Source organism: Schistocerca serialis, chromosome 7, assembly GCF_023864345.2.
Source record: "Schistocerca serialis cubense isolate TAMUIC-IGC-003099 chromosome 7, iqSchSeri2.2, whole genome shotgun sequence".
NCBI classification, from domain to species: domain Eukaryota; kingdom Metazoa; phylum Arthropoda; class Insecta; order Orthoptera; family Acrididae; genus Schistocerca; species Schistocerca serialis.
In genome coordinates, this window is record NC_064644.1 from 485,627,829 (window position 1) to 485,772,007 (window position 144,179).

General features: G+C 40.4%; 3 protein-coding genes across 3 annotated transcripts in view; all 3 read right to left on the minus strand.

The window, feature by feature from the left end:
* Positions 1-10,630, minus strand: part of LOC126413163 (zinc finger protein 628-like) — a 14,892-nt gene extending 4,262 nt beyond the window's left edge. The window contains exon 1 of the mRNA XM_050083057.1: positions 10,424-10,630. Within this exon, the coding sequence (XP_049939014.1) occupies positions 10,424-10,630 (207 nt within the window). The remainder of the gene's footprint in view (positions 1-10,423) is intronic.
* Positions 10,631-46,497: 35,867 nt separating this feature from the next.
* Positions 46,498-67,382, minus strand: LOC126412707 (uncharacterized). The gene is made up of 2 exons (XM_050082424.1): positions 66,492-67,382; positions 46,498-47,034 (listed from the first exon to the last, which is right to left on the minus strand). Exons 1-2 carry the CDS (start codon positions 67,362-67,364, stop codon positions 46,498-46,500), a joined length of 1,410 nt encoding a protein of 469 aa, XP_049938381.1. The 5' UTR covers positions 67,365-67,382.
* A 2,153-nt stretch (positions 67,383-69,535) lies between these two features.
* Positions 69,536-91,613, minus strand: LOC126413164 (protein tramtrack, beta isoform-like). Its single transcript, XM_050083059.1, has 3 exons — positions 91,392-91,613; positions 74,330-74,707; positions 69,536-69,550 (listed from the first exon to the last, which is right to left on the minus strand). Exons 1-3 carry the CDS (start codon positions 91,611-91,613, stop codon positions 69,536-69,538), a joined length of 615 nt encoding a protein of 204 aa, XP_049939016.1.
* Positions 91,614-144,179: the final 52,566 nt, after the last annotated feature.

The window sequence follows — 144,179 nt, forward strand, 5'->3', positions numbered from 1 at the left end:
TTAAGCGTGCACACGCGAATTGGCTTGACGTCGCGTGATTTGAATACTGGTGCGCAATCGGCCTTTGCCGGTTACAGTCGTCCACTGTTGCTGTCACATCATAGTGGAACATTAGTATCCATCTTCTTCAGCACCAGGATCGAGTTTCATTCAGTTTCACGCTCTCCACCCTTCTATTGGAATTGCTGGCCTCTTTGACAACCGCTTTGGCCCCTACGTATTGGCTTTCATTATATTCGCTTCTGGCTGCCAGTACTTGAGTCCTATCAAAACGAATGTGATGGTCCTTGCTGCACAGCATCTTCCGCAACACCTGAACTGTCAATCTTCCCCCTTCTAAAATTGTTCTTGCACTCTTCTACTAGCTTTCTATTGTTCTGTTTGTAGTACCCACGTGCTCCTCCCCACAACTACAAGGAATCCTATAAATTCCTGCTTTTTTCTTAGGTTTGCTAGCATCCTTGCCCAGTTATTATTGATTCTGCAGTACTTTACAGGATTCTGTGTAGTGACGTGGAGGTGTTCTTGGGTACTACGAAAATAACTTTCAAAAAGAGACTGGAAGAGCGTAACGACAATTGTAGAAAGGGGGAGATCGACAGATCAGCTGTTGCGGAACATGCTTTCCAGCCAGGAGACCGCCACTTTTCGTTTTAATGCGACTCAAGTCCTCCCATGAACCACAGACCTTGCCGTTGGTGGGGAGGCTTGCATGCCTCAGCGATACAGATATCCGTACTGTAGGTGTAACCGTCTTCGGTCCCGGGTTCGATTCCCGCCACTGCCTAAATTTTGATATATAATCAGCATTGGCGGCCGAAGACTTCCGGCACAAGAAGTCAGCCTCATTCTGCCAACGGCCTTGTCAAAGAGGGCGGAGGAGCGGATAGAGGTTCAGGGCACTCTCTTGTCCTAGGGGTGGGAAATTGCCCCTTAAGGCGGAAGAATCAGCAATGATCAATGACATGAGGATGCAGAAGGCAATGGAAACCACTGCATTAAAGACACGTAACGTGTATCCACAGGACATGTGGCCTGTAATTGAAGAAGTGTCATGCCGATCTCTCCATTGGCAAAAGATTCCGGAATAGTCCCCCATTCGGATCTCCGGGAGGGGACTGCCAAGGGGGAGGTTACCATGAGAAAAAGATTGAATAATCAACGAAAGGATAACGTTCTGCGAGTCGGGGCGTGGAATGTCAGAAGCTTGAACGTGGTAGGGAAACTAGAAAATCTGAAAAGGGAAATGCAAAAGCTCAGTCTAGATATAGTAGGGGCCAGTGAAGTGAAGTGGAAGGAAGACAAGGATTTCTGGTCATAAGAGTATCGGGTAATATCAACAGCAGCAGAAAATGGTATAACAGGTGTAGGATTCGTTATGAATAGGAAGGTAGGGCAGAGGGTGTGTTACTGTGAACAGTTCAGTGACCGGGTTGTTCTAATCAGAATCGACAGCAGACCAACACCGACAACGATAGTTCAGGTATACATGCCGACGTCGCAAGCTGAAGATGAACAGACAGAGAAAATGTATGAGGATATTGAAAGGGTAATGCAGTATCTAAAGGGGGACGAAAATCTAATAGTCATGGGCGACTGGAATGCAGTTGTAGGGGAAGGAGTAGAAGAAAAGATTACAGGAGAATATGGGCTTGGGACAAGGAATGAAAGAGGAGAAAGACTAATTGAGTTCTATAACAAGTTTCAGCTAGTAATAGCGAATACCCTGTTCAAGAATCACATGAGGAGGAGGTATACTTGGAAAAGGCCGGGAGATACGGGAAGATTTCAATTAGATTACATCATGGTCAGACAGAGATTCCGAAATCAGATACTGGATTGCAAGGCGTACCCAGGAGCAGATATAGACCCAGGTTACAATATAGTAGTGATGAAGAGTAGGCTGAAGTTCAAGACATTAGTCAGGAAGAATCAATACGCAAAGAAGTGGGATACGGAAGTACTAAGGAATGACGAGATACGTTTGAAGTTCTCTAACGCTATAGGTACAGCAATAACGAATAGCGCTGTAGGCAGTACAGTTGAAGAGGAATGGACATCTCTAAAAAGCCCCATCACAGAAGTTGGGAAGGAAAACATAGGTACAAAGAAGGTAGCTGCGAAGTAACCATGGGTAACAGAAGAAATACTTCAGTTATTTGATGAAAGGAGGAAGTACAAACATGTTCCGGGAAAATCAGGAATACAGAAATACAAGTCGATGAGGAATGAAATAAGTAGGAAGTGCAGGGAAGCTAAGACGAAATGGCTGCAGGAAAAATGTGAAGACATCGAAAAAGATACGATTGTCGGAAGGACAGACTCAGCATACAGGAAAGTCAAAACAACCTTTGGTGACATTAAAAGCAACGGTGGTAACATTAAAAGTGCAACGGGAATTCCACTGTTAAATGCAGAGGAGAGGGCAGATAGGTGGAAAGAATACATTGAAAGCCTCTATGAGAGTGAAGATTTGTCTGATGTGATAGAAGAAGAAACAGGAGTCGATTTAGAAGAGATAGGGGATCCAGTATTAGAATCGGAATTTAAAAGAGCTTTGGAGGACTTACGGTCAAATAAGGCAGAAGGGATAGATAACATTCCATCTGAATTTCTAAAATCATTGGGGGAAGTGGCAACAAAACGACTATTCACGTTGGTGTGTAGAATATATGAGTCTGGCGACATACCATCTGACTTTCGGAAAAGCATCATCCACACAATTCCGAAGACGGCAAGAGCTGACAAGTGCGAGAATTATCGCACAATCAGCTTAACATCTCATGCATCGAAGCTGCTTACAAGAGTAATATACAGAAGAATGGAAAAGAAAATAGAGAATGCGCTAGGTGACGATCACTTTGGCTTTAGGAAAAGTAAAGGGACGAGAGCGGCAATTCTGACGTTACGGCTAATAATGGAAGCAAGGCTAAAGAAAAATCAAGACACGTTCATAGAATTTGTCGACCTGGAAAAAGCGTTCGACAATATAAAATAGTGCAAGCTTTTCGAGATTCTGAAAAAAGTAGGGGTAAGCTATAGGGAGAGACGGGTCATATACAATATGTACAACAACCAAGAGGGAATAATAAGAGTGGACGATCAAGAACGAAGTGCTTGTATTAAGAGGGGTGTAAGGCAAGGCTGTAGCCTTTCGCCCCTACTCTTCAATCTGTACATCGAGGAAGCAATGATGGAAATAAAAGAAAGGTTCAGGAGTGGAATTAAAATACAAGGTGAAAGGATATCAAAGATACGATTCGCTGATGACATTGCTATCCTGAGTGAAAGTGAAGAAGAATTAGATGATCTGCTGAATGGAATCAACAGTCTAATGAGTGCACAGTATGGTTTGAGAGTAAATCGGAGAAAGACGAAGGTAATGAGAAGTAGTAGAAATGAGAACAGCGAGAAACTTAACATCAGGATTGATGGTCACGAAGTCAATGAAGTTAAGGAATTCTGCTACCTAGGCAGTAAAATAACCAATGACGGGCGGACCAAGGAGGACATCAAAAGCAGACTCGCTATGGCAAAAAAGGCATTTGTGGCCAAGAGAAGTCTACTAATATCAAATACCGGCCTTAATTTGAGGAAGAAATTTCTGAGGATGTACGTCTGGAGTACAGCATTGTATGGTAGTGAAACATGGACTGTGGGAAAACCGGAACAGAAGAGAATCGAAGCATTTGAGATGTGGTGCTATAGACGAATGTTGAAAATTACGTGGACTGATAAGGTAAGGAATGAGGAGGTTCTACGCAGAATCGGAGAGGAAAGGAATATGTGGAAAACACTGATAAGGAGAAGGGACAGGATGATAGGACATCTGCTAAGACATGAGGGAATGACTTCCATGGTACTAGAGGGAGCTGTAGAGGGCAAAAACTGTAGAAGAAGACAGAGGTTGGAATACGTCAAGCAAATAATTGAGGACGTAGGTTGCAAGTGGTACTCTGAGATGAAGAGGAGAGCACAGGAAAGGAATTCGTGGCGGGCCGCATCAAACCAGTCAGTAGAAAGAAAGGTGCAGCCATGCAACGGAGGGGTATCTGTTGAGAGGCCAGACAAACCTGTGGTTCCTGAAGAGGGGCAGCAGCCTTTTCAGTAGTTAGTAGTTGCAGGGGCAATAGTCTGAATGATTGACTGATCTGGCCTTGTAACACTAACCAGAACGGCCTTGCTGTGCTGGTACTGCGAACGGCTGAAATCAAAGGGAAACTACGGCCGTAATTTTTCCCGAGGGCATGCAGCTTTACTGTATGGTTTCCTCTTGGATAAAACATTCCGGAGGTAAAATAGTCTACCATTCGGATGTCCGGGCGGGGATTACTCAAGACGACCTCGTTATCAGGAGAAAGAAAACTGGCGTTCTACGGATCAGAGCGTGGAATGTCAGATCCCTTAATTGGGCAGGAAGGTTAGAAAATTTAAAAACGGAAATTGATAGGTTAAAGTTAGTTATAGTGGGAATTAGCAAAGTTCGGTGGCAGGAGGAACAAGACTTCTGGTCAGATGAATAAGGGTTATAAACACAAAATAAAATAGGGGTAATGCAGGAAAATGAATAAAAAAAAAATAGGAGTGCAGGTAAGCTACTACAAACAGCATAGTGAACACCTTTTTGTGGCCAAGATAGACACGAAGCTCACGCCTACTACAGTAGTACAAGTTTATATGCCAACTACCTCTGCAGATGATGAAGAAATTGAAGAAATGTATGATGACATAAAAGAAATTATTCAGATAGTGGAGACGAAAATTTAATAGTCATGGGTGACCGGAATTCGATAGTAGGATAAGGAAGAGAAAGAAACGTAGTAGGTGAATATGGATGGGGGTAAGAAATGAAAGAGGAAGCCGCCTAGTAGAATTTTGCACAGAGCATATCTTAATCATGGCTAACACTTGGTTCAAGAATCGTAGAAGAAGGTTGTATACATGGAAGAAACATGGAGATACTGACAGGTTTTCAGATAGACTATATAATGGTAAGACAGAGATTTAGGAACCAGGTTTTCAATTGTAAGACATTTCCAGGGGCAGATGTGGACTCTGACCACAATCTATTGGTTATAAACTGTAGATTAAAACTGAAGAAACCGCAAAAAGGTGGCAATTTAAGGAGATGGGACCTGGATAAAGTGACTAAACCAGAAGTTGTACAGAGTTTCAGGGACAGCATAAGGGAACAACTGACAAGAATGAGGGAAAGAAATACAGTAGAAGAAGAATGGTTAGCTTTGAGGGATGAAGTAGTGAAGGCAGCAGAGGATCAAGTAGGTAAAAAGACGAGGGCTAGTAGAAATCCTTGGGTAACAGAAGAAATATCGAATTTAATTGATGAAAGGAGAAAATATAAAAATGCAGTAAATGAAGCAGGCAAAAAGGACTAGAAACGTCTCAAAAATGAGATCGACAGGAAGTGCAAAATAGCTAAGCAGGGATGGCTAGAGGACAAATGTAAGGATGTAGAGGCTTATCTCATTAGGGGTAAGATAGATACTGCCTACAGGAAAATTAAAGAGACCTTTGGAGAAAAGAGAACCACTTGCATGAATATCAAGAGGTCAGATGGAAACCCAGTTCTAAGCATAGAAGGGAAAGCAGAAAGGTGGAAGGAGTATATAGAGGGTCTATTCAAGGGCGATGTACTTGAGTGCAATATTATGGAAATGGAAGAGGATGTAGATGAAGATAAAATGGGAGATACGATACTGCGTGAAGAGTTTGACAGAGCACTGAAAGACCTGAGTCGAAAAAAGGCCCCGGGAGTAGCCGACATTCCATTGGAACTACTGAAGGCCTTCGGACAGGCAGTCCTGAAAAAATTCTATCATCTTTTGAGCAAGATGTATGAGATAGGCTAAAAACCCTCAGACATCAACAAGAATATAATAAATCCAATCCCAAAGAAAGCAGATGTTGACAGATGTGAACATTACCGAATTACTAGTGTAATAAGTCACAGCTGCAAAATACTAACACGAATTCTTTACAGACGAATGGAAAACTGGGAGAAGCCGACCTCGGGGAAGATCAGTTTGGATTCCATAGAAAAGTTGGAACACGTGAGGCAATACCGACCCTACGACTTATCTTTAGAAAATAGATTAAGGAAAGGCAAACGTATGTTTCTAGCATTTTTAGAGTTAGAGAAAGCTTTAGGATACGTTGACTGGAATACTCTCTTTCAAATTCTAAAAGTGGCAGGGAGCGAAAGGCTATTTACAATTTGTACAGAAACCAGATGGCAATTATAAGAGTTGAGGGACATGAAAGAGAAGCAGTGGTTGGGAAGGGAGTGAGAGTGGGTTGTAGTCTCTCCCCGATGTCATGCAATCTGTATATTGAGCAAGCAGTAAAGGAAACAAAAGAAAAATTTGGAGTAGGTATTAAAATCCATGGAGAAGAAACAAAAACTTTAAGGTTCGCTGATAGCATTGTAATTCTGTCAGAGACAGCAAAGGACTTGGAAGAGCAGTTGAACGGAATGGACAGTGTCTTGAAAGGAGGATATAAGATGAACATCAACAAAAGCAAAACGAGGATGGTGGGAATGTTGTAGAGTTAGTTCGGGTGATGCTGAGAGTATTAGATTAGGAAATGAGACACTTAAGGTAGTAAAGAGGTTTTGCTATTTGTGGAGCCAAGTAACTGACGATGGGAGAAGTAGAGAGGATATAAAATGTTGACTGGCAATGGCAAGGAAAGCGTTTCTGAAGAAGAGAAATTTGTTAACATCGAGTATAGATTTATCAGTAAGTCGTTTCTGAAAGTATTTGTATGGGGTGTAGCCATGTATGGAAGTGAAACATTGACGATAAATAGTTTGGACAGGACGAGAATAGAAGCTTTCGAAATGTGGTGCTACAGAAGAATGCTGAAGATTAGATAGGTAGATCACATAACTAATGAGGAGGTATTGAATAGAATCGGGGAGAAGAGGAGGTTGTGGCACAACTTGACTAGAAGAAGGGATCGGTTGGTAGGACATGTTCTGAGACATCGAAGGATCACCAATTTAGTGTTGGAGGGCAGCGTGGAGGGTAAAAATCGTAGAGGGAGACCAAGAGATGAATACCCTAAGCAGAGTCAGAAGGGTGTAGGCTGCTGTACGTACTGGGAGATGAAGCAGCTTGCACAGGATAGAGTAGCATGGAGATCTGCATCAAACCACTCTCTGGACTGAAGGCCCAACAACAACAACAAGACTAAGTACTGGCAGCCACAAGCAGATACTATGAAAGGCTATACAGAGAGACCACGGAGATTGCTACAACTCTGCAATATGAATAAAAAGGAGGAGGACTTGAAAGTGAATGACGTCTAGATCCCAGTGCTGAAGAAGATGTGCACTTGTCTTTCACAAAGGGCTGATAGCAACAGCTCGATTGCGCTCGGGTATTCAAAGCATGTGACGTCACGCCATTTAGCGTGGTAACACGTAAACGGAATTTTGCTGCAGTCAGTTGTAAGCCAGGCAATGAGTCAGAGACTTAAAGAAGCTACGATTCCACTTGATGATGTCCTCCACAGATGCGGACGAAAAGGTAGGTTTTAATGTGAAATCAATCCGATCACAGCATAATAACCGGGAATATTTCATTAATTGCAAAAGGGATACATTCCATTAAAAAAGAATGGGAAACAGGAAACTTTCGAAATAGAATTGAATAATAAATCCACCATCATTGCCTTCTAAGAATGCAAACCTCAGAAGATACCTCAAATCTTCCATCTCTGCACTTTTTCTGCTCAATTCGATTAGTTGTTATGTAGTATTTAGTTACAGCTGAACTTCGTCTCTGAAATGCTACAGTCGCTGCCTCACTGCACAGGTTCCAGTGACCTGTTTCCGAAGACCCTTCCTAATCACCACCAAGGTGTAACCTCAGTTGTGTGACCTAGTAGATGCCACTGTGCTGACTGTGATATTTACTATGATTAAAAGAGTCTGTAGTCCACATATTCCTTGAGACTGGAGGCGTTTTGTACCCAGAATCGTTTACTGTTGCCAGATTCTGTAACAGATTGAGGTTTAACTATTTTTTCTAGTATGTTTATCTTAGCTTCTTGTTTGTGTGCTGAATAAACTGAAACTTCTCGCACGCAAAATGTTTTTTTGTCACATATAGATTCAGGACTTACTGGGCACAACACGAACGTTGGAACGACTACGTGACTCCTTATGTGTCTGCAGCTGCTGTTGATCTTTATTTTCGGAGTAATTGTGTTCATTACAATTAGAATGTGGTCGTTTAAAGTCAGTCACTGGTCCATTTGTATTCATAAGTATTTACTAATAGAATTTCTACTCTCGTTCCTGTTTCCTCGTCGATTTATATACACGTTTCCTTTCCAGCTTCATACATAACGTTCCGTTAACGCCATGATTCATGGGCTTTATTGTACAGTGTCTGTCTCCGTTAACTGCCCTCTCATTTCTCGTGAGACTGCCACCAATAGCCAGTCCTCCTAGGCTACGATATAATCTGTATGATCTTCGCACACCGTCAATCGTGAGACTGATTCTCCTGGTGGATCGCAAAAGGTGTATCACAGAGAGAACTGTATCCCTTGGTGATTTTTCCCAATAAATTTGTGGTATTCGTGCGTTTCACAGTAGATTTTCTATATACTGCTCTGATCGCTTTTTTCATTAATACACCTTGTCTTTCTAAACCCAAACTGGTGCGGGTTACGTCTATGGAGTTACGTATAACTGAGTCTTTTACATTCTTAGCAAAAAATAGGACCTGTCGAATCTTACACAAACATTTGTCAATTTTGTTAAATGCAATTTCTCAGTATGTATCTGTCATTTTCCAGGCTGCTAGCACTTTTCACTCTCATAAAAGTTTATGCAATGCCTGTTTCAGGTATGAAGGTTATTTCCGGCTGTAATGGTTCTTTATTTGAGAAACCATTACCACCCACCAACCCTAATTTTCGATACCGTAGATTAATGAATATTTGTTCTGCGTAATGTCTCATATTTTTCACTCTATTCAAATTTGGTTTCATATTTATATGTATGTACGTCGATATTTTGAGATGTTGAAATCGGTATAATAACTAGTGTGAATATCTTTGATGCTGTCTTGTGACTTTTGGCTCGGAAGCGTACAGAGTAGTCCAGTTTTTGGGTTGAATATGAACAGTCTTGACTTTGTGTTAGAAATGAAAAGATAAGTCTGAGCTATGGACAATGAAAAGTGTTGTGAGTTTTATTAAGAGCAGTAAAGGCTGCGAAATTGTATGATGAAGCAAAGTTTTGAGCATACGAAAGTATAAAAAGTTTAATAAATGTGAATTTTTGTGAAAAGTGAGTGTCAAGAATTATTTTCACGTGAAAATTGTTTAAAAAATATGAAGTACATTAAATGAAAAACATAAATCATCAAATTAATCCTTACAGATTGTCTTCGTAAGTTCTTCAAGTCGGCGTAATTAATATCCGAGTGCCTTTCGCAGCAACAGTGATAGTCGTGCTACCTAGACAACATTTTTAATTACGAACCAAAGCCAGAGCAAGATCGTCGTTGGATTGCAAATACAAGATAAGTGATATTATTGTTAATTTTCTTCAGCGACTGTAATCAACTGATGCAGCAGTACCTCCTACATTAAAGACCTTTTAGTTGCGCAATAGAAAGATCATACTTTGAGTGCGCGACGTGATAATTTTTGAACTAATTAACTGATCGTGGAGGTATTGTTATATAGCGCAATGTCACATAATTTTGCTGAATAAATACCGTCTTCAGCTGGAGCACCGTTTTTAATTATTCATGGGGCCGCCAAAGAAAGGACCTATCCTGCAAAAGACAAATAACATTACCCACTGCTTTTTATGTATCTAATTTTAGCCGGTGTTCTTTTTGTATCGCTTGGCCAATCAGTGGACTGAATCCGGTAGAACTTCGTACAGCAGAAATGCGCCCTTCCCATTTTGGTATTGGCATTTTTGATGAGCTTCGACGTAGACAGCGGTTTCCATGTCCTCCAATAGCAAAACTCTGATACTGTCTCTCAGCGTTCTGTGCGCTACCGAAACATATGTCTTTGTTTATGTTCTACAGCAGGTACTGATAATGAATTTGTGCTATCTGTCTCTCACAGAACGGTTTGTACACGCCACCTGAGTTTCCACTTCCCTGAATACACCAATGCACCAACTCAATACTATGTTTCAACCCCTCCCTTATCTTTTGATCGCGTTGGTCAAAATTAACGCAAACTGCCACTATTGGGTTTCAGAAGAGGTAGTGTGTGTTTACGTGTCTGTGAGAGAGCTTGGTAACCACACATACACACACACACACACACACACACAGAGAGAGAGAGAGAGAGAGAGAGAGAGAGAGAGAGAGAGTCGAAGTATACCTTAAGGCATAAAAGAAGAAAGTGATTTGTGTACCAGACAGGCTAGGGGCTTCTCTTTGGTGTGGTTCTCCATATGCTGACTGAGCAGCGCCTTGCGGTAAAAGGTCTCGCTGCAGACGGTGCAGCGGTGGGGCCGCTCTCCGGTGTGTTTACGCACGTGCGTGTTGTAGGCGACGCGCTGGTTGAAACGCCTCCCGCACTCGGTACAGGCGTACTCGCGCTGGTCGCGGTGGATCTTCATGTGGGAGCTCAGGTAGCCCCGGTCGCTGAACACTTTGGCACACACCGGACACGATGCCTCGAATTCTCTCGAACCGGAGTGTAGCGACAGGTGGTAGCGGTAGTTCCGACGTTGGCTGAACCGCTTCCCGCACTCTGCGCACATGTGTGGCTTTTCTCCTGTATGCGTACGCGAGTGAAGCTGTTGGCAGGCAGAAGATTCATATTAAACAATGTCAGGTCGAAAGCAGTAAAAACAGGGTTATTAGTTACGGGTCTTCTCATTTTTGAGCCATCAAGAGTTCCAGATGAAATACAATTTACTACCCTAGTTTTCTTTAACCGATCATCACCAGGTAACATAAAGTTATTGTTGTCAGCCTGTGTGATATCGTCCGTATACTGTGGCGTAAGCACCAAACCCTGTGTCACTAAAACTGAGATCAACAAAAAATGCATTAATACAGTTAAATGATATTAAGAAACAGTCTACATACAGGTTCCATCCTCCTATGTGTTGGATTATTTCATCAGCAGCTCTTGATGTTTCTTAAATAACTGTCTTCAGACGTTAACAAGCTGTAAGGCACGAGGAAACCACCTCCTCAAAATATACTGATACTGATTATTTTTTAAAAAAGAAAAATTGGTTCACATAGACTGTAACATATTTATTTTTCTTGAAGGAAGCTAATTTCAACTATTTGCTATTTTCATGCACTTATCGAAAGCCTGTACCATCACATTAGATTTGAAAAAATAGCTAGTTGGTTCAAATGGCTCTGAGCACTAAAGGACTTAACTGCTGAGATCATCAGTCCCCTAGAACTTAGAACTACTTAAACCTAAATAACCTAAGGTCATCACACACATCCATGCCCGAGGCAGGATTCGAACCTACAACCGTTGTGGTCGCGCGGTTCCAGACTATAGCGCCTAGAACCGCTCGGCCACCCCGACCGGAAAAATAGCCAGTATATACGTGATGGCACACATCGCTTTCATGTGCGTGTGTAACAGAAGTACAATCCAGTTATGCACTATAATACAACCATTTGTAGCACGCGTAGAGAAAGGGCTATGTTTCCCTTCGTGTAACATTATTCTCTAATTAAACTGTCTCTTACAACAAAGAATTTGCGCGAGAAAAATGTAGGGAAATGAACGACATGGTCAGTAGCTGTTTCTACTTTCTATACAGAATCACAGATCTCTTTAAATGCATCTTTTAATATGATCAGATGCAACACAAATAGCATCGCAAAGATAAGGATTCGGCTAGTGCACGGTTGCCAAATTAGTGGTGAAATTCTGGAGTTTGTAACAAAGTTTAAATATTTTTAGGTAATACGACGTCGAAATGTAAAATAGTATGCACACGTGAAATAAGTAGGGTGGAAGACGAAAGGATGACATGTTTGATGGGAAGATTCTCGGAAAATCTTTTAAATCTGTGAAGGAAATCGTATTCAAGATGCTGTAGTAATAAATTCTGAAGTCCTACTTCAATATTAGGAGCAATCAATATGAAGACTTAAGAATACGTATCAAGCGAATTTAGATATCACATCCAGGAAAGTTAAAGACAGTACATGCCACATGAAAGTGTAACGAAGACGTTCAGTTAAATGCTAATCTTTGAAGAAAAGTCAAAGTCGCTCATATGTAGCCTGATTATTAGGTGTAAAGCACTGGTGTTACGGTTGTGGAATAATTTACCTGTCTCCATCGTATATCTTGCATACAGATAAGAGAGACGGTTTCAAATAGTGAGGCATTTACAATCACCCTCTATTCGCTCAATTCGAAAATTATGTATTGCGTGGAGTAGCTAGCACTGGCACGAAACCGAGCGAGGTGGCGCAGTGGTTAGACACTGGACTCGCATTCGGGAGGGCGACGGTTCAATCCCGCGTCCGGCCATCCTGATTTAGGTTTTCCGTGATTTCCCTAAAGCGCTCCAGGCAAATGCCGGGATGGTTCCTTTGAAAGGGCACGGCCGACTTCCTTCCCCGTCCTTCCCTAATCCGATGAGACCGATGACCTCGCTGTCTGGTCTCCTTCCCCGAAACAACCACCCAACCAACTGGCACGAAGAACTCACTGCCTCGTATTGAACACTGGCTTACAGAGTTTTTACGTAGATGTAGTTTCCTGGTTCTCTAGTAGTATAACATTAATTCATTAATTACAAGAATACGACCTTACCGTCGTCACTGCACTTTCAACAGACAAACTCTCCCAAATGCTTCATTTTTATTTTAATCGGATCCAGTTAAATGCCAGATTACCAAACTTATTCAGTTCTATGAGCAAAATTTGCTTCTTAAAAATGAGATCCATTCCCTAAATTGCTATAAATTAAAAATACTTCAAAAGAAAATCGCATTGTACATAGAGAAATTTCAGTTTCTTTCGCGCTTAACAATTTCTTTATTAGTAAGTGGGAGACATCCACATAAACATCTGTTATGAAACGTGTATCATAATTAATGACGTGAACTGACGCAATTGAAAGTATGCGGTAATCGAAACATTAAAATTCTTGTAAATACTGGTACACAAACGGGCGCTTACGGGATAATTAGGAAATTGTGACTACAAGCTGTCACCGACTTCAGTAGCATAAATTATCATAGTTAATTAAAAGTAATTGAAGTGTAAGCGTTTCGATTAAGTTTCTGTTTAATTTGGCTCAGATTCGACGTACACTCACATTCTGTTCTTGACTCACCTCACCGATAACGTTTCTCACTGAATGAGTGGTTAGGGGTGCTTTCTAATCGTCTCATTGAGCCACACGTTATTCCAAGGGAGCTTGATGGGGCAGGGTACGTTAATAAGGTGTGTCTGTCAATATGGGAACAGTGAAGTCAGCACTTTCCAGCATCATAGCACAGCAGACGCAATTGTGCATGTCACATTCAAAGTCGGTGGTGACACATACTATGCCCGTACCCCCCCCCTCTCCCCCCCCCACCCGTTCCCCAGTGACCGTACACATGTATTACAGTGACCCTAATATATCTAACGCATGCAAATGAGCGTAATCAGTAACTTCACAGAAAAGAAGGAGAGACAATTATTCTACATTTCTACAATAACAATAAAAAGGTGATCGAAAATATATTTTAGAGAACATTCTTTCTTTTTAAACGTTGTTTATATACCTGCTATGTTTGCAAACAACTGTCGATAAATCACTCGAAACATAATAATGTCCGATTGTAACTCATTGCAGTTGTCTGGTGTGGAAATAATGCTGTTGAAGGTCAGGTGAGTGCCCTCAAGCAAGTCATCAAGGCATTGAAGTCAGATAATGAGTTTTATCCAGAGAGGTATTCGAAGATCCATGATGTAGCGAAGTTGAAGTAATATTACTCCCTGATGGTGGAATTGTCTGTATAGTGTCTCGCTTCAGATTTCTGCTTTACTCCACAGAAACACCCACACCCCGTCAGTGATACTAAGTGATCATACTATCACAGGAGGAAAATTCCAATGTACAGTTAAAATATTTAGCGAGAGACGGTGCAATGATTCACAGGAAGGCGCTTTTAAGAATTTAATGTATTCCAGTCATGCAGTTCAACACCATCTAGATTATCAACATAACTGGGAACCATAGGACTATCGATTCTACGAGAGAATGTAGAGAAAACCGTTGGACATGGCGTGCAACTCCCCCCACCCATCAGTGAAAGCCTTCACTGAACTCTACTGTTCATGTTGGATATCAATACCCGAGGAAGAGATGTTTGAACTAAATGTGGACATAGAACTACGATCTTACTTACGTATCTTCAAATACACTGCTATATGTAAGAGGACATATACAAAGAAATGCAGCTACAAAAGCCCCCTGTATCGTAACGTAACTGTATAGTTGTCACCATCACTCAGCAGATGAAGCAGCCCTCTCACAAGAACCTTGTAGTAATGAATTATTCTGCTAACCAGGAAAGAGGTAAAATGATTCGTCACTTTGTGATAATGTAAGTGCTTTGATAATTGGTCTACTGATTGTGGGAAGGCTAATTTTGTTGTGTCATTGTTAACGTACCCTGAAGAGGCCCACTTTTAACATGCGTATACATATTTCAAAAACACTGTTTCAGCTCAATTATTAGATATTACAAGTTTGCTTTGGACTACTTTGAAGGAGTAACCTACCCGACATTCAGTGAGGCAGTGATATTCCATCACCTGCGAAAGTAAAGTCAAGCAGTTCGTTCATATCTGATGACGCTGTAGTAACAAACAGGCTCAAAAAAATGGCTCTGAGCACTATGGGACTCAACTGCTGTGGTCATCAGTCCCCTAGAACTTAGAACTACTTAAACCTAACTAACCTAAGGACATCACAAACACCTATGCCCGAGGCAGGATTCGAACCTGCGACCGCAGCGCCTAGAACCTCTCGGCCACTCCTGCCGGCAACACAGAGTGGAGGACTACTTCATGACCACCAGAAAAATCTTAAAGAAATACAAATTTCGTCAACTGTCGTTGATCTTTCAGTCGTAATATTTATTCTTAAAGTTATATCGATGTGTAAAAAGGGTCCTGAACACGAAAACACGAACATGAAAATCGTTAAAAAGGTCACATTCAATATTAAGAGATAAATTTTTGGGTACAGTTTTACTCAAATATTTAAAACAGTTACAAAATCGCATATAACGGATAATTAAAAACAATAAATATTATATCTTTCAAAATTTTAAAATATAAAGTACCAAACTGGATTACGATATTTTCAAAGGTGGGGACAAAGTAGCCTCCCCCTCATTTGGTATTTCGAGGGTTAAAAGGTGCTGTGTTCATGACCAATTGTCTCATTATTCTGTAGACTAAGCACATATTTACACGCGTGTCACACACTCATCCGTAATGTGCGAAGCACATTCGTCTATACATTGACAGAAAAACCGAAGCAGTCAACCCAAAATTAACGGAACTGGTAAGTCTTGTCAAGGCAATATCTAGAAAATTGATATGTTAAATGACAGAATTGAAGAAATCCAAAAATACCAATGGATGAATTTATTTTCTTCAAGGCCATAGCAAGAAGTATTTTTAGAGTATATAGATGTTGTATGCTACTTCGAAAACGGTTTAGTGGACGGCAGCATAACGATGACAGTGTACGAAGATTCTGAGACGCAGAAGGTTCTTTCATGAAAGTAATGATTGCTAAAACTAGGTCATTGCATCGAGAAGAATCTATCTCAGAAACATATAAAACAATTGGTCAAAGTCTGAAATGGCTTTCACAAACAACGGATGGAGGTAGAGAAACAGAAACGTATTTTTGATTATCGTTGTTCGCAGCTTTTTTTGGCTATGTGTGGTTTAAATGTCTCTGTTATGATTTTTATTCATTACGACAGATGGTTTCGATTTACTAAAACATTTTGTTCGTTTTCGCTAGTATGTAACCTAGCCCTTAATTTGCGCAAGATTCTTGCTCATGACACAAGTGCCCTCTCTCTCTGGATAAGTTCCTGCTTAACACTAGGACATAGGCAAATTGGTGTCCATATTTTCTCTTGTATACAGGTGTTTTAAATGGTTCTGATATGTATTATTTATTAAGGTAGAGGGTTTGACGTAGCACAACCTTTAAAATTTTGACGCGTATGAGTATGTATCCCGGGTTTTAATGCGCGTGCCACAAGTGGTCTCTCTCGGTGAAACTGTCTGCCGTAGTGCTTCCACATCCTCTTCATGCTAGTTCACAGGCTAAGTACTGATAGCATGCCGTGTTCGCATCTACCATCTCTTCATAAATATGCTCTACAGATGGAGGTGATATTTTAACTTTAACTACTGACGACGCCATTGGCACGTTTGTTCTATGTACCTCCACTGCAAGATGTGAATTTGTAAGTGACTAAAAGTTTTTGTGCTTGTAATACTGTGGTAATTTTTCACGGTACTTAAAGATATAAGTGGTTGTTTTCTGTTATCTCAGTTATGTTGCTAATTTTTTTGCTAATGAAGGTGTCTTCCTGTTCAGGTGTATTTAGATATACCGAAACCGTGGTCAAGGATTTCAACAAATCTTTATCCTGCGACTGTTTGGCTGCTATCATTTACCGTGAAAACAGAAGAAGGAAATACCGTGCCATTTACATTAACGATCGCAGTGATACAAAGCTACACCACATAAGAGGTCAGAATGATGGGCTAGTTATGTTAACTATGGTGTTGAGCAGAAATGTCGAATGTCAAAAAATCAAGGTCATAATTCGCCGTAAACGACTGTGTGCAATTGAACTTCGTCCAATCAATTATTTTTGGAATATTAATCACTGATCCCGACACTGACCGTCCATAAATGCACAATTAACACTCTTTTTTTCTTTCTAAGAGTAAACGAATGACGTCACGTCATCTACATAGTTATTAAAATATTATTCCAGATGATCTCAAACATTTATCGTCATTATATTTTAATGGAAATCAGAAATAATTGATTTATTATCGGAAAGTAACACACAACAGATCGCAAATCGCACGTAAGTAAATTACAGCTTTGTATAGCGTCGGGACTTAAATCACGCAAAACTATATAAAGAAATCAACCAAATCTCAATTTCTACATACCAACTGACAGATACTAATAAGATATTCAAAACCTGTAATGTTATACAGTCCTGTAATGTTATACGGCCACCCGGACTGTAAAGTCTTGAAGAGGGTTCCAGACAGAACAGGCCTATCTGTTGTGTATTTTGATAGGATGGTGTACCTGTCCATGTGAATTCACTCACACTCTGATTCACTCAGTAAGTAAGTACATATATGTTACAACAATTTTATGATTAATGAGTGGGCCTAGACAAAACGCCCTTAAATAAATTTCAAATCTGTCTATTGGGTTGTATCAGAAACATTTTGAAATAAAATACATAATTACACAACACATTCTCTTGGACGAAGTCCTCAGTTCTCCAGCCGGCTGTGCAAAGCAGGGATCGCACCCGGTTATGACGATTGATGCCCTAGGTTGCGACCTGCATCAGATGGAATATTTGGCTGGATACAACCTGGTTCTTGTCTTGCTCTCCCAATCACAATTTCAAATCAGCCGCTCTTGCCGTCAGGTTAGATGACAAATCGGATCTCAATATTGTCTTTGCCGTTGTGAAGTCCACTGTAAATCCATCTCTGATGAAAGTAGTTATGTTGCTCACACTGCGACTGACTTAGCAACATTAAAGTACATTAAATCACTGTCGCCCACAAACTTCCTTGTTGTATTAATTGTGAGAATCGATGACGTTTATGTCAGAACAATGCTTTCATTAAAATTTTGAAGTGTAATGGTTGACTTATGACAATATATTCTTTGTCACAAGTTAGTACACATGAACTTTATCTGTTGTGTCGCGCTTTGAAGGACCGATCAACCGTGATTGTTTACCGTAGCTGAGTATTCCTCTCGAAGCTGTGGGATGGAAATCTTTGGTGCTTTACGAAATAATCGTCTCATGGCGTTAATGTGAGTGCCTTTCGCACTATCACTGACTTCCATAATGTTTTCGTTCAGTTAGCTCAGGCACCCTAGTTAATTAGTAGTTTGCTAAAACTTCTATGACTTCTGCAATACGGTTAGGTTATTCATTTTCTGTTACAATCGTTTAATTGCATTAACTGTTCACTAACAGCTGACAGCTAGATTGCGTACGTAATACACTTCGATTAAATCCCTTTTCCAACATTTAACACTCTTCAAATTATCTCATTCGGCGAGGTCCGTAATTTCTTATGTGAAGATAGCAATTTCTTTCAATATTTATTTGCGTCTTTATTTCACATCATTCTTCAATTGTTTCTGGTCGTTAACCAACATCAACGTACAGTAAAATAATTTTTAATACCATACTGTAGGCTCTCTTGCCAAGTTTCAGTATTTACATTGTTACATAGTTCATTGTTTCTTGCTTTTTAAATTAGTATAAATAGGTATTTATTAACAGGTATTTTTATTTTTTCATCTAGTAATATTACGAAAAAAGTTCATTTATTCTCATTAGTTTTTTTTTTCGTTGTTGTGGTCAATTGCATTTCCCACATAAATATAGAGTAGTTGTTGTTTTTAGACGGTTGTCTTGGTTTGCTTCCTGTTATTATTCCAGTGCTTTATACATGCTATTCCGCTTCCTCCAATTCATATTACTACATCATTTGATAGGGTTGCATTAAATTTCCTCATTTGACGGGGTTGCATTAAATTTCCTCATGCCATTACTTTTCAGCACATATGATTACAGTGTACTTTCCATTTTGCTTCACATACTTATCTATAACACTACAAAATCAATAAATATTCAAACAATTACTAAATAAACTCTTCTTATTGCTAACATAACCTTTCATGGTATAAGATATATACATTGAAGTCCAATACATCTTCTTCTTACATCTTAACACTACTTTTGAATCATTTTCTCTAAGACTACTTACATATATACATAACGATATGCAGTATTGTCTTTTTGCCATTTGTTAGGTTGTGACACAGTAATATTTTCAACCATATATATATATGCAATGTACTAATCTTCTCATTTACACATATACATAAAATAGATTACTTCTTCATAATTTCTTCTTTTACAAGATTGAATAGTCATTTTGTTTCACTATCCATTTATTTCACAGTTCATAACATCATAATAATCTTATAATTAGCATCTTCTTTTCTTCATCCACTGATATTGTACTTGCACATGTTACAGTTGTCATGTGGTCGAATTCTACTAACAGTGTCCTATTGGTTTGTTCTGTATTTCTCGAATCCATATCTCGTTCATCACTGATAATATTTCTTAATGTCTGTGTGCGGGAACAAGCCCCTAATCATGTCAGTGTCGCAATCTGCTAGGATGTAGTTCCCTTCATGTGGTATGTTAATTATCCTATAGGGACCTCTATACAGATATTGCCACTTTTTATTCAATCTATTTCTAGTTGATGCTTTCAGGTGATTTTGCAATAAAACTTCTTCTCCTACATCTTATGTGACTACTTTCTCACGGTTTTATCAAACCTAGCCTTTCTCAATCGTGCTTGGTGCTTCAGATTTTCGCAAACCTTCTGCAAAATACCTTCTCTCTTGATATTCTTTCCTTCCACTCGACGTATTTCTTTCAACCATTCTGGCCAGCTACTTTCACCAAATACTATTTGGTTGGGTGTATAGCCTGTTGATAAGTGAGGTAAGTCATTATACACTTTTTCAAAATCGTAAATCCTGTCGATCCATTTATAGTATTGGTTCGGTATGTATGTATGTAGGAATCGATTCAGCTGTCAGAATATTCTTGTAACAGGATTGCCACATGGGTGAAATCGTGAGATGTAAATATGTTTCATTCCTTGTTCTTTCATAGCGTCTCTCTATACTTGTATAATACGCAGCGATATCTGTCAAAATCATCATAGGTTTACCAAGCTCAGTTACATAGTTGTTAATAAAGTTGCGTAACATTGGTCACACATAAAGATTTCTCAAAAGGTATAATTTCTCATATTTTGAAAAAAGATCATAGAATGCCAAAACATATTTGAGCCGTCCACGTGTCGTAGGGCATGGTCCACACATGTCACATGACACCAACATCAAAGGCTACCGTGGAATTATCAGGTGTACTTCCATCTTACGACAATAATTTATGGGTTTTGCCTTCTGACATATCTTGCACTTCTTGAGAATATCCGTAGCTAAATGTCCCAAATTTGGATGACAACAGTATTGCGCTAATTTGGCTGCACATTTTGCGGAAACAAAATGATCCCATTTTAAGTGAGTATACCATATTGGTGATTCCTAGTATCCACTCAGAATACAAACTTTCTAAACGTCATATGCATGTTTTCTTTTCTATAACAGTCCGGATTTTAACTGATACTGTTCTTTGAAGCGACTTATCCTCTTGATTTCAACTGCATCCTTAATGGGCTTCCACAACATATCGTCATCTTGTAGCTCTTGTAGCTTTCGACACAGCTGCGAAATCTGCTTCTCACAATATTGCATTGATAAATTCATGACATTAAAGTCAATAGTTCGGTCTTCGCATTCGTTGTCATTCTATCCTTTCGGTAGCCCTGAAAGAGCATCAGGTGTGATCCTGCCTTTTCCTCTGATGTACTGCAGTGAAATATCATAGTCTTGGAGTAGCAAAGCTCACTGGGTCAAGCGTGTATGAAACAACCTTTCCATTAGAGTAAAATATAAAGCTTTGTGGCCACAGTATATAATAACCTTCTTTCCGTAAAGAAAACAGCGACAAATTATAGCGTGTAGGCTTTCACGGCCGGCGTCTTCAGTAATTAAAACTTCCAGGCTATGAGGCATACCGATCGTTATCTTCATAAGGATTCGAACCATCATCCCAGGCAGAAGAGAGGTATTATCAAGACATTGGTGGACAGGGCTAATAAAATCTGTGAGCCAGCTTATTTGCAAGAGGAACTAAACCACTTGCGAACCGCTTTCCAGAAAAATGGGTTCGCTGGCAAGGAGATAGATCGAGCACTACATCCCAGAAGAAAAATGTCCGAAAACGTGCAACAACAACCATCGCTGGGGAAAGTTTTTCTTCCATTCATCCACAATATTACGGACCGTATCGGGAAAGTGCTGGCCAAGTTCAGAGTTGAAACAATCTTCAGACCCACCAAGAAGATTAGTGAATGCTTAAGATCGGCGAAAGATGCACTACACCCTTTAGCTACTCCTGGTGTGTATAAAATTCCGTGTAGTTGTGGGAAGGTTTACATTGGAACCACAAAAAGAAGTATCAATACTCGCCTAACTGAACACAAAAGGAACTGTCGACTGGGACACACGGAGAAATCGGATGTAGCCGAACATGTTTCTGAAACGGGTGACCATGAAATAAAATTTAGTGAGACGAGTGTGCTAGCTAAGACATCGCATTATTATGCACGTATGTATAGAGAGGCTGTAGAGATTTTTAAACACCACAATAATTTTAACATGAAAGAAGAAGGCTTGAAGTTAGATAAGATACGGCGATCGACTTTGTACCAAAGATGTGACAATCGATTACCTTCGATCGAGAGTAATGACGCCAGCCAGAGATAGTTTTACTGTTGACAACACGTGACGAGTGGTGGCGCCCTGTACGCGCTCTATATAAACAGGACCTCCACAGCCTACCAGCCAGTCGAAGACTCACATCAGATGATGTTGCCCGCAGCTGGCAACGAAACGTCAGGGAGAAGTATTTATACTATAGGACCACGGCCTCTTAGCCCAGAAATTTTAATTACTGAAAATAGCGACACTTTCTAAGGGACGAGGCACCAGCAGTACTTCCAGTTCATTAGCACAATATGCACGTTCACAGCTAGAAAGTGTTCTGCTAACAAACCCAATTATTTTGATTGTATTGATTTCTTTCGGATCGTCCATCTGGAAAAGAGTGGCACCTAATCCCGTTTCCGAGGCGTCTGCAGCAATATAAAAATTTTAATCAAGTCTTGGATGATGCAACAGTGGAGCATTGAGCAATGCATGGCAAATGTTATCAAAACCTTGCGTGCATTCGGTCGTCCACTTCCACATGACATTTTTCCTTAACAGCTGTAACAAACAGTCTTGGTTGACTAGCTGAGTGGGTAAAAATCGTCGAAAGAAAGAAACCAGGCCGATGAAAGACATTAATTCTTTTCTATTCTTCGGATATCGCACCCATCTTTTAAGGATTTGGTTTCATCCCTTCAGGAGAAATATATGTCCAAGGAATTTCAGTTGGTTATGAGCAAACTTGGATTTGCTCAAATTTACAGTAACTCTGTACCCTAAAACTCTTCTTAATAAATCCAGGTGTTACTCCCAGGTTTCAGAAGCAATTAATAAATCATCCACATATAAAGTAACTTTATCCAAAAGGTCTGTGCCAAGTACAGTGTCCAATGCAGATGTAAAAACACCACTGCTTATGTTCAGTCCGAACGGCATGACTGTGAAATGGTAACTCCGGCCTAGAAAAACGAACGAAGTACATTTTCTAGATTCTTTCGATATTCTCGTTTTTGCCAACCATTTTTGCAAACCATTCACAAGGGAGTTACGAAGCAGGCACCATAAAATTTCTGTATCAATCCCTCTAAGGTTTCGGGGCTGGTTTGTACAGGTATAATGATCTTGTTTATCTCTCTTGCGTCTAACACCAATCTGATGTCCCCATTGGGTTTAATTACAGCCAAGAAGAGATTACTAAATTCGTAATATGAGGGCTCAATAATACCCTATTCTAACATTTTATTGATTTATTTTCTTACTACCTCTTTCTTTGGATCGCAGATAAGTATTAGGGTTCCAAAACCTTTTCTGGAAGTGACACTTTATTTATCGTCTCTTCATAACTTTCTATAAGGTAAGTGTTATCTACTGTTTCATTATTGATACTGACATAATTCACCATTAAGTTCAGACACAATTGATTGGGAAATACTCCACCGTTTATCATTTTGGCTGTACATTACCATTACAATTAAATACACGTTCACCTTCCTTCAAATTAATGATTGCACCACTCTCACACAAAAAGTCCAAACCCCAAATACATGGTACTGTCATTTTAGGCACAACCAGGAATGTGCTTGCTATTTGAACCCCCGTATTGTAACATCGACATGTACCTGTTTTAAGACGTTTTGCGCTTTTGCGCTGAATGCGTCGGACACGGTACATCCTGTTACAGAAAATGTGAGCACTTTCACTCCTTGGCTTCCCTGTTTTAAACAGTCCCAAGTCATGACAACAATAGTCGCTCTAATATCAACCAGTACTTCAACATTAACATTTTTTTATGCTTGCTGGAATTATTGCCTGCAGAATTTGTAAAAGCTTATTAGAAGCATTAGGTTTTTCTTCAATTAATTATCCCTTACATCCATATCATTATTATACCTTAGTACATTAGTTCAAAAAGATGCATGTTCTCCTCCTCCTTTCCAGTCATCCTAGAAAGGCGTTCGGTGACTGATTCTAGTTTAATCTCTCCTGCTGTGTCATTGTTGGTGGTTCATGTACTTCCAGAAACCGTACAGTAAGATCCGAGTTATGATGCCTATCATGCCGCATATTTGATGCTCCAACGCCCATTGGTAAGACTCCATGTGTCTGATGATGACTCGATGTATTTTTTCCATCATCTCAACGAACATTATGCTTCAGATTAGCTTCCCATCGTCGAATAGAATTAGGATAATCCTCCAGATACATGTTACGCTTATTGGTATTACCACTATGCACGTTCACGTCTCCATGTCGACGAGATTCGGCTTTATTGCACTAATCTGATTTACTTGGTTAGCATTACATCCATACCTACACTACTGGCCATTAAAATTGCTACACCAGAAATGCAGATGATAATCGGATATTCATTGGAAAAATGTATTATACTAGAAGTGACATGCGATTACATTTTCACGCAATTTGGGCCCATAGATCCTGAGAAATCAGTACCCAGAACAACCACTTCTGGCCGTAATAACGGCCTTGATACGCCTGGGCATTGAGTCAAACAGAGTTTGGATGGCGTGTACAAGTACAGCTGCCCATGCAGTTTCAACGTGATACCACAGTTCATCAAGAGTAGTGACTGGCGTATTGTGACGAGCCAGTTGCTCGGCCACCATTGACCAGACGTTTTCAATTGGTGAGAGATATGGAGAATGTGCTGGCCAGGGCAGCAGTTGAACATTTTCTGTATCCAGAAAGGCCCGTACAGGACCTGCAATATGCGGTCGTGCATTATCCTGCTGAAATGTAGGGTTTCGCAGGGATCGAATGAAGGGTAGAGCCGCGGGTCGTAACACATCTGAAATGTAACGTCCACTGTTCAAAGTGCCGTCAATGCGAACAAGAGGTGACCGAAACGTGTAACCAATGGTACCCCATACCATCACGCCAGGTGATACGCCAGTGTGGCGATGAATACACTCTTCTAATGTGCGTTCACCGCGATGTCGACAATCACAGAAGCGACCATCACGATGCTGTAAACAGAACCTGGATTCATCCGAAAAAATGACGTTTTGCCATTCGTGCACCCATGTTCATCGTTGAGTACACCATTGCAGGCGCTCCTGTCTGTGATGCAGCGTCAAGGGTAACCGCAGCTATGGTCTCCGAGCTGATAGTCCATGCTGCTGCAAACGTCGTCGAGCTGTTCGTGCAGATGGTTGTTGTCTTGCAAACGTCCCCATCTGTAGACCTAGGGATCGAGACGTGGCTGCACGATCCATTACAGCCATGCAGGTAAGATGCCTGTCATCTCGACTGCTAGTGATACGAGGCCATTGGGATCCAGTATGGCGTTCTGCATTACCCTCCTGAACCCACCGATTCCATATTCTGCTAACAGTCATTGGATCTCGACCAACGCGAGATTGTTAAGCGAGTTGCTACGAGGGTGAGTAGACATTTGACTGCTACTCATCTGTCTCGCATCTTCTATAATCATATCTATAGAGTCAACAACTGATAAGAATTCCTCCATGTCATAGTCAGGAACATTTTTTAATTTTTTCGTTTATTGATGGGCAACCTTCCCTTAAAAATTTTGATCACTTCTTTATAAGATGTCGGATCACTCCAATACCGTGTCTTATTTATGTGCTTTTCAAAGTATTGCCTAAAGTACCTCTTTTGCTATTAAAATGGTTGAGTTGATAAACTTCTTTTCGTAATTTCTTCTGTTTACTCGGTGACCAGTACTTAGCTAAGAAAAGTCGTTCAAACTCAGCGCAAGTGTTGCCACTTTCGCTTGCTTCTGCAACCCACAATGCTGTTTCTCCTGTAATTTTGGATACTATAAATTGAAGTCTGTCGTGTTCCGACCAGCTGTGTGGAAATATTCTTTTGAAATTATTGATAAAAATTTTCAGATGGAGATTGTTCTTTGCAGTGTAGAAGTGGAAATTGCCTACTCTTGAAAATATTGTTCTCCATCTTTAAGGAAAACAAATATCCTCGCTGACTAAAAGAATCATATTCTTTCCCAAAAATCATCAACATCCCACTGTAGATTTTCATAACAGTTGCATTTCGGATCTCCACAAACTCATTTGTTTTTCGACCTACTCTCTGAACTTTCGTCCTCAGTTAGCAAATTCTGTAATGATTTTCGCTCTTCTCTGATAGTTTATGATTGGTTTCCTTTTGCCATTAAAGGAAATCATCAACTATTTTGTATTAAATTAGCTGAAATTCGCTAGTGAATACCTTAACTAATTCGTCATTACTACTTTGGTGTTCATTTATAGCTTCATTTTGATGAGATTCAATAGTAGTCTTGACCTTATCTGCTATTTCGTTTTTCTTTACTTTTATCCATTAAGAAAGATCTTCATCAAGCCTTTTTGTTTGATCTACTAAATATTTGTCGATCCCTTTACGAGCATCCGACTCAAACTCTGCTATTTGTTTCGAAAGGTCTTCTATCTGTGCGTTAGCATTGAAACAACTACTTTCACACTTCACCGTCCTATTGGACAGATTACCACAACTCTTCGAAGCTGTTTCATATTTGTTTTCTACATCAGTGAATTTTTTCATTAATATATTTTGTTGATTTTCTAAGGTGTCAGAAAACTTTAAGTCCAGTTCTCTAAATTTCGCATTTAACTGGGTCTCCCAGTCGTCCTTTAATTCATCCTTAGTATTTTCCAATTTATGATCAAAGGTACTAAGTTTACTTTCCAACGACTCCATTTTACCTTCCAACGAACATAATTTGTCCTCACATTTTTCGTTTAACTTTTTATTGTCCTCCTATAGCTATCAGAGTCTTCCATTCATCAAACCCATTTGAGTATTTATTGATACTAACATATCGAAGATTTTTTAACTAACATATTTCCGAAACTTCGATATCTTTATGTTTCTCCACATTGCTTATCCTACTTGCCATTGTATCTGTTTCTACTCACAGCTCTAAATCAATCACAGTATGATCATCTGTACATGTCTCCTGTTCCATACTAGGCTCATTGGAGACTTTAACGGTATCATCATCAGTTTCCTCCCTCTCTCAAATCGTTTCCATACTCGACTGCACACCATCACGTACTCTTTTGGTTCGTTTTCACATGATCATTCACCAGTAAATTATACACTTTTCAATATATATCAAAATCACTGGTATCAAAATTCCTGTTTTAATTAAAATTTTATTTTACTCATATCTGGTGGTATCACTTACTTTAACTGATTATTGAGGTGTACCTCCTTCACTGGACTGATTCGCTGGCTGCTACAGTGCTCTTCTATTCCACAGTTCGTGAATCTGGATGGCACTCGACTCAATACAGAAAATCCTCTGTGATCGAGCCAGTCGTTGAGGCGCCACTTATACTGTGACGTCCGTTGTTTTCTTTTATGGTAAGGCACCACGTATACCATTTGTATATGTATACTTGTGTATCGTCTTTGTCGTCTCTTCTTTCGCTCATCAATATCAGAGCATGAGAAATGTTTATGTTAGTGTTTACCTATTTGTTGTCGACTACACACAACTACACGGCCGCGGTATCACCTGATTCCGGAATAGCTAGCATTATATAGTACAAAGATAGTGGGTTTCGATGCTGTGTTATTTAAGTGTGATATTATTCTTCACTTAATCTCAGAAACCTTAGGAACCAGGTACTCTTAATCAAGCTCAAAACTCGACTTGTAACGTGAGCACTTGCGATCAGTCTATCACAACATTAATAATACATTAGGCTCTACACCACTATAAGAAAGTATCACTGTTCATGATATAACAAAACATACGAATAAACTACTTATATTCTTCCTTTTTATTTAATCAAATGCTTTCAAATGTTTATTTCACGCCCAGAAATCATCCACACCTCGATGTGGAGTGTAAACGTGTGCATGAAAAACAGTACACTGCTGATAACCACGTTTGAGCATTTGGGTTGCTTTGCTACTTCGATCAACAGGATTTAAATTGGATTTCGAAAATGATCCTTCTGTCCAAACTTATGTCCTCCACAATGGCTCATCAGATATTCTACCCTTTTGCGATAATTAAGAACTCGTGTAAACTGTATTCTCGCGAGTTTAAAGCAAGCCATCGTTGGCGTGAAAGCAGTCTTGATACTGCGACACACTCGCGATACTTACTAGCCTGTCACGAAATTGACCTGCATACATCTACAACCAACTTCAAGGACATAATTCGCCGTAAACGATTGTGTGCATTTGAACTTCGTCCAATCAATTATTTCTGGAATCGTGATCACTGATCCCGACACTGGCCATCCATAAAAGCACAATTAACAGTCTTTTTTTCCTAAGAGTAAACGAATGATGTCATGTCATCTACATAGTTTTAAAATATTAATCCAAATTACCTCAAACATTTATCGTCATTATATTTTAACAGTAATCAGAAAAAATATGATAGTTGTTTCAATAGTGACAGCTATAGTCCAGCCACCATATGATAAGAGTAAGGGAATTAAATATTTATATGATTATGGTTTCTAAGATATCCAGACAAATTATACAATACTTACTGAAGTCAATGATGGTTTATTAAGAGAATCAGCAATGTTATTTCAACTAACATGAGTTTTCAGATAAATAATGAATTAAGTGAAGAAATCTGAAATTTTATGAACAGAACTAGATGTGAGAAAAAAAGAGTTTTTCAATAGTTAAAGTTGTGTGTATAAATGGAATAAAAAAATTATGAAATGGACTTATAAAGGAGCAAAATTTAAAAAGTATTAGGAGTAACAGAGGCAACATTTCGACAAGGGGAAAAAATATATTAATATTCAATTTGATCATGATATTAATAATCCTGATACTTTAATTAAAAGTAAAAGACATATACCAGAAATATCTGGTCTACGATGTTCGGAGGAACTAGATGGAAAAGGATATGTGATAAATCATGCAATTTTCCAAAGAAAAATAACGATCGTGTAGAGAAGCATATAGATTGAGATGAGAAGTGGTATATAGGAATTGATAAAAAATACACCAACATATAAAAAAAATTTACTTGAAGTTTTAGCCCATAAAATTGGACACTCATTTCTTTCTTATCATTCAGATGTTTATGAATCTATAAAATATCCACTGTATCATGGTCCACATTTAGTAGACTATTAGTTCCAGATGATATTGATAGTGTTCAAATTTGATATGGTAAAAAATATTAACACAAATAACTATGCAAAAATTTACACCAATGGTACCAACAATTAATTTAAATGTGTCAATTAAAGTGCTATGGAAGTTAATAAATTTCGTCACTTATTAATTATGAATGGAGTTCTATATACTTTTTATCAGAAATGAACATGGATAAGTGGTGATATAAACTCACATTTAATACCTAATTGGTTAAAATGTTTACCTCAATCTTTACTAAAAATAGAAAATATATCAAAGACCAACTGATGAAGTTGTGCTACTTGATGAAAATGTCATATATATGGCAAATTTACAAACATTGCAATTAATTGTGGGATATCCAAAATCAATAGCTAGTACAGGATTGCGTAAAAACGTTTTATTACATAGTGTAGTCAACACTTATTCTGATAGAGCATTTTTGTTTTTTTAATGAACTTAACTATGTGCAAGTAGTTGACTGTAATTTTATATGTAAATTGCAAAGATATATAACTGGAGATTTTCCAGGGTGACCTAACAGAATGAATTTAGCATTCAGATAGACTAAAGGATTGTTGTCATACTTCAAGGACGATACTTTTTGTGAATATAATGGATTTCCAGAGAAAAGTAGTTACAGTTGGTACAGTTGATTTAGCTTTACTTGGTATTAGATTTACAACATTGTAGCATATTGTAATAAATTTATTAAAATATAGAATAGAAAAATTAGAAAATTTTACTTTTCACAAATGTAATAAATTTTTTTATATACAAATAGAGCAGGTTCAACAACCACAGAAGACTTTCTGTGAAATCCAACTTTTGTAAGTATTTTAATTCTGAGGAGTCAGTATATAATTTTACTTCAGAGAAATGTACAAGATATGTATATAGAACAATGTGTAGTCATTGTGTAAATGAATATCATGAAAAATATAATGGTAATCAAATTCCTTGTCAATGTGGAAAACATTTTTAAATATTATTATAAAAATCATTTGCAAAGAATTATGAGTGGAGAACATTCTAAAATATTATTGTTGATAAATACTGAAGAAAAACAAGAAAATCGTACAGTGGCAAAAAAATGTGAAGCTTCTCAAGATATGAAGAATTTCTTTGTTTTCACAAAAATCCATAAAGACGTTCATAATAGTAAACCTAAAAAAACTAAATAAGACTTCTCACTGATTACTTTTGAAAAATTAAATTCTACTAATTCAATGAATATCATTCTGCATAAATAGAAGACGAAATGGTGTGGTTCACAATTGTTCAACTTCATGACAACATTAAAAGGATTTATTTAAAGGGATATAGTAAATTAAATAAAGCCAATTTAATTAGATTTTAATAGATATCACATGGCAAACTTAAATCTACAAGGATGAAGTCTTTCGAGATAAATATGTTGTCATACAAATAAAAATGGCAATGATGTTTTCGAGACCTTAGAAGATAAACCTTTCAAAAAATTTCCTTTTTTGGGCAATGTGTTTGCAAAACCAAAAACTACAGTTAATCAGGAAATATTATTTCCTTTTTATACTAATTTATTTGAGAATTATAAGAGAAAAGATCAGAAATTATGTAGTTGATACTGCATTTGAAAACAGAGTACAAACTACAGATTTTGAAAATAATATAAACTAAACTGAACTTTATCAACTCTTAACTTAGGTAAACCGAAAATTACGAAAATTGGAAAAGATAGTATAAGAATACATTGTGGATCGAAAATAACTTGAAGAATTTTCTGTGACTTCCAAGCGCAGGCAACCAGAAATATTGTGGTTTTTCAGTTCCAGACACAAAACTAAAGGATCACAAGTTAAAGAGAGATAATTAAATAATTTAAGATAGGGAAACAAAATATTTTATCAAGAATGGGTGTTCTTGAAGCATGTGAAACAGGATGATATTAAATAGAACAATTTGGTTACAACTGGGAATTAACAGATATGTTCTACTGAGACGTTCACCTTAGGTTGAAAAACCAGATAAAATAAGAAATAAAAAACGCTTGTATCAATGTGAAAAATGAAGAACAAAAGTGTTTCTGTGGGCAATGAAATCTACTTTGTATCCTGTAGTTAAATAATCAGAAAGAGTTGCGAAATTTAAAAATATTGGTTTTGTTCTTGATCAGAAACTAGAAAATTTTGAGCTTCCTGAATCAGTTGATCATATTCAAAAAATTGAAAATGAAATATAAAATGTATTCATCAATGATTATTCATTTGATAAGAACTATCAAGTGTATCCATCAAAAATTACTAAAAATAAGAAAGAGAAATATGTAAATTTCCTTTATTTCAAGAAAGGAAATAATTCACACTATTGTTGCACAAAAAATTATCTATGCTTCTTTTGACTCAAATTAATAAACGCAAAGAACTAACATTTACTTGTGGTATGTGTTTACTCCATTTCACTAGTAAAGAAAAAATCACACATCAAGCTGGTTGCTTAACAAACCCTTGAAACTAGAAATGCCAGAAGGAGATTATAGCAGCTTTCCACAAAAATCATGTGAAAAGTCTGATACCATCTTTTTTGTATGCATCTGGATAGTTATTGGACAATTCAGTGCTTCCTAAGGCCTCGTATGTGTGTATTAATATATATCATTCTGACATATTTCATAAAAAACTCGATATCATTGCAAAAGGATATGGAATGTTTTGGAGGGTAGTGAATTGTCGTAGTTGTCAGTGTATTGTTGTCACTGATTATATTATGTATATATACTAAATTAAGTAACTAATCAAGAAATTGAGTAATGAGTCATTTATTGCTATAAATAACTAGAGACTGCAGAGATGGTAGCCCAAAAAATCAATGCTTCTAATTAACAAAATGGTAATGCAAAAATCCAGTAACACAAGATCTCACTATCTTGGGAAACAGCATAAAAGTTATTACCAAGTGATTTATTTTCATTTGTTATTTATTTTTATGTATTTATCTGTAGTTAATATTAAATGTAATTACAGTTATAATTAACGCTCTAATTGTTTATATCTCACAGTTTTCCAATTTCCAGAATTTAAGGCCTTATTTGGGCATATGTAATCGGATAAGGCAAGAGCACTGTACCAACACCGAAAGTTAGTAACTAAATCCAAACTGTAATTAATTTGTAACTAAAATAATACAAGAGACATTATTGTAAATTAAATTCAGGATGATTTTCTTGTGGAAAACTAAGGATATTACTATAAAAGATAGTCATTCAAGATTGTACTTTACACCTTATTTGGCTGTAACATCAGTTTCTTTACATTGTGTAAGTTTTAATTGTAACATCAAAATTGTTCAAAATTAATAACGATTTATTTTGGAAGCTACTGTTAAAATTCTATTTAAAGTGATGCCGCAGTAAGTCAGTTTTGAAGTTACTTTTGGAAGTGAAAGAGATCAGTGAAGCCTGTTTGTCTTTTGTTTACATGACAAGTATGCAGTTCGGATGTCAATTAATTTTAATAAAATTTGTGAAGTATGAGTATTTCGCATTCATTGATCAATGAACCATGCAGAAGAAACTTAAGTTAATTAACATTCAACATGAATCGATACAAATGGTGGAGTTGAGCTTGTATCGGTGTCTGAAATGTGGAAATATGTTTAATAAGTGACTGTTTCAAGTGAATGTACAACGAATGCCCAACATGAATTCTCTTGAAAATTTTGTGTTATGGACACACTGAACGAATGGATGTTGCCACATGGGAAGAGTTGGTGTTGATAAAAAGTACCAAATTGTCGGACAGCACTGTCAGCCATCAGATAAGTAATAGTTTATTTTCTTAATTAGTTGTGGAAGTGCCAAGTGCCATACATTTGTGTGGGTAGTTTTATATTTTATATTTTGCCATGGCTGATAAAGACTATGTAAAAATGAGTGAGAAGAAAGGTGTTAGTAGTGAATCTGTAGAAAACACTTTGGACCTAGGAGCAAGTATCAGTGAACTATCGCCCAGTAGTAATAAAAGTGTAGATTGAAGCTTTGGTGGAGAGGGTTCCAGTGAAAATGTCGCCACGAGTACTCCAACTGCACAGGGAAGAGTAGGTGGAGATCATCTGTTAGTGTTACTAATGCAGCATATGAAAGAAGCGAAGGAACAGATGGGACAGATTAGGCAGGATATTGGTCAGCAAACCCAACACATAAGTCATCAATTAACTGAAAATACAAATCAGATAAGGGAAATCCAGGGGGCTTTGCCAGCACTAAAAATTGCTGTTGAGACAGGACAGGGCGAACTCAATATTCATGTAGAAGCAGTGAAAAGAAGGTTACAGGTATTAGAAACTATCTTCACACAAGAGATGCCAAGAAATGAGGAGAGATTCATAAAATCAGATAAACATGTAGAAACAGTAAATTTTAAACTGGAAGTAGAGGTTATCCCTTAGGGGAATTTTAGAAGAAGTAGAATCTTACAAAAGAAACTCTGAGTCAAAACATACAGACATTACTAAGCAACTAATTAGTGTAGGACTCAAGTGTGATGAAAAAATAGATTTGTGTAAAAATAATGTTGTAGACTTAAGCAAGAAAGTTATAGAATTCCAAGAGAGTCTAGCTCAAAGAAATTTTGTTTGCAATATTAATTGTGTACAGGGTGGTATACCTTTAAAATGCTTTCCAGGAGAAGGTGAATAGCATCCTGTTGACTTTTTACAGCAGTGTCAAGATAATTTTAGTAATGACATGACAGACAATATTAAAATTGAATCTGTTAAGAGATTTTTGGATGGAGAAGCAATCTCATGGGCTAATTAGAACATTAAATGTAATATGATGAATTTGAAAGAAAGTTCTTAAATACGTTTTTGTCAGACTCTGAGTAAGCAAGGATTAAGATTGAGTTTTTGAATGGTCTAATGTATAGGGAAGGTGATGGTAGCTTGAAGTGTTTTTGTGAAAACTAATTGAGGAAATTAGTACACTTACACAAACCTTTTGGTGAACTAATGCAAATTGGTGTCTTGAAAAGGAGACTACTGAAAAGAGTACAGTGGGCATTGACTTATTGACCAGACAATTCTGTAGATGAGTCCTTGAGATATGTAGATAAGTTGGCTGCAGCCTTTGAGAGAAATGGGCAGTTATGTAATGGCAGATTTGGCAGTCAGCCATCTGGTGTGGGGGGGATCAGATCAGGAATGAAGGTAGAAGTGACAATTAAAATCAGAATAATAAAAGTGATTATAACAGAATTGATAATATATGGAATAACAATAGAAATGGGAATGGAAACAGAGGATGTGATAACAGGGAGAGACCTTGGGAGAATAATAATAGACAGTTGGATAATCACCAATCAAGACCAGGCAATTTGAACTGATAGACACTTCATTGGAAGACTGTTAGTTTGGGGCGGGAAACAAGTACCGAAATCAGACTAAACACCACTGCCCCAGAAACATCGAAAATAATTACATAATACAGAGTAACCGAAGATATTGGAGTGGAAATGACAGAACTAATATAAGAAGAGCACATCAGATTAGAAAATTACAGTTTGACAGTAAATTCTGGAAAAGTATGAATGAAAATGTTGTAGATAGAAGTAATAGCATTTGTGATAAAGTTGGAGAGGTTCTGTTAGAGGAGGAAACTATCTCAAGTCTATATAATCAGTGTGGTGAAGAAGTTTGCGACGGAAATGTTCGTTCTGATGGTAATCTTGATGAGTTTGGATTAGGTAAATTGATGGAGGAAGAATCTATCCCTGTTAGGCACTTAAGTGATGGCGGATGTAGCAGTGTACTCGTCAACAATTGTGATGATCATTGCAAAGATGTTGTAGAAGTGTCTAGTACTGGAGATGATAGCATGTGTGACAATTCTGATAGTGAAAATGTCGGTAGTAATGATGAATGGGAGGAACAATGAGCTGGCATGGTGTATATGAAGGTTAAAGAAGATTTAATTAATGGTGAAGAAAATGATGTCAGTAGTATTTGTGAAGAATATGAGAACCAGATTGTACTCGTGGAAAATGGAAGGTACCATCAGGTGAGGAACATGTGTACAGACATTATGATTTAGATGTGATGCTAGAAACTTTATGGGATACTTACAAGCGTTATAGTGACACCAACAGAGTAAAAAGGGTCATCAAGATTATTTGTGAAGAACTGCATTCCAACTGGGAAAGTAGAACCAATCAGCAGGCTTACAGTGAGACCAATTTCAGGAAAATTAGACAGTGTGTAAAAGAGGGACATGAAATCAAGCGATCATCTGAGATTGAGAATGATTTGTGGCATCAGATGAGGGAAGCAGGAAGGAAAAAGTTTTGGGTTGCCTGTAAATATATGTATATGTAAGTTGCAAATTATGAAGGAGTTTGCCTCTTAGACACAGGGAGCCCTGTCTGTGCCATTTCTGAGAAATGTAGAGACCAGATAAGACATGGTGCTGACTTTGAAGAATATCCTGTAATTGGAATCAAAGTTAAAGGAGCAACTGGTAGGCACACAAAGTTGTAAACAGCAAGCTTTAATATCTTTCACCATTAATGATGTACAATGTAACCAAGGATGTTTTGTAGGACGTGACCTCAATGAAAATATTTTCTTCGAAATGAACTGGATACAAAGACTGGAATAACAAAAAGTTAACACTTACGAATCCAAAGACAGAGGTAATACATGTGACTGAACTAACCATCCAAAATTATCTAGAGAACAATTTTCAAATTAGAAGAGTGATTTGTGCAAATGAAAAGATTGATGTTAATGAGGAAGGCAATGAAGAAGAAGCAGTGAAGACAAGTATGCTGAATTAGTGGCTACCAAACTAAAAGAAGCTCGAAGTCTAGATGAAGAACAGACAGACTAGTTAGGTAGTTTGTTGTGGGGATACAAAGATGTGTTTAGTGAGAAACCTGGGAAAATGAAAAACTATGAATGTAAACTTAAACTAAAATTTCATGAACCATTTTTCGTCAAACCATATGGAGCATTCATCCCAAAAAGAAAAGCTGTTGAAGAAGAACTACAAAAGATGGAAGAGAGGGAAGTAATTGAAAGATGCAATATTGCATACTATAACCTGCTGGTGGTAGTTTCCAAACATGATGGTGGAGTAAGACATTTAAACAAATACCTTGAGAGGGAAACTGATCACCCTGAGAACATAGACGAGTTATTACATAAGTTTGAACACATGAAGTACATGTCTAGTTTAAACTTAAAAGCTGGTTTTCATCAGGTACCATTGGAGATTCAGTCTATATAATATATGGCATTTTTGTATGGAGGAAGATGTTATTGCTATTGTGTTGTAACATTCCCAGTAACAGAAGACCTTACTATCTTGAGAAACAGCTTAAATGTTATAACCAAATGATGTATTTCCATTTGTTATTTATTTTTATGTCTTTCTCAGTAATTAATATTCTTTGTCATTGCATTTCTAATTAACTCCCCAATTGTTTATATCTCACAGTTTTCCAATTCCCAGAACTTAAGGCCTTATTTGGACATTTTATGTATGTAATCTGATAAAGCACAAGCTCTGTACTACTACTGAATGTTAGTAATCAAATTCAAACAGTATTTGATTTGTAACTATAATAATACAAGAGATATTATTGTAAATTAAGTTCAGGATGATTTTCTTATGGAAAACTAAGGATATTACTATAAAAGATTGTTATTCAAGATTGTATTATATACCTTATTCGGCTGTAACATCAGTTTCTTTACGTTTTGTATATTTTAATTATAATATCTATATTGCACAGAATTAATAATGTTTTATTTTGGAAGCTATTGTTAAAGTTCTATATAAAGCGATGTAGCGATGCTGGGACAAGTCAGTTCTGAAGTTACTTTCGGAAGTGAAAGAGATCAGTGAAATCTATCCGTGTTTTGTTTGCATGACGGTTGAGCAGTTTCGATGTCAATTAATTTTAATAAATTTTGTGACCCACGGAAATTTCACATTCATTCATCAATGGACCAGGCAGAAGAAACTGAAGTAACATTCAAAATGTATTGTTACAAGGTTCCTACGTAAGTTTTATAAATTATCAACATGCATATAAAGTTCCACTCGTTATTTATGCTGATTTTGAAAGTATGGTATTGAAGATTGACAACTGTCAACCAAATCCAGAAAACACATGTGCAATGAAATAAACATCACTGTCGGCCTGTGCTGTGATAGAGATACGCAAAACAACTAGGGGTGCAAACGCCCTCCATGAAAAACACGACCTCACCATAAAACCACCGCCTCCGAATTTTACTGTTGGCACTACACACGCTGACATATGACGTTCACTGGGCCTTCGTCATCCCCACACCTTGCCTTCGAATCGCCACACAGTGTACTGTGATTCATTACTCCACACAACGTTTTTCCACTCTTCAACCGTCCAATGTTTACCCTCCTTAGACCAAGCGAGGCGTCGTTTCGCATTTACTGGCGTGATGTGTGACTTATGAGCAGCTGCAAGACCATGAAATCCAAGTTTTCTCACTTCCCGCCTAACTGTCATAGTACGTGCAGTGGATCCTGGTGTAGTTGGGAATTCCTATATGATGGTCTTGATAGATGTCTGCCTACCACACATTTCAACCCTCTTCAACTGTCGGCAGTCTCTGTCAGTCAAAAGACGAGGTCGACTTTACGCTTTTGCGCTGTACATGTCCCTTCTTGTTTCCACTGCATTATCACATCAGAAACAGTGGGCCAAGGGATGTTTAGGAGTGTGGAAATCTTGCGTACAGTTGTATGACACAAGTGACACCCAGTCACCTGACTACGTTCGAAGTCCGTGATTTCTGCGGAGTGCCCCATTCTGCTCTCTCACGATCTTAAATCACTGCTCTGGTTGCTGGGAGTACCTAGCATTAGGTGTCTGCACAATGCACCTAATATGAAACACGAATGTTTTTGTGGGTGTCTGGATGCTTCTGATCACACAGTGTACATACATACCACACAGGCAACTACAAAAGTGAGTAATGGAGGAAACTCTGTTTTACTACTTGTCGTTTCCTTTCGTGTTCTATTCGGAAACAGAGAGAGGAAAAAGGAGGGTGTCTATATGCCTCCAAACAAGCATTAATTTCTGTTATCCTTAAGCGATATGTAAGTTTGCAGTAGAATGGTTATGCAGTCAACTTCGAAAGATGTTTCCTTAAATTTACTCACTGGTATTACTACAAAAGAATGTCACCTTCCTCTAGGGTTTCCTATTGTGGCTACCAAGGATCTTCATGTTGCTGGCCTGTTGTTCGAACCTACTGGAAATAAATCTACCAGCCTACCCTGAATTGCTTTGATGTCTTCCTTTAATACGAGTGGGGGAGAATCGCAGACACTCGAGAATTACTCAAGATTGGGTGGTGCTAGTGTCCAACACATGGCCTCCTTTGTAGGTGAGTTCCATGATAAATGAAAGCTATGGAAGAGTCCAGTGCTGTGGAGCACTCCTTGTTAAAGCGAAATATGATGCCTTCCCACCTGGTAACTTATTTGCTTTCACCTCTTTCAATTGTTTATCTGCGCCAGGGATGCTTGTTAGCGTACCATCCATTTAGGAGGTTGTGTGATGGTCAAACGACGTCATGTCTGTACGAGTCTCTTTCGAGAACGATTTTTTAAATACAATATTTAAAACTTTGGCTTTTCTTTTGCTGTTTTCTTCTGCGATACATATTGGTCAACCAGTGACTCAACAGAAGCCTTAGACCAGATTATCTGTTTTTAGTAGGACCTGAATTTTCTTGTATTCGCGGCAAGAACTTTTGCTAATGTAAATTGGTGGTAGTTCCTGTATGCTTCGCACATCGATCGGTTTACAGACACACCAGTTTCTATTAACTATTGACTGACTTCAGTTGGGCATTCTCTTCTGAACCGAGGGGGCAACAGTCTTTGTCTCCTCAGCACTTCCGAATTCCATTGCTAAATCACGGTGGGCTCTTTCATCCTTAAACCTCGTACTTGGGACGTACTTCCTGAAAGAACAATTTGCCACTCTGTTAAATTTTACCCATAGTTCTTCTGTGTCCATAATACTGGAACTATATAATGTCAATTCAATGTCTAAGTGCGTTGTTAACAGTTGCCTACCTGCTCTTTCTAGCAGAGATATTCTCCCAGCCTTCTCGAGTGATTTATTAACTTTAGGAACTACAGCCCTGTGATGAAATTGTCGTCACTAATCCCTCTCTCTGCACAGACGCCGTTATTAAAGTCAGGCACATGTCTCCCTCTGCAATTTTTACTATTGAGATTTAATTCTAATACAAAATTCGTGATATCTTGACATATCAATCGATCAACTGATTGCTTCTTTAGTCAAATTAGACCATGAACTTATTATTTTCCATAATTAGATTCAGTGCATCCTCATTAATTACTCGGTCTACCCATCCGATCTGCAGCATTCTTCTGCTTGGTAGGAGTTTCAAAACTTCTGTTCTCTTCTAGTGTGAACTGCCTCCTTTATCCATATCACTTCCATACAAGGGCACCTTCCAGGTGAGTACCTTCGGAAATGATTCCCAATACTCAAACTTTTGCTAGACGTTACTAAATTGCTCTTTGTAGATTTGCGTTTCGTGCCGTAGAGTTTGTGTATTTTATGTCCTCTCTATCTCTACTAGCATCGCTGAGTGTATTTGTATTTCTACTTAGGACGCCCCAATTGCGAGGTTGTCAATGCCCTTGCATGTGTTAAAGGAAACAGGTGTGGATAAAATTGCGAAAATTGTTGCACGCTGTGTAAACGAAACCTAAGAAACTGCATTCATGCGCTCAATCTCACCTCATTCTCACTGACCCACACATGCACTCTTTTTCACAAGCCTTAAGACAATGGAGAAAGGGTGTTAACGTGATATAGAAGTGAGTAAATTCCAAGTAAAATGACAGAGGAGCTAAAACATAGCCAGTCAAATTTGGCTAGCTAATCCCATACAAAAATCGCAAAATTTTAAACATGGCTGTTTGGTTCAGTAGCTGTTTAAAAATTAAAGTTGAAACAAATGAGCCTTTGGGCACAATTTTTATTCATATTAACGAGGTTTCAACACTTCTAAGAGTGCCTTCATCAGAATTTAGATATTTTGAGTGGCCTATAACATAATTACAAATTTATGGGAAAATAAAATTTTTATATGAAAGTGTAAGTACCAACTAACAATACAAGACAGAGGCACTACTTACATGTCACATATAAAATAAATAATAGGCCAGAAGAGCTTTAGTCACAATTTAAAAAAAAATGAATGCTTGAAGTCGAGCCACTATAGGCTGCTCATATCTGTAAACCCACAGATATCAATAATAAATTCATTATCAAGGATTGCCAAATTTTCACACTATGAATTTAATACCATGAAATTCATTATATCTGTTTTGAATTTCTTCATTCATTTGGATCTCGTTTTCATCTGTTTGTTACTGTTTAATTGAAAATCCCAATCAGTAATTAATCTAGAATGTCTATCTGTTAAATGAATCATAAACACATTATTAAGATCAATACAAAATTTTTCTCTATATCTAGTATATATATATTTCATATCCAGTAACATTAGATAAAACATTTATACCTATCTCACTTATTTTTGTAATCTCCTTAGATACACTCACATTACTGAGCTTCTAAATTAGAGTCGCTATTTATATAGACTATTTGTTGTTAATTTTTTTTTACAATCCATGATGACTATATGGAAATGTTTCTATTTTCTTTTTCAGAACATATCTTTTGTCTTCATAGGATGCAATGCTTTTTTGTTTATTTCTACTCTGTATATATCATGTTTTCTACTTTGAATCATATTAATTCTTCTGTACTGTTCTCTGTTTTTAAACAAACAATGTTAATAATCTTCTAAGTGTATTCTGTTTTTAACAATATATTTCTTAACGCCTTTAAATTTTTCTCTATTTTATCACCAACTTTATAAGAATCCATTTTTGTTTTCATACTACAAAATTCTTCCATTATTTTTCCATAGCCTTTATCTTTCCTTTTCTTGATTTAAGGTTTGACTTTGCTATCCATTTATCACTTTTTTCTCCATCTGACACTAATTAAGTATCAACTCTACCTCGAAAATTTTCTATTGTCTTGGCAGAGACCAAATTATTCATAATTTAATAGAAATCATTTTCAAAATCATTTTTGGCTATAGTTCTCATTTCTGTACTTCAATCTCTTTACTTCTTCAACCAATCCGATTGTTTAAATATTAAAACTCTACCTATTTAGGTCAATTTCATTCCTAATGGTAAGTACTGGTTAAGGTTTCTATAATGAACTACATTTAATTTTTGGTTTCTAAGGTAGTTAAGAATTTTCTTTCCTTATCACCACACACAATTTCATTTTCAGGACCTAATGGTAAATCTTTATCTAATCATGTAATTATTTGGGATACTATCATTCTACTTCAAACATATTTCCTATTAGCAGTATTTGAAATTTCACTTATTTTTGCAAAATCAAAAGTATTTGGTTCATCCCATTCAAACTCACCATATGGTAAATACTGACTCATAGCATACCCATATAAATTATTTGCATCCATGTATCTTAGACAATTTGATATCTTTTCACTATCAAAACCCATCATAAATTTATTGTTTCCTTTAAAATATCTTTTACAACACTGTGATACTCCTCTTCTTATTCCCTTTTCAACTATTAAAATCGTATCATAATCATGTAATTAATCAAGTTGTTGTTAAGTAAATTTCAACATTGCATCCCAAGATAATCCTGGTACAGTAAAATAGCTAGATGGATGAAAATCAAATGCTATTATACAAGATTTTCTAAAATTTTCAAATACAGCAGACAATAACAATACATAAGTTTTAGTGAGGTATTTTTGCATATTTTTAATCTTCATCACTTATTTCAGTCACTTGGTTTATAGTAAAATTCTTCTTTCGCTGGTAAATGTGTCTCTTCAAATTTTTTTCAAGAATCCATGTAGTCATATGGATATACAAGTTTTGTGATCACTAAATTAAATAACTCTTCTGAGAAACGTTTTCTAACGTTTTTCAGTTTATGGCTTTTCAAATTTGATGAAAGTTTACCTAGTGAAGAAGCCATAAATTTAAATCCATAACTGAATCTCATTTCTAACTTTCTGTTCTCTTACCATAGCTAACACATCTACCTTCATTTTTTGGTATTAAATCTATGTATTTCCTATCATAGCCAAGTTCTTTTACACACAGAAGTGAGTCATATTCTGATAGATTATGTAAATAAATTGGCAGAAATGTTTCTAACTACCTGTTCTCTTAACATAACTAACACATCTACCTTCATTGTTTGGTATTAAATATATGTATTTCCTATCATAGCCAAGTCCTTTTACACACAGATGTGAATCATATTCTGATAGGTTATGTAAATAAATTGGTACAAAATTTGATGTTTTAGCTGCAAATAACATTTATTACATAATGGATTCATACATTCGCCAGTTAAATCATCAGAAAGACGATCCTTTTAATTTTTTAGTGAATAATGAAAGTTACACAATGTACATTTTTCAATCTTGTATATCTTGACTGTTCTTCAGAAGTTAATGATTTCGTTTCTTCAACTTCAGAATAAATTCTTCTAATTCTTTAAACCGCTTTTTTATACATTTTTTAAACTTTTTATAACAATTTGGTCTAGTAAAAACAACAGGATAGTCATAGCGTCCATTTACATATTTAATATAATAACAGAATCCATTCCATCATGCTTCTGACAAGCAAAAATTTTCGGAATTTTATCGACATTCATTTCCTTTAACACATGTAAGGGTACTGACCTCCCCATTGGGACGCCCTCAAAAGACAAATACACATACACTCACTGATGGTAGTTGAGATAGAGAGGACGTAAAATACAGACAGACTATGGCAAGAAACGCATATCTGAAAACAGTAATGTAGTAACGTCTAGTAAAAGTTTGAGTATGGGGAATCTTTTCTGAAGGTACTCGCCTGGAAGGTGCCCTTGTATGGAAGTAAAATGGATAAAGGAGGCAGTTCACACAAGAAGAGAACAGAAGTTTTGAAACTCCTACCAAGCAGAAGAATGCTGCAGATCGGATGGGTAGACCGAGTAATTAATGAGGAGGCACTGAATCTAATTATGGAAAATAATAAGTTCATAGTCTAACTTGACCAAAGAAGCAATCAGTTGATCGATTGATATGTCAAGATATCACGAATTTTGTATTAGAATTAAATCTCAATAGTAAAAATTGCAGAGGGAGACATGTGCCTGACTTTAATAACGGCGTCTGTGCAGGGAGAGAGGGATTAGTGACGACAATTTCATCACAGGGCTGTAGTTCCTAAAGTTAATAAATCACTCGAGAAGGCTGGGAGAATATCTGTGCTAGAAAGAGCAGGTAGGCAACTGTTAACAACGCACTTAGACATTGAATTGACATTATATAGTTCCAGTATTATGGACACAGAAGAACTATGGGTAATATTTAACAGAGTGGCAAATTGTTCTTTCAGGAAGTACGTCCCAAGTACGAGGCTTAAGGATGAAAGAGCCCACCGTGATTTAGCAATGGAATTCGGAAGTGCTGAGGAGACAAAGACTGTTGCCCCCTCGGTTCAGAAGAGAATGCCCAACTGAAGTCAGTCAATAGTTAATAGAAACTGGTGTGTCTGTAAACCGATCGATGTGCGAAGCATACAGGAACTACCACCAATTTACATTAGCAAAAGTTCTTGCCGCGAATACAAGAAAATTCAGGTCCTACTAAAAACAGATAATCTGGTCTAAGGCTTCTGTTGAGTCACTGGTTGACCAATATGTATCGCAGAAGAAAACAGCAAAAGAAAAGCCAAAGTTTTAAATATAGTATTTAAAAAATCGTTCTCGAAAGAGACTCATACAGACATGACGTCGTTTGACCATCACACAACCTCCTGAATGGATGGTATGCTAACAAGCATCCCTGGCGCAGATAAACAATTGAAAGAGGTGAAAGCAAATAAGTTACCAGGTCGGAAGGCATCATATTTCGCTTTAACAAGGAGTACTCCAGAGCACTGGACTCTTCCATAGCTTTCATTTATCGTGGAACTCCGGCCGAGCGACTATAATTAAATCGCAGGTGACTTAAAGGGGTGCAACCTGGGCAGGAATATGCCGTTGTTTGCTGATGATGCTGTGGTGTACAGAAAGGTGTCGAACACCGTAGGAAGATCCCATATCACTCAGATAAAATTTCTAGCCGGTGTACTGAATAGCAGTTGGCTCTAAATGTAGAGTAATGTGAGTTAACGCGGATCAGCAGCAAAAACTAGCTCGTAATGGTCGAAGACAACATCAGTAGTGTATTGCTTGACACGGTGATATCGGTTAAATTCCAAGATGTAACGTTAGAAAACGATGTGAAATGGGCCGAACATGGAAGGACTGTGATAAGGAAGGCGAATAGTTGACTTGGGTTAATTAGGAGAGTTTTAGAGAAGTGCAGTTCACCTACAAAGGAGGCCATGTGTTGGACACTAGCACCACCCAATCTTGAGTAATTCTCGAGTGTCTGCGATTCTCCCCCGCTCTTATTAAAGGAAGACATCAAAGCAATTCAGGGTAGACTGGCAGATTTATTTCCAGTAGGTTCGAACAACACGCCAGCAACATGAAGTTCCTTGGTAGCTACAATAGGAAACCTTAGAGGAAGGCGACATTCTTTGGTAGTAACACTACTGAGTAAATTTAAGGAAACAACTTTTGAAGTTGACTGCATAACCATTCTACTGCAAACTTACATTTCGCTTAAGGATAACAGAAATTAATGCTTGTTTGGAGACATATAGATACCCTCTTTTTTCCTCTCTCTGTTTCCGAATGAAACACGAAAGGAAATGAGAAGTAGTAAAACAGAGTTTCCTCCACCACCCACTGTATTGTTGCCTGTGAGGTATGTATGAACACTATGTGATCAATAGAATCCGTACCGGAGACCCCCAAAGACAAAAATGGTCCAATGGGTCTAAGCACTAGTGGACTGAGGTCATCAGTCCACTAGACTTAGAACTACTTAAAACTACCTAACCTAAGGACATGACACACATCCATGCCCGACTCAGGATTCGATCCTTCGACCGTAATAGCAGGGTGGTTCCGGACTCAAGCGCCTAGATCCGCTCGGTCACCACGGACGGCCACCCAAAAGCATTCGTTTTTCATATTAGGTGCATTGTACTGACACCTAATCCCAGGTACTCCTTATCAGAGCAGAACTCACAGACTTCGAACGTAGTCAGGTGATTTTGTGTCACTTGTGTCATACTATTGCACGCGAGATTTCCATGCTCCTAAACATCCCTAGGTCCACTGTTTCCGATATGATAGCGGATTAGAAACATGAAAAATGGTTCAAATGGCTCTGAGCACTATGGGACTTAACATCTGAGGTCATCAGTCCCTTAGAACTTAGAACTACTTAAACCAAACTAACCTAACGACATCACATACATCCATGCCCGAGGCAGGATTCGAACCTGCGACAGTAACGGCCACGCTGTTCCAGACTGAAGCGCCTAGAACCGCTCTTCCACAGCGGCCGGCTGGAAACATGAAGGGACACGTACAGCGCAAAGGCGTGCAGGTCGACTTCGTCTGTTGACTGACGGAGATCGCCGAAAGTTCAAGAGGCAGATATCTGTCCATATCATCATATAGGAATTACAAACTGCATCAGGATCCACTGCACGTACTATGACAGTTAGGAGGAAGTTGAGAAAGCATGGATATAATGGTTGTGCGGCTGCTCATAAGTCACACAACACGGCACTAAATGCCAAACGACGCCCCGCTTGATGTAAGGATGGTAAACATTGAACGCCTGAACAGTGGAAAAACGTTGTGTGGAGTGACGAATCACGGTACACAATGTGGCGATCCGATGGCAGGGTTTGGGTATGAGGGATGCCCGGTGAACGTCATCTGCTAGCGTGTGTAGTGCCAACAGTAAAATTCGGAGGCGGTGGTGTTATGGTGTGGTCGGGTTTTTCATGGAGGGGGGTAGCACGCTTTGTTGTTTTGCGTGTCTCTATCACAGCACAGGTTCTACATTGATGTTTTAAGCACCTTCTTGCTTACCACTGTTGAAGAGCAATTCGGGGATGGCGTCTGCATCCTTTAACACGTTCATAACGCGCGGCCTGTGTCGGAGTTGTTACAGGACAATAATTTCCCTGTAATGGATTGGCCTGCAGAGAGGGCTGACCTGAATTCTATAGTACACCTTTGGGATGTATTAGAACGCCGACTTCGAGCAAGGCCTCACCTACCGTCCGGCCGACCTGTCCTCAGTGCAGCACTCCCAGAAGAATGGGCTGCCATTCCCCGAGAAACCTTCGAGCACCTGATTGAGCATATGCCTGCGAGCGTGAAAGCTGTCATCAAGGCTAAGGGTGAGCCACCACCATATTGAATTCCAGCATTACCGATGGAGGGCGCCACGAACTTTTAGTCATTTTCAGCCAAGTGCCTGGATACTTTTGATCACCTACTGTAGATGTTAATATAGATGTAGAGATTCAAATGGGTGTAGGTAACAGCAGTTATTCGTCGATGAAGAGGCTTACACAGAATTGAGTAGCGCGCAGAGCAGCATTAAGCCAGTCGTCCGACTGGAAACCACTATATCAACAACTAGAAATGGCAACTTACGTTCAGAGAATAGCGTGTGGCGAACTTCTTGGAGCATGTTTTGCAAACATATTCTTTCTCGTGGGCTAGAGTATTTTTCCTAAGAAACTGTCGCTGCTGGTCATTGGGCAATATCGGCTGTGGCATCTGAAGTTGTGGTTCTTCGCTTCTTGCGTAGGTAGGATTTGCATTGTGGTCGTTTTTTAGTTCTGGACACCAGCTGTCTGGCTTCTCGTCTCCCGTGAAAGTCATGGCGACTGGCACATTGACGGCAGGCTTGGAACTGCTCACTGGAGGTAACAGTTCGGTGAAGATGCGCGGGGGGCTACTGGCCTGGACGGCTTGCCGCTCCATCAGCCAGATGCCCTCAGGCTGCTTGCCTGGCGCCACCCTATCGCAGCATACCAGCGAGCTGAGACAGGCGTGCGACTGCTGCTGTTGCTGTTGGAGTTCGTTGTTGCCTGCGTCTGTTCGAGACAGCTTGCTCTGCTCTTCACGGGTGGACTCCTCCAGTTGGAAGCCCCCTTCTTGCAGATTAACCTGCACAACAAAACGTCATCGTGTTACACAATTACATCTAGGAAAAGTCATTTTGTACAAACACAATTGTTTTTCCCCCAAATACAACACATAGTAAACATTCTATTCAGTATGCATAAAAAGTGACTCATTTCTCTCTTGTAATACTTAGGATAATTGGGAATTATTGTAGGGACGTGAAGTGGACTGATAGTGTAGCAACATTCATAGGTAAAGGAGAAATCCGATTTCTTTTAACTGGTTGACAAGCTATCCGACCTTCGTTGCCCATTCAGAATCAGTGGCGCAAAGAGCAAGCTTATGCTGAGAAAAAACTGAATACTTGACGTGTTCTCAGACCGTATTTTCTCCATTGCTGGAAGGATAAAACATTTTTGGGTGGCTCGAAGTGACTGTTGACTTTGAATTATAATGTTCTGTCATGACGAACGTTCATAGTCCCCAGTCAGTGGACAAATTTCAACATTGCAAAAGAATATAACTTATTTGAATTATCTAATTCTGTTCCTCCATCCACATACACTAGCTTCATCCATCCTGCTCGCCAAACGTTTCGGTTGTAGTGCTGTTTGATACTGAATATTTGCTTTTATCTAATGGTTGATTTATGTGTTGTAGTAGCGGATAGCCTTAAACGAGTGCACTTGTTTTGCAAGGAACTGGTTGAGACACTATGGAAGTCGCCCACAGGTAGCTGTAATGAGAGTGTGAAAACCCAGGAGGGGCTTTTGCTCGGTATTTATGCATTGCTTCATCTTAATTTTGATACTAATTGGATATAGCATTATCTAGTCAATAGTTGGCAGCATATGTGGTAAGGTCATTTTTATGGATTTCATGATTGATATTTAAGGAAATTTAAAAAAATTATTAAAAATCTGTTATTTGCATTTTTCTGCCAGGTCATATTGAATGTTTTACGTGTAATTACTCAGCAGTATTTAATGTGATAAATTACTCCTGAAATATGCTGATTTCACACTTAATGAAAACGCACTTAAACAAATATTATTTTTGAAAATTATTATTATGGCCATTTTAGCACTGTCTTCTTTTGGTACGTCAGTTTTGAAAGCAATAGACATCATTTCCATTACTACCAAGGATTTCGTAGGCGCCCAAGTCATCTTGCATGGTTACTTAGCGTGACTATTCATTATAAGCCACTGCTGAGGTTGTCAAAGTACTGCAAATACATGGCTCAAGGAAAACTATCATTTTGCTGCTATGTTGCATGCCACCATTTAGTTTAATGGTGGCTACTAATTAGCATCTTTCATTTTGCTGCTATCTTGTATTCGAAAGCCAAATTTAACATTGACTACTCATTAGTATTTAAGCTGATTGGTCATTGCTAAGGTTGTGTTCTTATTGTAATTTTAGGTCATTGCTATATTTCACAGTCAAACTCTATTCATTCATTATTTGCATTCTTTTGGATTTTATTAAGGTCTTGCGGCAAAGGACTTAATATGTAAGTACAAGACAATTATCAATAAACCTTGATATTCCTGTTAATACAAGATTATTTCTGGCACATACTGGTTTCCAGACAAATCCTCCCCATATCAAAAAGATATGGTGTGTATTCCATTACAAAGATGTTGACATTTAGAAAATATTAATTGATAGTAGCAATAGGAAACACAGGAGTGGAATAATGCAAATTGTGAACTACCTGTATCAGGAAGGAAACAAAACCATGTTGGTTCCTGTATAATACGCAGACCTTACAAAGACATTTTGCATAGCCATTTTATAGTAGTGTGCTACAACTAATACATCAAACTTTTGTTCTTCTGTCTTCTGTTTTCGAACACATGGCACACCTTACTTGTTTAGTTAAGTCAATTGACGGTTTAGATATTTTATGTGTAGTATACCTTTCGACAAATTGCATAAATTTGATCTTCAGTCATCTGCTGAACGTTGCAAAGGATGTATGTGCCCACCGCATGCTCCCAACCACTGATGCCACAAGTCACACCTAAATTACATCTATTGCACGACATGCTACCCCTTTCTTACCAATCATGTCACCATCATCGCATGGCAAGACATGTCCCACCCCTTTTCATTGTCTCCACACCTCCTCTTTGCCCTACCTTCACCCCCTCCATCCTGCTCCTTTTCATCTCCAGATAACCTCAACACGGAATTGAAACGAATAACGGCCGGCCGCGGTGGCCGTGCGGTTCTAGCGCTGCAGTCCGCAACCGCGGGGCTGCTACGGTCGCAGGTTCGAATCCTGCCTCGGGCATGGATGTGTGTGATGTCCAAAGCTGTTTCACAGAGGAAGACCGCACTGCAGTTCCTTCTCTAAAGACTGGATGTTGTGTGATATCCTTAGGTTAGTTAGGTTTAAGTAGTTCTAAGTTATAGGGGACTGATGACCTAAGATGTTAAGTCCCATAGTGCTCAGAGCCATTTGAACCATTTGAAACGAATAACCCAATAACAGCATACTGTTTCAGTGGGCATTAAACTGAAATGACAATGTAGGCTGCAGCAGCCATGTTGGCTGTAATCAAAACATTCTGGATGATCCGTATTTCCTCTGCACCATTTGCAATAGAATTGTTCCCAAAACATACATAAATGGTGTTTCTAGCAGTATATCAACACCTAAAATAAGTCAATAAAAGACACACACACACATGCATGCATGCACTCACACACAACGTGTAAACAATGTTTATCCCATGAATGTACAGGTTAAGCAGATCAGGGGACACGTAAAGTTCAGTTTCTGGAAATTACATGGGGTAAGGCAGAAGGAAGCCCCAAATTAAAGTCCTCATATTGTTCATTGTCACAGTGTTCTTTCCGACTCTAAAATGTCTGCAGAATACTTCAACAATACAAAAATGTAACACTTACCTCAAGTGACATAACATTGTTTCATTCAAATAAATAATTGCAAAGGTTGTAAGGTTCTTGTCTACTGTCACATATTAATTCAGTACTTAAAAGTCTGCAAAAATGCATCACTAACGTGGTAATAGACTGTTTACATTGAGTGTCACATTTTTTACACACACACACACACACACACACACACACACAGAGAGAGAGAGAGAGAGAGAGAGAGAGAGAGAGAGCCTAAATGCTATTTCGATGCCTAATAATATGTGGCTAAAAATAACATGCTAAAGAGGCAAGGAAATTTCAAGTTTAAACATAAGTTAAATGGTATAGTGAAACTGACGAGATGAAGCTTATAACTGGAGAATACAATTTTGCTTGAAACAGGCAAGTCAGAAAACAAATTGGCACTCTGAATTATTGGCAGCTACTGTAAGAACGTAATGAATTCCTTTATTTACTCCTACACTTTAGGTAAAACACAGTGCACCCTCAAATCAAATGTTTCCACGCCTAAGTGGTACTATCAGGCTTTATAAAGTGCTACCATACTATGTCCATTCTTAAAATTTGTATACGGTATTGTGATTTCAATCTGAAGAAATGTTGTTTTTAGTTCTTAGAAAAAACTGTCATCAATGAGCGTTTTCCCAGTAATGCTTCTTCTTAGCAAGTACCATTTTAAAAGGAACGAAGATAACGCATCTTGTTCTACATGTCAAAAAATAATCGATGTCATTAACAGCCTAATATTGCTCTTTTATTTGCATTTGGAATAAAGGTACCGTTTTTTTACATTTGGAGCAAAAGTATTAGAAGTTACATACAAGATAAACTTTTGAGGGAAGTTGCAATATATATTGATCATAACTATGATGTGAAAGGTCTCCAAAATATTTGCAGTCAATTTCCTACGCAGACCCGGTCCCAGGGATAGTGTCGCCCTATATGAAAATTTCAACCTCTAAATCAACTCCCCACATAACGCTCTCCTTGTATTATCATGCGTAACGAAACTATTTCACATTGCCATTAATCTTTGACGTATTATTTTGACATATAGCACTTATTGATACGTCTTTATGACGTAAATGCGCCTTAAAGACCAGAAGAAGGTGTAGGGTACCAGTCAGTGAAGCAGAAGTGAAACTTAACAGCGTAAAGTATTATGAGTTGTAACACAAAAATTAGTTATGTCAACCAAAATAAGGTTTCGTCACTTCCGGAGAGTATAACTGTAAAATCAGTTCCCTTTTTCTCGTCCACTGAGCTCAGAGGAACATGTGCTGGGGGACTGATGACCTCAGAAGTTAAGTCCCATAGTGCTCAGAGCCATTTGAACGTGCGCTGCAGAGGGAAGAGCACCATGACCACTGCCACGAGGATACCAGGCTGGGAGTAGTTCTCACAGTACTTCCAACGTTCACTATTTGGATTTCATACTGGCTGCCTATTGTGATGTAAACAATGCGGAGGGGAGACAGGTTTCGAGAAACCGCGAATTTACTTACACGTTTTTCTACGCTTATGGTACATATTTGTAGCACACCACAAATACAGGGTGGCGCACGAAATGTGTTACCACTTTGTTTTTGAATACAAACTTTACTATCAATACAATCTGAAAGGCACATATACTACAATGAAGAGCCGTCCATGGAGATTTGTTCTAACTCAGCAGATGCTCAATATGTCCACCATTTCGTTTCCTAACTTCCTTCAAACGAACACTGAAGTTAGTGATTACCCTACGGCAAATGTCTTCCGTAACTTCACTGCAAGCTTGAAGAATAAGTCTTCTGAGCTCCATTACATCACGTGGACGTTTCGGGAATTTTTTTTCCTTTAGGTACCCCCTAAGAAGAAAGTCACTTGGATTGAGGTCTGGACTATTGGGGGGGCCAACTTTGTCCGTCATTGAAGGGACCTGGAAACCAGAGTGAATTGATCCGCATGTCGATATGCTCGTGTAAAAACTCCAACACAGTGTTTGCAGTATGTGGCCTTACTCCATCTTGCATGAAACACTGGGTGTTGAAGGGCAAGGCAGTAGCAAGAAGCTGTGGAATGAAGCTACTTCGAAGTATGCTCAAATATGGCTTGCTGTTCACAGTTTCTTGAAAGGAAAATTGCTGCCCACGCTGTAATCCTCGGAGCATAATGTAGTCGTTCATGAAGCACTTGTGGATTTTCAGTGGCCCAAAAGCGTAGATTTTGTTTGTTAACCACACCGTCTAAATGAAAATGTGCCTCGTCTAAAAAACAAACGTTGTTGAAAGTTTCTTCCCTATCCTCCGCCCACCGAGCAAACAGTAGTCTCTGCTGCTTGTGTTCTTCAGTGAGCTTCTGTGGACAGGTCATCTTGTATATATGGAGGTCACTTTAAAGAATGCGTTGAACGGAGCGTCTGGATATTCCCAGTTGCACTGCTGCCTTTCTACACGATTTCCCGGGACTTCTCTGTTCAGCAACTCGTACCGCTTCAATATTCTCCGGTGAACAAACAGGCTTAGGCCGAGGTCGCTTCGCTTCCAATACTGTTCCTTCCTGTACAAATTTATCGTACAACGTGTCTATGGTCTTCTTGCAAGGGACCCATCGTGTGTTAAACCGTTGTCGAAAACGCCTCTGAGTCACAACAAGGATTTTAGTTCCATGAAAAAGTAACACAATTGCCGATCGTAGCTGTCTCTTCCATTGTCAGCCATTGCTGCTTACAAGTCTCCTAGCGGCAGTATCGTGAATTACACGTCATTTCGTAACTCATTTGTTTTTCCAAGCATTGCTGGTACTGCTGTAGAGACCCCAGTGGGATATATAATGTGCGCCGTAAATTGTGAAAGAAACAATTGGTAACACATATCGTGCACCACCCTGTGTGAAGAAACAAATGCACACCAACTCACAGTGCACTGAACAACTATTCACTGCAGTGCTGAACAATTCTACAACGTATACACTGGCAGAAATTGCAAAACGCATGAAACTTCCGAAACTAAGTCAACGAGTTCCTAGCACAAATATGGGTCCCAGTGAACAAGGAAAAGTAAACAGAGTATACTATGTGAAACATGATCTCCAAGAATGTGTTCGAACAGGTGAGTGACAATTGGCAACCTATGCCGCATAAAAGAATGAAAAATCACCACATAGGTAAATAAATCAGAACTAAAATTGAAAGGTGAAGTTAAATAAGTGGACTGGACATTTATTTGCGGGTAGTTTCAGAATGAGTGGAAGTTTCATTTTACGAGAGCGAAGCAGCCCCATGTGACGTCTGTGAAATGGTCAACAGCAGTGACAGTAGTATCTCTGACCTTGGGTAGCTTTGGCTCTGCTGGGCATTGGAGAGCAGTCAAGTGTTGGACATGGAGTAAGATGGCGGGACTTTTAGCGTAGCGTATGTTGCAGGAGGATTTTACTTTATAAAATTGTCAGGAATTATTAATCTGATGGAAGGACTTGCAGACGCAGCTGCATTTGTCGAACAGACAGAATGGATTTGCATTGTTGAAATGTTTTTAAGGTAGTAACCTTTACTTGCACATACTGATAATGTCACAACACAACAGTTCACCTCCCACCACAGTTTAGGTAATTTCAGTTTAATTCATTTCAAGTTTAATTAAGTGTAAAAATTTGACTACTTGATTTTCCTGTTGGGCAACGGCTACGTTATGTTTTCAGTTACTGCAATTTTTTTACAAATTTATACTGAGCGATGGACCATATTACGGTTTAGCACTTTTGGTAACGGTTGCCAATCTCATTATGTTATAACAGCGACTACCAGACGCGTTCAGCGCAGCGATGAGCAGCAACAGAACTTGACGCAACACAGAGAAAGCATGTCATTTAACTCATTTAATAACGAACAGTTGCCGTTTAGCATCAATACTACAACTGACACGAACGTAATCTAATTACGCAAGTATAGGTAGAGGTGCCTATATTTGAAATAGAACAAAATTCTGAAAAAGAGCGATAGTTGTCAAAAAGAAGAAGAATCGCTAAGCGATAAGTCGTCAGTTTGTAACATGCAAACCGGACCGCAAACAGTGAACAACACAGCTAGGGATGTTCAGTTGAATTGCACAGATTCAAGTTTTGCATCTTTTTTTTAATAGATCAGAATCTGTCACAATGACGAACTGTTTCAAGAGAACAGATAAAACGGTCACAAGAACAAACTAATGAGCAGTTTGAACAGACACAAGAAAAGATACAGAGTTTATTAAGCAACTCAGAGAAGAAATAAGGAAAGATTTTCAACCAATATTTGACGGTGTTACTAACCGATTAGGACCTTCAAAATCCGACATTGAGCAAATTAAAAATACACAAAAAGCCGACCGCGCAGAAATAATGGTGAAAATTATCGCCGTCCGCCCCAACGAAATAGTTATTTAGGTAAAGGAACAGACCGTATTTTTACAAGGGAATGTCAAAAAATGAACGAAAAATCCGAAACCTTATACTTACGATCAGAAATACAGAAAGAACAAGTAAGTAAAGATCCCGAAGAAACAGATGAACTGTGTGCAAAAATAACAAATTCGTCTGCCAACAATTATCCAAATTTCAATGACACAGTGCTTGTGCACTTCGCGGACGGAATCTAATGCCAATGTTTGAAACATTTCAAGGAAAATCAGATAAAAATCAATAAACAGGAAAGGAATGATATTGCAATCGTACAGTCACAACTCACGTGTATTGAAGAAAAACTGATCAATAATAACCGTAAACAAGAGTTCATACTTAGTAACACAGTCCATACTATGAAAACCAAGGCGACAAAAGTAACCTACAGCGCTTGCGAGATTACCAATGTGAACCGTTATAGATGTCAAGATATGACAGCGAAAAGAGCGCTTGGCGCAACCGCGAAAACACTGCACCGAGGCGCAAAAACTGATTTGATAATAATCTCATTCTCACTGTAGGACAATTCAAAGTTTTCCTAAAATTCACTAACGAAATTTATCCTATGGTATGGATTGATCAGTTTATCTATGCGTTACCACCAAATTGGTACCTTGAACACAAGCTGGAATTCACGTGCAAATATCTATAAAATGAACGAGAAGTCATTCAATCAGAAGAGGACTTTTAGGAGGCATTTTTAACTGAATACTTGTCTACATCAAAGCAGGACAGAGTGAAACACCATATAATCATGTCGAACAACTTTGAACAGTTGGATTTCTTAAGTTCAGTACAACATTTTGAGGACATGACGTTGCGGAACCAATACCTATACCATCCGCTCAGCCTACCTGAGTTAATAAGAATTTGCTTTACGAAATTACCTACCCACTTACGTCAAATAATCTTGGAAAACCTGTAAAATCTAGTGAGGACGATTTAAAGGAATTTTTTAGCCTTTTGCAATAGTTGGAATTAGACAATGACCATGCCCTAACAGGAAAATTAGCTGAGAACAAGTTTTATAATTACGATTGCTCGTAAAAGAACAATGGTGGATCATACAATAAATTTCATGGCAATAACTACCACGACACCATCATGGACACCATCTTTACGACACACAATTATGGCATCAAAACAACTACAAAGACAGGCGCACTTTCAGAAGCTACGAATTCTGATTCCACTAATAAACATCGTTTAGGAAACAGTCATAAATATAATAACAACGATAGTAGTAATCATAGACAATCAAGTCATCAGCAATGTAAGCAGACTGGCCAAAACAACACCTGGCATAACCTTGGAAATTCAGGCAACAACAAATATGAGAATAACAGTCAGCAAAACAGGTCTATAAGACACAACTCTGGTAATAGTCGAAATTAGATCACCGACAACTAACGAAAGTCAGTGAGAGAATAAAAAGAGAAACTAGTGATTTCAGACCCCGGCAGCTGAAGGGAAAAGACAGTGAACAGATGACTCTGTTGCTGTAATTACTAACTTCATGCAGTTCGAAGAAGTTAGGGACATTCTGCTCAAGGAAAACGAAGATGGACCAAAAGAAATTCTACATCCTATAATCAACATTTCCATTGCTAATAATAATTTTACGGCATTTTGGGCACAGGCAGAGCAATAGCAGTTATCAGCGCTTCAGCATACAATAAATGTACAAAAACAACATTTTACCTGACTCTACCTCTTAGGAAAATTAAAACATAAAGGACCATTTTGGGAAAAACAGGTGATGTTAACTATGAGACTGTTAGGAAACTTGGCCAGCCGAAGTGGCCGTGCGGTTCTGGGCGCTACAGTCTGGAGCCGGGCGACCGCTACGGTCGCAGGTTCGAATCCTGCCTCGGGCATGGGTGTGTGTGATGTCCTTAGGTTAGTTAGGTTTAATTAGTTCTAAGTTCTAGGCGACTGATGACCTCAGAAGTTAAGTCGCATAGTGCTCAGAGCCATTTGAACCATTTTTTTTGTTAGGAAATTTGAATATTGTTTAAGATCACAAGAAGAAGAGACCAACCGTCCATGTTCCTCCATAATAATCCTTTTCAATGATCAGCTGTTTATGTTGACAGAAATACAGCATATCATTGGACAAACGACGACAGTTACGATAAGGTAATCAATGTAAGTATACCATTCAAGCAAAAGGCTCAAATAGTTCAGAGGACTCTAAGCACTATGGGACTTACCAGCTGAGGTCATGAGAACCCTAAATTTAGAACTACTTAAACCTAACTAACCTAAGGGCATCACACACATCCATGCCCAAGGCATGATTCGAAACTACGACCGTAGCAGCCACGTGGTTCCTGGAACTGCTTGGCAACCGCGGCTGGCAAGCAAAAGGAAGCAAAGAATTTTCATGAACATGACAACAAAGAACTTAGCGAAATTTTAGAAAAACATGCTGTAGTGTTTACACTTAGACCCAGCACCATCAAGAGATTGCTATCCCACCTTCAGTCGAGATCACAGCAAATTCTGTGTATGATCTTATGTAATACCAGTTCATAACCAGTCGACGTTAGAAAATGGTGATATTGAGCCAGCTGTCAGCTCCTACAACAGTCCATTGCACATCACTGAAAAAAGAGGTGGTTTAATTAGGTTGGTCTTGGATTAATGTCAGGTCAATACTACCGTTCTTCCGCAAACAGACAGATCCAGGCACTTGAAGAATTTTTATAAAACTTCTATCACAAATAAGTATTGTCATCTGTAGATTTACACTCCTGTTTTTGGCAAATAGAGTTACAGCCTGACTGCTGGAAGTATACAACCTTTTCATGCCTTGGGACGTATTACCAGTTCTGTAAATTGCGTTCTGGTTTAAACGTATCATCAGCAGTATTTATTTGTGGGCTAAATACTACTTTTCCAGACCATCTGAAGTGACACAGCACCTACATCGATGATATTTTGAGAGCAGAATCAACTTTATCAAGACATAACAAAATCTTAGAAAATTTGTTGAACATTTTTGAAGGTTTACGTTCGACAGTGAAACAGAAAAATTGCATTTTAGTAAGGTGAGTGTAAAATGATTAGGCCATATCATTTCCCGAAAGGTATTGCACCTGATTCCAAAAAACTAGAAATGTGTGGTTACTTACATTAAAGAGATACAAGATCCAGCCAATATTTATTTCATTACATTCTCTAATCCCAAACCTATCAGAATGGGTAATGAAAGAGATTAACAAAATGTGCAAAATCTATTGCCACTGTTGACATAGAAACGGATAAATATATCCCTTCATTTCGAGATATCTTAAAAGTGTTTCTTCACGACTCAACTTCTATACTACCAGCCTTAGTGTTAAAATACCAACAACCACCAGACAAAATGAAAGAATTTGTACAGTTTCCTCACAGCAGAAAATTTTGGCACAAAGTTATCATACAACTAGCCTTAACAAATGTCCAGAATACAGCAGAAAAAAGCAGAAAATCTAATAATATGAAGACACAAGCCAGGAAATTCCACATACGACAGTAAGTTTTGGTCATATCTCATCCAGTATCAAGTGAAGGAAATTCTCTTGGTGAGAAATTATTCTCCCTACAACAGAAAGCCACAAAAGAATGCCATCATAGTTCAAATACTATATACTCAGAACTCCTAAGGAATGCACCTAATAACACACGAAGATATTTGTTGAGTAAATACTATCTTGCGAGTACCTAATGCTGTAGATAGTGATACAAACGGAATTTCATGTAACTCATTAGGAATGAATGCAGTTTTGTTTTCTACTAAGCTAGTGCATGATTAACAAGTATATTGGTGATCATCATCATCATCATCATCACCATTTAAGACTGATTGTGCCTTTCAGCGTTCAGTCTGGAGCATAGCCCCCCTTATAAAATTCCTCCATGATCCCCTATTCAGTGTTAACATTGGTGCCTCTTCTGATGTTAAACCTATTACTTCGAAATCATTCTTAACCGAATCCAGGTACCTTCTCCTTGGTCTGCCCCGACTCCTCTTACCCTCTACTGCTGAACCCATGAGTCTCTTGCGTAACCTTGCTTCTCTCATGCGTGTAACATGACCCCACCATCTAAGCCTGTTCGCCCTGACTGCTACATCTATAGAGTTCGTTCTCAGTTTTTCATTGATTTCCTCATTGTGGACACCCTCCTGCCATTGTTCCCATCCACTAGTACCTGCAATCATCCTAGCTACTTTCATATCCGTAACCTCAACCTTGTTGATAAGGTAACCTGAATCCACCCAGCTTTCGCTCCCATACAACAAAGTTGGTCGAAAGATTGAACGGTGCACAGATAACTTAGTCTTGGTACTGACTTCCTTCTTGCAGAAGAGAGTAGATCGTAGCTGAGCGCTCACTGCATTAGCTTTGCTACACCTCGCTTCCAGTTCTTTCACTATGTTGCCATCCTGTAAGAATATGCATCCTAAGTACTTGAAACTGTCCACCTGTTCTAAGTTTGTTCATCCTATTTGGCACTCAAACCGTTTATATTTCTTTCCCACTGACATTACTTTCGTTTTGGATTTGCTAATCTTCATACCATAGTCCTTACATATCTGATCTAGCTCTGAAATATTACTCTGCAAACTTTCAATCGAATCTGCCATCACAACTAAGTCATCCGCATATTGGTGATGATGTATACAATTCCATGATGTATTTAGGGTAACAGTGGTAAACATTATTCAAGTTTTCTGGTTTTAAGTGAAGAATGGGACAGTACTATTAATAATTTTCTTATTAAGTAGATAACGATGTAGTTATTCTGTTATGCCAATTTGTACAGACTAAGCACTGTATTTGAAAACTAATGAAGTTTTATGGGACATGAGGTAATTTGCACATTGAAGCCATTGGTGCTACATTTTGTGTGATGATGTATGATGAAGTTTATGTTAATAACTGTGTTGATATATTTTGATGTTTAAATGGCTCTGAGTACTAAGGGACTTAACATCTGTGGTCATCAGTCCCCTAGAACTTAGAACTACTTAAACCTAACTAACCTAAGGACGTCACACACATCCATGCCCGAGGCAGGATTCGAACCTGCGACCGTAGCGGTCACGCGGTTCCAGACTGACGTGCCTAGAACCGCACGGCTACACCGGCCGGCTATATTTTGATGTATTTGAGGTAATGATGACTAGGGATTGGTTAGGCACTCTGTTTTTTGTTGACACGTGTTTTTAGGAGAATATTACACTGATTAGGTTGCAAGTTAAAAAGTGTGTAAGTGTTGACATTGAATGATATGAAATAATTTACACATTCTACATGAAAATTTTTGCTTGAGTACCTGAAAGAGTTGACATAAGGATTAGCAAAATTTTACATGGATTTTGCTGCTTTTCCTATCAATACCACATCTCTTGTGAATGATGTTTTGTGTGCATGACCCCAGTATTTCTTGAAAATTTCCCTTAGATACTTATGTACACTTAAAAATTGTTTTACCACTTTGTACCAATTTTTAACTTTTTCTGTTCACCAGACCTTTTGGAAGTTTGTGATGAGAAACTTTACTGGAAAATGTCTGCATACTGAAATATTATTGGGGGAGACTTACTCAGAAACTGTGAGAAATCAGAGAGGAAATCTGTCACGAAGGAAAAAGGGCAAAATAATTACTAATTTATAATTATTATAGTACTTACCAAAATATTTCTCATCTAAGGTTTTAACTTACTAGACAACACGTATTAATATAAGGATTATGTGACTTGAGAGGCAGATCGATTCATGTTGCTGCGCAGTAGATTTTGAACTGGTTGAACAAATTTTTGCTAGGATGTGGTACACAGTTGCATGTGCAATGACAACTTAATCTTCTATTATTTTGTGGTTTCGAGGATTCTTTGTGTGCAATTGCGTTAGTGATGAAATTTCTTTTGGATCTTATGTTGCATATCAAGATTGGCGCTTCTTCTGCTTGTAGTTAGATGCTTTGCTCTTTTTCTACATTGTGTGAATGGGTGTGATATGCTTCTCTAATATCAGCGAGATCTCCAGTACTAGATATAAGGTAGAAACTCATGAGTTGGCAATAATTTACCAGAGATACATGTTAAGATGATAGTTAACCAGGATTGAGAAAATGAGAGTTAAAGAAATGATTTGAAATGACGTGAGGTATGAGGTTTGGTAAAAGAATATTATAAGTGGTGAATAAGGGATTTTGGAAATAAGTTCTTTGAGATTGAAGAGGTTGAAGGACGGAAATAATTTGAGGAATATCTCAAGTACAGGTGATTAAATGGATATGTGATGCATGCATGGGAATGTTTGACTATTTTTAATGAACATGGCTTGTTGATATATGACTAAGACAGCTCCATTTTCCCTTCCCTAAAAACTTTATCATGAATCCAAGTCAAATATCTGGAACTTTAAAGTGTTGATAATTTTGATATGAAAGACTATAATTTTCAAGTGATACGTAATTTTTTTAATTTTCATAATTTCTAATATGTTTTCGATTTCTTCTGAATACAAATGAATTTGTGGTTATTACACTACTGTGTTTCTCGTTTTTTAGATGTCGTACATGTATCTTATGTGACTGCTTTGCTTGTCCAATATCTCTTACCTTTTACTTTATCATGAATAGTTTATTCCAAATGTTTGAATTTTCATGTTTACCTATATATTGCGTAAGTGTATATGTGATGTTTTATGTAATTTCTTATATATGTTCATGTGATTTTTTTGTGGATACAATTCTGTGTCATGTAGAAATATTGTACATCATTTTTATACTTTGTAATATCTTTGCAAGTGAAAAGGATAAAACAATTAGTGCATCACTTAGTTTTTTCTCCAATACGTGACATTAGCAGGCAAGAGACCATTTGTCAGCCAAAACCCTCAGCTATTATTGCAACAGACAATTTCAATGAGCGTAGGAATTTATACTGGTCCACTTGTTAATTTGTTATGGAACATATTATTTTAGATACCGATTGACTTCTTGTGGCTTGGTCTAACTTCTGTTATTGCTTAGTGTTTCACTGCAAGAGGAGTTTCTGTTGGTCCCTTGCCCAAACACCAAACACCTCAAGATAAGTTTTTGATTGTCATTTGGATGAACATCAATGTTTCTCCCAGCAGCTGAGTTTTACTTTCGCATATTTTAGCTGGTGCAATTTCTTCATGCTGTGCTGTAGCTGCCGATTGTCCTGTAATTTTTCAGGTGAGATTCCTTTTGTATATTGTCGGTTCTTTCGTTTCTCATTTCACGTTTCCACTACGCAAATTCGAAGCATTTTATTTGTAATTTATTTTGTTAGTGGGCCAGTGTACAGTGTGTGTTGGTGTGTAATTTCAGTGTTTCAACTTTATGGGCAGTACACATTTTCATTTTGGTGGTGGTTTTTATGGAACAATTTTGATTTAACTTCCTGCACAGTGAAAGCCAATTAGTTTTGTCATCACGAAAATATGTGCACCGAAGCACGTTGTTTACAATAGTAATTTCAGTTCAACCTTTTCATAAGAGACGACAAGACATTCAGTTTTAAGTGAAAAGCTGGCAAAAAATGTAATGCTCGTGCTCATGCCATAGACTCAGAACGAATAACTTTCAAAATTAGTGATAAACATATTTCTACACACTTACCTTCTATTAAGATTTTTTGCTTAGGCATCAGTGAACTTTTGCATGACTTCCTTGAAATCCAAACATTCAGCTAACTCATGTTGAGTCGACACTACTGCCAGGTCACAAAGTACCGCCTATCACATTGTTAACCAATGTCGCGTTTTAGTCAGATTAAGTTTCGAAAAACTGTTTTTATCACTTGCCACTGTCAGTAGATGCATTCGCAAAAGTTGTAATGCTTCTCTGTACATTACGCACAAATCGGTACTCTTTGTATGAGTTTCAAAGTCTGGCTTGGTGTGCTACATGGCTTTACCAATGTTAAGATCAGTTTAACTTCATCTTTAAAACTGACAGTACTGATGTCGTTAGAATGTCTATGACTGCAACTATCACACAATTTGGAACTTTTATGACATATAACGTCAGGTGACCTGTCTTTAATTTCATTAATGTCTTATAAAAAAATCAAAAAGTCCACTCTGACTTCTAAACTGTTCACATCTGTTACTGAGAGCACATATAATAACATCCAGTGCTTCTAACTAAAATTCTTCTTTGTACCGCATTCTGAATCAATTTTCTTATCATCTCCCTGACAGCGGAACCGTTTTTTCTTCCGTCTGTTTCGTATCTGCGTTGTACCACCTACGGATGAGTTTCCTACATGGATTTGGGTTGTCAGTTTCTTTGCCTAAAGAAAAAAGTTGGGTTGTCAGTTTATTTAAGTAAAGTTAGTAATCTTGGTATATTGGCTCATCTCGGTAATTTGTGAAATACTCTCTTTTCGAGTATAGGTAGATTAATATTAATGTTGAGTGATATATCTCATATCAGGTCGCCACTGAACCACACAACTCAAAATTCTGGGTAAGGTCTGCCAAACTGCGAGCCATAGGTGCAAGTATTCTGTCTGTATTTTTATCTTTGCTTATTTCAACCCATGCATAACGTTATTCTTAACAGCGGCGACTGGTTCCGTCCTACTTTCCCGTACTGCTGTGCTTAGTGGCTTTAACATTATGGCAGGTTTACAACCATCCAAGACTGCCTGTCATAAATTTTTCTCATCGAACAAAAAAAAAAAAAAATGAACCTGCCTATTCACATTTTTTCAAAGGCATTCAATTGATTATGGCATGGGAAAACTTAAAAGACGTTACAGAAAAAGCAGGAAAAAATTAATTTGTAGGAGTGTGGCAAAAGGAAGAGGAGTGAAGATCGTATAAATGGCACATCAAGTTGCTAGGGAGTGGTAGAAAAAAATATACAGTACCATTTATCTATCCACATATAAACGCCGCTTAATGAGAATGTTTCGATTCAAAAGCCTATGGCATGCGGTGCACATTGCATATTTCACTGAATCTTTATTTATTCATTACAAAGTGCTTTTCTCAGCGATATTACTGTACGTGTATAAAGCATTGTTATGCCATCATATGCTGTCATTCATTTTTCTTTATTTATTATAACATTTTTCGCTTCTTTCTCAAGCGGAAAACTGGTGTGTAGGCGTGTGGTAGGGATTAAGGTGTGAACACGCCATTCGCAACCTTTGGTATGAAGATATTTTGCTAAGGGAGCTTCATTTATCATCTGTTTTACAGTATCGTAGATAATTTCCAGTAAACAATAAATTTTGCGGATCATGAGTATTACCAATTTGTTCTCACACGTTTTTATTCATGCTAAACCTTCATCTTTTTGAACCAAATTAAAATTTAAAATTTGCCACCCCACAAAACCTGGCGCCTTGGCCGGTGGCACGGTTCGCCCAGCACCTTCCCAGAGCCATCCCTGTTCCTATAATCACCTACTAAATAACGCCAAACTGTAGGTAAACTAACTGAGCAAATACAATTTTATGAATGAATGAAGGACATTATTGATATTTTTATTGTGATGTAGCATAACTGCATATTTTCATAATATACAGATAGAACTACTGCAGTGTCTACATTGATCACAACATGAGCAAAGCTGGTGATGCGAAAACACAATTGCAGTATAGCTAACTATGGTAGTGACCCACGCAAGGGTATTAACTTCGTGTTGGAATTTAAACCCTTGGTCAGGGGAATGTAAATGACACTTCGATGGAGTAGCATACTGAGAGTTAGTAGTGGTGGTGGTGGTGGTTGTTGGGATGTTTAAGGGGGACTAAACAGCGAAGGTCATCAGTCCCCCAGACAGTTAGTAATACAAATTCATATAGGTAAGACATTAGGGTTGTTATGCTTTCACAGTCATCCGAATATTATAGCGACTTCATGCTAGGATATCAATTACACATTGCAGAACAAAACGTTTGTCGTATTCTGCTTGTAATGGTAACATGTGTTGTCACATTATGGTGAGTAGGTTGGACTTGGAGGATATGTCATACTGAACAGAAGTAATACACATTCATATAGGTAATAAACAAATTTTGCCGTTGTTTCAAGGTTACCCAGGCTTTATCGCAATTCCAAGCTAGAGTACTGATTTTATCTTTCATACAAAATGTTTGTCACCTTATGTTGATAATGCTAAGCAAGCAATGAAGTCGCATCTTCATGTTACAGCAAAACTGAGGCTTACTGCCATTACCCCTGGGTACTAATGGGTAGTGCAATGAAGATCAACTAACAAGATGACAGCCATTACCTTCAGGTATTATGGGGGCAGACAAAGATGATCAGTTGACAAGGTGACTGTCATCATCCCACACATACATTTATCTCGACTCAGTAAAGTACAACATGCTAGGAGATAACACTACTGTGCACACACAATATTTCTGAAATTTTAATAATTTCATTGTTTGTACATATAGCTCCCATCTACAGATTTGCGTCCAATACGAGTAATTTCTTCGTGATACGTCGTCTTCTTGTCTGCTACAAGGTGTGCATGGTGCTGGATTCAAAGCAAGGCAGACAAAGACCTTTAGTATAAACAAATTCTGAGTTCGACTTCGAGCATTCACTGGTAGTAGAACAGAGCTCCTTTTGAATAAATTATTACTACTATTATTCAAATGTTCAGCATTACGTATTTTTACATCACTAGTTGCTCCAAACGCGTCTTCATTTTCCAGTTCCTCGCCCAACTATGAAACACTGTAACGTTTGGTTGTATAATCCAGATCAATACCTGAGTGATCATTGCCGCTGAACTCAATCGTTACTTCAGCAGCTACTCACCGTAAGCTTTCGTCGAGTTCAGGATCACATCCGTTCGCTTCATTACGAGAAGATAACACCATTTCAATCTGAGATGGCAGAAATTATTTCCTTACAAAAATCTCATACTTAATTAAAAGTTTATCTACCATCACGAACTTACCTGCTGTAAACATAACCACTCAGTTAAACAGGCGAGAGTACATCGTCTCAAAGATAAAGTGCCCTGCAGCACTACAGTGTTATAGAAAATCTACTAAAAATAAAAAGGCGCGTGGGGTATGCATGAGCGATCGTACCAGTTACGTGATAAGAAAAAACTGAAATCTTCTTTAATCTGTCTACTAGAATGACAGTCTACTATTTACACAGAGCATTGTTTTCCTGTCGAGGTATGCTCTTCCAGATCTCAATGAGACTTTAGAGTAACGTGTGGGGAGAGGTACTTTTCATTTATTTGTAGGAAGTATAGCCTAGTTTTTCCTTATCTGTGTTATTTAACTGTTTTTCGGTTTCGTGGGCCGTAGGTACTAAAGGTGAACAAGTTGACTCCGTGACCTATGGTCTTCTTACTTACTTAACACATTCATGTATTTCCTTTCCTTCACTGCAAATTTCTTCATACATTCGCATGTACTGCACCAAACAGTCTTAAAAAGCTGTGTTGTACATTCATGTATTTTTGTTCTACTGCAATGTTTAAGGTTACCGTTCCATTACCAAGTTGGCATTTATTGAACGTTGTAATTCATGCCCTCTGGAAATCTCTGTTGCATTGGGCTTTCCCCATACGTTTATTTGGTAATATGAAGCAACTATAGGTTCTAGAATTTTTTTCCTTTGTGGTGTTGTGAACCAAATTTGTGTCACATGCTTTGGGTACTTTGTGTATACCCTACGCCAACAGACAACTCACGGAATTCAGCTATTTTCGAATGAACTTACGGTTGTCTGAAAGTTACCTACCACAAAAGAGCACGTAGATTGAGGAAAGTTTGTCTCTGTTTAATTTCTAATTCAGTTTGCAAACCTAACTGTAAACAGGAAATTGCTGCATCTGCTCATGAACCCTTTTCCATATCGTTTAGAATATAACAAATAAGCTTCTTTTTACAAAAATCTCACACTCCAAATCGTTTCAGCTAGTGATGTCGACGTGAATAAGAAACGGTCAGTAAAGAGAAGTACCGTACATCAAAAGGGTTAAGCAAGAGCAGGAGGAGAAAGAACAGTAGGATAACATAACGAAATGAAGTACGCAAAATTCTATTATTGAATTAGGAGTTATTTCCTATCTAGTAAGGAAATTAGTTGACTGTAGATGGCGTACAGGTCGTTAAACTACACAATGAGTACGTGATGTTAGTCACCAACCTGCTGTTGCAAGGGGAAGAAATGCGACTGCATTTCCCACGCAACTTTTGGCTCAGGTGGGTGACGGATGGAGTCATCTTGGACGTTCGGCTTCACCCATGATCCATGAAACTTCTCAGTTTGAGAGGCGATTGAGCTGGCGATGTTGATGTCGTCTGTGCCATGGATCTCTGTGACGGGCACTAGATGACGCTGAACGCTGTCAGCTGGGGAGGCAGGCGTCAGTACTTGTGCAGTTGGTTCGTGGGCGTCAGCTGGTGTCGAGTAACTCGAGTTGCACGCTGGGTTCGGATCTCTTCGTCCCTGCGAAGCTGGGCCTAGGTCTCTAGGATGTGCCTCTAGCTGCTCTTGAAGTTGATGGAACTGTACACCTGGGAGATGCTTCTGTGAAGAAATGTTGGACCTATCAACTGTATATGGGTGCTTTGGAGCGACTGCTGCGAATACTGGGGACGACAGCTGTGGATTTTCGACAACTGTTGGCAGTGGGGATGAAGGTAGAGACGATGGTGGTGGAAGTGGCAGTATTTGTGGAGCTGGAGAAAGCATGGGATTGCGAGTCTGGTGGGAGGAATACGTTTGCGGAGAAACCAGGGACTGGTCCATACTGAAGGGTTCCTGTGGAGGGTCTGTTGTGGATACCGAGGGCGACAGCTGTGGGTCGTCGGCAGTCGGTGGCAGTGAGGTTGCAGGCAGAGACGATGGCGGGGGCAGGGGTCGTGGTGAACGTGGCAATGGCGGTAGCGCTGGAGGCAGCATGACACTGGAACCGTGGCCGTCAGTTGCTGGGTCGTCGGCCTGGTGAGCGTCGTTGGGCGATTCATCTGACTGGCTGGCGGATGAGACAACGGTGCACGGCGGTGCACTACTCATCGTCACAAACTCAGAAGTACCGACGTCTTTCTCTGAGGGACTCTTCGTTTCCTGCGTTCGTATAGAAAGGATTAGTTCAATGAGACTAGCAAATGCACCTTAGCAAGAGTCGTAATAAGCAACTCAAAAGGTTATTACACTTTATTTCATTTAAATTATACTTCAATGAGAAGTGGTTAAGTTGTCCATTAAATTAACATGCAACTGGAAGTAGTAAATCACTTGAATTTGGGGTGGAACAGCATATCCACACAGACGCCAAAAAATGTCACAAAACTAGATTTAAGAAATAGGTACCGTAAAAGCCAGAAAGTAGAGTGGAATGAGAACAAATACAAACTGCATTTGTTTATGAGAACAGTTACAAACTGCATTTATTTATTTCTGTTTATCTTATTGATATTGCTTAAGTTCCTTATGTATTCTGTAGTTACATTGGTAACTGTCTCTTCCTTTAATCGGTTTGCGTATCACTCTCCATGTTTCATACCTCCTGATGTAGCCTTGTCTAGTACCAATTTTATTTTATTTTATTAGTTTCGTTTATTAATAGAAACTGTTATGTAGGCACGCTATTCCTATTTCGTGTTAATGGTTTCCCTGTCTACTCCATTGTTATTTATCTACTGTTCAAATTTTACTTTTTCGTTGCATTACCACCACACTGTCAAAGATGTTACTTACTGTATGTTTGTACTTCAGTCTACACGTGTTACTTCTCTTCCAACGTTGTTGGCAAACATTGTAACTTCTTTGGTGATCTCAGTAAATGTCTGAAGATGGCCTTGTAAGCCGAAAACCGGTTAACAAAGTAAAACTAATATTGTAGAACAAAAGCAAACTGGTGCTTTTCATTTATTATAATGTTGTTCTACCAAGAACTGATAGAAGATTCTGTTAACAGGATAAAATGTGCCACAACAGCACAATTATCCGTCGTTTATATTAGATTATTGAGACAAAAGCAAAGTGAACGCAACACATTTGGTTTAACAAACAGTGTTTTCAACGCAAAATTACGCCAAAATACGTCTCCATAAAGTCAAGAGAAACGTCCGCCGCTGCCAATAAAGCCGTTGACGTCCCGAGATACACGTGGATAAAGGAAGAAATGAAGAAATGGTATCGTGTTCGTGACAACGTGTGCACATATCTAAAAGTGGTACATATGGCAATCACATCAAAGTTGTACCCTGTGAGTTTGACGTTTCCGATCGAGAAGTTCTCCAAAGTGTAAGTGATTTTATTCACGACGTATTTTTGCGGCAGAACAAGAAAATATCTATGATTAGGAAGGTGAGTGCACCTCTAACCTCAAATTGTAAACAAAACCTTTCGCGCTTTTTTCTGTCTCCAAATGAACAAAAAGTGGTTGAGAAAGGTTTTAAATATGCTCCTCCCCACTCTCCATCAGAAAAACAATTGGACGTTATGAAAGAAGATATTGAATATATTCTAACGAATGACACCACGGCAAAATATATAGTTGCCAATGCACCAAAGAATGAAACCAGCCGGCCGGTGTGGCTGTGCGGTTCTAGGCGCTTCAATCTGGAACCGCGTGACCACTACAGTCGCAGGTTCGAATCCTGCCTCGGGCATGGATGTGTGTGATGTCCTTAGGTTAGTTAGGTTTAAGCAGTTCTAAGTTCTAGGGGACTGATGACCACAGATGTTAAGTCCCATAGTGCTCAGATCCATTTGAACCATTTGAGTGAAAGCAATTTCGTGTGTAACATCGCCCGATCTATTGACTTTCACTCCCTCAAGTCCTTTAAACAGAAATTACAACACCAAGATATCATTGCCACAAAATCTGATACAGGCCACAGTATTGAGCTTTTGAACAAATGTGATTAATTGGATAAAGCTAATGATTTCATGAATACCACAGGCTTCGAAGTCCTTCCTAAAGACCCTACTAAATTGTTAAAAGAGAATGTTAAATATGTAATCAATTCATACAAAAGCATATTTTCTGAGTTTAAAGTAAAACTGTCAACTGATATGAACCCAGTGCCTCCTAGAAAGTATGGGCTTCTTAAACTGTATAAACAAGATGTTCCTATTCGTCCAGTTGAATCATCATTCACTGCTCCATCTTACAAAGTAGCTAGTAACTGGATGTCCTAATTAAGAGCAAGACTAAATTCAAACCAAAGCATGGTATTTCAAACTCCATGGACCTAGTTAAAAGTTATATCTGTCTCTCACAATGATAAATAAGTATCCTTTGATGTCTGCAGTTTTTCTAACATACCAGTGATAGAATGCATTGATACTCTGACAGAGCTGATGCACAAGTCTAATGTCAGTCCTGTGGAATTGAATGACTTGAGACTAGCTGCGCAGATATGCTCGGGACAGAACTATTTCCAGTTCCAAGGGACTCTTTATAAACAATAAGATGGCTTAGCTATGGTTTCCCCTCTTAGTCCACTGTTGGCTGGAAGATTTATGGACCATTTTGAACAAATATTTTTAAAAGAACCTTTGAGTGCAAATGTCATATACTGGTTTAGATATGCAGATGATGTCCTGTGTATGTGGACTGGTGCTACAAGACAACTCAACACATTTTTGGAAAACCTAAACAGTCAACATAAAAATATCCAGTTCAAAAAATCCATAAACTTCTTAGATCACACCTTTGACATTAGTACACACACACATTGTTTCAAAATTTACAGAAAAACTACAATTACAGACACAGTAATACCTTCTTGCTCACAACACCCCATAGCACACAAACATGCAGCTTTCCACTCAATGGTACACCATCTCATATCTGTCCCCATGTCCAGAGATGATTTTGAAGCAGTGTTAAATACAGTAAAATTTATTGTCACAGCCATTGGTTACAAACCAGTTCTTACTGACCAAATTTTGCACAGGAAACAAAAACGGAAAATTATACCCCTCCTGTATGCCCCACCTGCTTCCCCATCCACTGGCTGCAAGAAATGGTGTACACTACCATTCCTAGGTCAGGTATCACAGATTGTAGCCGAGGCACTGAAATTCTGCAACTACAGGCTTTCCTACTATGTCAGGAACACGACAGCCCAATGTGTTTTAATAGGAAAGATCAGATCCACTTATTAGCCAACAGTGGGGTATACAAAATCACCTGTTCTGATTGTGACAAATTTTACATTGGTCAGTCAGGCAGACATAGCAACTAGGCTGGCTGAACATGAACACAGCTGGAGGTTTCAGAATTCTGACTCTGGATTTGCCAACTATGTGCTGAGTGATGGCCGCCACTACCAGCCAGTGTCCTGTGTACCTCACCTATCAAACAAAGGCCATAAACTCAACCTGATGAAACCCTGAAAATTGACAAACCTCTTGCTGACAGTCCAGATCTAATCCTAAATGACCAGACACAGCTCAACACTTCCCCTCTCCTAAACTTCATATAATCATCTCTGTTGTTCATTACTTCCCGCACTGTCTCTTCCTACATATTCCCATTTTCCTGTATTCATTAAGTTCTCTTGTTTTGTTGAAGTTGCCTTTGCATTCCATATAGACTGTAGTTTCAATAGTTAAGGCTTTCTTCCAACTGGTACTTGTATTACTGTCCATGTTTAATACCCCTTGCATTTGTCTCATCAAATATTGCTCATATTTGACTTTGTTCATTTATTTAGTACAAACTGTTACATAGCCACTGTTTTCATTATAATGTTAACGTTAAAATGCAGTACCACCACACTCTCTAAGATTGCATCTACTGTAGGTTCCCTCAAACGCCTCCATTTTCGTGCATTCAAGTATTTCTGTTTATCTTATTGATATTGCTTAAGTTCCTCATCTATTCTGTGGTTATATTGATAACTGAGTCTTTTTTAATTGGTTTGTGTATCACCCTCCATGTTTCATACCTCCTGATGTATCCTTGTCTAGTACTAATTTTATTTGATTTTATTAGTTTTGTTTATTGATAGAAATTGTTATGTAGGCATGCTATTCCTATTTTATGTTTAAGGTTTTTCTGTCTACTCCATTGTTATTTATGTACTGTTCAATTTTTAATTTTTCATTGCATTACCACTACACTGTCAAAGATGTTACTTACTGTTTGTTTGTACTTCAGTCTACACATGTTACTTCTCTGCCAATGTTGTTTGCAAACATTGTAACTTCTTTGGTGATAATATTCAGTAAATGTCTGAATATGGCCTTGTAAGGCGAAAACTGGTTAAAAAAGTAGAAGTAATATTGTAGAACAAAAGTAAACTGGTGCTTTTCATTTATTAAATAAAAACTAGTTCACAGTGATAAAAATCAGCAGTCATGAAGGTTATGCCAAGAAATTCATTGGAGTAAAAGAGTTTGGATCAAGAACTCTCTTTTATATACTGAGGATGTTTGCTGGGAGGAAACAGATACTATGTGGAGGAAATAAAAAGTAGAATATCTGTAGTAATAGAGTTTTTGAAAAGGTGAAAGTTCTGTTAACAGCAGGGTGTATACGTGGACAAGGAAAAAAAAATTCCCGGATTTTTTCCAGATTTCCCAGTTAAAAATACACTTTCTCCCGGGTAAAAATACACTTTTTCTGTGTTAAGTGACAGTATACTCTTCCTTGGCACTGTAAAACTCATCAACCCTTTGAATGTTTGTGGTTTTATATTCCGACATAGAATTTTCTGGCACTTTAGAAAATGAAACTCAGGGAGGAAAAACACGTTTTGAAATACCTTTCATGTGTAGCAACATGTACGCTGCAAATTTTCGTATTACGAAGGTATAAATCTGAATTCCAACAAACACCGCATGTCACTTTCCAAAGCATTGAAATCGAGATTGCGATGCACTTTTGTAAGCGTCATAGCTCATGTCAAGTGATCTCACCAGCTGATAATAGAATAAGACACGTGATGCAGTCAGTCAATAGCAAGATTACTCTTATGTAGCTCTAACACACAAATAAGGAAAGTTATTGGTTTAAATTAATATACATAGCATTCACATAAGAAGATTAATACGCTGGAATAGAAGCTAAGCTTCCACATATAATGTTGATGTTTTTTGAGCATGTTACCCTCTAAGATACATCACACAAATGTGCCAGTAAATTTTTAACAACGATGTAAATGTCTTCTGGGCTCGAAATTCTTCCAAATGGTCGTCCTCAAAGAGTTGATTTTTAAATGAGAGCCAAACGCTTTGTGATTTAAGAAATTCATCGTACATTCTCGCACATAGTTCATCTTGTGTAAACGGAAATTTAATTTGAATGTAAGGCTTTTCGAACCACCAATCGCAACATTTTCCCGCGACCTGTTAGAAATAGGTTCGTTTCAGCAGTTGCCAGAGAGCGCCAGATAACAGGCGTCACCGCACTTCCGCAGCAACGATGACGCAGGAAACCCCATGTTCCTATGTGTAAAACATTAAAAGAACTTACATTATGACATAAAAGAAACAAGACATCAGAGGATACTTCAAGAGCATCGGAATTTCGTGAACCATTCTAAAATGCATTCTAAAGTGCACATTCGTATGTCCAGATTCGGATGCAAATTTTCTTGGAGTACCAGTATTGTATTATCTCATATTTGGCTCTTTATAATGGCATAATGCCATACGTGCACTCGAAAAGCAGCTAATAGTTGAAACTAGCCAACAGTGTGAAATTAAACACTTTGTTTCAAATAAATTGACTGCATCAGCCGAAAAGATTTAATAAAAGCCAAATCTGTTTAGCAAACCGACAAAAATAACTTCGTTGTTCTGCAAGGCGATTAATGCTTGACTGTCAGAAAGGTGGAAATAAAATCTGAAATTAGTAACATTTTTGCCTTCCGTAATTATGCGAAAGTATTTTAATTGATTTGCTAGCTCCCGGCCACAAAAATCCGTTTTGTTTTCGTTTAACGTGAGAGCAAGAAACAAGGAGGAAACAACAAAACCACTGTACGTAAACACAAGTCACGTGGAGACGACCCACCGCCCCACCACAACTCAGGCTGCTCTGTGCATCAGCCCTGGATCTACGATATTTCCGAACCAGGACAATACTAGATAGTGGCACCCGGCCACACTTCTGTAACCAGAAGCAACTGTGCATACCCAAAAGCCCGCCCGCAACTGCTCAAACGAATCTAATTTGAACAGTTGTCACGTGACGCTCATCGGAGGCAATTTGTTGTTATCAAACATTGCATAGTCTTTGACACACTTTGCTTGTGGCAGACGCTCGCCTGAGCACTGTGTTTTGTTGTTGTGCTAATTCTGAATTTGATTTAAAGAAAATTATTGCTCTTTCTACTTTAAGACAACTTGGCGCATTTCCTTTGCAACTTGTTTCATTTCCGTTTTCTTTTTTCTCTCGTGCATGTTTTGTTGCTGCAGAATTATTCTGCAGTAGCGGGATACAGTAATATCCTTTGTTAGAGTATCGGTTCTTACCAGGCAAAACAACAAAAATTTAACTGAAAACTACATCAATGAAAAATTCCTGGAATTCTAAACAATTCCAGGATTTTTCCCAGTTTTCTACCGGGTGAAAAAATTCACGAGTTTTTCCCGGATCTCCCGTTTGTCCCGGGTCGTATGCACCCTGAACAAGAAAATGAATTCTTCTACAATTGGGAGAAAGATTCTTCAAGTGTTTTATGAGGGAGAAATGATATGAGAGAGTAAAGAATGAAGAAGTGATTCAAAAAGGAGGATGGGAAGTAAAGGAACAGTTGTGGGATTGCTAGGAATGAGGGAAACAACAAATAGATACTGGAGGAATAATTGCGATAATGAGAGAGAGAGAAAAGGGAAGGGCACTTGGAATGTTGGCTGATAAGTGAAGGAAAATTAACAGCATAGTGAGGCAGAAGCGCAGGGCAGAGTAAAGTGGGGAACGTTCGCTCGATACTTGTCATGAGACAGCTGTACCAAAAAGTTTTGGAAGGTAACAATTTGCGTTGCAGTGACTGGCTGTGGCGAATGTAGCTTACCGTGAGCTGGTCGTCGCACTGAGGCGCAGACTGCGTAACATCGCCGTTAGGAGGCGCAGTGCTGGCGTCGGCTGCTGCCAACGGATCGGCGCCGGCGGCGCAGACGCGCAGCGTGCTGGAGTGCAGCAGGCGCACGCCCAGAGACGCCGCCGTCTCCAGCAGACGAGGCAGCTCCGATGCCGAGACATCCGTCCGTCCGCGGTACATGAGCTCCAGCAGACGGTACATGTTCTCCGGCTCGATGCCGTGCAGCATTACCGACACCGGCTTCCCGCCACAGCTGTGGTGCTCCAGCAGCACGCGCTGCAACATACACGGCCGAGCCTCACTGTTTGTTAGCCTCGCGCCGCGGCCGAGATGCCATGTGTCTCCGGCAGCCTATAATGAGACAGAGAGCTCCAGCAATACCGAATACCATTCGGATAGGGCTTGAACCTCTATGTCGTCTCTCCTTACGTACCTGGTGTATGTCAGGGACGACGAAGCTCTTTTGTCTCGACTAAATGTTGTTCACTCTAATTGCCTTATCGGCCATTGTTTGCTTGCAAAGAAGGAGATGGAAATTTCGTCGGCCCCGTGCAGTCCGCAGACGCCGGTATGGGAGATGTCGTCCGATGAAGCGTGGTGTTATTCGCAGGAGGAGACGATGGAATCGTAGACGTCCGCTTAAGGTTTCTACAATTCCTCTTGGCAAAATGTGTCGATGGCTACTCAATTTCTGGAAACTATTAATGTTGAATTTAATTATGGCGGTAAAACTGGTTCTGTGGATGGGAAATTTGATTCATATGCCGTTTAGTATCCTGCTTTTAGGCAGGTTGTAGGCACTTCAGTCTGGAACCGCGTGACAGCTAAGGTCGCAGGTTAGAATCCTGCCTGGGGCGTGGATGTGTGTGATGTCCTTAGGTTAGTTAGGTTTAATTAGTTCTAAGTTCTAGGCGACTGCTGACCTCAGAAGTTAAGTCGCATAGTGCTCAGAGCCATTTTTCTGTCTGGCCGAGTCAGATTGACAGAAATTGAAATAGGCCTTCTTCAGAGTTATTATGGACTGGCCATTAGACGAACTGCTCCTCTTAATGATGTTACAACAATGAGGAAAGCTGTATGGGCAACCTACATTCATAAGATGTCTACAGATGACCACCCTGTTCACGGACTTTGCAGATTCTTGGTGTGGTTACCAAAAAGCAAAAGAAAGTGGTCAAATACACCATCATAACCGTTCTCTTCCTGCCTGTTAGAAATGAAATAGAACAAATTTTTAGAGACCTGAGTGACCCTGTTTTGCTTAGTAAATGTCTTCATAGGGGCACTCAGAATACAAATGAAAGTTTCAACTATTGCATATGGGAAAGATTACCCAAGAATGTTTTTGTAGGACTAAATACATTAAAAGTTGGTGTACTAGACGCAGTGATACGTTTCAATGATGGAGTGATAGGGAAGTTGGAAGTCCTGAGAAATTCAGGCACAAAATATGGCTCTAATATGGAAGATCAACTGCTTGCGTGTCGCAGACAACGGGTGCATGAAGCTGAAAGATTCGCTCTTCACGTTACCAAAGAAGCAAGAAGTGCTGAAAGGAATACCAAGTGGAAGCCTGAAGACGAAGAAATGCTGCAGGATGAAGACAATGCTTCAGGAATGTTCTGAGGCACAGGACTCATATCTTCAATCGTTGTTTCTCGCAAGTTGTATTTTTCAGAATTCAGGTACAAATATTTACTAAAGTTTATAAAGCATTGCTCTATTTGTTTTCTGTAACTTGCAATAGTCCATACTTATTTAGCAGACCTAAGCTTTATTTCAGAATCAACTAAATTATAGAAAAAATAACATTTTAGCAGGGAAAAAAATATAAAAATTAAAATTTAAGATGTGATATTTTTTATCCTTGTCATATACATAATTAGTGGAATTAAATACGTCTAATACCTCAGCCATCATGTCTTGCATATCTGGTAAACATTTGGTCTCCTTCAAATGTATAACATTGGATTAAATGCTACCTCAATTTGAGGAAGCATTTTGGAAAAAATTCATGAATTTCTTTGTATTTTTTTAATAACCCTAAGCAGGTTCAAAAATGTTTACTTCTAACTTGCTTAGAAAGTGTGCTGCGTTGCCTGATTTCAACAAAAAAATCTATAAAACATATACGTTATAAATAGTGCGAGGAAGAAATAGGTGTTGATTTTTACATAATATTGATCTGGGAAAGTACCCTGTGTCCTATCGGATACGGCCCCGTACGTCGCACATTGATTTCTGCGGTTATTCCACGCGTCGTCGCTCGTCCTGTTAGCACTGACAACTACACGCAAACGCCGTTGCTCTTCGTCGTTTACCGAGCGAGGTGGCGCAGTGGTTAGCACAATGCACTCGCATCGGGAGGACGACTGTTCAAACCCGCGTCCCGCGATCCTGATTTAGTTTTCCGTGATTTTCCTAAATCCCCTCTGGAAAATGCCGGAGCACGGCCGATATCCTTCCCCATCCTTCCCTAATCTGATGGGACTGCCGACCTCGGTGGCCACGCGGTTCTAGGCGCTGCAGTCCGGAACCGCGCGACTGCTACGGTCGCAGGTTCGAATCCTGCCTCGGGCATGGATGTGTGTGACGTCCTTAGGTTAGTTAGGTTTAAGTAGTTCTAAGTTCTAGGGGACTGATGACCTCAGATGTTAAGTCCCGTAGTGCTCAGAGCCATTTGAACCATTTCAGATGCGACTGATGACCTCTCTGTTTGGTCCCCTGTCCAAGATCAATCAACCAACCAACCTCTGTCGTCAACTGAAGGACGTCGGACACTGCGTTGTCCGTGGTGAAAAGTAATGTATGAAATTTGGTGTTTTCGGCACTGTAGATAGCGGAATTCTGTATTCCCTAACAATTTTCTAAATGGAATGTCCCATGCGTTTAGCTCGAAGTACCATTCCGCATGCAGAGTCTGTTAATTTCCGTAGTGCGGCCACTATCACGTCGGAAACCTTTGCACAAGACTCACCTGTGTACAAATGACAGATCCATCAATGCACTGTCCTTTTATAACTTGTGTACGTGGTACTACCGCCTAACGTACATGTGTATGTCGCTATCCCACGACTTCTATCACCTCTGTGTAATTTGTTGTACGAATAGTAAATTTCCTGGTCACAGGCATCATTCCACTGTCAGTTGAGACAATTTTTGAGGGAACTGAACGAAGAGCGTGGAGATATTGTGTATTACTGCAGCGTACGTTGGCCTAGACAAGGGACTTGCCTTGAATGATTTTTCAATTCAAGATTCGCTATTGTTGAATTTATAGAATTAGAACATTCGGAATGGATTGTCAGCTTCGCATTTTAAGTGGTTTTTACTGCACATTGCCACAGTAAGCCATTGCACTGTGAGAGAAAACCTGTTTCTGATTTCAAGGGGATAGATTTAAAAAAGAAAATAGCATTGAGGAAGAGACATATTCTAATGAGAAACAGTGTTCCTTTTCCTAAGCTCATTTGCGTTAATGTAAACGTGAGGTTTTGAAGAATTCATTGTGACCGTGAAAGAATTACAAGGATAGTTTTCTAAACATATTGATGACGCTGCCAATCTTAGATCTGTTTTCGAGACGGTTTTCCGATAGAACTGAAAGCGTCCATGAGAATGTGCCAATGGAACAAATTGATCTGCATGTTAATTCCCGTTAAAGGACAAATTCTTTTTTCGCTAAAACTGTCCAGGAGGACTAAGATATTTTTTGGGGGACGAGTTTTTATATCTTCATAATGAGACTGCAAATGGGATAACACACATTGCTGGAACAAAAATTAGTACACCATTTTACAGGTGGCCAATTGATTCAAGATTTAGTGTTACAACAGTACCTCTTGAGTACACAAAATGATAACATTCACAAATCAATAGGCAAGTGGCTCTGAATTACAAGGTATTGACCTACGCTGAAACACCGATATTAGTACTGATTGGCGTCCCCTCCAGAAACGCCAAAGGTGAAAAAAAGTCATAGCTTATCGCAGACCAGATCATAGGGCCTGGGGTGCGGCAAGTGCGTCTTGGACGAATGCATTCTACGAGATAGCGCTCGCCAGGTCTACATTATACGCGCAAACGACCACCACTGGTGTGGAGGCAGAATCTGCTTTTGTTGCTGAAAACCATTGCGCGCCATTACAAGCGATCCTCTCACGGCGTCTGTCGACCTGTGCACGTTTATGCTGTGGCACAAGTGGAAGACGGGATAGAGGCATGCAATCCCGTAGTCCCACTGGTAATAACCAGTACGCCCTATTCGTGTTGATTCGTCTGGGCTCAAAGGCCTTCTTACCTGTGCTGTGGTAGCTGTATAGCTGTATGAAGCTCCACTGCTGCCCTTACATTACGAGAATCCTGGCGGGTGTCTGTGCAATGTGGACATCCAGTATATCATCTGTTGTTGTTGTTGTTGTTGTTGTTGTGGTCTTCAGTCCTGAGACTGGTTTGATGCAGCTCTCCATGCTACTCTCTCCTGTGCAAACTTCTTCATCTCCCAGTACCTACTGCAGCCATCCTTCTGAATCTGCTTAGTGTATTCATCTCTTGGTCTCCCTCTACGATTTTTACCATCCACACTGCCCTCCAGTACTAAATTTGTGATCCCTTGATGCCTCAGAACATGTCCTACCAACCGATCCCTTTTTCTAGTGAAGTTCTGCCACAAACTCCTCTTCTCCCTAATTCTATTCAATACCTTCTTATTAGTTATTTGATCTACCCATCTAATCCTCAGAATTCTTCTGTAGCACCACATTTCAGAAGCTTCTATTCTCTTCCTGTCTAAACTAGTTATCGTCCATCTTTCACTTACATACATGGCTACACTCCATACAAATATTTTGAGAAACGACTTCCTGACACTTAAATCTGTATTCGATGTTAACAAATTTCTCTTCTTCAGAAACACTTTCCTTGCCATTGCCAGTCTATATATTATATCCTCTCTGCTTCGACCATCATCAGTTATTTTGCTCCCCAAATAGCAGAACTCCTTTACTACTTTATGTATCTATCTAATTCCCTCAGCATCACCAGACTTAATTCGACTACATTCCATTATCCTCGTTTTGATTTTGTTGATGTTCATCCTATACCCTCCTTTCAAGACACTGTCCATTCCCATCAACTGCTCTTCCAAGTCCTTTCCTGTCTGACAGAATTAAAATGTCATTGGCGAACCTCAAAGTTTTTATTTCTTCTTTATTTTAACACCTACTCTGAACTTTTCTTTTGTTTCCTTTACTGCTTGCTCAATATACAAATTGAAAAGCATCGGGGACAGGCTACAACCCTGTCTCACTCCCTTCGCAACCACTGCTTCCCTTTCATGTCCCTCTACTCTTATAACTGCCATCTGGTTTCTGTACAAATTGTAAATAGCTTTTCGCTCCCTGTATTTTACCCCTGCCACCTTCAGAATTTGAAAGAGAGTATTCCAGTCAACACTGTCAAAAGCTTTCTCTAAGTCTACAAATGCTAGAAACGTAGGCTTGCCTTTCCTTAATCTATTGTCCAAGATACGTCGTAGGGTCTGTTGTGACTTAGCAAGACAGCCAAGTCACAAGGAGAAGAAGCCGAAAGGCACGCGCTTAAGCTCACGCAGGCTGGCGCGATGTTTGGAACAGGACAATGTCTTGAGAATTGCAATAAAGTACGAAAATCTTGTAATACTTAACTTTAATCCATAATCGGTGTACATCGCCCTTGTACAGATATAATCTCCATTTCCATATACTGGTAATGGCGCCTTGCTGGGTCGTAGCAAATGACTTAGCTGATGGCTATGCTAACTATCGTCTCGGCAAATGAGAGCGTATTTGTCAGTGAACCATGGCTAGCAACGTCGGCTGTACAACTGGGGCGAGTGCTAGCACGTCTCTCTAGACCTGCCGTGTGGTGGCGCTCGGTCGGCAATTACTGACAGTGGCGACACGCGGGTCCGACGTATACTACCGGACCGCGGCCGATTTAAAGGCTACCACCTAGCAAGTGTGGTGTCTGGCGGTGACACCACAGGGTCAGTATTGCTTCACGTGTTCCAACATTTCTACGGAATCCAAACATATTCCCCGAGGTCGGCTTCTATCAGTTTTTCCATTCGTCTGTAAAGAATTCGTGTTAGTATTTTGCAGCCGTGGCTTATTAAACTGATAGTTCGGTAATTTTCACATCTGTCAGCACCTGCTTTCTTTGGGATTTGAATTATTATATTCTTCTTGAAGTCTGAGGGAATTTCGCCTGTCTCATACATCTTGCTCACCAGATGGTACAGTTTTGTCAGGACTGGCTATTCCAAGGCTCTCAGTAGTTCTAATGGAATGTTATCTACTCCGGGGCCTTGTTTCGACTTAGGTCTTTCAGTGCTCTGTCGAACTCTTCACGCAGTATCATATCTCCCATTTCATCATCATCTACATCTATTTCCATAATATTGTCCTTAAGAACATCGCCCCTCTATAGACCCTCTATATACTCCTTCCATCTTTCTGCTTTCCCATCTTTGCTTAGAATTGGCTTTCCATCTTAGCTCTTGATATTCATGCAAGTGGTTCTCTTTTCTCCAAAGGTCTCTTTAATTTTCCTGTAGGCAGTGTCTATCTTACTCCTAGTGAGATAAGCCTCTACATCCTTACATTTGTACTCTAGCCATCCCTGCTTAGCCATTTTGCACTTCCTGTCAATCACATTTTTGAGACGTTTGTATTCCTGCATTTTTGTATTTTCTCCTTTCATCAATTAAATTCAGTATCTCTTCTGTTAAACAAGGATTTCTACTAGCCCTCGTCTTTCTACCTACTTGATACTCTGCGGCCTTCACTATTTCATTCCTCAAAGCTACCCATTCTTCTTCTACTGTATTTCTTTCCCCACTGCTGTCAATTGTTCCCTTATGCTCTCCCTGACACTCTGTACGGGTTCCATCTCCTTAAATTCCCACCTTTTTGCAGTTTCTTCAGTTTTAATCTACAGTTCATAACCAATAGATTGTGGTCAGAGTCCACATCTGCCCCTGGAAATATTTTACAATTTGAAACCTGGTTCCTAAATCTGTCTCTTACCATTATATAATCTATCTGAAACCTTCTAGTATCTCCAGGGTTATTCCATGTATACAACCTTCTTTCATGATTCTTGAACCAAGTGTTAGCTACGATTAAGTTATGCTCTGTGTAAAATTCTACCAGGCGGCTTCCTCTTTCATTTCTTAGCCCCAATCCATATTCACCTACTACGTATCATTCCCTTCCTTTTCCTACTGTCGAATTCCAGTCACTCATTACTATTAAATTTTCGTCTCCCTTCACTACCTGAATAATTTCTTCTATCTCATCACACATTTCATCAATTTCTTCATCATCTGCAGAGCTAGTTGGCATATAATCTTGTACTACTGTAGCAGGCGTGGGCTTCGTGTCTATCTTGGCCACAATAAATCGTTCACTATTCTGTTTGTAGTAGCTTACCTACTCCTGCATTACCCCTATTTGATTATGTATTTATAACCCGGTATTCACCTGACCAAAAGTCTTGTTCCTCCTGCCACCGAACTTTACTAATTCCCACTACATCTAACTTTAACCTATCCATTTCCCTTTTTAAATTTTCTAACCTACCTGCGCGGTTAAGGGATCCGACATTCCACGCTCCGATCCGTAGAACGCCAGTTTTCTTTCTCCTGATAACGACGTCCTCATGAGTAGTCCGCTGCCAGAGATCCGAATGGGGGACTATTTTACCTCCGGAATATTTTACCCAAGAGGACGCCATCATCATTTAACCATACAGTAAAGCTGGAGGCCCTCGGGACAAATTACGGCTGTAGTTTCCCCTTGCTTTCAGCCGTTACATCATCTATAGGTATGAATATTTCACGTGACAACTGATACCAGCATCGTTGCATAACTGACACGGCACATCCATTTGGTGTGGCAATTCTCCTAAAGTACCATAGCGCTACTAGGAAGGCCCCAATTTTACACCCATCATACTCGCTCAGAAGGCTGTACAAAGCATGACGATTTCTGTGGCATAGTTTCCTGCTTGCATCACACATATCCAGCACAATGACCCTTCTGGTTATGAGCATTCCCTTTTAAAGGATAGACACAGACGGTACTCTGGTAACTATGCGATTACGCTATCTGTTGCCAGACGACGTTGAAACCGTTATCAAGACATTTACTATCGCCAGGTGGCATATACTGTCATGAAATCCTAATTGACGGTGTCTTTCCAGATGTACTAATATTTTTATCTGGCAGTGTAATTTGATCAACATTTGTGTGTAAATGGCTTTTTCAGTTATAAAACTAAACAGGTCACAATTATGTGGCAATATGAGTGCGAAGATCTGTGACACTATCTGTGTCTAACCATATGCCGACAGATTGTACCAGAAAGCCGGCCTTAGCGGCCGAGAGGTTCTAGGCGCTTCAGTTTGGAACCACGCGATCGCTACGGTCGCAGGTTCGAATCCTGCTTCGGGCATGGATGTGTGTGATGTCCTTAGGTTAGTTAGGTTTAAGTAGTTCGAAGTTCTAGGGGACTGATGACCTCAGATGTTAAGTCCCATAGTGCTGAGAGCCATTCGAACCATTTTTGTACCAGAAAAAACTATATTATTTCTTCAATGCGCCAAAAATAATAGTGAAAAGTCTTTTTGTTCCTGATCTGTGTTGTTGCGAAATACGAAATTCATTGCCATCCAAATGCGTAACTTTTGCAGTTTTGCGCTCTTCCTCCTCCACATGATCAGACGGCATGAACAGTCGTGGGGGAGAGACCATGCTGGTAAGAGAGTTACGATACGAGAGCAAGAGCACTTCCTGCTTGCCAAATTCTTGGCCATCCCTAGTGTATATGATTTTGAATCAGCACCTCTCTTCCACTCAGCATAGTAACCTCAACTGGGTTCTGTTTTTTTTAAATGACGTAAAGGCTGCCGAAACAATGTCAAAGATATTTTTTCAGCCTTGAGACATGAAATCTACGTACGAGAGTAATCCCAAAAGTAAGGTCTCCTGTTTTTTTTTTTTTTTTTTTTGTATAAGCACATAGACCTGTTTGTTTCTACAATGGTTTACATCAGTTTACAGCTTGAACATTTAGCTATTTTTCGACATAATCACAATTTCTGTCGATACATTTTTGTAGACGCTGTGGCAGTTTTTGTATGCCCATGTGTTACCAGCTCGCCCCCTTGCTGTTCAGAAAGTTATAAACCTCTTCATTCACTTCGTAGTTGGAGCTGAATCGCTGGGACCACAATTAACGCTGACAGGTTCTGTGAAACTCTGTAAAAACTCAGACGGGCAAATCAGAACCGAAGAGGAATCAAACCGGCAAATCAGAACCGGAGAAGAGGAATGTTGAGCAAGGGCGTATACATTCTTCATGACAACGCTCGCCCACACATCGCTCGGCAAATCGTTGCTCTCCTGCAACAGTTTCAGTGGAACATAATCACCCACCCACCCTATAGTCCTGAACTGGTGCCGAGTGACTATCACCTGTTAAAGAACATTTGGCCGGAAAGCGATTCAGCTTCGACGACGAGGTGAAAGAAGAGGTTCATAACTTTCTGAAAAGCACGGTGGAGAGCTGGTATGACATGATCATACAAAAACTGCCACAGAGTCTACAAAAATGCATCGACAGAAATGGTGATTATGTCTAAAAATAGCTAAATGTTCAAGCTGTAAAGTGATGTAAACCATTGTAGAAATAAATAGGTCTATGTACTTATAAAAAAATAGGAGATCTTAATTTTGGAATTACCCTCGTATCATCACCGTAGAAATCCAAGGCTCAGAACACAGGTGGAAGCAGTCCCTAGTCGTAGGAAACGCGGACACACAGTGCGAGCGATCACCGTGCCGGGTATTGTGCTACATCAGACCGCATGTCCCGACAGCGTCGAATGGTTACCACAAGTGGCCTGCTACCACTTACAACACCCAGCCGCCTTCGGGAAGCCCTTACCAAATATGGTGTTGATGAGAGGTTTCGGCGTCACACAGTGATGACGCCACAATCACACAATCGGCAGGTGGCATTACACTTAATTTCAATCCCGCCGTCATTCGTCATTCGCCAGCCATCGTGGACCGCAACGCTCCGTCTCATGCAGATGATGCCGCTGCCTCTGCTGCCGCCAGGCCCCAAACCCTGACCATAAATTAGCTGCCAGCCCTGGAAGCCGTGCCCCATTCCGCCACCAGCCGAGGCGGCGAGGCGAGTTCCTGACTAGCCCTCGCTGGCACTAGGCAACAGGGACCTCTCGTGTGTGACATAGCACTGCGTGCTTTTCTCGCGACACAACATCAGCAGCCACTGCAAGCGCTTGGTCAGCAATTGGTGACCAGTGCACGTAGATCTGTGCTTGTGCGCCAACTACTAGGGAGCGCTACAACCGCAAAATTTTTAGTTGGTAAAAACAAACTAAAATAAATATTTTTCACCTACCTTAATAAAAAAAGTAATGAACTATGAACACGGTAAGGTGCAAGTTAAAATTTCTGTCCTCTAGAACCCATCTGTTTCAGGTGTCTTCGTGCGAAGGCAACCGAGCAACGCACTGCCCCGTTTCTTGCCTTTCTGTGGCCAAGTCAAAGGCACTCTCCAGAATAACAGTCGCACTATACTGTGAATGGTATCCCGTCTTTTCGGCTTGCTATCATGTTTCTTTACAAAGTGACACGCTAAAATATGCTGACTTCATTCGTCAACAATAGTTTTAAAACACGTGCTTCCCAATATTGAGCAATAATAAAGAATAATCTGCGATAGAAGGAAGCCGATTGTAACGGGTTACCTCAATAGCTATTTCTTAAACATAACAGGCGGTCTGATTTAAGAATTCAGTGAAATTGTTTTCATGTAATACGGATTTTTATCTTTTTTTTTTTTTTTTTTTTTTTTTTTTTTTTTGAGACAATGGCTTTGAAGGACGCGGGATTTGATAGTGTGCACTGAAGTGATGTTACCGCATTAACAAATAGTACAAGAACTGGCTCTACTGACGGGATGCGTGGAGCAAAATCTATTCGCCGGGCAACAATTTTCGTAGTTGACTTAAAATTTTCGTAGTTTTTAAACGCTTACTGGGCGCATGTGGCCAGCTGAACCACAATATCATTGCTTCTGTACATACTTTAGAATTCGAACAGTTTCCTAGTCGCTATGGACAAATTCGTCACACATTTGTCGTCATCGTTACAGGTGGACATTGCTAACACCGATAATAGTGAATGGCATGTTCAGACAAAAAAAAAAAATAAAAATAAATAACGAATCCGATAATGGGTCTTCTGTGATAGGTCAGTCTTCATGTATGCTTATAGTACTGATACAACTTACTTTATCACACCAAACATATTTATGACACAGGCAGTGTTCATAAAAGATTATAAATAAAAAGCAATTATTTTAAAAAATAATGAGACTCCCCAAAAAAACATATACTATTTTCTGCCATTTATATGCACCCACAAAAATTTTGGAAAGTCGTCGCCCTTAGTCCAGTGGAATCATTGGCTACCAGTTGCGTATATTGTTAATAAAGTACCGTTGCTGTTCATCAACGTCTGCCTTAAATGGCAGAAAATCCTAAGAAATTTTGGTCTTATCTCAAAGCGGTAGGTGGATCAAAACAAAATGTCCAGACACTCTGTGACCAAAATGGTACTGAAACAGAGGATGACAGACTAAAGGCCGAAATACTAAATGTCTTTTTCCAAAGTTGTTTCACAGAGGAAGATTGCACTGTAGTTCCTTCTCTAGATTGTCGCACAGATGACAAAATGGTAGATATCGAAATAGACGACAGAGGGATAGAGAAACAATTAAAATCGGTCAAAAGAGGAAAGGCCTCTGGACCTGATGGGATACCAGTTCAATTTTACACAGAGTACGCGAAGGAACTTGCCCCCCTTCTTGCAGCGGTGTACCGTAGGTCTCTAGAAGAGCGTAGCGTTCCAAAGGATTGAAAAGGGCACAGGTCATCCCCGTTTTCAAGAAGGGACGTCGAGCAGATGTGCAGAACTATAGGCCTATATCTCTAACGTCGATCAGTTGTAGAATTTTGGAACACGTATTGTGTTCGAGTATAATGACTTTTCTGGAGACTAGAAATCTAGTCTGTAGGAATCAGCATGGGTTTCGAAAAAGACGGTCATGTGAAACCCAGCTCGCGCTATTCGTCCACGAGACTCAGAGGCAGAGGGCCATAGATACGGGTTCACAGGTAGATGCCGTGTTTCTTGACTTCCGCAAGGCGTTCGATACAGTTCCCCACAGTCGTTTATTGAACAAAGTAAGAGCTTATGGACTATCAGACCAATTGTGTGATTGGATTGAGGAGTTCCTAGATAACAGGACGCAGCATGTCATTCTCAATGGAGAGAAGTCTTCCGAAGTAAGAGTGATTTCAGGTGTGCCGCAGGGGAGTGTCATAGGACCGTTGCTATTCACAATATACATAAATGACCTTGTGGATGACATCGGAAGTTCACTGAGGCTTTTTGCGGATGATGCTGTGGTGTATCGAGAGGTTGTAACAATGGAAAATTGTACTGAAATGCAGGAGGATCTGCAGCGAATTGACGCATGGTGCAGGGAATGGCAATTGAATCTCAATGTAGACAAGTGTAATGTGCTGCGAATACACAGAAAGATAGATCCTTTACCATTTAGCTACAAAATAGCAGGTCAGCAACTGGAAGCAGTTAATACCATAAATTATCTGGGAGTACGCATTAGGAGTGATTTAAAATGGAATGATCATATAATGTTGATCGTCGGTAAAGCAGATGCCAGACTGAGATTCATTGGAAGAATCCTAAGGAAATGCAATCCGAAAACAAAGGAAGTAGGTTACAGTACGCTTGTTCGCCCACTGCTTGAATACTGCTCAGCAGTGTGGGATCCGTACCAGATAGGGTTGATAGAAGATATAGAGAAGATCCAACGGAGAGCAGCGCGCTTTGTTACAGGATCATTTAGTAATCGCGAAAGCGTTACGGAGATGATAGATAAACTCCAGTGGAAAACTCTGCAGGAGAGACGCTCAGTAGCTCGGTACGGGCTTTTGTCAAAGTTTCGAGAACATACCTTCACCGAAGAGTCAAGCAGTATATTGCTCCCTCCTACGTATATCTCGCGAAGAGACCATGAGGATAAAATCAGAGAGATTAGAGCCCACACAGAGGCATACCGACAATCCTTCTTTCCACGAACAATACGAGAATGGAATAGAAGGGAGAACCGATAGAGGTACTCAAGGTACCCTCCGCCACACACCGTCAGGTGGCTTGCGGAGTATGGATGTAGATGTAGATGTAGATCCGATTTTACTTGCCTAGCACCTCCCATCCCCCTACTTCTTACAATGCAGTTGCGATTAACAGTGAGATTTTATTTTTTGGTCATCTGTATATGTGCTAATTTTAGTGCCGTTCACTAAAATGTATCTATTAGGAAAGTGACACAGTGTCCAAAACCTGAAAGCTGTCCGTAAAGAAAAATTTGTATGAGCAGAAATGTTTAAACGTTAGTCTTTCCTTTTCTAAACTAATGCTGCGTGCACGTCGTAAGGCAGAAAGAAAGTCCGAGACATTCCACGTTAAAAAAAGCAGTCGCAATGCCTATTGATCACACTTGAGTGATTTCACTATATTTTTTAACTTTGCTGATTACGTAGTCACGGTAAGAAGTTTGCAGTCTCAGTACTTGCAAATCTGTACACCCTTACTACATATGAACGAAACATTCGTTTATAGACTTACAACTGAGATATACAACACATTATCTCCTCTAATGTTATGACTTATCTGAGGGTTGAATTTAGCATTGCACTGAGGTGAGAAAGGTGAATATCAGGAGCAAACACACAGGAGGTCAATTTCATTATCCTCATGGGATGGAGGATTGTGCACTTCCGTACTCAAGTTACTTTTACCGTTCCTGACATATATAAGGACGGTTCTTGTTTCGCCATAAATGTAGCCTTTCACTTACATCTGAACAGTACGGAAAGTTTAAATCATTTTTGAAAGACAGTCGACTATATGTCGATGAGTTCGGAACTTATTTATTTCCATTTGTTTCACAACAATCATCTGTTCTGACATTTTTTCGTAATAACTTATACTGTGTATGGCACTTATTCACTAAGGTTCTACCTGCAAAATATAAAATTAGGTTCGAGGCGAACGGGAGAGAAATGATCGCCAAAGAAGGGAGTGTGGCTTCAGCGCAGTGTTGTAGACTTTCTGTGTCAATTATGATACTGCGATTAAAGAAATTTGTTACGGCTGACCTAGCAGTAAAGGGAGTCCACACCGCTGACACTTTCTGCAGGATGCCTAGCGATGATGCGACGTACACGGTCAGGTCAACGTGCAGTTACCACTCACAGACGGCAAGTGGAAATACTAGCATCGGAAGATATATAAAACATGTTGGGGTGATGCGGCAAACAGTGCCGTCCTTGTCTTAAGGAAACGGAGTCATTTATATGACATCCAAAAGGGCCTGACCAGTTGCTTTCCTGCCAGGGGTAGAAGCATTTCCGAAACGGCTAAGTTTCTAAACCGTTTGTGCGGCGTCGTGGTTAAAGTATACAGCGCACGGCAGTGTGGCTCTATCAAAAAATGGCTCTGAGCACTATGCGACTTAACTTCTGAGGTCATCAGTCGCCTAGAACTTAGAACTAATTAAACTGAACTAACCTAAGGACATCACACACATCCATGCCCGAGGCAGGATTCGAACCTGCGACCGTAGCGGTCGCTCGGTTCCAGACTGTAGCGCCTAGAACCGCACGGCCACTCCGACTCTATCCAAAACCGGAGCAGATGCAACTGTGGTGCTCCAGAGGTCACAGACCGCAGAACTGAATGACAGCAATGGTGATGTGATCGAGAAGTAGACGTGCAACTGTTCAGCAACTGACCACTGGCAAGGGAACCTCCCCATCGCACCCCCCTCAGATTTAGTTATAAGTTGGCACAGTGGATATGTCCCGAAAAACTGAACACAGATCAATCGAGAAAACAGGAAGAAGTTGTGTGCAACTATGAAAAAAATGAGCAAAATATACAAACTGAGTAGTCCATGCGCAACATATGAAACATCAAGGATACTATGAGCTCTACCGGCACGGTAGCTCAGCGTGTTCGGTCAGAGGTTTAGCAACCCTCTAATAAAAAGAAGACTGAGTTAATCGATCAACCACGAACTTAAACAGATGTCTTACGACGTCGGCCCCCTAAATCTGGGGGGAGGGGGGGGGGGAGGTGCGATGGGGAGGTTCCCTTGTAAGATGAGCCAAGCAGCTATCAGCACTGCCTCCTCGATGAACGTCCACGGACCTTTTGCCTTTTACGGCGGCTTATATCCGGTTTCAGCTATTGAGATTTACGTGAGAACGCTGCTGCGTATGGGCCTCTGCAGCAGGTACGTGTCTCCTGCAGCCATGCAGACTGTTTTTCATCGGCGACGAATGAGAGAATTTGCACGGCAATACCCCACAAATGGAAGTGCACTGAATGGCGGTGGGTGTCCTTTTCAGATGAATGTCGTGTTAAGCTCTATCGTACAAATGACCGTTGGCATGTATGGTTAAACTCCATCGGGTGATCGTCATGGTCTGTGGAATGTTTTCCTTGGCATTCCTTGGGTGATCTCGTCATTTTAGAAGGCACAATGGGTCTCTACTAGTATGTGTCTACCCTTGGAGAACATGTCGATCGCTGCATGTAGTTTGTTTCTCCTAAGTACGATGACATCTACCAACATTACATAAAACGTGTCACATGGGTCGCAATGTATGTGCGTGGTTTGAAGAGCAACAGGATGAGTTTGCCGTACTCTCCTTGCCGCCACTCTCCCCACATTTAAACCCAGTCGAGAACCGAGGACAGCTGCCCACGGCTCCGGGGTCATCAACGCTCAATATCCCGATCGGTAGGTTCGAGAACTTCATTTACCCTCTTCCTGCAAGTATCGCGCTGCAAATGGTGGTTACTCAGATTTCTGATCGGTGGTCACAATAATGTGGCTGTACAGTATATTTGGGAGGGGGGGTTCCGTTGTGTAATTTAAAACTGATATTTGCTAACTGATACTGTCTTAAATGAAGGAATATCACTCTCTGTATGCCTAGTCAGGAATGACTGTTGGTTTCCGTCAGTCACGAAATTTTAGCTTAGTCTGCACGACCTGAGTTTGAATCCATACACAGAATGAGACTATTCATCGTGTTGTTTGAAGTCTTCAGCCCTGTCTCGCGATATCTGCGGTATTGCAAATTAAGCTAAGCGGCCATTCGCTAGAAAATTACAGTAGGTCTATGTGCACCAAAATTACGTTATTACTTTATTAGGTTTGTTTGAGCAATTCAAGACACATGATTCAAACACTACTTTCCGTCATAACTACAAAGATCTGATGCACTCACAGTAAATTTTAGGTAACAAAAGTGTCTGCACCGAATGAGGAAAAATGGGATCTAATAAGGACATAGCCAGAAAAAGTTATTAGCGAAAGCCTTATGTGGCCTAGAGCCGGTAAACATTTCATGATCTATGCGATCGAAACGCTGTCAATTAAAAAAAATGTAAGCAGCCAGCGTGATGATCATGAAGTTCTTTAAAGAATTATTTGAGCTACAGACGTGTCTCTATCAGTTTGCCAGCGACTACATAATAAATTAAAATTACAGTACGTTGAAGCGTTTCATCACATCTTGCTTGCTGAAAATACTGGTTTAATAGCATCACAGATTAGTTAGAACGACATGCCACATGTGTCCACTTTCCGGTAAATTACACATTTCACTAAATAAAACCTGTTGTCAACGCCAGCCGTTACACAATAGAGAATGTGGTCTTAATCACTTTCGATGTCGATAAACTACGTTCTCAAGAAGCAATTGTGAGTCTACACATGTTAAAGTGAAACAATGCCTTTACAACTAAGTGCCGGGACCACTGTTCACTCCCCAGCAGAGGCACGAGTGTCTTACAGGTTGTGACAATACACGTGTCTCACGTGTTGGAGTCTTTTCAAGAGCAGGACGACGGCTCACCTCAAAGTAGGCACTGCAAGCGGACAGCATGACGCGATGTGCCTTGAAGTGACATCCAGAACACCACAGCGTCACGTCCACGAAAGCTTCTCCAGAGAAGTAGCGGAACAGGTGTGACAGCAGTTCTGTCTCATGTTTGTCCCATTGAACGGACATCATCATGCCACACACACCTGAAACAAGTAGAGTCCGTGACAGAATTTGCGAGACTCCTTCCCTTTACCTCAAGTTGAACTGCAAAGATTTATTGTTGTTATACGGTACAACAGGCAAACATACACTGTGCTGCCAACGTACTGATTAACAATAGGATTTAGTTTCTTCCAGTGTAAAACGTGGAAGGAAAATAACCATTTACAATCTCCACAGACAGTAATAACAAATTTCTTTGTGTTGAGCGCTTTCTGTAAGACTTGACGTACAACTGGTAAACAGATTTAATTGCTCATACGCAGTTTCATATTTCCCTCAGGCTGACGCACGCTTATCTACGTAGCTGTCAATGTACACTACTGGCCATTAAAATTACTACACAAAGAAGAAAAGTAGATGATAAACGGGTAATCATTGGACTAATATGTTATACTAGAACTGACATATGATTACATTTTCACGCAATTTGGGTGCATAAATCCTGAGATATCAGTACCCACAACAACCACCTCTGGCCGGAATAGCGGTCTAGATACGCCTGGGTATTGAGTCAAACAGAGCTTGGATGGTGTGTACAGGTACAGCAGCCCATGTAGTTCATCAAGAGTAGTGACTGGCGTATAGTGACGAGCCAGTTGCTCAGCCACCATTGACCAGACGTTATCAATTGGTAAGAGATCTGGAGAATGTGGTGGCCAGGGCAGCAGTCGAACATTTTCTGTATACAGAAAGGCCCGTACACTACATGCAACATGCGGTCGTGCATTGTCCTGCTCAAACGCAGGGTTTCGCTGCGATCGAATGAAGAGTAGAGCCACGGGTCGTATCACATCTGAAATGTAACGTCCACTGTTCAAAGTGCCGTCAATGCGAAAAAGAGGTGACCGAGATGTGTAACCAATGGCACTCCATACCATCACGCCGGGTGATACGCCAGTATGTCGATGACGAATACACGCTTCCAATGTGCGTTCACCGAGATGTCGCCAAACAAGGATGCGACCATCATGATGTAAACAGAACCTGGATTCATCGTGCACCCAGGTTCGCCGTTGAGTACAACATCGCAGGCGCTCCTGTCTGTGATACAGCGTCAAGGGTAACAGCAGCCATGGTCCATGGACAGCGATCTGATAGTCCATGGCCGGTCCGGGTGGCCGAGCGGTTCTAGGCGCTACAGTCTGGAACCGCGCAACCGCTACGGTTGCAGGTTCGAATCCTGCCTCGGGCATGGATGTGTGTGATGTCCTTAGGTTAGTTAGGTTTAAGTAGTTCTAAGTTCTAGGGGACTGATGAGCTCAGAAGCCGAGTGCCATAGTGCTCAGAACCATTCGAACCATTTTTGATAGTCCATGCTGCTGCGAAGGTCGTCGAACTGTTCGTGCAGATGGTTGTTGTCTTGCAAACGTCCCCATCTGTTGACTCAGGGATCGAGACGGGGCAGCACGATCCGTTACAGTTATGCGGATAAGATGCCTGTCATCTCGACTGCTAGTGATACGAGGCACTTGGGATCCAGCACGGCATTCCGTATTACCCTCCTGAACACACCGATTCCATAACCTGCTAACAGTCATTGGATCTCGACCAACGCGCGCAGCAATGTCGCGATACGATAAACCGCAATCGCGATAGGCTACAATCTGACGTTTATCAAAGTCGTAAACGTGATGGTACGCATTTCTCCTCCTTACACGAGTCATCACAACAACGATTCACCAGGCAACGCCGGTCAACTGCTGTTTGTGTATGAGAAATCGGTTGGAAACTTTCCTCATGTCGCCGCGCGGGATTAGCCGAGCGGTCTAGGGCGCTGCAGTCATGGAGGTTCGAGTACTCCATCGGGCAAGGGTGTGTGTGTTTGTCCTTAGGATGATTTAGGTTAAGTAGTGTGTAAGCTTAGGGACTGATGACCTTCGCAGTTAAGTCCCATAAGATTTCATACATTTGAACATTTCCTAATGTCAGCACGTTGTAGGTGTCGCCATCGGCGCCAATCTTTTGTGAATGCTCTGAGAAGCTAATCATTTGCATATCGCAGCATCGACTTCCTGTTGGTTAAATTTCGCGTCTGTAGCACGTCATCTTCGTGGTATAGTAATTTTAATGGCCAGTAGTGTAGTTTCAGTGAATATAGAGAAGTATAAAACTTGAGATGTCGCACTTTAGACGTATTAGTCTACACTTACGACCCACTGAAATGAATCGTAGCTTACATTACTTGAAATTATGTGAATTACATCATGGACGGCGAACGACTGACAGTAAACGTTATCGGGACTTCAAGTCTCTGCCACCTGGATCACTCCCTATAAATGAAATTGCGTCTGGCGGGTCGTGAAGCTGCCGATAACGACAACTTGAGAGATGAATTAGACTAAATTTTAAGCTTATTTATTTATCGGTATTAACAGATAGTCTTCGTAGTTACACTAACTGTCCAGTCAACAAAGGGAAATTAGAGGAAAAATTCGTATCTTCACAAATTTTTGTAGAGTGGTACGGGGGTGAAAAGAATAACATATCAAAAACCTTTACCGGTGGTGTGCCAGTGTGGTGGTGAGAGCGTTTGGGGAGTTTAAAGGTAACGTTCTTTCGCTCTTCTTGACTGTCTCGAAAACTGTGGCTTCTAGCGAAAATTTATCCTAGTACAAAATTAAACTAAAGTTTCTAGAAAAGACGTCCTATTCATCTTTTCCGCGATGCAGGGGATTGAAATACTGCAGATTATTAAAAATAGTGTTTCAATGGTATAAAATTGATGTATATTGTTAAATAGCGTGGGCTAAGGATAAATATTGTTTAGAATTGGAAGGAAAATCAGCATTGGCCGCATTTCGTTGTTTTATTGTCAGGAAAATCGATTTTCGGTCACTTACTAACCATCCTCAGTGCTGTAATATACAATTAAAATTGGTAGGCACTGGTATCAATCTATAACCACAAGCATAGAGTTTATGTATCTCGTCTTACGAATCACTGGCGGTGTAGTTTTCAGACTTGCCCAGGGGTGTTTATTTTCCACAAAGTACGTTGACACTTCTTGGAATACAGACATGAATTACTAATAATACTAACACAAGAGAGGCATATGTACAGCATGTACGTATACCTTTGCTCACTGTTCTACAATGTTAGATGGAGATTTATCCTTAGTCATCGTGTACGACAGTGTTCTTCTGGGAAAAATAATTCCACCCTCCTCTCCGCCCATCACGAATGCTGCTCTTTTTTCAGTTTCTAAATTTTGTAAACCTCCTCAGCATATCCTGTGCAGTTGTTTCATGCGAGTAGGAAAGATTTTCAGTTTATTGAGTATTTATTTGCAGTTGTTAAAAGAGCTGTATCTGAAGAAGCTCAACAGCTCGAGCTGTCAACTGTTTGCCACACTGAAAAGCCTGTTAAAATGTAACATGCTGTCAATATGTAATCGACAATGATGATTTCATTGACTCCACTATCAAGATGTTTAATACTTTTCGGAGTTTGGGGATATCAAATGCCCCACCACAGCCTCATCTCTCCCAACATCTACCGACGCCCGTAGTCTTAAGTTGCCTCCCTCCGTAACGGAAGTAGGTCACGTTCGTAATATGGAACTTCGGATATTTCAACGAGAGTCAAGCATTGCATTATAACAGATTACTGTTCTGCATTTAAACATGATCAGTCCTGTTGCATCAAACATATTGATACCCATCTTGCAATATGTAGTGTGGACTACTGGGAAGTGGTTCCACTTTACAAGTGGCAGCAGTTCCTAAGTGGAAGATATTTTACTCTGTGTATCAGTAACACAGTTCATGGTGCAGTAACGTCATTACCAAGGGACTACACGAGGTTTACAGTGTGCCACAAAGCGTAGTCAGTGACAGACAGCAGCAAGATTCCAAATTATCAATTGAATTCCTTTCCCACCAACACCACGTAGGTCCCGACAACACCACACTTACAAATTGAACACTTCTCACCCTGCCGGCCGCGGTGGTCTAGCGGTTCTAGGCGCGCAGTCTGGAACCGCGCGGCTGCTACGGTCGCAGGTTCGAATCCTGCCTCGGGCATGGATGTGTGTGATGTCCTTAGGTTAGTTAGGTTTAAGTAGTTCTAAGTTCTAGGGGACTGATGACCACAGTAATTAAGTCCCATAGTGGTCAGAGACATTTGAATCATTTTGAACTTCTCACCCACTGTTTATAGGAACGTATATTATTTAAAAGCTCACTAAACAACAATACAAAATTACTCCTTCAAAATGATTAATACGACTGCACGAAATAAACACGGCCTCAGTGAAGTTATTTTATCTACTGACAAAGAAGGGAAATCTGGAGCGATATAGCGTGTGTCTCAAATCTGCATTGAATGTAAGGTTGACACACTTTGTGGAAAATAAACATCCCTTCTGCGAGTGTCGGCACAGTGCGTCGCCAGTGATTCATTAGGCGGACAGTGGAAGGGTCTGGCTAACTTCGTGAAATACCCTGTACCTTCTTTTTGTGACGTACTGCGACAAAAAGACTGGAGATCTGCCTGTTCGCTTTTAATTTTACAGACCTATGAAGGAAGGAAATGGAAGGCCTCCATCCGGCGACCTTCCTTTCCTTATGCCCTTTACCTCCAGCCTCCCCTTTCCAGACTGTTACACCCACAGAACATAATTTACGTCCTGCACTTGTATGTGGTACACACATCTAATTATTGTTGTGAACGTACTTCATATGAGATTGGACATCAATTTTGTACCATTAAAACCATATTTTTAGTAATCTACTAGTTTTCCAGCCGTGCAATACGGAAATTATTAGTCCTAGAGAAAAGTACCTTTATTGTAGGAAATTTATGTTGTTTAATTGTGTGCTGGGGAAAATTTTCGCTAGAACCCGAGGTCTTCGAGATATTGAAGAAATATCTAAAGAGTGACATTTACACGACCCCTCCAACCCCACCTCACGATCACGCCCACAGGTCAGAGTCGACATCTCTTTGTCCTTGAGGCTCCCTCCTACCACAGTACAAAAGTTCGCGACTGCACGAGTGTCTTCCCCAAATCGACATTTTATGGCCTTCGTTGAATGGACTACAAGCTAAAAAACGTTTTCTTGTTGTTCCTGTTTGTCAAAGATTAACCAAAACGAAAGCCGCTAGCCATCACAAAACACCCTTGAATGTGTATGAGGAAAAGACTAAAATCCATAGTGTCAGCAGTCTGGCTAGCATACTCTACATCTGCATACATATTCCTCAAGCCACCGTGCTGTGCATGGCAGGGGGTATCCTGTACCATTACCAGTCGTTTGTTTTCCCGTTCCACTGCCAGATCGACAAAGGGAAAGACGACTGCTTATACGCATCCGTATGAGTCTTAATTTCCTATCTTATCTTCGTGATCCTTAAGCGAAATGTACTGTAGGTTCGTTCTGCAGTCAGCATCAGATTACGGTTCTCTAAATTTTCTTAATAATGTTCCTCAAAAAGAACGCTGCTTTCCCGTCAGTGATTCCCATTTCCGTTGCTCGAGCCTACTGGTAACAAATCCAGCAGTCCACCTTTGAATTGCTTCGATGTCAGCCTTTAATCCAACCTGGTGCGGATCCCAAACACTCGTGCAATACTCTAGAATAGGTTGCACTGGCGTCCTACATGCGGTCTCCTTTACAGGCGAACCACCCTTCCCTAAAATTCTCTCAACAAACCGAAGTCGACCATTCGCCTTTCCTACCGCAATCTTCATATGCTTGCAGCATTTCATATCGCTTTGCAACGTTACGCCTAGGTGTTTAAACGATGTGTCTGTGTCAAACAGGACACTAGTAATTCTGTATACGACGACTATGGCTTAGTTATTCCTATTCATCCGCATTAACTTACATTTTTCTACATCTAGAACTGTGTACCATTCACCATATCAAGTAGAAATTTTGTGTAAGACATCGTGTATCTTCCCAAAGCCACTGATCTTCGACATCCTCCCTTACACCACAGCATCATCAGCACACGACCGTAGATTGTCGCCCACTCTGACCTCCAGGCCATTTCTGTATATAAAAATCAGTAGCGGTCCTACCACACGTTCATTGGGCACTCCTCGCGGTACCCTTGTCTCTGATGAACAATAGCCGTCGAGGACAACATATTGGGTTCTGTTGCTTAAGAAGTCTTTCAGCTATTCGACAACAGACAGGGTTCTAGTCACTCACACATCTGGCAACCTTTTCCATATGCTCGTACCTTCGTTAGCAGGTTGCAGTGGAGTACCGTGCCAAATGCTTTTCAGAAATCTAGGAATATGGAATCTGTCCTTCATCCACAGTTCGCAGTATATCATGAGGGAAAAGGACAATTTGAGATTTACACGAGCTTTGTTTTCTAAAATCGGGATGATTCGTCGATGCAAGCGTTTCGGTCTCTAAGAAATTCTGTTCTAGAATTCTGCAGTAAACCGGTCTTAAGGATATTTGTCTGTAATTTTGCGGGTCCGTTCTTTTAGCCTTCTTATTATAAGCGCCACCGGCGCTTTTTCCAGTGGTTTGGACACAGTGCTGGGCGAGAGAGACGCGATAAATGCAACGTAAGTAAGGGCCCAAATCCATAGAGTACACTACTGGCCATTAAAATTGCTACACCACGAAGATGACGCCGTATAGTCGCGAAATTTAACCGACAGGAAGAAAATGCTATGATATGCAAATGATTAGCCTTTCAGAGCACTCACACAAGGTTGGCGCCGCTGACGAAACCTACAATGTGCTGACATGAGGAAAGTTTCCAACCGATTTCTCATACACAAGCAGCAGTTGACCGGCGTTGCCTGGTTCAAAAAATGGTTCAAATGGCTTTGAGCACTATGGGACTCAACTGCTGAGGTCATTAGTCCCCTAGAACTTAGAACTAGTTAAACCTAACTAACCTAAGGACATCACACACATCCATGCCCGAGGCAGGATTCGAACCTGCGACCGTAGCAGTCTCGCGGTTCCAGACTGCAGCGCCTAGAACCGCACGGCCACTTCGGCCGGCCGTTGCCTGGTGATGCCTCGTGTAAGGAGGATAATGCGTAACATCGCGCTTCCGTGTTTGATAAATGTCGGATTGTTGCCTATCGCGATTGCGGTTTATCGTTTTGCGACATTGCTGCTCGCATTGGTCGAGATCCAATGACTGTTAGCAGAATATGGAATCGGTGGGTTCAGGAGGGTAATGCGGAACGCCGTACTGGATTCCAACAGCCTCGTATCACTAGCAGTCGAGATGACATGAATTTTATCCGATGTTGACGTTGCATCATAGACAGGAGTTCCTGCGATGGTGTACTCAACGTCAAACCTGGGTGACGAATGGCAAAACGTCAATTTTCGGATGAATACAGGTTCTGTTTACAGCATCAAGATGGTCGCATCCGTGTTTGGCGACATCGTGGTGAACGCACATTGGAAGCGTGTATTCGTCATCGCCATACTGTCGTATCACCAGGCATGATGGTATGTGGTGCCATTGGTTACACGTCTTGGTCACCTCTTGTTCGCATTGACGGCATTTTGAACAGTGGACATTACACTTCAGATGTATTACGACCCGTGGCTCTACGCTTCATTCGATCCCTGCAAAACCCTACATTTCAGCAGGATAAAGCACGACCGCATGTTGCAGATCCTGTACGTGCCTTTCTGGATACAGAAAATGTTCGACTACTGCCCTGGCCAGCACATTCTCCAGATCCCTCAACAATTGAAAACATCTGGTCAATGGTGGCCGAGCAACTGGTTCGTCACATACGCCAGTCACTACTCTTGATGAAGTGTGGTATCGTGATGAAGCTGCATGGGCAGCTGTACCTGTACACGCCATCCAAGCTTTGTTTGACTCAATGCCCAGGCGTATCAAGGCAGTTATTACGGCCAGAGGTGGTTGTTCTGGGTACTAATTTCTCAGAATCTATGCACCGAAGTTGCGTGAAAATGTAATCACACGTCAGATCTAGTATAATACGAGGTCCAATGAATACCCGTTTATCATCGAGATTTCTTCTTGGTGTAGCAATTTTAGTGGCCAGTAGTGTACATTTCGTAAAACCGGACCTGTATTTCCTCCGGATCTGGCGACATATTTATGTCATCTCTTTCAGGTGTTTCTCTACCATGTCGTCCGTACAGAGCTCTGTATGGTTCTCATACGACTGTATGTTTGCACGAGTCTCTTACGTGAAAGGTTTTTTAAATGTGGAATTTAAAATTTCGATTTTCGTATCGCTGTCTTCAACTGCCACAGCCGACTGAATGAAAGCTTAGAACCGCTAAGCGATTGTACATAGCACCTGAATTTCCTAGGATTCTCATCCAGATCCTTTGCTAGGTTATGACAGTGGTAGTCGTTGTACGCTTCGTTCATAGCTCTCTTTAAAAACTCATCTCTGTTATCTTTTGCCTGTCATCACTAGCGCGTTCTCTTCTGAACCGAGAGTGGAGCAGCCTTTGCTTCCTCAGTGTTTTCCGAATTTCACTGCTAAATCTCAGTGGGCCTTTCTCGTACTCAAGGAGGGTAGGACGTCAAATGGGCCGACTGGAGCAGGAGAGGCACCACAGGACATTTTAATTTCCATTGTCGATACTTTTACAAGTAAATTCATAAAACTACGTCAGCATGATCAGGAAGGATTCAGGATTCACACTCGTAGCAGCGGAAGTTCAAAAACATGACAAATTTTTTTTTACATGTGAAATTTCATCATTTTGACACTTACTATTGGCTGCATTTGTTGCTATAGGTACACTTTTCTTCATAAGTAAGAGAGACTGTTCGATGAATTTTGCACAGCATACAAACCATACTTACAGGTGTCTGAATCTCTAGAATATATTTAATTTATGAAAAAATGAATGAGCTGTTACGTTTTAAACTTTATGTTCAGAACAAATCAAATTTTGTAGTTAATTATCTCAATTTTTATCACAGTTTTTAATAGATTTGGAAAATTCAAGAGTTTCATTCACCTGTAAGTATGGTTTGTATGCTGTGCAAAATTCATCAAAGAATCTGTTACTTGTGAAGAAAAATGTACAGTCGTGCTCAAAAGTATCCGGACCACCTGAATTGCTTATCGCCTGATTCGCATGCAACCCGCATAACGCAGCTGTGTAGCAGGTCCTCTAATCGCCCCTTGGTACAGTCGTTTGACTGTTGAAAATGGTTCCAACAAGTCACCGCAAGAAAACTCTGCTCTGTATCGCAATAACTCAAGATGTAAAGTAATACCACGATACTACAAATATCAGGGAACACCTTACCACAGATAAGACTGTCCTTAAGGCTTGTTAGCTCACATTTATTGCAATAAATGACATACCTGAAATGTTACCAATGTAGTTATTACGTCAGATAGGTAATGCACGTAGTAAGTTCGTGATTTCCTCTTCAAAGTAACATACCGTACTTGTTATTTAAAACAAATTGACATTAAAAATTTAAGTTATTCACGAGCACGAGTTGAGAATATGTATGAACTTCAAATGTCACGACGAACCGTCTCGTTCTGCATGTGGATTCAAACCTAGGTCATGCAGACTAAGATTTCGTGACTGACGGAAACTAACAGTCATTCCTGACTAGGCACACATAAAATGATATACCTCGATTTTAGACAGTATCAGTTAGCAAATATCAACTTCAAATTATATAACCTAAACATATTTAACGAACGCGAATTCCTACCCAGCATCTATTGTCCCTGTTAACGAACTACGACGCCCATAAACCCCAACACACACACACACGAACTACGAGAGATGTTAAGTATTGCTTTTACACAAGTAACTTACTTGAGATGCCGTAAGGTAAAGCTTTGTGTTGGACAGGGATTCGAACCCAGAACCCAATAGGATTGTTATCGAAGCACAATCAACTGTGACATATCGCATTTTCTCGGCAGTAGCTAGTTGTTATAACTGAAATGACGAGACGAAACATTAATTTTTTCCTACGCCTCGTCTCCAACCCGGCACCTGTCGCTGTTATATTCTAAAGAAAACGAACGTTAAATATGGGTTTGTTACACCAGCAGCGATATGTGAGCGTGTTTGAACTAGAAATAATATGACGAAGAGTTCAGTGCTGACTGGAAATCGAACCCCACACATATCGTTGTTGACTATACACAAAGAGACGTCAGCTACCGAATTTTACTCCACCAGCAGCTCGGAATAACATCCTTGAACTTACAGTGATCTCTCAAATAGTTCTGTGTCTCACTGGGTGTCAAAAATATCAGACATCGTTAGTGTTGACAACGAGTGATAATGCATTAAAGATCAAAATTATTATCCACCAGCAGATAGGTGCTCTCATGCTAGAGCCTGATAATACATAACGAAAACTTTAGTGCCGGGCCAGGAATCGAACCCATTCACACGCAATATGAGGACATGTGAGGAGTCTGCAGTTTCGAACAAACAAAAAATTGTAGTCGAGCTTTATTGTCAGGAAGGGATCAAATTCCGTGTTAAGGGCGGTCTGAGTTGCATTCCAAGCTCAGTACCAATTTTATTGACGTACAGAAGCTCAAATAAAAGATGGAATAAGTGTCCTGTGACCCTACATAGCGTTTGTTTCGTCACTAGAAATAAATAACTAGTATAAGAAAGGTTACTGGTGATAGAGTTCCCACATTTCGCCACTCCTGACTTTATTGTGGTTCAGCGTGACGTCTACTTTGTAGAGAAGGAATATCATGTTTAACTTGGCGTAGTCAGAATAGAATCTGTCTCTTCCTATTAAAAATAATCATCAGATGCTAGAATCGAACCCAGACCACCATAATACGAACCTATCGTCAGTCCAACAGACCACCAAATGTTCTGCTCTCACACTCATTTATCTATCATAACACCGTTGCGGCACACTTGATGAGAATTCTGACACACAGGCTCCCTATGGTGATTTGCAGCATGTTCAGTACATTCATTTGCTTGGTTGACCGAATCGCCATGAACTAGCTGCCTCGGCGACCCAGTGCATACATTCGACTCTATTTTGTAATCACCAAAATAAAATCACGTAACTGCCACTTGCACAGAACTGCCAACAGTGTAAGATGCAGAAATTTACGTCGGAAGAGTTCCTTTCCATTTGTTGAAAACGTCGTGCAGTGCAAAAGAAAAGCTGTAACTGTCTGCCTCTCAGAAGTCTGGAACCGGCCATATGCAGTATCCCCACAGCACTGTGGAACGCAGAAGTTCTGGAGGAGCTGTTCATGATTTCTCGAGACACTGTAGCAACATGGCAGCTAATTGCATAACGGTAAGCGCCCCGCGCTGTAGATAAGACGTCACGAGTTCTATTACATTCGCTGCTACATTTTTAAAACACAATTCTACTGTCTTCTGAAGTTAACAATTTAATGGAACTTTGAACATAATTCCCTTCACTTCTCAACGCAAAATAGCTGCATGTGGAAAAAGGGCTAACTTCTGCGACATTTTGTTCTTTTCAGGTTTAATAGACAGCCAGGCAGCAGATGGAACTCGAAGCTTTTGTATTGTGTATGGGGCGAGCGCATAGTGCCAAAGTAGTCAGAAAAGTATTTTATACATTAGCTGTCGTCTGGTAGTGGCATTTTATTCTTCTTAAAACCTCGTACGACTGCTTTTACTCAGAACAAGTTTTATACATCCATGTAATCAATAAACTGCATGTGCATTGTCAGACTGTTATAGATAATAGAGAATTCGCATATATCGTTGATAATTAATTTCTCTCTCATCTATAGTATTGTTTTAACAACACTAAAAGAAGCCTTACGAAAATTGTGCACTTTATTATAAGAAATGAAATAAAACTACCCACGATAACCTTACGACGAAAGCCTTTTTAATAATACTGAGTATCTGTACACAAGCGTGCTTCTATCGGCACGAATTCGTAAAATACTACTCACTTAGATTTCGATTGGGTCTGTGTTTAATTGGTATGCTGTGTCATACTCAATAGGTATGCAAATGTGGCATTTCACAAATAAAGTTATGTATTCCTAGAAATCCAAAATTTGCTTGTCAGCAGCGGAAAGAAGCGTTACCTGTTGAGCAGCATTGTAAGTTTTTCATCATTCACTATGAGCTCAAAGTATTTTCTTGCGATTTCCCTATCGTTGTTTGATCTGACTTCATATAGCTCTTTCACAGAAGGGATAAAGAAGTCACAGCCAGCGAGACTGGAACCGCAAAGCATAACAGACGCTATTTCACAGGTCAGCACGTCCCCACAGACCTAGCAAAGAGGCATGTGTATTACCTTCCTCTTACAAGGCCAATAGTGACTAGAACTCGTAAACCGCTATTTAAAGGACGATATTAGTTGCGATTTCCACGTGCAATGGCTTTCCTCGGCTGAAAATCTTAAATTTACAATATTTTGTTACACCTCACGCAATAATAACGCAGATTATTCAATGGAAATGACAGGAAAAATCAAGTGAACTTTGAGGCTTAATTCCGTGCACACCAGGAAGTAACTCGTCAATCACAGGGTTGCCAAACATACCTTGCCTTGTTGCCAGATCTCAGTTACAGTACCAGCAGGAAGAAGACGAACTGATGTGATCCTACAGCGGGCTGGGAAGTGACCATAGCTGGCGTCTCGAAGACACGGCTGCAACGGGCTGGAGTACGTAATGCGTCTGATTCGCATTTCTGTAACTAGGTTTAGGGACTGGACCGTAGTTACTAATCATACTCAGAACTGACTGCAAACTAAGCATCACAAATCAGAAACTCTCATAGTTGTTTTTATATCTCTTTCGTAACTGTACTCAAAACTGAGAAACTCATTCACGAACGTTTTCGTGCCTCGCTGATATTCGAGTACACCAAACAAATAAAAAGAAAAAAAGAAAGTGTGTGTGTGTGTGTGTGAGAGAGAGAGAGATTGAGAGAGAGAGTGAAGAGAGAGAGAAAGAGAGAAGAGAGCGAGAGAGACAGAGATGAAAATAAAAAAGAGTGAGAGAGAGGGTAAAAATTGTTGTAAAGGAATTGAAAGCGGTATGTAAGGAAATCTTTCATTAAAATGACACATTCCAAATCATTATGAAATGTCGTATTCATGATCTATGTAACAAGTATTAATCTAATCTAATCTAGCAGTCAAATAAGGTTTGAAGAAGAATAAAATGCCACTGCCAGACTACAGCTAATGTACAAAATACTTTTCTGAGAGACAGACAGTTACAGCTTTTCTTTTGCACTGCACGACGTTTTCAACAAATGGAATGGAACTCTTCCTACGTAAATTTCTGCATCCTACACTGTTGGTAGTTCTGTGTAAGTGGCAGTTACGTGATTTTATTTCGGTGATTTCAAAATGGAGTCGAATATTTGGTGGTCTGTTGGACTGACGATAGGTTCGTATTATGGTGGTGTGGGTTCGATTCCAGCATCTGATGATGATTTTTAATAGGAAGAGACAGATTCTATTCTGACTACGCCAAGTTAAACATGATATTCCTTCTCTACAAAGTAGACGTCACGCTGAACCACAATAAAGTCAGGAGTGGCGAAATGTGGGAACTCTATCACCAGTAACCTTTCTTATACTAGTTATTTATTTCTAGTGACGAAACAAACGCTATGTAGGGTCACAGGACACTTATTCCATCTTTTATTTGAGCTTCTGTATGTCGATAAAATTGGTTCTGAGCTTGGAATGCAACTCAGACCGCCCTTAACGCGGAATTTGATTCGTGACAATAAAGCTCGACTACAATTTTTTGTTTGTTCGAAACTGCAGACTCCTCACATGTCCTCATATTGCGTGTGAATGGGTTCGAATCCTGGCCCGGCACTAAAGTTTTCATTATGTATTATCAGGCTCTAGCATGAGAGCACCTATCTGCTGGTGGATAATAATTTTGATCTTTAATGCATTTTCACTCGTTGTCAACACTAACGATATCTGACGTTTTTGACACCCAGTGAGACACAGAACTATTTGAGAGATCACTGTAAGTTCAAGGATGTTATTACGAGCTGCTGGTGGAGAAAAATTTGGTAGCTGACGTCTCTTTGTGTATAGTCAACAACGATATGTGTGGGGTTCGATTCCCAGTCAGCACTGAATTCTTCGTCATATTATTTCTAGTTCAAACACGCTCACATATCGCTGCTGGTGTAACAAACCCATATTTAACGTTGGTTTTCTTTAGAATATAACAGCGATAGGTGCCGGGTTGGAGACGAGGCGTAGGAAAAAATTAATGTTTCGTCTCGTCATTTCAGTTATAACATCTAGCTACTGCCGAGAAAATGCGATATGTCACAGTTGATTGTGCTTCGATAACAATCCTATTGGGTTCTGTGTTCGAATCCCTGTCCAATACAAAGCTTTACCTTACGGCATTTCAAGTAAGTTACTTGTGAAGAAGCAATACTTAACATCTCTCGTAGTTCGTTAACAGGGACAATAGATGCTGGGTAGGAATTCGCGTTCGTTAAATATGTTTAGGTTATATAATTTGAAGTTGATATTTGCTAACTGATACTGTCTAAAATCGAGGTATATCACTCTCTGTATGCTTAGTCAGAAATGACTGTTAGTTTCCGTCAGTCACGAAATCATAGTCTGCATGACCTGGGTTTGAATCATATGCAGAGCGAGACGGCTCGTCGTGACATTTGAAGTTCATACATATTCTCAACTAGCTGCTCGTGAATAACATAAATTTTTAATGTCATTTTGTCTTATATAACAAGTACGGTATGTTACTTTGAAGAGGAAATCATGAATACGACGAACTTACTACGTGCATTACCTATCTGACGTAATAACTACATTGGTAACATTTCAGGTATGTCATTTATTGCAATAAATGTGAGCTTACAAGCCTTAAGGACAGTCTTATCTGTGATAAGGTGTTCCCTGATATTTGTAGTATCGTGGTATTACTTTACATCTTGAGCTATTGCGATGCAGAGCAGAGTTTTCTAACGGTGACTTGTTGGAACCACTTTCAATAGTCAAACGACTGTACCAAGGACTGATTAGAGGACCTGCTAGTTATGAGGGTTGCATGCGTTTCAGGCGAAATGCAATTCATGTCGTTCGGATACTTTTGAGCATGACTGTACCTATAGCAACAAATGCAGCAAATAGTAAGTGAAAAAATGATGAAATTTCACACGTAAAAATTTTTATTTTGTTATGTTTCTGAACTTCCACTGCTATGAGTGTGAATCCCGAATCCTTCCTGGTCATTCTGCCAAAGTTTTATGTATTTATTTGTAAAAGTATAGACAGTAAAAAATAAAATGTCCTGTGGTGCCTCTCCTGCTCCAAGTCGGCATGTTTGACGTCCTACGCCACTTAATCCATTTACAAGGCACACGCTTCTCTAGAGCAATGTTTACAATCTGTTATACTTGCCCATAGTTCGTCTCTGTCCATAGTGTTGGATCTTAATGATAGCTACTGCTTATTGCTGTTTGTAGCACAAATACTCTCCTAGGCTTCTTGACTGATTTATAAATACTGGTAACCGTGGTAGCTACAATGATATCATGATCACTAGTCCTCGTCTCTATCCTGACGTCATGGACAAGGCCCGGCGTATCTGAAGCTACAAGGTCAAAGATATTTCGATTGCGGGTGGACTAGTGAACTACCTGCTGAAGACAGTTTCCGGAAAACGTATTTAAACGTACGTCGCAAGACAGTCTGTCTGCACCCCCTGCAATGAATCCATTGACGGTCAAGTCTACTTATATGCTAAAGTCGTCTCCAACTATTATTGCGTGATCTGGGTATATACGTGCTACTGACTGTTGACTTCCTTTAAATGAGTCTCTGTCACCTGACTCTAGAACTATCACGGTGGAATCGAGTGGCTGGTAAAAGCATCTAACATTCAATTTTGTTTATCTACATGGTCGTACGCAACCAGATAACTTCACTACCACATTCAGCTTCAGTCTCAATAGAGACTACGTTTCTGTCAACGGCAATGATCACTCCGCTTCTTGCGGCGTCTAATCTGGATAAGCGTTCCATGAGTTGCTAATTACCTCATAGCTTCAACTTAGGGTTTAGCCAGTTCTCTGTCTCAAGAATAATTTGAGCATGAGAAATTTCCTTGAGGGCAATAAATTCGAAAAATTTGAGACGAATGCTTCACAATTCCCTCATAGAATCTTGACAGCTGAAGTGTCATTACTCTGATCGCAATGTGATGTCCTTATCTGCCTATCGACTGCCGAGTGTTTACCAGAGTTCCTCAAAGTACCTCCTAGTCTAAGAAGCCCCATGTGCACTCTGCACTCCATAAGTACACTTCTATCCGTGAAGCTGCTTCCTTTATGTAGTGCACATTGATCTATCAAGGGGAGAACTACAATTCCTCATTCGATGACAGGGGTCTAGAAATCTGCCGTCAAGACAGTTTCAGAGCCGACGAAGCCTTTGGTTGAGACCATCCACTCGACTCCATATCAAAGGACCCCAGTCAGCTCTGGGAACAACGCTGTAAATAGCAAACTCTGCTCGCACCTCCGTCACCTGCCTGTATGTTGGCCCCAGAACCCATGTGACAGGTGTCATTGTTAGTGATTTGAGCTGCAACTTGCAGACGAGTGCACCCCACATGCTCGATAGCCGCAGCATGGCCGTCCCCATATTTCGAATGAGGCCCCTGGCAAACACACCAAGTGCAAATTGCCTTTCTTTCCAGCCCTTGAACGCTAACTTCCTAAGGAGCTCCATAACACTCCTAAAGCTGGAGCTCCCGATAATTAGCAAGCCCTTGCTCACATGTGCCTGCTCGGACTCTGCTGAAGGACCAGCCACCTGCTCACTCACAGGGCGAATACATGAGTCCAGACGCCCATCCTCCACATTGGCCCTCCGTCTCCAGCGACAAACACATTACATCCCATCACTCACTCTGTTCTGAGCGGATTCACCGCCTAAGGTACACTAGGAGGTGCCTCGGCAGCACAGCTCCTGAATGCAACAAACGGCACAACTAACAAGATAGGTGGCAGATTCTACGTCACCGCTACACCCCGACACAGCAGCCGGAAGATGGCTGACATAGTCAACTGTTTTCGAACGGTGGCCCGCTTCTTCTGCCTCCGCACAAAGCACGCACACATCCTACATATCCTAGGAAGACTAACTGAAGAATTAACTATAAAAGCTGAGAGATACCTAGATATGCAATGCGTTACCATCCTGACATATCACCAGTCAACGCTGATAACTTATTTAACAGTGTAGCTAACTCTTCAGAAGAAATGACAACTTACAGGCAGCCTGAATTTACACTTACAAAAAGTGAGATTAAACTTTTAAATACAAAAACAAGCACTAAATTTGAGCAATATATACTACTAGGGGAACGCAGGGAAAGCTAAACACGTAACTTGTTGTCCTAAAGATGAGTCACAGGCGGCAGCTATAGCCGGAGTAAGTGGCTAACGAGGTTGAACGGAATGGTCACTTGTTTTCAAAACAAACAAATGAGCAACTATTGTGCTAGTGACTGCGTGAATACACACTTGTAAAACAAAAGATTATAATTCTTAAACAGCAAAACACACATGAAATTAAGCAAAATATGCTACCAAGAAAACACAGAAAAGTTAAATACGTAACTTGCTGCTATGGAGATGGGTCATAGGTAATGGCATATGCACAATCAGTTGGATAATTAAAAGATAAGACCAAACCAGATTCTCTACTGCTACTCGTGCGGTAGCGTTCTCGCTTCCCACGCCCGGGTTCCCGGGTTCGATTCCCGGTGGGGTCAGGGATTTTCTCTGCCTCGTGATGGCTGGGTGTTGTGTGATGTCCTTAGGTTAGTTAGGTTTAAGTAGTTCTAAGTTCTAGGGGACTGATGACCATAGATGTTAAGTCCCATAGTGCTCAGAGCCATCTCTACTGCTACACTTCCTCTTTTCTCAAATAAATCCATACATGCCACAAAATAGTCCGTTAACTAATGTTTGCAGCACTGATATGCTTTCTAAACCAGTACCAGCACTTATTCGTTGGCAATACAGGAGCGATTCTAATTTACATCCTCTGTGACGAGTCACCAAAGCCCACGGAGTCCCACCAATTTAGAAGAAACGTGGACAGTTGCCAAACACCATCTCTCTCAGGTACCATGACGGTGACAACTATTTGGCATAGTGAGTCACTTGTGGTTTTTCTGAAGTGGAGACTGCTGTCTGATATCTGCACCCACTACTTGTAATAGATGCTGCAGACATATCAACTATAACATTAATATAAATGCAAAAGAAATATAATCTAGCTCTGATGAGTTGATGACAATTTCCTGTTTAGATATATTATGTACATAGTAACTGGACGTCATGGCTTGATGTGCAAAAATGGTTCTAACGGCACTCAGAGAAAAAGAAACCTTTGTGTTGGTGATTACACAAGATATTAGTTTCACTGATAATATATGCAGCTATTCCACAAATTACTGTTACGCACAGAATACTAAGAGGTTGAATATTAGAAAATGTTATTAAAAGTCATGCACCTTGCTACAAGCAAAGACAGAACCAGGAAGTAAGCGGTATGTCTCAAGAGTGTCAGGCCTTGAAACGTTACAACACCGCACTGTGTGAGAGAGAACGAGCTCAGAAGAAAACCAATGCGAACGTGACACGCATATTCGTTAGATGTCAAAAGAAACTTTATCTATTTCATTATAACGAGTATGAGAGAACCTACACAGCACTTAAGAGCGCGTTAAGTGAATATAGCAGAATACGAAGGACACATGTAGTCATTGCGAACGGAGCGTCGCGTCATAACCTCTCGTTAGCTCCCTTTAAATATTCGAGCTCTCCAGCTCTCTGGAAGTTGACTGGGATGGATGACGCTCGCAGTAGTAGCACTAGATTCCATGATTACGATACTGTAGCAAATCTATGTCCTAGATACTCCAGAATAATCTACAAACCAGCCTAAGACGTAACTGGGATGACGATCTTCGCCTGATGAACTGCATACTGTTCGCCGCCTACCGTTATTGATGGAGAAACTGTCTTCCACCAACACTACATAGCGGAGAACGGACAGCACCGAAGTTCAGCGTGGAAACCTTTAGCAGGGCCTTGCGGGGTCCTCGTTGCTGTTCAACGTTTAGGTGCCTCCGGGTGCTGAAACCTGCCTGGCTCGTAGGAAAGAGATCAACCAACCAGACGACTTACGACAACACCATATGGCGGACGGGTCATCATGGATCAGCAGCTAGTACGACAACATTCGTGCTTGACCATACCCGTGCCGGCATCACGCCGTGGTGGGAGGTCACTCACGCTTCGCTTGGGCCTGCAGAGGAGGAGCTGACTGGACAGTAGTCAGCGGGAATCCAACACGCCAAACAGTGAGGTATGGGCTTTAATGCGGTATGGAACAAGATGACTGTAAACTTGATTAATAAATAATTGATGTCTGACACCGTTTCACTAGCGTCAGAGACGCTTGACAGGTACCCAGCTGCTATCCTGACCTCATACAGAGTTGTCTCCCCTCGGCCCCTATGTAATTGATGTCAGAAGTGTGGACTCTGACTCCGTCACCAGCGGATTTCGCACCGGAGGTGCTCGACTCCAGCGCCCGGAATTTGGACGCAGTGATCTGTCCCTACAGCGTCCATAATTTATCAGACTTCAGAAGCGATTGTAAGGAAACGTATATGATACCAGTGAAATGTGCTACTTGTAATCAAACAGTCAAAGTGAACCGTGGCTACCTATGTACCGGTAATTTGTTCTACTTGCAGCACAGGAGTGTACTGATTGCTGCTGGACGATGATTGGGCAAAAGAAGTAACTTAGCTTCGTTTGGTTCAGCGATGAAGACTTGTTAGCACAGTGAAAATCTTCGAGGGCCGCACGAGATCACAGCCGGATTCTAATGAATTTAAGTCGTCAGTAGCAATACATCACTTCTTAGTAGATTCTTCAATATCTAATCTCTTCACACCATTCGCCGGCGAAACAACGCAGGACGTCGCGGTATTCATTAAACACGTATTGGCTACAGCCAGAATGTGTAATTGATCAGAAGAAATTACTCTGAAGATCGCCAAATTACGAGTTCGCCTTACGGGTGAAGGCAAGACATACGTGATCTATCATGAGACACTGAGCGATGATAAGACACTTGAACAGTAAACGGAAGGTTTGCGTCAGAGATACCGTGACCAATACAGTGCCAGGTTTTCTTAGGAAAATTTGAGTAGGTTGACACAGAAAGCCAATGGGACTGTACAGACTTTTTCAGACAAAATCCGTGAAACAAATGCGCAAACTTATGAGTTGACGGGAAATGTTCAAAAAATGTTCAAATGTGCGTGAGTTCCTGAGGACCAAACTGCTGAGGTCATCGGTCCCTAGACTTACACACTACTTAAACTTCCTTAAATTAACTTAACCTAAGAACAACACACACACCCATGCCCGAGGGAGGACTCTAACCTCCGACTGGAGAGCCGCACAATCCGTGACATGGTGACGGGAAATTCTGATGCGGATCGCATCATACTCAGGGAGTCACAAAACAGGTCACTCGATGTGCTTTTGCGAGGATTCTTGCGTAGTTTTCACGAGGAATCCGAATGGAAAATCAAGAGGATTTGGTTGCAGCACTGCCTATTGCCACTCATATGTGGGAGATAGATATTGCTACTCGTTTGCCTCTGGAAAGAATTGTTATCGTTGTGGGAAGTAAGGGCATTCCAAGGCGCAATCATTCAACCACATTCTACAGTCACAAGGCAAACGAGTGTGGGACTAAGAAGGAAAGTAAGGGAATTAATCAAAGGAAATCGTTAAACATAAGCGGGGGTGTTCCGTCCGTCGGAAAAAATTCTTGGTAAATCAGAGTACTGCGGACACAAAGGCAAATACGGATTGTTGTATGAAGTACTTTTTAAATGGAAAAAAAATTAAATTTGTGGTCGATACTGGTTCACATGTATCTGTAATTAGTGTGGACCTCGTGGGTAGGAGAGGACAAGAGATTCCAAGATAGAACTTTTATAGAGTGGGAAACAATGATTTGGTGTCACTGGGGACAGCACAGCTCGTTCTTAGGATTTGAACTTCAGAGTTTCGTGAGAATAGGGAATTATTGCCAAGTGTGAGATAAAGATATTCTGCTATTCTTGGATTGATTTCCTTGATAGGCGTCATGCAGAAATGAATCTTCCACAGTGCGAGGTTGAAACTGATGGGAACCTGTTCCCAATGAATAAAGACGGGCCTCATCAGACCAGACAGAAGAATGATGACAAAAAGGAAAAAAACTGATATTGCTCCATATCTCATCGCCTGGTCTGTTGTGGTATGTAGGTTACATCTCTCACGCATTTCAGTAGCTCGATAACGCTGATAGCTCTATTGACCAGCATGGGACTTCCTGCCACCATCCTCCGACTTCCTCCATCGGTATATGTTTTAGGTGACACCATGCATACAGAAATAGAAAACTCGCTCTATCCCAGGCCTTGGAGTATTCACATCAATGCACATGCGTAAAAGAGAGTGATTACATCCGCACTAACAGGCTGTAACTGAAAGTACTGCATTTTGAGTGCATGTTGCTTCTCGTTACTGCGCTCATATCCCACCCAATTAGTCCTGGTATATCTGCGTTAAAGCGAACAGACATCGCGCCCCCACAAACACGAACGTGCGGGCACGAACACGGATGCACGCACACTCGCAAACACAACCACACACACACACACACACATACACACGCACACACACACACATAAAACAATGTAGCAGGATTTCAATTTCAGTTACGTTAAGAAGACATGATCAGAATATCATGTGACTGTTAGTGTTATCGCATAGCCGGCCGCGATGGTCTAGCGGTTCAGGCGCTCAGTCCGGAACCGCGGGACTGCTACGGTCGCAGGTTCGAATCCTGCCTCGGGCATGGATGTGTGTGATGTCCTTAGGTTAGTTAGGTTTACGTAGTTCTACGTTCTAGGGGACTGATGACCACAGATGTTAAGTCCCATAGTGCTCAGAGCCATTTGAACCATTTTTTTGTTATCGCATAATTTTTACTTGATAGTTCAGTCGTGCTTCGGTGGGCGAGCTGTGCGGACGGGCCTTGTTTACGTGCTCGCTGCGGCCGGCCGCGCGCTGACAAGTAAGTGGGCGCTCTTGTGGCTTACACGCCAATTGTATATTTGAAAATGAATCGAACATGAATATGACGCAACCGCTTCGCAAAGATACTTTGAAGTTCACGTTCGATGAACGCTTTGCACGACCTAAAGCATTCGAAGTAGAACAGTTCTTGCGCGATGTAGTAAAGCTCAGTTCCGCTGATATAATTGGGATCCACTTATCGATTGTGAGTAGCACAGTTTATGTAAAGATGGTGAATGCTAAATGCTGTGATAGGATTATTGAAGGATGTGGAGGATCTTTTAAATTTAATCACTGTGATGGAAACGTCGGTGATGTCAAAGTAGATCATGCAGGTTTCGGGATAAGAACAGTCCGTATTTTTGAACTTCCCTTTGAAATAACTACGGAACAAATTAATTACGTCCTCAAAGCATATGGGAAGGTCATTAGTAATGTTGCGGAAAAGTGGACCACCTTTCAAACGTTTCCAGTTTTAAATGGTGTCAGGCAAATAAAAATAGATCTTCAGCAGCATATTCCCTCGTATGTTTACGTATGCGGTTATAGAGCTATTGTGATGTATGATGGACAGCCGCGTACTTGCTCCGGCTGTGGACAGACTGGACACGTACGTTCAGAATGTATACAGAGGAGAGTGACGCAGGTGCCGGCGGGGGAAGTAGTCCCTCCCATGACGATGACGACCTTACCAGTGACATATGCTACGGCCACCCGTGGCCACTCTGCTACGACACCGAGTTTCGCTTTGGAGAGCAGTGGCGACAGAAAAGACGACGACCAAAACTTGTCAGTGCTCACTAGCTCTACTGAAGTAACGACTGTCGTTCCGTCGCCTGAAGCGGCGCCCATTACAGAAGCAGGATGTCTTTCCAAAAATGACGGAACTACTGAGCAAGATGTACAGAGAGACGAGAACGAGGATGCTGCACAAGATCCCAGCACGGCTTCCGAGACTGAAGAGCGACAGAAATCCGGATCTCTTCCCAAAAAGCATAAAAAACGGAGGATAGCTCCACCTGACGCTCCTCAAAAGGTACAATCAGTGCGTGAAAAGGCACAACAAATTGGTCGCAAAATCAGTGGTATGACATCCGTCAATTTTGACGTAGACCCACAGACCCCGCATACAGCAGGAAAAGACGAGTTTCGAAAAGTGAAAACGCAGACGCAACACGATGGTGAAACGAAACGGTCCACAAGTAAAGAAACAAAGAACAGAACTCCATCTCAACGTGGGCCAGAGATAGAGTTGTCTCAACGCAGTGATACGAAAAATTGGGCAGATGACATTGAAGAATTTCCCGCAGATGAGGAAATGAAAGAAGTGTCACACCTACCAGGAGGAAAGATTCCAGTGCAGAAAGACAAACAAATGAGGGACGAGACATCGTCTCGGCCATAATATGGAAAACCTTAGGCTTTGTCGACAGTGGGTCATAACGACTTGTATACTTACTTAATTAATCATGAATTCGTTACAAGCTTATAGAATCGGGACTTTGAATCTAAACAAGATCCGTAGCGAATTAAACCTTAAGAACTTGCAAGACATGCTCTACGCCGCTGATATTGATGTTATTATGTTACAAGAAGTAACAGATATTAGACTGGATGCCATCACAGGTTACAATGCAGTCGTAAATCCAGGGAGCGACAGTGACCTCGGAACTGCGATACTCGCCAAAGAAGGAATTATCATCAAAGATGTGGAGAAACTGGTAAACGCCAGAGGTCTAGCTGTCACCATTCACAATACGCGTTTTATAAATATTTATGCACCATCTGGCACCGGGAACAGGAGGCGAAGAGCTGAATTTTATAAAGATGATATAGTTCCCCTTTTCGGTGGCCGCTACGAGCATATCATTTTTGGAGGTGATTATAATTGTGTGCTGTCTCCAAAAGACCAGACGCCGCATTTTAATAACTGTGCAGAACTCGGAGCTGTAATTACAGAACTCCGCTTAATTGACACCTGGGAGCTCAAGAACGGTGCATTGCCGGGTTTCACTCATATTACGAATCATTCCGCTAGTCGCATCGACAGGATCTATGTAACAGTCGACCTGGAAACACACGTTCTCCAGACAGAGTTATGGCCCACTATCTTTTCGGATCACGCTGCATACATATGTACCATGAACTTAAAACGGCAAGAAACGCACAGGGGACGAGGCTTGTGGAAGTTGAACGTGGAACATCTAAAAGACCCTGAATACCACGAAATATTCAATAACGTATGGAACGCGTGCGAGAACAAATTCGCTTCATATACCTCGGCACTGGCATGGTGGATGAAATGTGTGAAACCCGCGATAAGAAAATCGCTGATGAATTACTCCCGCGAGAAAAGTGTTTGGCAAAAACGGACGATAGAATATTACTTCCAAGTCCTTCGTGACCTATATCAATCTGATGAGTCCGTAATCGCCAACTACGTGGAAATAAAACGGATTCAGGCTAAACTTCTCGGACTGAAGCGGAAACAGCTGGAAGGTCATCAAGTAAGAACAGGACTTCACGATGCTGTAAAAGGAGAGCAAACATCTATATATCATGTGATTAATGAGAGGAAGGGGCAACGCAGGAAAATAATAACCGAACTAAGATCTTCTGACGGTAGGTTACTGACGCAGCAAAGTGACATCAAGAACGAAATTCACAAGTACTTCGCAGAGTTATTAGGCAAAACGACAATGGATATCCCGGTGGACAATGACATCATGACGGGATTCACACGCGGGCTCGACCCAGTAGAAGCAAACAACTTGTTAACTGAAATCACAGAAGAAGAAGTCGCAGACGCTATAACACGAAGCCCGAAAAATAAGTCTCCTGGGCCTGACGGAATCCCGGCCGAGTTCTATCAAATGTTCAGAAGACAGTTGATTCCCAAATTAGCGTGTATCTGTAACGAATTAATGAATCCCGCCAATGGCATCCCACGCGACTTCCTAGAAGGAACCATTGTTCTAATCCCGAAACATCCTGCAGGAAAATCTGTAACAAATTTTAGGCCTATCACTCTCCTAAATTCGGACTATAAAATATTTGTCCGCATCATAAACGAAAGATTAAAATCAGTATTGAACACAGTCACTGGATCATATCAATCGAGCGTAGGAAAAGACAGATCAATTTACCAAACACTGTGCGACTACAGAGATATTATTTCCATTGCCGCAGCCTGTAAAATAAAATGCGCCATCGTATCATTGGACTTTGAGAAAGCATTCGATAGAGTCGATCATGTTTATCTTTTTCACACCATGCGTGCCATGAACTTCCCGCAAGGTTTTATCAACATTATTACAAATCTTCTGCAGAAGTCAACATCGATAGTTATGGTAAACGGTCAGTCCAGTAAGCCCATTGTAATGAAAAGTTCGGTGCGACAAGGGTGCCCGATGTCTATGTCACTCTTTGCAATAGCAATCGAGCCATTGCTTTTTCGCCTCAGCCACAACCTACAAGGATTCACTACACGCGGCCGTAGGATTGTCTGCAGAGCATATGCCGATGACGTTGCATTTATTGTCAAAGACAACGACGAGATAGAGAAAGCACTCGACATAATAAACAAATATGAACAAGTATCTGGTGCGAAAATGAATAGGAATAAGTCTGGCATAATGAATATTGGAAGCGGATTAGGAGTTCCCATTCATGGGCCAATAAAGGAAATTGTCACCATGACATGTCTTGGAGTGGAATACACAAGAAATATTCGGCAGACCATCGCAGTTAATTACAGAAGAATCCTCAACACCATCCGTGCCTGTATACGTCAGCACAATCTCCGTACTCTTGATGAGGTACAAAGAGTGGCTCTCGTCAACATCTATTTGTCCTCTAAATTAAATTACGTGGCTCAAGCCCTGCCAATGCCGAGGGAAGTGGCGAACAGGATTTTGGCTGCTTTTGGCCATTTCGTCAGCCGCGGCCACATCTTCAAAGTCAAGTACCAGACATTGACTCTACCGACTGGGAATGGTGTATTGAATCTCACAGACGTGTACAATAAAGCACAAGCATTGTACGTCTGTAAAACATATAAACTGTGGAAGCGGTCAGTCGACAGTGTCACCGCATTCTTGTTAAATGAAATAGCGCCGGTCAGCCAGGACGCCCCAATAGACGTTCACCACATCCCAAATGAACTTTACCACCTAAAACATTTCTTCGTAGAGTATAGCTACATTGGACTGGGAACACCCGAGAAAGATGTCATCAAAGTCAAGAAAATATACCAAAACTTAATGAACTTTCAGACCAAGAACATCATAGAACAAAAATACGTCGGTCACTCTTGGCATGATATCTGGAGGAACATACATCACCCATATTTACCAACAAAAGTGCGGTCATTGTGGTACTACTTTGTGAATAGGAAATTTCCAACAAACTCCAGACTACATTCCATTCACCTGGCTGATTCCCCTTTGTGTACCATTTGCAACCTGATTGATACGGATGAACATCAATTTGTCTGTGGAAATGCGAATAATATATGGTTGTCAATCAGAAAAAAATTAGCAACTATGCAGAGAAAACCGCCGTATTTGATAACGCCAGCGTGCCTTTTATACCCAGAAGAGGAGTTATACCCCACCTGGAAGAAAAATGCCGTCAACTGGTTGAAGGGACACGCAGTATTTTACCTGCTGTCCAGTAAAGAAAGGAGCGAAGAAGATTTTTGGACGTACATTTCCGACCAGCATCACAAGCTACTACGCATGAATAATTATTATGATACATACGCCAACTTCCTGAGAAGAACAGTCATGTGAACTCCATTTTCGATGATGCGATTCAGAACATGAAGAAACGAGAGACAATTTGATCTTTGAAAAACAAATACGATCAAGTGACGAACATCACTATCTGGTTTAGACTTGGATTTTTTTTTTCTAAAATGCCAAGGAACCTTTGTTTTATTACTTTTAAATGTCAGTTGAAAAATATGTACTACTGTAGAATGTTATGACTAAAAAACGCCCGGGTTCTCGGGTTCGATTCCCGGCGGGGAGTACCTTGGTTTATTTTATTTTTTTTAACTTATTTGTTTTAATGTTTAAATATGAGGGAATTTGGGCAATATAGAGCTTCAGTGATTATTCTAAATACATTGCATGATATAATTTTTTTTTAAGTTATTGGTTATAACGTTTAAGGAAAAGGAAATTTTGTTTAATTTAGAATCTCAGTAACTACCCTTAAATATTTTGAATAATCTTAAGTTTTTTAAAAGGTTATTGCTTCTGATGTTTTAGAAAAGAAAAGGAAGTTAACATTCTAAAAATTTGCATGTTAGTACAGTTTGAAGCATTATGTGTTTTAATGTTCAAGAAAAGGAAATTACAAGTTTTCTGTATACCTGTATATCCCTGTGTAAACTAAGAAAACCAATAAATGTTCTGTTACTGTGAAAAAAAAAAAAGCGGTTCAGGCGCTCAGTCCGGAACCGCGGGACTGCTACGGTCGCAGGTTCGAATCCTGCCTCGGGCATGGATGTGTGTGATGTCCTTAGGTTAGTTAGGTTTACGTAGTTCTAAGTTCTAGGGGACTGATGACCACAGATGTTAAGTCCCATAGTGCTCAGAGCCATTTGAACCATTTTTTTGTTATCGCATAATTTTTACTTGATAGTTAATGCTACTACAATGAATAATCATCAACATTAAACAAGTTTGCTGTTAGTGGTCGTATTGACGTGTCTCTCCTACACTTTTAGGAATATTAAGACAGAGTTACATGACACATAAACCGGCGTCTCTCGTAAAATTAATGGAATTACTGTTGACTTGCATGGCTGTGCATACATTTAATGTAATATGGATCGATAATTTGCTATAAAGCGAACGTTAAAAATATGGAAATTTTTAGTGTCAGTAAACACGAGAATGTAAAGAACAACTAAGCATCTCTAGAGAGTCTTAGTGTCATGTTGGCAAAGATGTAGAACAAATAATACCTTCCCCAAAAGTAAAGGATGTACTGTAGATGGAGCAGACTTGGACTGTTAATATTTTCGTTAATGTAGTCCTCAGATCGTATTGCAGTTTTGTCTACTGATATCTAAATCTAGCTTAGATGCTGTTGATCATGACATGTTTCCTGGTTATGAGTGATATAAATTTTCCTGGATCTGTACACCTTGTGGAAGACTGTAGTTTTAATAGATTAATCGATCGCGGCAGGATGTAATACCATACCTCGACGCTCAACTTAAAAATAAAAATTAGGATCTATAACGGCTTATAAAACAATGTTCTGCACGTCTACAGTCTTAAGGCAGAAATGGATTACACAAATACTGAGACGGAAAGTCGTATTTAGGGGCTACTATTGGTGAAATACAATGTGGTTGTGCTGTATGACTGCCTACTAATTGCAAGTGAATGTGTCTGGGGAGCATATGCATTACAAAAATGCTGTTTTGCAGAGCATTTACTAATGGCGGAATAATGTGTCTGTCTAACCATCTAAGTGTTTCTTCAGCCGAGTTAGTAGTATCAGATACATACTACAGGATGAAGAGTTTGAAGCATGATTGTTATTTGGGGATAAAGATCTGCCAAATGCACAACATCCTTCACAGGTTTTTGTTGCTGCATTAAGAATATGAAAAAAATTGGCAACAGTAATTCTGATAATGTGAATGCAAGTCTTAGCTGTCTTGCTGGTAATGGTAGAGAACAAATTATGTCATCCTGACGCGTAAAGCAGACGTTGTTTATCCAGCTGACTTAGACCATTACCTATTAAAATTTTCATAGTGCCATTGCCCTTTTGCGATTTGTCTACTGGGAAAGTAATACGAGCCCAGCATATCCACAAACAGCTAAAGATTCTCTGCTAAGAAGTATGTAAGCAACTTTTGGAAACAAACAGGCTGCTTGTAAAGCTTTTCTTTAATAGATAACAGCGTATGGGCCTGTCCCATGATACATTGATCGTAATTTTCCACTGCATACATTGCCAAAAGACATTTTCTTAAGTCTCATGACGATGGTTAACTTGGCACAGGTTAATGCATATGTGTCTGACAAGGGAACCTCCTCATCGCACCCCCCTCAGATTTAGTTAAAAGTTGGCACCGTGGATAGGCCTTGAAAAACTGAACACAGATCAATCGAGAAAACAAGAAGAAGTTGTGTGGAACTATGAAAAAAATAAGCAAAATATGCAAACTAAGTAGTCCATGCGCAAGATAAGCAACATCAAGGACAACCTGAACTCAGGAGCGCCGTGGTCCCGTGGTTAGCGTGAGCAGCTGCGGGACGAGAGATCCTTGGTTCAAGTCTTCCTTCGAGCGAAAAGTGTAATTTTTTTTATTTTCAGACAATTATCAAAGTTCAGGCACTCACACACAATCAACTTCGCTCTCCAAAATTCCAGGACATGTTCAGATTTGCTTGGACATATGCAGGATTTGACGGTCTTCACACGGAAAAATTTGAAAACTTTAAAAACATATGTTTTGACAGAGCACAGGGAAAAGTGTGCGACTGTGAAACTGTTGGATTCATTTGTTGCAGTTTATGTGACAAACTTTTATGAATTCATCACTTTTTTGGGAGTAATTATCACATCCACAAGAAAACCTAAATCGGGCAACGTAGAAGAATCTTTTTACCCATTCGCCAAGTGTACAAGTTAGGTGGATTGACAACATATTCCTGTCATGTGACGCACATGCCGTCACCAGTGTAGTATAGAATATATCAGACGTGCTTTCCTGTGGAGGAATCGGTTGACCTATGACCTTGCGATCAAATGTTTTCGGTTCCCATTGGAGAGGCACGTCCTTTCGTCTACTAATCGCACGGTTTTGCGGTGCGGTCGCAAAACACAGACATTAAACTTATTACAGTGAACAGGGACGTCAATGAACGAATGGACAGATCATAACTTTGCGAAAATAAAGAAAAACTTTTCACTCGAGGGAAGATTTGAACCAAGGACCTCTCGTTCCGCAGCTGCTCACGCAAACCACGGGACCACGGCGCTCCTGACCTTAGATTATCCTTGATGTTGCATATCTTTGCATGGACTACTCAGTTTGTATATTTTGCTTATTTTTTCATAGTTCCACACAACTTCTTCCTGTTTTCTCGATTGATCTGTGTTCAGTTTTTCAAGGCCTATCCACTGTGCCAACTTATAACTAAATCTGAGAGGGGTGCGATGGGGAGGTTCCCTTGTGAGAATATTTCCTGAAACACTATAGACTTAATAAATTCTCTCAGTGGAGGTAAACACTGTTACCTTTAGTAGTATCACATTTCTGGTTTTTAGAGACTTGTTTATTAAGTAAACTTATGAGAACGTTTTTTTTTTTTTTTTTTATTCATAAGTCCCGCCTGCAGAGCGTTTTCGAGGGGTGACGCAATTGTCACTAGTGACACAAAGAAATCAATGATATCCCTCCCCCACTCTCCCCTCTATCAGTTTACTTGCTTAGGATGCATTCTCGCGGTTGCCGTCAGTTCGTGCCTGCAGGGTGAGACTGTGACCCCAGCAATAGCCTTTTCATACACACACGTAGAGCTGCTCCGACTACAGCTTTTAGATATCTGGAGCCTTGCAGGAGTAACAGGAAAATGAAAGAAATGGCGTTGATTCTACTATTATTACCTATTTGAGGCCAGATTTTCTCTTGCAGTCATCGTTCGTGTGTTCGTCGCAGTTTGATTTATGTTGGTGATCAGTTGGTGTTGGTCCTTACAGAAAACGTTTATTGACAGATGGCGCTAGATCTCTGAGGTCGGATTTTATCGTATAGCAGGAGAGGTGGAGTGACCTCTGTTTGTTGTTGACTTTATATGTAGGATTAAGTTTCCTTTTCTTTCTTCTGCGCTGTGACCATTGGGCGTCTCGTCCTCACTTTTGTTTGACGGCGACGAATATACTTCGGATAATTTTCCTATCTATGTACAAGCCCTATATTCATGTAACACACTAACATTGCCAGAACTACATGCTTCTCTATTCTTATAAACATCAATTACCACAATGCCCTGTGTAGGTAGTTGTCACAGTCTACTGCCCAACCTTTCTCTCTCCTTCCTAAATTTCATACTTAGATGTAAGTACCAGCTGCGTCATCACGAGTGATGTCTGTTCGGTCGGACATGTCTCGTAGAAGAGACACCACTTAGATATTAATATATCATTCTATTGTGCCTGGGATCTCTGGCAAATATCGTCCGCTGTTAGTGGCTACCAGGATTATACGTGTATGTCTTATATCTTCACCTCGAACCAATTATATTGCAGGGTTTGTTTGTAAAAATATAGTGCTGTAGCATATTAACAGTAATACCTTCGTTTCCACTATTCAAGCATACATGTATGTCCGATATCACTCATTATTAATGCCCAGTACGGTTTCGAGCAATATCATTTTTAATACTCCAGTGTGCTAGCTGTCCATTGTGAGTCTTCAGAAAAGTCGAAAATACGTTAGCAGCGATGGCCATACTCGGATATTCCTGTAGTAGGTGTATTAGAATTATAGTAATATCCCATGCACTTATTATACTGTGGGGTTTATACTTCTTAGACATCGTAATTATAACTAGTCCTCCAAAGCTCTTTGAAATTCTGTTTCTAATACTCGATCACCTATCTTTTCTTCATCTATCACATCAGACACATCTTCCCCTAATAGAGGTTTTCAATGTATTCATTCCACCTATCCGCTCTCTCCCCTCCCCTGTATTTAACAGTGGAATTCCAGTTGCACTCTTAATATTACCATACTTGCTTTGAATGTCACCGAAGGTTGTTTTGACTTTCCTATATGCTGAGTGTCCTGCCGACAATCATTTCTTTTTCGATCTCTTCACATTTTTCCTGCAGCCCTTTCGTCTTAGCTTTCCTGCACTTCCTATTTGTTTCATTCCCCAGCGACTTGTATTCTGTATGCCTGAGTTTCCCGAAACATTTTTGTACTTCTTCCTTTATTCAGTCAACTGAAATATTTCTGTTACTTATGGTTTCTTCGCAGTTACCTTCTTTGTACCTATGTTTTCCTTCCAACTTCTGTGATAACTCTTTCTAGAGATGTCCATTCCTTTTCAACTGTACTGAATGTAAAATCGGCTGTCAACCGCCAACGTACATTCACCCTCCTCCAAAACATTCATACTGTATATGTGTCCAAAACAGTAAATTTCCAACAACCAATACTATCGGAGAGAACTGTCGAAAATATGGTTAAACGTAGGATAACTGGTTTCTATAAATTATATGAACGACAAGCAGTAGCGTTCGGTGTTATCGGCAAACTTCTCGTCATTTGATACATAATTACGTCAACAAGCGGTCCATGATACAGCTTGACACTGCATCCATATATTTTTACGATTCTAAATATATATGACTTGCACCAAGCGCGCATTTGGTGGAGAATTAAAAAAGCGTTACCGTTTCCTATGTACACACAAATAGTGGAAGTATGATAATGTTGTCTTTTGTCATTATGTCTCTTTCTTGTCAGATTGCACTGTCTTTCCACTATTAAATCATACGTGGTGTCCTACTCACTCTAGTATCCGTTTGTTACGGCTCCTGCCAACTGAATACCTCATCTGTATAAAAAAATTTTTCTAATGATATGTGTGACACCATGTTCTCCCTCCCTTTGTGTAAATAACAAATTTTAGCTGAGATCTCCGAGTTAGTTTCGAGCCAAATACTGCTGCGATGCATACAGATCTCTCTTCCTCACAGATTTCTAGGAAAACATCGAAAAGATCCCCAGGCACTTTGATTCAGTACTTATGTCACAAAAAGTTATGGGTACTCCGTAAGTATAAAAACGGATGTCTTGTATAACACTTAACGCCCAAGGCACGGCTGGACAGACCGCTATAGTTTATTGTTACTGTATTACTAATGCATAATGGTGGGGTAGGAGATTACAGTGGTGTTTAGTTACTCTTTCCCAAGGAGCCCCACTTTTATTTGTCAGTATCAGCTTGAACATGATGTGGAACTATACTACATTACTGGCCATTAAAATTGCTACACCACAAAGATGACGTGTTACGCGAAATTCAACCGACAGAAAGAAGATGCTGTGATATGCAAATGATTAGCTTTTCAGAGCATTCACACAAGGTTGGAGCCGGTGGCGACACCTACAACGTGCTGACATGAGGAAAGTTTCCAACCGATATCTCATACACAAACAGCAGCTGACCGGCATTGCCTGGTGAAACGTTGTTGTGATGCCTCGTGTAAGGAGGAGAAATGCGTACCATCACGTTTCCGACTTTCATAAAGGTCGGATTGTAGCCTATCGCGATTGCGGTTTATCGCATCGCGCGCGTTGGTCGAGATGCAGAATATAGAATCGGTGGATTGAGGAGGGTAATACGGAACGCCGTGCTGGATCCCAACGGCCTCGTATCACTAGCAGTTGAGATGACAGACATCTTATCCGCATAGCTGTAACGGATCGTGCAGCCACGTCTCGATCCCTGAGTCAACAGATGGAGACGTTTGCAAGACAACAACCATGTGCACGAACGGTTCGGAGACCATGGCTGCCATTACCCTTGGCGCTGCATCACAGACAGGAACCCCTGCGATGGTGTACTCAACGACGAACCTGCTTGCACGAATGGCAAAACTTCATTTTTTCGGATGTATCCAGGTTCTGCTTACAGCATCATGATGGTCGCATCCGTGTTTGGCGACATCGCGGTGAACGCACATTGGAAGCGTGTATTCGTTATCGCCAGACTGGCGTATCACCCGGCGTGATGGTATGGGGTCTCATTGGTTACACGTCTCGGTCACCTCTTGCTCGCACTGACGGCACTTTGAACAGTGAACGCTACATTTCAGATGTGTTACGACCCGTGGCTCTACCCTTCATATGATCCTTGCGAAACCCTACATTTCAGCAGGATAATGCACGACCGCATGTTGCAGGTCCTGTACGGGCCTTTCTGGATACAGAAGATGTTCGACTGCTGCCCTGGCCAGCACATTCTCCAGATCTCCCACCAATTGAAAACGTCTGGTCAATGGTGGCCGAGCAACTGGCTCGTCACAATACTCCAGTCAATACTCTTAATGAACTGTGGTATCGTGTTGAAGCTGCATGGGCAGGTGTACCTGTACACTCCGTCCAAGCTCTGTTTGACTCAATGCCCAGGCGTATCGAGGCCGTTATTACGGCCAGAGGTGGTTGTTCTGGGTACTGATTTCTCAGGATCTATGGACCCAAATTGCGTGAAAATGTAATCACATGTCATTTGTAGTATAACGTAGTTGCCCGATGAATACCTGTTTATCGTCTGCATTTCTTCTTGGAGTAGCAATTTTAATGGCCAGTAGTGTATTACTGCTTCGTTCATGCTAGCAGTCTCTGAGACCGCACCTAGGACTTCGCGTTTCGGATTGAACTGCAGGTCTACGTCTGATGTTCGTGTTTAACGGACCCTGGCTTTGTGTATACCGTCATAAAGTGGATGGAGGACAGTTTAGAAAGTGATGTAGATCAGATAGTGACAACAGAACTGAATTTGAACATAATACAATATAGGAACACTGCGAAGGTGAGCATGAGTTCATTTCGCCACTTGCGAATTCCTTGAATAAAGTGATGAAGACAGAAATATGGAGACAATCTTTAGCTAGAGGTTCTGCTAGAAATAACTGAGGTCGAAACAAATATTGCTGCTCGTCGTAGCCTCTTTCAAAGATGATCAATGGCACTATTTTTCCGCATGTTGGACATAAGTGAGCTAAATGCGTTTGTCCTTCACAGTTCTTACAAAGACAATACTCAGGGGAACTATTTAATTTTTGAGGGAGCTTGTGAATTTGTTGGTGACTCCACAGGTGAAAAGCCAGTCAATAAGTATTACAAATCCCGTGAACTTCGTGTATCATTCACCGCGTTTTCGATGTAGCACAACCAGGAGTAGAAGTCATCGTAGAACGATAGTTAAACCACAAAACATAGCCCACCTCCGACCCAAAACAGAAGAGAAAGGCACCTCACATTTGCCATTGTTGCAAGAAGGTAATCCGACTGGAAATCTCTAATAAAATTTCGAGCGAATGCAAAGAAAACCTCTGGGAAGGAAACTAAACACCTAAAAAGTATTAGTGTAATTTTCATGTATTAAATGTTTTTTGGGAGATTCTAATTTTATTATTACATGTGTAATAAATAAATATATAGCAAAAAGCAATATTTGGTGCGCAGGGTATCTGAATTTTCACACTATTAAAATTATCGAGTAAATGTAAACCGTTACATAAAATATGAACTGTTCCACTGAAATTGCTGAATGCAATTTTTATGGCTATTTAGATATAACGGTCACTCATACTGCACCCGGGTCAAAGTGTGACCAAAACATGACCTGGAAAGCTAAGGATTAGCCATGCCACATTGTGATTCTCTTGAAGTTTTGACATTTTCCATTTATACGACATTTTTCCATGATTTGTACCTTCACCTTACATAACCAGGTGTGATTTCCTATTTTTTTCCCATCCAACTGTGATATAGAGGCTCAAAACATCGAACTGCACTTACTCCTTCTAAATGCCACAACTATGTGCCAAACCCAATGCTGTAAAACACATACATGTACGTGGATTGCTGTTGGTGTAGTGTATTGGTGTTATTCTGTTCTTAAAACACACACACAAACACTTTCTGGTTGCCACCACTGACTCCAGAGATATCCTCAGAGGCAGTGTCCTGGGATGGGTTCAAAGTTGCATATGAAAGGTGGATCTGATTCTGTTAGGTGCAGGATACAGCTAGTTGTGGCTCTACAACCCACTCTATGCGAGAATATTAAGAGGCCTGGTTTCAGCATATACTATGTATTGGAATATTTTTTGGGGCAGATCCACCTGTATAAAGCTGGGGATAAAGATAAAGGTGGATCCATCAGTGAAAAAATTCTAGTATAATTTCAGTGTGGATCCACCCATGTGTGATCTGAGGCATCATCCGATTCTTAATTAATCATCATTTAGGATGGGCGATCGTTTAATCGATTAGTCAGTTTATTTGTGAGAGTATTTCTGTGAATTTATAGCCGTAAAATCATTTTGGTATCCATTTCTGAAATATATGGTGTGAAGTTATCCACAGCCGAGGGCTTGAATCATTTTGTTAAATCAACACAATAACTAGTGTTCCTGACCTTCAACAGTTTACTGACTGATAAATTAGGCAATACACTAAATGTTAAAACTTAAATTGCCTATAGTTTATAGCAGCAACTTCCGCCTACCAGATATACGATTTCTGACTAGTCCTGAGTATGGGTTTTGCAGTGCTATTTAGATTTGCGCATCGTAATTTAGGATGAAGAAGACAGCTTTGAGGCTAAAGTATAGAGGGAGAGCTACCGTTTTTGTAAAATGCATTGTGTGGCAACTGTAGGCTCGCAGCAGCATGGCGACCACAGATGAAAATTAAAGTAAAAGCTCCCTTAGCGTTCGCGTAGTCGTTGCTGTCTATTAGCCACTGTTGATGCAATTAAAAAATTGCTAAATGAGAGTTTGTCTGAGTGGCTAGAGAGCAGTTTGGGGAGTCGTAGTAAACCTGAGTGAGATTTTAGTGAATTTGTAGTAGCTCGCAGTTTTGTAGCACAGATTCAGTTTAATAAGGAGATGTACGGAATATTAGATGAAATCAAGAGCCAAAATAAAGGAATCATAAATTACATAAATAGCGAAAACGGGACTACTCAAAAACTTTTTAAGGCGATTAGTGATGAAGTAATTTAGGTGGGTAACATGGCTACGAAGTTTCTCGAGGCATAAAAAGTTCGCTGATCACTAGCAGGGTCAAATTTGAACAAAATTCCAACCTTCGATGATACCCTGCATCATCATCGTCGTCAAGGACTGAAACTGACAGACATGTACTTTTCTTTCTTTATTGTGATTTCATTCCCCTGCCCCATATGGACAAGAGAGGGCTGTCAGCGGCATAATCTGCTACTCTTCAGCTAAATGATAGTTAATAAAAGGTGGAAAACGAGACATACAATAGGCAATAAAGGTGGACAAGAAAACATAGTAAGCGAAGACATAGGGTGGTGAAATATACACGTATAAGGAGACTGTCAAGTGGGACAGTTAGAGAAAAACTACACATGAAGTTAAAAAGAACACAGTAGTGGCATGTGTGTAGAGCATAAAAACATTGAAGTCACATTCACAAGTTAAAAGTTGGCCACAGAATAGAAATACTCCAGAACGAGAATACTTAAAAACCGCTGTATGAGAAGGAGCACACACGGCAAAGAGTAAAACCTGCTGGAAGGAACCTGCCGAGGAAGGGGAGACCTAAGAGGAGGGAAAAAGAGGGGAAAGGAAGGGCCAGCGGGAGAGGGGTCTGGAAGGGGTGGGATAAAAAGAAAGTGGGTTTAGGTGTGCACAAGGGGGAGGAGACAGGTGGGGTGATAGATGGAGAGGGAAGACAAGTGAGGAGGGAGTGCAGAGAGACAGAAAGGGTGTGTTGGAAAAGGGAGGAGGGAAAAAACCACTCATAGGATGGGAAAGGTAGCTCTGGGGAGTGGGGGGAGGAAGTGGGGTTAAAGTCGATGTGAGGGGTAGATATCTGGCCGAAGCTCATCATATGGGATGTGTACTTGCTGAAAGTTGCGTTGAGAAAAGAGGTGGTGGGTGTGGAGATGGAAAAAAACATGGTAAAGGCGCAGCAAGAGCCTGGGGGTAGTGAGGATAATAAATACCTGGGGATAGGGGGATGGAGTCCGCAGACAATGTACAGGGTGCGGATGTGTTTGAGGAAACAGAGAAGATGTGGAAAGGGGATGAGATTGTAGAGGATCTCCATGGGGGATGGGAGGCAGATACGGAAGGCGAGGTGGAGTGCAGGCCATTCAAGGATTTAGACTGCGTTACAGATTCTGGGAAAGGTGGAAATCCAGGTGACACTGGAATAACAAAGAATGGGGGTGGATCAAGGATCTGTAGGTTTGAAGGATGGTGGAAGGATGCAACCCCCATGTCTGTCTGGATAGGAGTTTCAAGAGGCAGAGTCTATTGTGGGCTTTGTGTTGGATTGTAAGGGGATGGGGAGTCCAGATGAGGTGATGGTCAAGGGTGAGGCCAAGGTATTTCAGAGTAGGAGTGAGGTGGATGGGATGACCGTAAATGGTAACTTAGGAAGTGTGGAGCCAGAAGGAGTGGGTGGAACAACCTATGAAGATTGCCTGGGTGTTGGAGGGGTTGATGCAAAGCGGCTATTGGTTACTCCAAGTGGTGCACTGGTCGAGGTGGGTTTGAAGGGTACATTGGGATCGTTGAAGGTTAGGATAAAGGACCAGGAATTTGGCGCCATCAGTAAATTGGAGGAGCTGAACAGGTGGGGGAAGTTTGGGCATAATTGAAGTATATAGGAGATAGATGAGAGGGGAAGGGATGGAGCGTTGTGGTATGTTAACACTGTGAAAAAAGTATGTGAGTTGTTATTGTGGATAGTGACGTACGAGAAACGACAGGAGAGGAAGAAAGCAATGAAACGGACAAAATTTATGAGAGGAGCGCATGTCTGCAGTTTAAAGAGGAGGCTGGGGTGCCAGACATGGTCGTAGGCGTTCTGGAGGTCAATGGAAACAAAGATAGCAGAGTGATGGGAGTTAAGTTACTGGGAAAGAAGACTGGTAAGGTTAAGGAGCTGGTTGTAGGCTGAGAAGGAGGGCAGGAGGCCACACTGGGTAGGAGGAAGGAGGTGGTCCTGGTTAAGGTGGTGATAGAGTGGGAGAGGATGGACTGAAAGACCTTATTGAACACAGAGGTTTCAGAGGGGGATTTATTGGGCTTTTGGAACTGAAGGACACAGGAAGTCTTCCACAGGTCAGGGTAAAAGCCAGTGGAGAGAAAAGCTGGGAAAGGGGGGGGGGACTCCTTGAGGTGGCAGTAAGTGACATAGTCATGACCAGAGGTGGTGTTGCATGTGTAGCGGAGGATAAGTTTGATGTTGTGTGTGTTAATGGAAGTGTTTATTCTGAGGGGGTAACTGATCCAACTACTGGAAGCTGGGGGCGAGGAATGGAAAAATGGTATTGGTGCATCCAAGAACATTGAGGGAGAGGGAGTAATCAAAATGGGGATCATCAGGAATGGAGAAAGCCTCAGAGATGTGGGAAGCAAAATGGGTTCTGAGGTTGTCAGGGAAGCGGTGGTTATCATGGACAAGGAGGTAATGTGGGGCAGAATGACTACCAATAAGGCGATGGAAGTCAGGACAGTATGTTGAGCTGGCCACAGTGGCCGAGCAGTTCTAGGGGCTTTGGTCTGGAACTGCGTGACTGCTATGGTCACAGGTTCGAATCCTGCCTCGGGCATGGTTGTGTGTGATGTTCTTAGGTTAGTTAGGTTAAAGTAGTTCTAAGTCTAGGGGACTGATGACCTCAGATGTTAAGTCCCATAGTGCTCAAAGCCAATTGGACCATTTGAACCAGTATGTTGAGGTGGTAACAGGAAGGGTGGAGTTGTGGCATTTACATGTCTGGTGCCAGTCACAGCACTTCTTTGCTGTTAGGAGATTTCAGATGTGTCGTTGTAAATGCCAGTGACAGAGGACCTTATCCTGGTCATGGGTTTGGAGGAATGAGCAGCAGAGTTTGCAGAATTCACAGAGAGGGATTGCCTGTGAAGGAAGAGTAGGTTGTGGGCCTCCACAGTGTCAGTGATGGCCTGCTTGAGGAAGCACGAGGCATGAGTGACATCAGTGGGATGGTGAAAGATAAGTGGGTGGCTTTTAACCTGTGAGGAAATGAAGTCCCAGTAGACATCCTGGCTGGTGCAGTGGTAGTCATCGACAGACTTCAGAGGGGCAGCAGGGCAGGGGCAGGAGGAGGACTGAGAGGTGGTCATTACCAATGGGGTCGAGGATATCTGCAATGGAATGACTAAGGAAGCTGGGGGATGCTAGGACAACATCCATGGTGTAGTTACTTTTGGTACGGGGAACAAGGTCACCCTGGAGGGTGGTGAGGAAGTGATGCCACAGCTGAAGGGTGGCAGGGCCACAGCTGTGGAATGTTGAGATATGCGGTGATCGCATAGGTGGAGAAGGTGCAGTCAAATAGGGAGATGAAGTTGTAGGGGAGAGGAGCTGCAGGACGGACATAGATGCTCGCACAGCTATGGTGAGGGAGGGAAATCGCTGAGGATGGGATGTTCAGTCAGGCCATTGAGCAAGGATTGTTGCGACTCCATCCCATTTTCGCTGCAGTAAAGGAGATAGGCAGAGGTACAGACAACATGGTGAGGCTTTCGATAAGGAAGAAAGATTTGACCTGGTGCTGGGACGTTGTTATTTAGGCAGGTGAAGGTGAAGCGGGCCTGGTTGTGGGAGTATATGGCTAAGTATTCAAATCGAAGACGGAGCAGGTGGCAAGTGAGATCTGCTGGAGAATGTGGGGGCGCTAGAAGGGGTGGATATTCTGGAGGACAACAGCCAGGAACCAGATGATATCTTTGGCTGTAGGGGGAGGGCAGAGGGAATTGTTGTGGTGGATGGGCTGGTCGATGAAGCAAATGGGGGCAGTGAGCTCGAGGTTTTTGGAACAGGGTTTGGCGTTGCATTTGGCGGAGTAGGTAGAGTGGGGTTCATTGCAGGTGTTGCAGGAATTAGCTGAGGCAAAGTTAGCACACTGTTTGAGGAAGTGGGCGGGTTTATGGAGAGGATTGGGGATTTTGGCAGTTTTGGGTGAGATGCTCGTTGCATAGGAGGGGGACAGGAGAGGTCACCAGGGTGGCAGTGGTTGAAAATCATCTCTCCTTAGTGAGGAGGTGATCTTTGGAGAAGACGGACTCTGTAAACACACTCGTCAGAAAGGTAGATCGGAGCTGTTGTAGATACGTCGGGTCAAGCAGAATTCCAGGATGGGGTGGACATTGTAACATTATGTGATGGCCCTACCATTTTAAATCATTGAGTAACCGAGCAATCGCTGGGCAACAGCTATAGCTAACAAATAACGTTGGTAGAATTTAGAAAACGAACGTCCTGTGATGTGACATGTTTATTGTGGAAGCGCCGTCAGAGACGCAGAGACTTTGAAAGCCGCTGCGCGAAAGGCGGACAAAAGGAGAACACTTTTACACATTCTGTTGACGTACGAGTTATTCTCAATGAACAGTTACTCACTCTTCTGTCTCTTGTAATCTGTGTCGGACACGCATGTCTTGCCACACTATTATTATCGTTTTTAAATTTTATTTTAGTTTAATGTGAAATTGCCGTATTGCACAGCGGTAGATTTATGTGAGAAGCTATATTGTGCGACGTGTATCTGGAAATGTCAAAGGATTTATTTCATTATGAGAAGTGCCAGTCAAAACGGCATCCATGTTAAATCTTTCAGAGCACTGTAAGTTCGTTATATATTGATTGCCATAAATTCAAAGTTGAATGGAACTTGTGTATGGACTGTTTATTTAGTATAGAACCTATGTCTCACTACTTCATGACCATATGTATTTGATTTTCTTTTATGTTTCTGCAGCGTTCGATGGCTCACAGTCACGAACTGTTTCGTCGAAATCGGACGGAAGTTGCATATGGCGAAATATTTTCTCCGCATCTTATTCTACTGCTAAATGCATGATAAACTTCGGTCCCTTAGGAAATTCATGTTGAGCTATACAAAAAAATATATTTGCAATAGTGATTTACCCTCCTCTGCAAAGCAACTTCTGACTGATCAGACGATTCAACAACAAACAGCCGCACACAGTCGGCGTAAAATTCCTGACCAGTAAAGATATTCAAAACCACTACAATAACTAGTTATGTCTATTGGCCTAAAATACAATATATATAATTATGTGCTTTTCTCTGCAAATATATTTCCACCGCCAATTATAGCTGTATGTCAACGCACAAAAGTAAACATATTGTTATAATTGGTGCCTCTAAACAGGGACACGATTAAAAAAAAACTCGTGTACTGCTCAAAGCAATAAAAAAAATGTTAATAAGATACACATTGGGGAAATTTTCATAAAGAATTGTAGCTAATCTTGTGCTTTTGATTTGTTACATGCATCAAACACCATCCAATAAAATTTCCATCTAGCGAACAATCTAGATAAGGCACTCAGAGAAAATTACGTTAAAGTGATTTCTTGGAACAGAATTTTCGCGAATCTGTTGCATTGCCGAAGGCAGCCATCAGCAACGTAAGTTGAAACTTTGTCAGCCGTAGCGAAGCTTCCTTAGTCTCAGCCGTCGTTAATCAATGTGTGACGATCTTTAGTAGTTGCAGAAGAAAATTTGCTTCAAATCTAGTAGTTTGCATTTAGTAGATTAGCCATTTCTTTGACTATTGCTTAAATCCAATTGTTGAGTATTGTATATCACTTGTTTTTAAATATCCGCTGTCTGTTCACGGAGCTGACCAGTATTAGTTTCCATTTATTTTGATCCGTGTGCAACCATACTTTCTTTACGGTCCAGAACAGTCACTTGACGTGCAACTCCCGACATTCCGATCTTGTGACGTAGCAATGACAACCGACTCGATACCAATAAATTACATCTCTGTCGACAGCTGACGGCCATAGCTCAAACGAACTTCTTTGGCTGACTGTTTGTAAATAAGTGAGCTATGTCAGACGATAAAAGGTCATCTTTAGATTCAAATGAACAGAATGAAACGAGTAAAGTGTCACGTCGTTTACGATCCCGCAGGATAATTAGTAGCGCTCAGATACCAATCGAAACAACTGTAAAAAGTTAAGTAGGAAATATTAATGACTTTGGCGCCTCACACCATAATGTTCCTGAACTAGACAACGTCAGCACAGTTTCTGCCACTAGTACTCGTAGCCATATACCGGTTACAAGGGAGGAAGGTGAAAGTAATTCCGGGGTAGTGACAGACGATGTATTCAAACATCTGCTGAATCAAATAAGTCAAGTGATGCAGGACGGAAATTGCCAAATGAAAGGGGAAAATCGTCAAATGGTGAATTCCATTAAAAATGATTTAAAAGAAGAAAATTCCATTCAAAAGGATTTGAAACACGAAAATCATCAAATAAAAGAAGATTTGATGGAGGAAAATAGACAAATGTTAATCTCGCTTGAAGATAGAATTTTCACAGTAAACAAAGAAACTGATAGTGAAGATATAGTCATCGAAGTAACAAATCAAGTTAAGGATGCAGTTTCTCAAGTGCGAAGTGGAATAATTTCCGAACTGAATAACACTTTAGCTACTATGCAAAGGGAGACAGCTGACATCCGAGACATAACCAAGAATCTTGACTCCTCTGCCACCACGGTTAATTAGACAGAGTAACTGCGCAGGTGCCGACCGCAGTGGCCGAGGGGTTCTAGGCGCTACAGTCAGGAACCGCGCCTCGGGCATGGATGTGTGTTGTCCTTAGGTTAGTTAGGTTTAAGTAGTTTTAAGTACTAGGGGACTGATGATCTCTGAAGTAAGTTCCATAGTGTTCAGAGCCATCTGAACCAACTATGCAGGTAGAAAAACTAACCGAGGGAGCGTCAAATTTGACTCCGGAAACTGAAACAAAAGTGAAAGAGAGGCTAGATAGTTATGAGAGAGAATTTAGAGTAAAGTATGAGAGCTAGATTGCTGGAAAGAACAAATTTGTCGAAAATAAAATTAACAAAGACCTAGTAGAGACTGTGAAAGCAACCACTCTTAGTATCTTGACAGCTCCTGGAAGCTTCGGAGATACTATAATGTCTGAACTCGGTAGCATTAGGCGTACCCTTCAGCAAGAAATACCAAACTGGTAGCAAGAGCCGGCCGGTGTGGCCGTGCGGTTCTAGGCGCTTCAGTCTGGAACCGCGTAACCGCTACGGTCGCAGGTTCGAATCCTGCCTCGGGCATGGATGTGTGTGACGTCCTTAGGTTAGTTAGGTTTAAATAGTTCTAAGTTCTAGGGGACTGATGACCACAGATGTTAAGTCCCATAGTGCTCAGAGCCATTTGAACCATTTTTGGAAGCAAGAGATAGCGGAACAACCAAATATGGTTCAAATGGTTCAAATGGCTCTGAGCACTATGCGACTTAACTTCTGAGGTCATCAGTCGCCTAGAACTTAGAACTAATTAAACCTAATTAACCTAAGGATATCACACACATCCATGCCCGAGGCAGGATTCAAACCTGCGACCGTAGCGGTCGCTCGGCTCCAGACTGTAGCGCCCAAACCGCACGGCCACTCCGGTCGGCTAACAACCAAATAACTTGAAGGCACAAGTGAGTAGCAGTTCCCGAATACAGGGATCGAATTATCCTACATCTTTAGCCCCAGAGGAAGAAGATGAATTATTTCGGCAATTTCGAATACTTGTTGTATATAATGAGCACACTTCACCACCACATATTTCAGTTAGCCACCGAAACCAAGAATCTGACTCAGTAGTACAAATGATAAAGGAAGAAAACATGATAAAACATCGTGCTTTTCAAACCCAATTGCTTTTCTTCGTGGGTTCTCTGGCATTTTTTCAAATCCGTAGACCGATAGACAGCGTATCCAATTTGTTACCGGATATATAAGTAGCGAATCGGGAAAATGGGGAACCGAAATGGTTGATAAGTTTCTAACATATGATGAGTTTGAGCACTGTTTCCTCAGCAGATTTTGGAGCGACAGTGTTCAAAAGCGCCTTCATAAGGAAGTTTATAACGCAGAACAATTTGACCCCAGGAATAGTAGCCTGAGAAAATACTTCGAAAAATATCTTGGCAAAATAAGCTATTGGGATACCCCTATTAACAGTAAAGATGTAATTATGATCCTGAAGTCTAAATTACCCATATCAATTCGTGGAAAGCTGATAGCCATACCACATGATGATCCTGATACCTTTCTGTCGATATTAGATTCCCCTGATCTGATTTACGAGGACCTGAGAACTAACAAACCGTGGAACACTCCACACAATTCTTAGCCACAACATTACGAGAGTAACGGCTATGAAAAGCAAGGGAACGGTTACAAAAATAATTAATATCGGCAAAACGGAAATTAAAGCAATGACTATCCATACAAAAGGAATAGACATAATGAGGACAACCGATTCATTCCCGTGTATAAAACGACTGGTAACCAAGACGGCACTCAATCGTACAAGCAGAAGTTTGGAAATGATTTCAGTCGAAAGGGGTGGCAACAGCAGAGCGGATCGCAATGGAATGCACCGTATTCGGAAGGCCAACCCTCAGATTATGGGCAGCAACAAACAGCTCATAACGTCCACTCATACCAAATGGTTCAAATGGCTCTGAGCACTATGGGACTTAACATCTATGGTCATCAGTCACCTAGAACGTAGAACTACTTAAACCTAACTAAGGACATCACACAACACCCAGTCATCACGAGGCAGAGAAAATCCCTGACCCCGCCGGGAATCGAAACCGGGAACCCGGGCGTGGGAAGCGAGAACGCTACCGCACGACCACGAGCTGCGGACCCACTCATACCAACACAACTCTGCGCCTGGTAAAAATCAACCGCTGGGAATATATAGAAACACATAATTTAATGGCAAGCCACAGTGTGAAGGTAGATTTCACAGTAACAATTCCGGAAACCACAATGGTAATAAAAAAATCATCAGGCCTGGTATTTTTCGCAAACACAGAAGACACATATTAGACACCAGAACAAACGCAACAACACTTTGACACGAGATTTGTACATAATAGTAATTTTGTTCCTCAGTGTTCTCATAATGTCAGATTCGTCGAAGTTCCTAACGATGAAGGCCAATTAAAATCACGCAAACAGGGAAACTAATTTCAGCTCTGAGACGGAATGGGGGCGACCACTTCGACAAAGAGACTAACGATGCGTACTTGCACTGACAAGGGAACCTCCCCATCGCACACCCCTCAGGTTTAGTTATAAGTTTGCAGAGTGAATATCCCTTGAAAAACTGAACGCAGATCAATCGAGAGAACAGGAAGAAGTTGTGTGGAACTATCAAAAAAATAAGCAAAATGTACAAACTGAGTAGTCCATGTGCAAGATGAGCAACATCAAGCATAACTTAAGCTGGGGAGCGCAGTAGTCCCGTGGTTAGCGTGAGCAGCTGCGGAATGAGAGGTCCTTGGTTCAAGTCTTCCCTCGAGTTGGAAATTTTACTTTCTTTATTTTCGCAGAGTTATGATCTGTCCGTTCGTTCATTGACGTCTCTGCTCACTGTAGTAAGTTTAGTGTGTGTTTTGCAACCGCACCGCAAAACCGTGCGATTAGTAGGCGAAAGGACGTGCTTCTCCAATGGGAGTTACCTCGCATCGGACGGACGGAGAGATAATTGTCTGAAAATAAAAGATTAAGCTTTTCACTCGACGGAAGACTTGAACAAAGGTCCTCTCGTTCCGCAGCTGCTCACGCTAACCACTGGACCACTGCGCTCCTGGGCTCATATCATCCTTGATGTTGCCTATCTTGCGCATGGACTACTCTGTTTGTATATTTTGCTTATTTTTTTCATAGTTCCACACAAGTTCTTCCTGTTTTCTCGATTGACCTGGGTTCAGTTTTTCAAGGCCTATCCACTGTGCCAACTTACAACTAAATCTGAGGGGGGTGCGATGGGGAGGTTCCCTTGTGAGATACAATGACGGAATTGAAACGAGAGGGACAACTGACTTTGACAAACCGATAGATGACTAAGTGCAAGCTGTGACAAAACTTATTATAGCAGGAATTTTGACGACTGTAATCCGAGGTGTAGGTGCAGATATTAATGTTATGTCCTTATGTTTCTATAAACAAATTAGTACATTAATTAAAATTCGAACATAACCCTTCCAAGGATGCTCAGTAACAGGACATATAGGCTCCCAGACACAAAAGGTCAGTATACAAACTTGGGTACCCCTGGAGATTCAGTCATTACCCATTAAATGTATTTTCCTCGTTGTCAGGTATTTGGCAGTGCCATGTCTCTTGGGAATGGATTTTCTAAGACGATACAGAGCCCGAATAGACCTTTACACTGGCGTTTGCACACTGTTAGTACCGCAAACGGAAGTAGCACTGGAGTTAGTGAAAGAAAGAGTAAGACTTTGGCACTTGTAATAGCATTTGATTACAAAGGATAGGCAGAAGAATTCCTTGTCATAATCATTTCAATTTATTCTGTGGTAACTGTGATACATTTAATGATACAATAACAGTGACCTACCCTCTCCACAAGAAATAACCAATAAGAGCTCAGAATCAACAGAGTTATCCGAACCTCAGCGACAGGAATTATTCAGTTTGTTCTCACAATATATCGACGCATTTTCCAAACGACCTGGTATTGTAAAGGACTGTGAATATACTATGGAAGTGGTGCTGCAGCAGACTGCCTGTCGGACGACATATCCCAGTTCGTATACAAGAAGGGAAGCAGTTCGCAATGAAATGAAGAAGATGCTGAGATGGAAAGTCATAGAATATTCTAATTCGCCATATAGTAGCCCCTTCACGGTTTTGAAACAGGATAACACAGTACGACTCATATTTGATGCATAAAATTATTGTATCAGAACGAATGAGACCTGAAGCGATTGAAGAACACCTGCAGAGATTTTATGGACTTAAATATATGAGTAGCATAGATTTGTAGCGTCATATTGGCAAGTGAGACTAAATCCTAACTCACGAAAGTATACGGTATTTATCTTCAACGGCAGATCTTATCGATTTCAGGTCATGCCTTCTGGATTGCATGTTAGTTCTGGAGCATTCATCTCTGCCCTAGATCATGTTATTGGTCCAGATCTTCTTGATGAAGTCACTTTCTGCGTTGATGATCTTTTAATTGCTACTGAAACCTTGGAAGGCCGCGTTGAACTAATACAGAAAGTGTTTCAGCGATTCCTGGAATACGGAGACACTGCCGACTTGCAAAAGTCACTTCGGCCAAGCCGAAATTAAATTCCTAGGACACGTCATTTTATCTGATGGAATCCGTCCTGATCCGGCTAAGCTAAGCGCAATTAAAAAATTTTCTATCCCATTTTCTAAACAACAACTTAAAGATTATCTCAGACTCATTTCGTTCTTTAGAAGATTCTTACCAAAGCAAGTCATGAACAACCCTACTTATTGACATTGTTAAAGAAAAATACTCAGTGGAATTGGACTGACGACTGTTAAAGGGCATTCCTCGATATCAATGAAGCTTTGTTCAATAGCAACACTCTTCTTCATTCAGATGTGGAAAAGGAATATTTTGTGTCATCTGATGCAAGTTTTCAAGGATTAGGCGTGTCTCTTCCAGATCCATGAAGGGAATGGAAACTAGGAAATCAGAGTAATTTGTTTTGCTAGTAGGGTCCTTACAGAAACTGAACTATCCTACTCTGTTACTGAATTGGAAGCTCTTGCAGTAGTCTGGGCTTCCAAGAGATTCAACTACTACATCAATGGCAAGACAATCAAACCTTTTTCTGATCATCAGCCTCTTAGTTTTCTTCTGCCGTGTAAACTCCCACTTTCTCGCTTAACGAGGTGGTGTCGTTTCTTGGAGGAATATGATTTCGAAATAATCTACATAAAAGGCAAAGGCAACATTATTACAGATGCTCTATCTTGCATGCCTGATGGCTCTTCTGACAGTACTGAACTTTTGGAACAAATGTCAAATTACGGAATTCTTTTGATGAAGGATCCAGTACATCGCAAATATTTTCTTGATCTTTGTAACCAGATTGTCAAAATGGAAACTGATCGAAATTGGAGAGGAGTGAAACAGATTCTCAAAACTAATCCTATCCATCTCATGTGCAAATATTACAAATTGGATAATCAATTTCTTTTTCACCGAACATCATTGTCATCAGAAAATTGGCTTGTATGCATTCCGCAACACGATGTAGAACACTTACCCTGATATACGTATATTTCATGGGGACACTTTGGTCCAGAAAAGTGTAAGCATAAAATAGCAAAGTACTGCTACATCCCTAACCTTCACAGCAGAATTCATAAGCTCTTAAAACACTGTGTTATTTGTCAAAAGGCAAAACCTTTTAATCTTTCGGATATACTGCCTTTCAATCCTATCATCACAGAGAAACCTAGACAAATACTAGGCATAGATTTGGCAGGAGCACTCCCACGAGGTCGTGGAGGACTAAGGAACCTTGTAGCTGTCATCGATCTATTTACCAAACATTTTAAATTGTACATTATTAGTCTTAAACACTCAACCAATCATCAATCGTTTAGAATGTGACTACTTTCCTAGATTCGGAAGACCTGAATCAGTTCTGTCAGACAATGGATCTAACTTTGTTAGCAAAAGATGTAGACTTTTCCTTGCTAGTTATCAAATTAGGCAAATCCTTATCTCAAAATTTAGCCCCGGTCGAAGCCGACTGCAGGAATCTTCAAGAAGTTTAATCGTTTCATTCGTACGTGTGTACCAAATCAGCACACTCGCTGGGTTGACTTTGTGTCACCTTTCGAGGAAATAGTGAATAATCTACAACTCCTGCCTATTGGTTTCACTCCGAGTGAGTTGATGTCTTCTGACCAAGAGAAAAATGAATGGGTCAATTCAATTACTAAGTGTAACAACACAAGCACCAGTTTAGACGCCAAAATAAGACAAGCTCTAACAACATTGACCACCCAAGCCATTTTACGCAAGAAGGCGTATGACAAAGATATTACCAAGGTGTTAACTTATAAAGTAGGAGAAAAGGTCTTACTAATCACGCACCTTAACCCATCGGGGCTCTCACGGAAAAATCAAAAATGCCGAAGTCTTTTTGAGGGGCTTAACGAGATCCTTCGTGTACCGAAGTTGTAATAATTGGTATTTATAGAATCTGCTTATCGATACATGGTGCTCGATCGCTAAGGGGGATTTTGATGTACAGGGGGAGAAGTTCTGTAACGATAGTGAGTCGTTCACTTTGTAAGAAGGACTGGTTTTTTTTCTGCACTGCGATCATTGCTGTTTTATTTGTCATTCTTGTGTATAAACTGTCAACTTGAGTTGACAGTTGATGGTTGGAGTGCTGTCGCAGTATTTGCGAATCCAGTAATGCTGGCAACTGATGGCTTATACATGGTGTAATGTCTCTTGCAGCGGACCCTCTGCCATATTTTCAGAAATTTTATAAATTATATAACTCAGTACATATCTCGAAATATCTCTTCTTATCTTACCGATTCCTAAACTTTAATATACGATGATTATCAATGCAAAGTAGTTTCAAGCCCTATTATTCCTTGGAGCGTGCATTTACTCCATGGAATAGCTTCTCTGCTTTGTTTTCTCTTATGAAAAGAATGATTCAGATATTGCCGATTAGCCGTGAAAGAACGAAGATGTATATGTATGTATTGTTGAGCTAGTCGCCATCTTGATGAGGTTCTGTATGAGAAGGAATTTAATACATGAACTAAACTAAAGTAAGTGTGTTCGCGTATTATTTAACTGACTATTATTGACAGTGTCTGCTCACTGCGCTGTGTTGCACGGGATCAGTGGGGAACGTCTGATTTAGACTGGACGAACCTGCCGTTTTGTAGGCTCAAGATATCCAGTTTATTACTTTCAATAAATGGGCTAACACGGTCTTACTAGTCTTCCCCACGTGATCACCGAAAGTTAATAATTATAAAAAATGTTTTCAGGAGATCGAATGACAATTTTCGTCGCACCGAGACTTCGAAATTGCTTCACTGCCTTATGGAATTTAAGCTCAATTTAATCAGTATAGAACAGTATTGAACTGTGTGTATGTGATAAGCCGGCTTTGTGAATGAAAATTTCCTTAATATACGCATGTTTTTTTACTATCCTGATCAGTGAAGCTAAATCAGGCCGGTGTGAGAGAGGTTTTTACATTTCAGATCCCACAAAAATATTAATTTTGGATACACTGTGACAAGACACATTTTTGAGCATTACTTAAACATGAATTTTATGTTGCATGTGCACGAGAGAAAAGAAGACGAGGCCTGTTCCAGAAATCACAATTTCGCCACAACCTACGAGAACGTCGTTCAGGCCAGACAATATACAATTAAATTTTTGTAGATAGAAATTTTAATATTTGTGTAGTGACAGATATTTTCAATATAAATTTGATATGTGTAGTTAGAATAACTATTTAAATGTCTATCGGTGTAATTTGAATATTTTTTTGAATCATATTGATTGAGTGACTGTTAGGTTGAACGTTACATAGGAAGTGAATATTATGCAAAGTTTAGGTCAGTTACATTATTACCTCAGATGCGAGTGACTTTATATATTTATTATTCTGTGTATTAATGGTTCTTACTAGGGTGGCTTATAAAATGGCAATGCAACAGCAAAGCGAATCACAACAGCCCTCAGCTGTTTTTGAGGTTAGTGAAACATTAGACGCTAGCTTAACTGAAGTAGTGCCTAGCGGCAGCATTAATCAGGCCCCACAACGATGTCATCTGAGCAGGACGAAATAAACCCATTGACTGTAATCATGCAGCCGTTAACACTGTTAGCCAAAAATGTTACAGACTTAACTATAGCGCAAATAGAGAATAAAGGGAAATGAATGAACAATTAGCAGCTAATCAAATGAAAGTCCAGGAGCAATTACTAGCTAATCAAACAAAGTTGAATGAGGAATTAGAAGCTAATCAAGCGGAATTAAACAATAAATTAGTAGAGAGTTTTCAGAAACTTGATGATAAATTAAATAAAACTGCGGAAGAATTGAAAATTCAGAATGAAAAGACAGAATTAAAATTAGCTGCTCAAATTCAGCAAGTCACTCAACAGTGTAATGAAAATGCGAAGAAGTTACGCCTAGAGCTAACCGAGTACGTTGCTATTAAGCTTGATACTATTAAAGAGCGGGTCGAGTCAATCCCACAGATACTTCAAGCACAAGAACAGATGCAATGTTCTGTGGCGGTAATTCCAGTTTTAGTTGAAGTTCAAGATGAATTAAAGCAACAAGTAAATGAGATGTCAGCAGATATGCAGGATTTGTGACAATCACAAGACAAAATTCCTAACGACATCCAAAATTCGGATAAATTTGGATAAATCCATAAATAACATAAAGGAGAGACAAAACGAGGTTGATCATAAGGTAAACATTCTCGCGGGAAAATTCTCGCTGTTAAGTCTGATTTCTTCAGACAATATTGAACAAACCGTCAGAACAGCTATACAATCTATGACGGAGAGTTCTGAAGAAAATTTATTTAATAAAGGTTTGCGAGAAGCCAGAGAACAACTAGGCGAAGAACTTAAACAATGGAAAGAAAACATTAAGAGATCTTTAAATCTATTTCGAGAAGATCTGCGTTCCACGCAAGGAAATGAACCCATAACAAGATATAACATTGAAGCTACATTATTTAACCTAT

What these genes read in the sequence shown, in the direction of transcription:
- LOC126412707 (XM_050082424.1), bottom strand. Translation starts at nt 67,364, where the DNA reads ATGAGTAGTGCACCGCCGTGCACCGTTGTCTCATCCGCCAGCCAGTCA. An exon ending in TCTTCCCCTTGCAACAGCAG is followed by an intron (nt 47,035 to 66,491) that starts GTTGGTGACTAA and finishes TTTGTTGTGCAG; the next exon opens with GTTAATCTGCAAGAAGGGGG.
- LOC126413164 (XM_050083059.1), bottom strand. Translation starts at nt 91,613, where the DNA reads ATGATGTCCGTTCAATGGGACAAACATGAGACAGAACTGCTGTCACAC. An exon ending in CACGTGTATTGTCACAACCT is followed by an intron (nt 74,708 to 91,391) that starts GTAAGACACTCG and finishes GTCTCATTATAG; the next exon opens with GCTGCCGGAGACACATGGCA.